The following is a 126,300-nucleotide window of genomic DNA, read 5'->3' on the forward strand; positions in this document are numbered from 1 at the left end:
AGATTCATATTCAAAACACCCATCCCATGCTTCACATCCATATTCCAATAGTGGTCTTATAAAAGTGACATAGATATTGGATAAGCTTTTTTTTGGAAAGTGTAAATTTTAGTTTCCTTAGTACATTTACTTGTTTTAATGCAGACTTTGTAATATTATCTATATGGCTGGTCCAGTTTCCATCTGATGAAAGTGTGGCACCTAAATGCTTGTGACATTTAACAGTTTCAACTTTTTCACCATTAAATAATATATTCATTACTGGTGGTTTAACATTTGCAATTACCAATGCTTTGGTTTTCTTTGGATTAAAATCTACCAACCATTGTTTGGCTCATTCATTTAAATTAAAAAGGTTTTTATTAATATCACTTTCAATTGTTTGAAAGTTACTACCAGAATATGAGAGCGAGGTGTCGTCTGCAAATAAACGGGTCAGGTTATGGAGATTATCTGTAAAGTCATTAATATATAAAAGGAATAGTAGAGAATCCAATACAGAACCCTGCGGAACTCCTGCCTTGATTTCGCCTTGAGTTGAAGTTTCATTGTTTATAAAAACAACTTGCTTTCTGTTGCTGATATAGTCCTTAACCCAGTCTAATAGTTTACCAGATATTCCACATGAAAGTAGTTTTTGAATAAGGCCTACATGCCATACTCTATCAAAGGCTTTTGATATATCACAAAATATTATAATGGTAGATAACGTTTTGTCTAGGTTTTGATAAACCCTAGATTTCCAAGAGTTGGTAAATAGTCGAATGGCCTTTAAGAAACCCTGACTGGTATGCATATGATAATGAGTGCTCTAATATATTATTATAAATATGTTCAAGTCTAAATTGAAAACATCATTCAAACGTTATGATTGTGTAACGTTTAGATAAAAACCGCAATTTTTATACGTGTGCATGCAAAACAAATTTCTTGGTAGAGGGGTCTAAATACAGCACAAACAACATTTTCCAAAAGACCAAAAAAGTGAAAAAGTATATTTTAACAAAACGCATTTGACTAGCAGGTCGAACAACGGATGTTCTTAAACACCGCTGACTGCCATGGCGATGGCCAAATAAACGGATCACCAGATGTAACAAAATGGATCTTAATTATTAATTTGATACCAAACAGAAAACAATAAACTTGCAGAAAAGATGGTATACTGCAAACATGAGGTGCAAAAATTGGTACACCATATCCGGATTTCGACAATTAATGTCTCTTCAGTGATGTTGGGAATCGAAACGGTATTTGGAAGGCCATATAATTTACCTCAATTTAGGAGACTCTTGAATTTTGAAGAGTCGAAATAGGATGAACGGAGGCAAATATAATACAAGCCCAAACGAATATAAACAGAATCCGTGGTGCCTTTCAGCATTTGATGGCTAATTAAATCATTACCAGATCAGACAAAGAGAAATTGGTTCTGGGTTTTATAACTGGTGTATCATGGTTAGTATAGTCAACAGATCAAATTGAGCAAAAGTATTCGTTTAAAAGATTTGCTATGTCTTTATCATTGTATACCATTTCGTTTTAATTACAACCAAGTAGTGGTGGAATATTATAATTATTATTAGTTCTCTTTATAAGTTTTCTAATAAGAGAACCAATAAGCCTTTGAGTCGGTTATCGAGATAAGAGTCGACAAGTTCATTGGCACTTAAGAAAAACTGCTCGCGGGCGTATTTTATCATATTATTAACTTTGTTTCGCCTAAATTTGTACTTAATAAGAGCATGGTTGGTTTTGGTTTTCCTATGCACAGAATGAAGACGATTCCGGATTCTGATATCCCTTCTGATTTCCGAATTAAACCAAGGTTTATCGTTAGGTCGGACAAGAACTGCCTTTGACGGTATATGTTTCCGTATCATCTCAAGATATTTGTTTGTAAATCTTTCAGACAAATCATCTACGTCTGTAGTTGAATTCAGTAATACTTCCCAATCGTAATTATGAATTTCTACGTTTAATGAAATGTAATCTGCATGTTTATATATAACCATACATGTCTAGTATAGGACTTTTTGTCCAAGTTATACCAGAAGTCTTTTCCTTTTCCGGGTGGTCTATATACAGCACAAATTAGTAGTTTAAAATTTGGAATTAAGACTTCAAACCATATTAGTTCGCTTGCTCCAAATTCTAGATCTTGTCTTCGTTTTACACAAATATCCTGAGATGTATATACAAGGACGCCACCCCAAAACAGCCCCGATCCTTCCTAAAGGTGTCACTTGAAAAGCCGTCGATAACTATATCAGAATTTGAAACATTATTGTCTAAATGGCTTTCAGTTTAAAATGATAGATGACTCAGATGCTATATCTTCAATATAAGATATCTTATTTCGAACACTTCTAGCTTTCAGGTGAAAAATAGATAGTTCAAATTCGCGAGGACAGGATTGGGATGGACGTCATTGTCAAGGACCAGTAAAAGATGCATTCATTACTTTGGGAATCATATAACATATTTTTGATAAAAATAAAAATTATTTTTTTTAAGTTCAGGATATGAAATTGAAAATATTTTGTACACTTTTTAAAAATTGATGAGTAAGCTCGTATATAGAAATGACCTATCGATGACCTATTTGTACATATATCATTACCAATTGTCAAAGACAAAACTTGTAATAAGTAATAGTCGATAGGTTTCATAAAATGGTACAAAAGACAAGTCAGCAGTGTCAGCAACATGAGATACAAAACATACAAATGGAAAATACATAGGATTGTCAATACAGAACATATACAAGTAACTGCGAGAAAATATTTTACACTATTTACAATAGGTTGTGAAAACTGTATGCAATGTTCATATTGAAAATGTGAAGCAAAGAAAAAAGGGACAATATTACAATTAGAAACATTTTGATACGAACTGTGTGCTTGTGTTCGTTTAAATCCACAGTACACCATTATAGCTTATATTTCATTTAAATATCAAATATGATACGAGAGCAATAATCAATTCAGTTAGAATTTCTTTTATTTTCTTTTCTTAAAATTCAATTTCTTTCTCTTTTGAAATTTTGGTTATGCACAATATATAAATGCATCTTGAGCTCTCGATTTTTCCTTTTTTGGAAAATAAAAAAAAAAATAAAATAAAAGATGTGAATGAGAACGGATTGAACTTTTTTTTTTAGCGTAATAGAGTACACCGAAATTACAATGAAATTGACAGCTTTATCGGTTGGTCTGTTTATGACCTACTTATATAATTTGTGTCACTAACACTCGTGTAAATTGCAAAGTACCAAAGTGTTTTTGCTCTATAAGGATTATACATTTACACAGAGGTAAGTTCTATTTTTCTTCCTTTTTATATATTTTATTCAGGAAAGAATGTGTTTTTAATTAGTGGCCACATATATTACACACACATACATATGTTCATATACCATGTATACCACAATTCAGCAATAATTTGATAAAATATATAAAGAATAGTAAAATAAAAAAGATACCATGTTATCTTGTATGTATATTGTGTTTAATAAAACGATTTAGGAAGACATTACTCAATTTCATAGTAGACAAAATTCCCAAGTGCAGTTTATACAGGATTTTTAAAAACTGTTTTTCTTATCGTTTATTAATCATACATCAATATGTTGTTGGCTTCATACTTTCACCTGAAAACAATTTTGTTTGGTGTTGTGTAAGTGAATAATATCATTGTTTTGAGTTATGGGACCTGATCATGGCAAACATCAGGAAATTTGAGTAGACAAAAATATGATTTAAAGTGTAATAAATGGAATATATCAAAAATAAATTTGGACTTAACTTGTGCAACTTGGATTATTCTATATTATTGTATGTGCACACAGTCTATGGAACTGAGGACAGGGGGCACTTGAGGTCATTTGTTGTGTTTAATGTTTTGGTTTATTTTTATTTTTTATGTAAATTTTAATGTCATCATTATATTGTTATTACATGTAATTGTCATGCCTTTGGCCTTCTTATGGGTGTAATTTGTGCTTTAAGGGCATACGATACAGTTACAGGAGAGGTAATGACGTTGCTAACGTAAAATGTTATTTTGGCGACGTCAAACTGTGACATATCGGGAAAAGATGTATTTTTCGACTGATTTTTATCATTCAAACTGATTTAACTTGAAAACGAGTTCATCGACCCCTCTTTTTTAAAATGACATTCGGTTTGATTACGTATGAAGATTATTTGTACCAATTTTCATGAAAAAGTCAATAATGCAATTTTTTTTAAATTTGATAAATATACAGCAAAAAATGACGTTTTTTTCTACATTCATGAACATTTGATAAATTTGAGTTATTTCTAAACAAAAGATTTCATAAATTTATAGGATACTTATATAAAACAGAAATTACAAATAATTTAACAAAAAACAGCTTGTGTTTATCTTTTAAAACAAAAAAGTTATGCATTTCTGTCGGAAGGAAAAATACGTCCACAAATCCGAATTTTGAGCCAATATCTGAAATTTCGAACTCATTTTACTCAAAAAGTAGCACATAAAGGTACATTTTTTATTACATATTTGATTTAATCAGGTGAAAAATAGCCTATTTGCAAATTTTCATCAAATTTTCATTGTGGGATCAAAACTGTAACGTCTGCCCTTAATAAAGTTTCTATTAACAAAAAACTGTCGCAGAAAGAAGTTTTCATTGTTTTCATTGGTATGAGTAGATGAATCGAGAGAAAAGGTAAACAACATTGTATACACAGACATATGAGTATAGTTCAAACGATAGTTATTAATCAATGTAGACATATACAATATAGTTAACCGTTATGACGAAGAACAGGCATCCTGGTCAAAATAAAACTATTAACCCTTCTTCATCAAAACATAATGACCCTACAAAGTTACAACAACACAACGACACTGCAACGTTACCACAAAAAAGCGACTCAACAAAAATAATTAGCATTTCAAATCCACAAAAGAAACGCAACAAAGACGAGGTTTCAGATAGTAGCGCATCCCAATCTGCATTAAGCCTGGACAACAGTAAAGAAGTTAATATTGACAAGGAGGAATCAATATCGAACACCATGTCTTACGCCTTATCGTGTATAAACAGTTTAAATGAACATACCTATGCAATCCCGAATAAAACTACCGGGTATACGCCTCAGCTTGCTACTAGTACACCATTATATCCAGCACAATACTTACAATATCCGCCACCCCAACCTCAAAACGTGACTAATCATGTACCGATGCTATTCCAAGGCCCCTTCCAAACACAGCAGTTGCCGCCGTTGCGATTGTTACCTCATCAACAAACTAATTAATGATGTGAGTAGGCTGCTAACGGAAGTACGTAGCCGACTGAACGGTATTGATCAGAAACTGGTCGTCTCGACGAAATTGATAAAAAAACTATTAAAGCTTGACACTGTTTCAATCCAGTCCGGTATGCGGTTTAAATAAAACAAAAGAATTCGAACTCTTGTGTTTAGAAGGTAGAAAAGTGAAATAAACTTTGTATACGGTTGCCAAGTTGTCACAAAAGTTACATTCCGTCAAAACATTATGAAAATTTGCATTCACGTTGATCCATTTTCATATTGTACAACTGTTAACAATGCAAATTGCTAACAATCGTTTTTAAAACGACCAGAAGTCCAGCTGTTATGTCAATTAGAGGGTCTCCTTATAAACTGCTACTTTTTTTTGCCCGACATAGAAACAATCTGGGGAAAATTACGAATATTGAGAAATGAATTATTAATCGGTTAAGACCATTCCCAAAGTGGCACACCAATATTTAACATGTGTACGTAATTTCAAAGTTGGATGTCATCTTGCGGGGTTTCCTCGTTGATTCATGCATCGAACACACCCCGTCCTATATATGTAACATCATTTAATGTAAATAATAATATGAGCCTTCGAAGTCTTTGAGGTTCAACATTGATAGTAAAAAAAAGTCCGATTAAAAACTTATTATTATAGGACTAAGGGTAGCAAAGATTTATATCGTTGTATTCCTATTGTTTGTGTTAAACCAATTGTACTTTCGGAATTTTGTTTGATACATCTAACATTGATCTTGTAATTTAGTTTGCGTCTTATTTCTTTGGTGTCATGTTTTGGTTATTTTTGTGTTCAATCATACAATATTTGACAATTCGACAGTTGCGTGGTCTTGTTATTTCTTGTGACTCTTTGCGTCTTATTTGTGGATTGCAGTTGGTTTTTTTTTTTGTAATATGTTTCGATCATACAACGTTTTAAAAGTCGAAAGTTGCCCGCCGACTATGTGATCATGTGTTTTTCTAGTGATGGGTTTGCGTCTTAAATTCGGATTGTAGTTGTTTCAGTGATTTCTTTTGTGTTATATTTTCGTTATATTTTTTCTCGATCTTATAGCATCTTACAATTGTCCGCCGACATGATGTGATCATTTTTCTTTGATCTCAAATATAATTCATAAGAATTATTATTTATATCTTTTTCTTTTTTAAATAGTTTACCCACTGTCGAAAAGTTGTTAGACATTTAGAGTCGTGCATACGAGATCTTGACTAAGTTAACAGTTTTACGTTAGACTCAATTTTTATTATTATAGTTCTTCGCGTAAGGACTCGCTTGTATTATAGTTCTTTACTTAAATAACTGTCCTAATGTAAGTTCTGTGTTAGTTCTTCACAACTCAGAAACATATTCAAGAATATTAAAGTTCTTCACATAAGGACTCACTAATATTAGTTTTTTATTATATAATTACCTTATACGGTGGCTCACTATAATTTCAGTTTTTCTCATACATGCTCAATTTTACAACTAGTACACGTGTGTCTTCATATTTCACGTACTACACATACGTACACTATAGTATATTACTCTAGTGTGTTTACATATTTGTTTGAACTTTTTGGGTCATATTTAGAGCTAACAATGTCGATACTAGATCATACTAGTGCCCCATAATTAATGTTGTTTTGCTAAAATCATCAAATTTTAAAAGTGCATTTTTGGTTCATGAAGTCATCAACTAAAATCTTTTACGTATTTTGTAAGTTGAAAAATGAATATACTGAACAGCTTTCTTGGATGTTAACATTTCCGTAGGACTGGCACATTTTGAAGAATGTACAACCTGTTTTATTTAAAATTTATTTTGATGCTGGTCTTAAAAAGATAGAAAAAATTAAACACAAAGCAGATGTTCTTTTAACTGTTCTTGAAAAGGGCTCCAATTTAAAAAAAAAAAACAAAGTTCAGATGATCAAGTTCTTGGAACAAAGAGAGAGGAGCTATATCATCTCATCTTGGAACAAAGAGAGAGGAGCTATATCATCTCATCTTGGAACAAAGAGAGAGGAGCTATATCATCTCATCAATAAAATCACAAAACATTAGAGCTTGTGAAAGAAATTAATGAATATGTGAAACAGAAGAAATACAACTGTGCATCTGAATTACCATCAGCACTACAAATGTATGAAGGAGACATTCAGATATCTTCTGTTATGGATACGTTTGACAAATTCTGCATGAAGAAAAAAAAAGACAGTTCCTATTGTGGGATAATTTTATTGATAGAGATTGTTTATACGTTTGACAAATTCTGCATGAAGAAAAAAAAGACAGTTCCTATTGTGGGATAATTTTATTGATAGAGATTGTTTCTCCTACATATCTTTATTTCAAAATGGGGGCTTTTCAGCCAGCATAACAGGTAGGGCATGTCAGCAGCTTGCACTAGATGAGGCTCATGAGTCTCTTCTAAACCATAATGTTAAGGAATCTGTTCGGAAACAATCTCCATATCTTCTTGATAAAATTACTGTCCATCTTCCTTTTCGAGCATTACTGCTAAAAATAAAAAATTAACAAGTAATAGCGGGGGTTCCAACCACATGTTCTCCATACAAACAGATCTGAACACAGGCCACTGGATTTATACATTAGACGCATCACGAAATATATACATCATATATATATATATATATATATGAATTAAAGATAAATATAAATCGAAAATGTTGAATCATAATTAATGTCTATGAAACCACAAGATCTTACTTAATTGCCCAAGTTTTCAAATCATATCAAATCATATTGCCCATGTTTTCATTGGTCTTTACTTGTTGGGAAAATGTACTGGATTCATTGTCAGCTAAATTATCAATGTTAGGTTATTGCATATTCTTAAGAGCTGTCTGTTTAAATAATGAATTTAAAAAGGGGGGATGGATATACATACTTAACATTTGGCTATATTTTCTGATGAATATGTGAGAAAAATTAGGTTTAGAATACGAAATATCTCTCTTATTCTGTAAACAATTGCAGGTATTGTAGGTATTATTAAGGTATTCCGGTGTTTTTAAAGCACCCCCCTTTTTGTAATATAAACCACAAAAACATTTAGTTAGGATAAAGAACCAATAACCCGGTAAAAAGAATAATTGGCATAGAGTTCATTTTGTGTAATAAGCACTTTTAAGCGACTTTATCAGTGTGTATTATATAATGTTAGTGTAACAAACCTAATCAAACACACACGTAAAAATAACATTATCTCCCCTGAAAATGCTTAACAACAACATATAAAAAAAACTGCTACCTTTTTTTGCCCTATATCACATATTTATGCAAACACATTAGATAGATAGGGGATACTGTGGTTGTGTACATGTTCGAATGTGTAGGTGGCACACTCAGAACGATCGTCTCTAGATTTTTTTAAAATTTTCTACCTTCGGTTTCCGGGTCATCGTAGCAACACGTTTCTTTCCTTTCCAACTATTCCCGATTATGAATTATTCTACAACATGCATTTATCCTAAAGCAACAACTATCATACAACTCACCTATACCAATGGGGATCATCTAGTTCCTACCGGAATTTTTTAAGCGTACCTGTCCTGACGACACCCATCGTTGTCGCGTCTACCATTGGAGGCAGCGAAATGACATGATTTGACCGGAGAGCGAAATAAACAAGGGAAGCAATTTTAGCGAGCCGCATCCCGGACGGCGTATGTAAGCACGAATCAGGGAAGTTATAAAAAAAAAATAGATACCAAGATGACAAACAATGTCATTAAAATATAAATACATTGAAGCCTAAATTCCAAATTGATCTAATCAGGACATCTTAATAATTCATTAAGGTACAAAAGGACGGTACAAAATGAACTGCTTCAGGTGTGTTCGATTAAATAATTTTGAGAAATTTTCAACTTCACTAAACCAAACCAATGCACATACATTATTGATGATATATACCAATTCTATGCCTTTTCCGAAGGTTTCCGAGGAATTCCATTGTTTACCAAAGTCGCCTGATATATTTTGTACTTGAATTCTGACCGTCTTCCTGACCACTAGGTGAATACAATAATACAAATTCCTTAACAGATGGAAAAATTACATTTATAAAAATAAGATATCAAAACAATTACTCCCTGAAATGGAGTTAGCTCACAGAACCATTTTGACATAAACAGACCTAATAAATTGTGAACACGGTACAATGTTTCCCCCTGTTTGTACTGTAAAGTATCTCAAATAATCTTTCACAATAACTTTTCTTGTAATCAATATTTCAATATTTAGACCATGTTGTCTAAAGGAATTTTACGAAAGATTCCATAATGTTTTATTTTGAAAGAAATCAAAGAATAGTTGATATGTACCAATTCTATGCCTTTTCCGAAGGTTTCCGTGTAATTCCAATGTTTACCGAAGACGTCTGATATATTTTTACTTGCATTCTGACCGTTTAAGGGATCACTAGGTCAATTCAATAATACGAATTTCTTACCAGCTGGAAAAAGTATATGTTAAAAATGAATATTTAAAAAAGTAACTGCACAATTTTTTTATAATTTCTCCCTTCACAGAACTCTTTTGACATAACCCTAATATTGTGAACACGGTACAATATGTCCCCGTGTTCAATGTACTATAAAGTATCTTCAGTAATCTTTCACATTCATAAACTTTTTCTGTAATCAATACTTCTATATTTAGAACACTTTGTATAAAAAGGAATTTTACATTGAAAAATTGTATGATGTTATCTATCTTGAAAGAAATCAAAGGATAACATAACAATAAGTCTACAAGGAGGTTCTTTCCTGTATGGGCATTTACTAAATGTTGGTTGTAAATATTCAGTTTTAAAAAAGTCTTTGAAATTGTACGAAAAATACGCTATTTCAATCAAAGATGATTTAGAAAGTTCTGATTAGTTGCATTGTAGGTGCTGTCGAACGAATATCACATTGTTATTTTTTAAAACTTTTCGTGCTGAAATTCGCTACTTACATTTCACCATTTTCAAATGATCTTCTATTTTGACCTGCATCCCGGATTTTGTCCTAGACCATTCATTAAAACACGTTGCATATAAACCTCCTGTATTTATTTTTACTTTTAAAATTAACAAATAATTTTGATTCTTGTTTTTTTACTACATATTTCATACAAATGATTATTGTTTCTTTCCATATATTGTTCCATAAGAAAAATAGATTGATCTTTATTCCTGTCTTAGCTTTTCGAATGCACATATCTTTTAAAAAAAAAACCCTCCCAAGAAAAACAAAATACAACAAAAAACAAGCACACGGATTTATCTGTTACTGCAGTATTCTTTAATATTGATGCATAACACATTATATATTGAAAAACATTTCTTTACAATTTTTCGATTCATTTTGAAATATTTAAGATAGCTTATCATTATTTTCTATCCAACAGAAAGACTGATATTCTGTCAGGTCGACCGAATTTAGTTTTGTATTAATATGTCCTACTCAAACAAATGGGAGCCATTTAAGCAAGGAGTGCTTATAGGAGTGTCAAGTTGCAAAACTTCTCATTTCCACTTTACACAGATTCCTTACTGGAGAAGATATTACTAAATTGTAAAACTTGTTTCTAATCCGTTTGTTTAGTTTCAGAACAATAAAATATGTTTAAACTTGATAAAGTCCTTATAATTATACATACACATAGAAAGGTTGATTTTGTAATGTAAGGTGTGTATGTACTAATATCTAAGGTCTAAGTGAATTTGAAAGTTTCCTAATACCATACCATGACCAGGAACTCATCAGAACATTAGACACGTTTTAACGACCATGTCTTCGGCATGTATAACCCTTATACTGGAACGGCGTGATGTTAATCTTGCACATCTGTGAAATTCTCATGACCTTTCTGATATACTAGACATTCATGCCATTTCATTTCTTCGCTAACTACTACAAAGAAGGTAAGTGTACAGCAAACTAAATAAAGTACTTTGTATTATTTCATTGCAATTCTTCAAATAAATAACAATGAAAAAAACAAAACAATTTTGAAACAAATAACAAACACAAGCATAAAGAGTTTCAAGATATTTTAATCGGATATTAAGAATCTGATTTTTAAGAAAACTTCGAGTCACGAATCTTAATATAGGCTGTCAGACTATGACCTTTCTGTATACTGTGCATGCTTTTATTTTCTGAGATGAAGAAGATAGATTTTGCAGAAGTCATCAATCGTCAAATTATCTATTAATGAGGAAAAACAAATCAATCCCTTACATTTATTGTCAAAATAGCTTACAAATGAATGTATCAAGAATTCATAATACGTCTATCATTGGTGACATTTCTATATGGAAGAATCTCTGTTTTCCTGAATTGCATCCAATACAGTTCCGTTTATGATATAATGAAAAATATATATTTAACTTTACTTAATGTCGTGTGTTGGTGTAATTAAGTAAGCGCGTAACATTGATAAACACACAATGTAGTAAAAATGATTCAGTTTTGAAAATGGTTAAAAACGTATACGTTTGTTCTTTTTTGGCGCTGTTAACCAATTGTCCCATGCAGGTTAGTGGGACGGTTGGGTGATCGCATGATTGGTTGATACTATGTGCCTGTCTCAAGTTTTGTACATTAATCAGGCTGTTGGTTTTCTCATTTGAGTTGTTTTACATTTTATCATTTCGTGGTCTGTTATAGCTTACTATACGAAATGGGTTTCGCTGATTGTTGATGGCCGTACGGTGATCTATAGTTTCTTTAATCAACGTCATTTGGTTTCTGCTTTGTCATTGGCAATCACACCACATAATCATCTTTTTATGCATGTTACATACTCTGGATTTGTCAGTTGTTAATGGGTCAAGTTAAATTTCAAATGTCCACGAGCCACCAAGGAAGGAAAACACATAGATACAAATGAAAACACACCCATAAACTAAATATATCATACAGTTTGACGAAATTTTTTTTACATCAAAATTGTTCTTATTCAAAATCAATTCCAAGGGGAAATTGTTTAAACAAATTATTATGAGTAGCTCAAGTCAAACGTGTTTACAAATGATATAATGATGCACTGAATTTTGCCTCAACAATAGAATGAAGATTCTGGTTTTGTTAACGGCTTGCCTTCTGGTAGCAGCTGATGCCAGACCGACAAAGGAGTAAGTGTTTACTACGATATGTACTTTATTATTTTATTCACAAGAAGGTTGCATTATTTATTGTGATTAAGTTTAAAAGACATCTCGAGGCCAGCATACGATCTTCAACAATCGTCAAGACTAAGTATCTATGCGAAGTGTAAAGTTTCAACTCGGCCCGAATCCATAAAAGCTGCATGGACTCTCAAAGATCTGTATCACCACAAAATGGCCAAAATGACCAAAAACATTAAGACATTTATAACCCAGCCAAAGCATATCTCAACAAAACTCGTCAGTGGTTGTCGTTTGTTGTCTCTCAATGTTTTAAACATTCAGTGGATTTGCTACAGATCTTTGACTATCTTGTTCAATTTATTCACAACTGTTTTAGACTGGGGGTTGATTTAGAGAATTTATTCACAACTGTTTTAGACTGGGGTTGATTTAGAGAATTTATTCACAACTGTTTTACACTAGGGTTGATTTGGAGAATTTATTCACAACTGTTTTAGACTGGGGTTGATTTGGAGAATTTATTCACAACTGTTTTAGACTGGGGTTGATTTGGAGAATTTATTCACAACTGTTTAAGACTGGGGTTGATTTTGAGAATTTATTCACAACTGTTTTAGACTGGGGGTTGATTTGGAGAATTTATTCACAACTGTTTAAGACTGGGGTTGATTTTGAGAATTTATTCACAACTGTTTTAGACTGGGGTTGATTTTGAGAATTTATTCACAACTGTTTTAGACTGGGGTTGATTTGGAGAATTTATTCACAACTGTTTTAGACTGGGGTTGATTCGGAGAATTTATTCACAACTGTTTTAGACTGGGGTTGATTTTGAGAATTTATTCACAACTGTTTTAGACTGGGGTTGATTTTGAGAATTTATTCACAACTGTTTTAGACTGGGGTTGATTCGGAGAATTTATTCACAACTGTTTTAGACTGGGGTTGATTTGGAGAATTTATTCACAACTGTTTAAGACTGGGGTTGATTTTGAGAATTTATTCACAACTGTTTTAGACTGGGGTTGATTTGGAGAGTTTATTCACAACTGTTTTAGACTGGGGTTGATTTGGAGAATTTATTCACAACTGTTTTAGACTGGGGTTGATTTAGAGAATTTATTCACAACTATTTTAGACTGGGGTTGATTTGGAGAATTTATTCACAACTGTTTTAGACTGGGGTTGATTTGGAGAATTTATTCACAACTGTTTTAGACTGGGGTTGATTTGGAGAATTTATTCACAACTGTTTTAGACTGGGGTTGATTTGGAGAATTTAACAAAATCGAAGTAATAAAAAAAAAACGGTAATTGACATGTTTCGGGACAAGCCAACTTCGGAGCAATCTCAGACGCAGAGATCTTATCCGTTCTCTTCCATACGTAACACGTAGGAAGAATTGAGAAGCACGTACGAAATGGATATGAACTCTCTGTCAAAGATTTACTGATTAGACATAGACCCGGACATTATAAAAACAGCTTACACAAACTAAGTTGTTAGTAGATGAGTTAGACTTATTCACAGCTTTTTTTTAAATAATGCAATTAAGAGCATGGCTTATTTCACTTACACGTGTCTTTTATGGAAGAGTAAGACATGATATTTAACTCTAGGTGTCATTTGACTCTTTTCTGTTTTCATTGACATACATGAATACCCTTGAAAATCAAACAATCACCTAATGAAAAAGAAATAATTGATTAAATAAATAAAGTATTTAAGATTTATTCTAAATTGTAGCGTTTAATGATAACATAGTTTATCAATAAAATTCACGTTGAATAATATACATAATTTGGCATGCACATATTAGCGCATTTGCAATTAATAGCATCCGGAAGCAAGTTGTTAACTTATATTAATCCGTTTCCTAGAATTTAAAAGTTTTTAAATTAACCTAGTGTCTAGCTCCACACCATCTCCCCTTTCTCACCACGAGTGTTCATATTTACTTCACCTGTTATTCTCATTCAGGGAGAGATTCCTGAAGGACACACTACAGGGTGTATTAGATCAGCTGAAGGTTCAACTCCATGCCTTGGGAAATACTTTTACCGATACATTTAAACAAGTTGGACAGGCTGCAGCACAGTCCGGGTCAGATTTACTCAGTCAGACTTTACAACAAGCAACACAACTTGCAGCAGCTGGTGCAACAAGTAAGTGATTAAAACAAAACAAATGCTAGTAACATGTTTGGTTTTTTTTTCTTTATGGGTATTTTTCTGTTTTCTTTGAAATCAACATATTAGGTTTAGATTAATGCATTGACGCCTTGCGATAGTCTATTTAAACAAAGTTCGATATTTTCAGATCTTCTAACAAATCTCCAACACAACACAGATCAAGATCCAAGGTAATAAATAACGTGTTTAGTACTTTCTAACGTTTCATTTAGCTAACACTGTCAAACGTTGCAAATAGCAAAGTTTTTAATCTAAAATTTGATGATTGGTCGCAAAAATTTTTGACAGCCTATCAAGTATGTTATTCTCTACTTTTATTGTTAAAATTGTTTAAAAATATTTCGTTTCTTCCTATATTCTATTGACAAAACACATTTTTATCATATTTGGTTATACATATATATTCTAAAGCAACATTCAAACGGCATTTTCTGCCAATTAACTGGATAACATGCGAGGTTATTCTGACATCATGATTGTATTAGTCAGTATTTCAAAATGAAATTCATTTTAACAACAGTGTTAAGGTACTCAAGAATGTAGCATGCTGTTATATACGAAAACATAATTGTTGAAGCTGGAACTTAAAAATATTGTTATGAACAGTCATAATATTTCTATTGTTGTAAGAAGGGTTTGTACTTAATCTGAGACTCTGTTCTTTAGCAAGAGATTTCTGAAAGATGACGTACAACACATTTTGGCACAGTTGAAACTTCAGTTGCATGCATTAGGTGGAACATTCAATGAAACTTTTAAACAAGTTGGACAAGCTGCTGCACAGCAGGGGACAGATTTATTACACCAGGCTTTACAACAAGGAACAAATCTTGCAGTGAAAGGAGCTTTTAGTATGTGTGTTTGACAACGTTTGGTTGCCATAGCTTACAATTTTAAACATAAATAAATTGTCTATTTCTATTACTAGTATTCAACCCGTACAGATAAAAGTTTTGTCTTTTTATTTTCCATTTATTTTAATGTTATAGAAATGATAAAAAAAATATATTTTTTTTGAAATTGAAACAATCTTAGTAAGAGTTTATAATCTTTCGTCTTCTTGTTCTTCATCCAAAAAGAACATCTTGCACACAAGGTCAACTTCATCGCAAGTCACATTCTTTTACTTTGAAATTCATATAACTTTAAAAATGCAATGAGTAAGCAGAGATCGATTTGAGTCGACCCTGTGTTTGCTAGATTTAGTGCATACCACATTTGTTTATAGCCTTATTAACTTGTTAACTTGAATAGTAAGAGCATGATAACAAATATTTAAAGATTTTGTCGCCAAGTAGTAGGCTCGTGTTAATACAAATGCATTGCCTGATTATATTAAGTTTAATCCAGGAAAGAACTTATACCGCTGCATTGCTAGTAAAATCTCTCTTGTAGCCAAATTTGAACACAATTTTCCTATACAGTATTATTTAGCTTGAAACTTTACCCGCTGTTTTCTCCAACCACTTGACTGTGGTTATTTATAAAATATAAAATATGGTTCAGCAACTGTTAGTTATTGTAATTTTCCCCTCTTTAATTAAAGATATGAATAATAAGAGATATGGGGTTTACGTCAAACAGAGACAGTACTATATACCAAAATAGACCCTACATAGATAAAAAAGAATACCTTCAAATAAATTTGTTCCATGGTTTACGTCCGATGAAAGGATACCAAGATGGCAATTATACAATTTTTTCAGATATATCATTTGAAATCCAAAAATGCTCGAATGCAAACAACTGAACAATGTTCTTAATAGAAATGTGTGCAAAATATGATGAGGACTTTTCAAAAAAAAAAAAAAAATAGAAGAAAAAGATGTCAACTACGGAGGCGACCGTTATTGTATTTTTTGACAAATTCGAACCTGTTTTGTTATGCATCTGCTTAAAGTGTCTGGAACCAAAACTTTAGTTAGTTCATCGATATTGTTTGTTACTTATCTGTTCGTACAGGTGAACTCTTAGTACTGATTTTTCATCTTGATTCCCCCTGACCTTTAAGCATTATCATTTTTATCGTTTCGACAGTCTTCGATTCTCTTTTATTGTTTATGTTCATTCTAAGTTTAGACAATTACTTAACTATGTTTGGATGTCAAAGAAGTTGAAATTGATACATAATTTTTGTGTTTGAACCATGATGTAAAAGTTCCGTTTTATTGTTTTGTGTTTCCCGCGGTTGCTGGTTGCTTGTATTTTTCTACTTCTAGATACATATTGGAGGGTAATACATTTTTGTCGAGCCTGCGACTTTTGTCGCAGAAAGCTCGACATAGGGATAGCGATCCGGCGGCGGCGGCGGCGGCTACGGCGGCGGCGGCGGCGGCGGCTACGGCGGCGGCGGCGGCGGCGGCGGCGTTAGCTAACTTCTTAAAAGCTTTATATTTTAGAAGATGGAAGACCTGGATGCTTCATACTTTGTATATGGATGCCTCATGTTACGAAGTTTCCGTCAGTCACATGTCCAATGTCCTTGACCTCATTTTCATGGTTCAGTGACTACTTGAAAAAAAAGTTCAGATTTTTTGTAATGTTAAATTCTCTCTTATTATAAGTAATAGGATAACTATATTTGGTATGTGCGTACCTTGCAAGGTCCTCATGCCCGTCAGACAGTTTTCACTTGACCTCGACCTCATTTCATGGATCAGTGAACAAGGTTAAGTTTTCGTGGTCAAGTCCATATCTCAGATACTATAAGCAATAGGTCTAGTATATTCGGTGTATGGAAGGACTGTAAGGTGTACATGTCCAACTGGCAGGTGTCATCTGACCTTGACCTCATTTTCATGGTTCAGTGGTTATAGTTAAGTTTTTGTGTTTTGGTCTGTTTTTCTTATACTGTATGCAATAGGTCTACTATATTTGGTGTATGGAATGATTGTAAGGTGTACATGTCTAGCTGGCAGGTGTCATCTGACCTTGACCTCATTTTCATGGTTCAGTGGTCAAAGTTAAGTTTTTGAGTTTTGGTCTTTCTTTCTAATACTGCATGCAATAGGTCAGCTATATTTGGTGTATGGAATGATTGTAAGGTGTACATGTCTAGCTGGCAGGTGTCATCTTACCTTGACCTCATTTTCATGGTTCAGTGGTCAAAGTTAAGTTTTTGAGTTTTGGTCTTTTTTTCTAATACTATATGCAATAGTTCAACTATATTTGGTGTATGGAAATATTTTATGATCTATATGTCAGTTACGCAGGTTTTATTTGACCTTGACCTCATTTTCAAGGTTCATTGCTCAGTGTTAAGTTTTTGTGTTTTGGTCTGTTTTTCTTAAACTTTAAGCAATAGGTCAACTATATTTGTTGTATGGAAGAGTTGTTAGCTGTACATGCCTGCCTAGCATGGTTCATCTGACCTTGACCTCATTTTCATGGTTCATTGGTCAATGTTTAGTTTACTTGGTTAATGTTAAGTTTATGTGACAGTTGTAATAAAGCTTTATATTTAGGACTATCAACATAATATCAATGATTAGTAAAGAAGGCGAGACATTTCAGCGTGTGCATTCTTGTTAATTCTTTAGTACCATAACATATCCTTATAGGCAGTAATATTCAGTATTTACAGAAATACATTCTTTTTTCAGATTTGTTGACTAATCTTGCACATCCTAATAGAACAACAGCAAGGTAATAGGCTTATGTTACCAGTTGGCAGTTCTTTCAATGAATTGTACACTTGCAATCATTTATTTACTTTTAAAAAACGTTTTTACGTAACGGCGTCAAAGAGGTTTACATCGAAATAAAATATCACACTAGTATGTTTCGCCTTTTTGACATTATAACTTAAAACAAAACACGAACATCTGCATTATTGAAGGACGTCTTGGGGTTTTGTTTTAGACGAGTGATACACTTTAGAACATATTTGTCGGTTTTTAAGTTTTTTTTCAGTGTAATCAATTTGATATACGGGATTTAAAAAAAAATGTTTCAATTTGGGAAAGGTATCAAATTGAGTTTAATTGCATGAAACTACAAGAAAATAATGCTTGTAGACCTATCTAAAAACATAAAATGTAGTTGCATTGTTTTGAGAGTATTTAAGAGTATATCATCTACGGTAACCAATTTAGGACCTCCCAGAAATATAATTTAAATTCCAGATTACGAATTCAACTTATTGTGATCATGCATCAAAATCGTCATCACGAATCAAATTAGTGATAACGAATTTGTTGAAATAGTCTAAATCAACTTATGTATTGACCGTTTTATCGTCTTCTATTCAATGGTTTGTGGACTGTTGTTGTTGCATCTGTTTAACTTTTTCATTTCATCTTTTAATATGATATTTTATGGCCCTTAGTATTTCATTTAATATTCTATCAACTAAAGATTACAGATGACTTTTTTCAGCAAAAGATTCTTAAAAGACACATTCCAAGGCGTTTTGGGCAAGCTTCAAGAACAACTAAATGCCCTTGGACAAACATTTACAGAAACATTTAAACAAGTTGGACAAGCTGCTGCTCAACAAGGAACAGATCTTTTGAATCAAGCTTTACAACAAGGAGCACAGCTTGCTGCAAATGGGGCAACAAGTAAGCGTTAGCATTAAATTTTGTCAATAAATTGACTCATATAGTTCACAACATAAGAAAACGTCCAAATAATGTATGATAACTTAAAAAAACTATCAATACACTTTAGTATTAGTTTATATACCTTTTGTATCTGATGTTAAAATGACAATACAGAAATATTAAGATGTAACCGATTTTTTTTATTGTCATTTAGATCTTCTGACTAACCTTCAACATCCCGACGGAACAAGGTAATGTATATATCTTCACGGAAAAAGGTTATGTATATTTCTTCATTTTTGAAACATATATCTACTTTATTTAGTCTCCTGTGGATAGCTGTCTTATTGGCAATCAAAACACATCTAGTTATTGTATATTGATATAAAATAGATTGGATGAATTATCAATACGAGGCTTTTAATATTGGATATATAATAGACAAACAATTCGCAATCCGCACTGTGGTATGAACCCTTATCATCGACTTTAACTTATCTAATTCTACCGTAGTAACACACTATAAGGGTGTCACTTAGGGAGTAGCATCCATCTTTTGGATTTTGTTATCTCCAATGATTTTTATTTATCCATTCCAATTTTGTTATCTATACAGAATCAGAAGAAGTTTAAACAAGAAACATGTGACGTGCACGCAGAAATCTATATCGTTCATTTTTTTTTAGAAAACATTTTTTTTCCAATGTGTCCAAAGATAAATTGATTTAGAAATTTACAGAAAAAGGTTCTTAAAAGATACATTTCAAGGTGTCTTGGATCAACTGAAGTTGCAACTCCATGCTTTGGGTGAAACCTTTGGAGAAACTTTTAAGCAGGTCGGGCAGGCTGCTGCACAACAAGGAACAGATCTATTAAACCAAGCTTTACAACAAGGAACACAATTAGCAGCTAACGGAGCAACAGGTACAACTTATTCTGAAATGCTCAAACGATAAAATTTAATGCAACTTTCTTAGAAGTTAAAAAAAAGAATTTTAACAATCATGTAATAGATTAAAAGTTTGTCATTTTTCGTCAATGGCCACTTTACGACACAAATGAATAGAAAAAGTTCACAAACAGATAACATTGTACAGCTATATCAATTATGTCTCTATATTCTGCAATTGCTTGTCTGCATCAAATTGGGTTGTCTGAATTGATGTTTGTATTGACTCATCACATTTTTGTTTATTTCAAAATCGTGTTTCTAATTTTATTTTTATCGGCCTTTTATAGGGTGCTGAAACTAAGGTTATATAAGATGATTTAATAATTCCAGCAATTTGTCAATAATGATACATAGTTTTCGATATTTTTTTCGTTTATAACAAGTATTTCTTTAAGTATAATCATGCACTGGGACAATTCCGAGATAAATTGTTCAAATTCTGATATCATATGAAGTTTATCCTGAATAAAAGAATAGACAAGCAAATGTCCTGTGAATCATGCTAAAAATTGAAACTAAACAGGCAAAATAACAACGTTTTAAAAAGAAAACCATTACGTTAATTGACCGAAAATTTTCCAGGATTCAGTATTTACATTAATTCGCAGGACTGAACAAGGTACTTATTGTTCATTTCTTGAACTACTGCAAGAAATGCCTGATAATTGTTTTGTATTGATGGTATTTAACCTCCAGTATCTGAAAAGCAACATATGATGCTAATGGTGGAATAAATAGTAAAGGATCATAACATGAACACGATAAATAAAACCTCAGCTAAACTTTTACAAATTTCTTTCTTACAGGTCTTCTAACCAACCTTCAACAAGCAGCAGCCAAGGACGGAACAAGGTAGTGCTTCATTTAAAATTGTGTTATTATAATTATATGAAAATTGCTAGATAAAAACATTAATCAATTCTTCAATTGTCAAACAATTCATTTGTACAAAATGCTTCAACAGACAATTTGTAAAACAAAAATCAAGTGCACATACAAATCCAATCATTTTAAGAGAGAAGCTGACATTCTATCTTAAATGGGTGAACTTTCATGGAAGATTATTTTTCATTTTTAAATAAAATCATGTCTGTATTGATACAAACGCTTCTGTGTTGTCCATATCTTCATACTCAAATGCAAAATCTTGTTCGCCGATACAGATGTTACCCATGGCTTAAAGAATTTCTGAAAACTTGTATTTTCCACACCAGGAAAAGATTCCTGAAAGACACATTCCAGGGCGTCTTGGACAAGCTTAAAGAACAACTAAATGCTCTTGGACAAACATTTGGAGAAACATTCAAACAAGTAGGACAATCTGCTGCTCAATCAGGGACAGATCTTTTGAACCAAGCTTTACAACAAGGAGCACAACTTGCTGCAAATGGAGCTACAAGTAAACGTCTTTTTTTATCAGAAGTCCAATACTAGAGAAATATCCAAGATCTGATAATGGCTTGGGATATCGCAATGTTCCATACATGCGTTATGTTAAGGATAACATCCTACCTTAAAATATTCAAAAGATCTGTTTCAATGTTTTATATAAATGCATATTGGCGCTTGTAACATTGTTTCAGGCAATAAGCAGAAGTATCATGTGCATTAATATTATCTTTAGGAATACGTAGGGGTTCTAAGGTATTTATGAGAGATTCCATGCAGCGTTAAGCTGCGATTAACATTCTTACATTGTAAACCTTTACATTTTTTAAGAATATTTAATTGATATTCTTATGCAGTTCTAGTTGGACATATTTAAATTTTAAAATATGCCGATTTACACTTGTTTTTGTCTAAAATGAAATTCAAATTTCAAAGATTTCAAAGACACTCCACCTAAAACGGTTAGTAGAATGTAACAATTACATCATATCTAAAGTTGTGAACACTCAGAATAATTTTTTATCATATGTGAAAATTTACACCTTTAAAACGACTAATTCCTATATACGTCCAGCAGTACACTCACAAAATTTTATTGAGTATGTATTGGAAATACATTCATTTGATTATCGAATCGAGAAAAAAAGACAAATTTATTTGGCTTGGTAAAGATCGGCTGCTGATAGGTTTATTCTAATGGGCCAAACGTTGCTGGCTCCGTCAGGGGACTTTGTTTGACATGAGAAATATGGAAATGCAGATATGAAATTGGTCGTTACCATTGCTTGATGAAAACATCACATTTTGAAAATATGTCATATGCTTGTTACGAATATATTTATTTTAACTTTGTTTTAAATCGTTCCACTTTGAAACACTTTTGGAGATTTTTGTTTAACTTCACTGGTAGAGGTTGCACTATGTAAATACAGCTGTTTCTCAAACTACGCCTCGTTTGGGGAGATATATAATATTCGTAGATAATTAATTTTATTTACGTACTGGCTCCCAGATATGATTCTATGTTTCATCTCGTAGAGACATAACTTGGGAATGTTACCAATAAATATACATATGCATATCGGTCAAATTGAAATCTGTGGGTAACCTTGAGTCAAAGTAGGGATAGTACAGAATTTTATTGTAAGTTTAAACTCTCAGAAGTTCGGGCCATATAAATGTTGAAAATATGCCGCACAGCCCTATATTTTGACCTTTGAAAAAAATAGTAGTGCATATGAACTTTTCATTCTAGGATATATTTTTTTTCAAAACTTCATTGTAAAAGTGGTACATTTTTAGCCGCAAAAGGAGTTCCTATGGGAAATTGCATTGTTGATATTTACAGAATTGCAACCTATGTTGGGTGAAAAAAGAGAACATACAGAATTTCACCAAATTTAGTTTATCTCAGAGATTTTAATGAAATTAACTCAAATATGAAGTTTTATAAATATTTCATGAAGATTGAGAAAATCCTGGGCCTTAACTATGATGATTCAGCATAAATTCACTGTTTACAGTATGCATAGTTTACTTAAAGCCTTGAATGCAAAATAAATTCATAATATATGCATATTTGTAATTTAAATTGTTTAGAAGTGCTTATATTTACTCTTCGCAGTCATTGAAACTCATAGATCCTTCCTGAATATTATTGGTGGGGTGTTTTTGTCCTGTTGATAACCCAAAAGTAAGCCGTAACACCTAAATGTGCTTTTTTGTGACCGAGGCATAAAAAATACAAGCTAGAAATACAAAAATACCTCAATAAAACTTACAATAGTATGTTCTTATCTATCCTAAATATGTACTAAATATTCCATATTGCTAGAAACAGCAGGATAATTTAGGAAATTTGAGGCCCCAGAGGCAAAAACAGAGAAAAAATGCCTACCCCTGGGTCATAAAACAAATAAGTTAACTTGTAAATGCTATGATTTTATTATTTTAAAGGTCTTTTGTATAGAAAACAATAACTGTGCTTGGAAGTTATGCAAAAATCAGATGTTAGCAGTCATTTCTATTAAACTTTTAGTGAATTCATACATCAGACTGGTATCTTCATACATACAACTTTTGCAAATACGGCTTTGTTTAAACACTTCTAGTTCATATCTTAGCTAAATTATGTTAGATATATGGTTAGAGATGATACTGTTGTGACAAGATTTCTAAACTGACCACTTGAGGCAGAAATAGTGAACTTTCATTGACAAATAGGTATACAGTAAGATGTGGACTGGAGACCAGAGGCAGGATTTGATATTTTATATAATCTTGAATGTTAGAATGATTAACTGCTAAACATTACATTTATAGTATTCTGAAATGCTTTCAATTTGTTATCAGAATAGTTTAAAACAGGTTCTAGACATTTCATGCCAGAAAACATGCACATAGGGTAAGCTGGCGATAATTAAAGTCTTGCTTTCAAATTCTTTAAAAAATTGAAACAGGGGTGGGGGTATAAAATGTACTGTAAAAGAAAACTTAGAGTATATGCAGTAATTGTTTTAAGTCTATAATTCTGATAAATAAGTATTGTTTTGAGAAAAAGTGTTTTTAGAGGGTTTTCTAATTGAATAAATGTTAGTATAGGTTGCATTTTGTAAATACAGCTTTTTCTCAAACCACCCTCTTTTGGGGAGATATATAATATTCATAGATAATTAATTTTGTTTACGTACTGGTTCCCAGATATGATCTCTATGTTTCTCGTAGAGACATAACTTGGGAATGTTACCAGTAAATATACATATTCATATCGGTCAAATTGAGTCAAGGTAGGGGTAGTACAGAATTTTAATGTAAGTTTAAACTCTTATAAATGTTGAAAATATGCCGCACAGCCCTATAAATATTTTTTTTCAAAACTTCATAGTAAAAGTGGTACAGTTTTAGCCGTAAAAGGAGTTCCTATGGGAAACTGCATTGTTGATATTTACAGAAATGCAACCTAGAAATTTTCTGTTGGAAATATTTTATTATAATGTACTACTATTCGTTGTAATGATTTTATTCATTTTCAAAAAAATCAAACTATTAAACAATAAAAAACAGGAGAATAATTCTTTGTGTTTAATAACTCAGTTAAGAGGTTGGATAATTGTATTTGTCACATCTACTCACATTAGCAATTAAAGAAAAACACAAAAATTTACACAAAACACGACACCTTCCAGTTAAAAATTTTCTTTCACACTTTCGTCGAAAGAAGTTACATAAACGTTGAATCAGATATAATTATTTTGTTTCAGATCTCTTGACAAACCTCCAAAATCCTGATGGAACAAGGTAAAAATCAAATCTTGTCAGAACGCAGTATTGTATATATACTGTCAAGTTAATGTCGGTAAGAAGGATAATTTCTGGTATTGTGAACAATGAATGGAGTTACATTTTGCTGAATAACGGATGAGAACAGAAGATCAATACGCTACAATTGACAATGTGACATTGCTGCAATTTACTGAGTATATGAATATGAAGATGAACATTATCATAGCACTATTATGAAACCATTTTAAAGTTGAACATTTTATAGTAATGTATCATTGCTATCTCTTTTTTGAAAAACAGACTTTATAATTATTAATCCACAGCATTTCATACATGTTCATGCGACTATTTGTCTTTTATTAAAAAGACTAGCTTTCTTTAATTAGAAAGATGTATAGTATATACATAAGACAAAATATTTGGTTTTGTAAGTTATAACATAGTACATTTAATTAATCAGATGCTATAGACTTTGAATTGTCATAGAAACAGATATAACTGTGAGTAAGTTTCAGTATCTGCGAGTACTCTTAAATCGGTGCGCTCTGTTTTAGTCCGTTTGTTAGGGTTTTTTGTGTGTCTAGTCCGATCTATTGAGTAGAGATTTTTAATCATTTTTATTGTTTGTTCTTGTGTTATGCAGTTGCACCAGTGTCTCATTTTATTGGGGATTGAATACTAACAAAGATCATCAACCCCGCCAAAAATTTGTTATGAGTCTGTAACAAGCGAAAAGCTTATAATTCAGTAGTGGTCGTTTGTTGCTATCTTTATTTGTTCTTCTCTTGTTATTTTTGCATGCATTAGGCCGTTGGCTTTCTATTTTGAATTGCTGGTGACTTGTATAGTTTACATTAAGGTATGGGTTTTGCTCATTGTTGAAGGCTGTACAGTGTTTCTATAGTTGTTTTTATATATAGAAACCTATAAAATATATAATTCCGGATCCCCATTGCTTACCTATTATTATAGAGAGCTCTATTGAATAAGGTCTAATTGAATATCTGTATGAACCACAGTCGCCTGGGTACAGGATTTTTTTTCTCACTGTTTGCTCTGAGTATTCAATCTTGTACTTTTATACCACATATTTAACACCACTAGACTTGTCTTGTCTTGATTTGTGTGAATTTATCAAATATGATACAATTCATTTTTTTACTATCATACGAAAAAATAATTATGAATAGTAATTGAAACAGAGTTGATAAGTTCACTTAAAACATGGTAAGTCAAGCACAGTAATGTTAAGTATGTATTATAAACCTAGAAAATTGAATATTTAGTGCAAATATTGATTTGTTTTATATAAAAATCTTCTACCGAAGCTCCTGAATTCTGAAAACATTAAAAAAGCTGGTGACCCTGCCTAACAATTATAGCATGCATTACATGTTTAACTTAAATAATAAATAGTTAAATAAACATGGTAATCGCATAGAGAGACTACGTTTTTAGAAAAGTTGTATTTGTTGGCGACTTGTGTGTAAAATTACAATAGAACTTATGCTGACCTAACCTGTTTATATATCTCAATACTTTATACATGCACTACTTCTTCAAAAAAGTTTGAAGTAGTTGGAACTTGGGTGACTTTGTAATGGAAACTTTAGAACTGTAAAATGTTGTATTCGCCAAGGTGATATAAAACTTTCTGCTCCATTTTTCCCATGTTATTTGACAAAAAATGGACTCTATAAAATTTAGTAATTATTTTCTGTTTTACTTGGCTGATAATGTCTCAGATATTAATAAATGCAGTATATTTTCGTCCGTAACACATATATACTGATACTGAAATATAAGGTTTCATTTTATTACTGCAGGAAAAGATTCTTAAAGGACACATTTCAAGGAGTTCTTGATAAACTTAATGAACAGCTGAAAGCTCTCGGGAACACATTTACAGAAACATTCAAACAAGTAGGACAAGCTGCTGCTCAACAAGGAACAGATCTTGTGAATCAAGCTTTACAGCAAGGAGCACAGCTTGCTGCTAATGGAGCAACAAGTAAGCATCTGTTCATTTGCTGTAGTATAATATGAAAATAAGGAGATTGGTGGTTTTATTTCAAATCAGAAGTTCATTACGTAAAGTAAAATTAAACTGAAGCTCAGTTACACTATTCTTTGGAATTATTCTATTTATGAATTTGTAGATTTAAAAAGATTAACAACTTCCATGATAATGTAAGGATCTTATAAATAAATTTAAAAGGGATAAGTTTTAAGGAAAACAAAATATAAAACAAAAAAAGATTAACAACTTCCTTGATTTACATTGGAGTTCGGTATTTTTGTTATACTTTTTTGATAATGCAAGAATCTTATAATCGAATAAAGGCCACTCTTTAAGAAAAATGATAACTTTTGTGAGAAAAAAAAACCCACGTTCCTAAAAAAAAATCTAACAAACAAAGAAATCTGAATTTATTCAACATGTTGGCATTATTTGTGTCGTAGATTTGGGGTTGTTATAGCTTTACTGGTATCATATATCATAGGTGTTTCATCGAACATTGTAACACACCATGATGTGAACTAACATTTAATATGTTCAAGTCATACAGAATCGGAAAGGTATCTAAACAAAAAATCTAGCACAAAGGGAAGAAAGCAAAATTTGATGACAAAGTAAGCATATTGACTCGGATTATGTATAATTTAAAATCAAATGTCCTTAAATGTTTTACAGACCTTTTTTTGACAGTATATTCACAGGATATTCAGCTGTTAAAGGTGTTCGAAAACATATAACAATCTGATTGTCCTCCAGCTCCCGTTAGACTTTCGGATAAAATATTCAAATGTTGAATCAGCACACGTTTTTATTTCAGGTCTTCTAACAAATCTCCAACATCCTGATGGAACAAGGTAAAAAACAAATCTTGTCATAAAGTTAACGAAGTAATCTATATATAATTAAGAGTTAAAATTTTATAAGAAAGTTAATTAGAAGACTTATGTACAAAGAGTGTTACAGTTACAATACAGAATATATGTTTCGCAGAATGTGCACAACTGACCATGTCCAATGTCGTTTGATAGATTGTTCTAGCCAACACTTTTCCTTGAACAAATGAGACAGTTCTGTTCCATTTGTTCTATCCGTGATATTATGGTTTTGAGCACAGATTTTGGACTTCGATTTTGAAATTACTATGAACCTTAATTGTATGTTATATATTTTATAGAGCCCTCGGATCTATGCATTGTATTTTTTCACTCCGACCATACATGTGTCTTTGAACGAAATAGATAGTTAATCATATTAGTTTTTTGTTTGTCTTACTAAAGGAAAAGATTCTTGAAGGACACATTCCAGGGAGTTTTGAGCAAGCTTCAAGAACAGCTGAACGCTCTCGGGCAAACCTTCTCAGAAACATTCAAACAAGTAGGACAAGCTGCTGCTCAATCAGGGACAGATCTTTTGAACCAAGCTTTACAACAAGGAGCACAGCTTGCTGCAAATGGAGCAACAGGTTAATATCTTTTCATTTGTTGTAGTAGAATTTAATAAAGAGCTGCGCCATGAGCGCATGATACGCCCGTCGCTTTTTAAACGAATAAAGTTCCATAATTCCTCAATGTCATATCAGAAATTTATATAAAAAAAATAAAGGGAGCTTATTTTAATAAATATAAACCAGTCACCAAAGTTTCATTAAAACTACTCAAAGCATTTTTGAGTTATTCACCAAAAACTGGGAAATCCCCATTTTTATGAATAAAATCCCACAACTCGGAAACGTAAAATCGAAAATTTGTAAAAATCGAAAATTGGTTGAAGCGTTTTTGAGTTATTGTTGACAACGGACGGACTGACAACGGTATACCATAATACGTCTCATAAACTGACGTATAAAAATAAGGAGGTTTGGTGGTTTGACGTTCAAACAGAGGTTTATTACTCGATGAAAAATGTAAGTTCTGTTAAAGGCTTACGATCTAATAATGTTCCTCAGTTTGAATTGAGAGTGCATTCCATTATATCAACTGCAGTTTACTATGAAATTATAGTGTGAACTTGTCCACCGATATGATTTCAGTACGCGCTACATGCGTGCCATTGGTACAGTATCGTGGAAAGAAAAAGGAAATGAAATTGAATGTTGTATCACTTCTTATTGAAACCTCATCTCTCAATGTTAAGTTTTCAAACGATGCGGAATAGGAACCACATCCTATAACCCGCTATCATTATATTATGACATATGGGAATGGTATGCAGAAAAAATCGAAATGTATATCGCTTAAATTGGCATACTGCCTATTATTATGCAGACACATGTCATAAAATGATCGTTTGCATAGTGGTACAATGGTTTTAAACCCGTTTAAAGTGACAGAGTACACATCAACACACAGAATCATATTTAACTCCAGTTCCGCTTACATTGTGTAGTAAAACATTGAATGTCGATTTATCACATTTTTTTTGGATTTCAGGTCTTTTAACAAATCTCCAACATCCTGATGGAACAAGGTAAAAATAAAATCAAGCGCAGTATTGCTTAGATAATACAGGAACATATATATATATACTGTTCCCAGGATAATACTACCCCGCTAGGAGATGCTATATTAGTTTACGTCAGTCCATATTTCAGTCCGTTCGTCAAATATTTAAGTTGCATTTTTCTCAGGAAAATCAAGGTTTTCTGAAATTTGAATGCAATATATAATGCGTGTTTCAATACAGCACTAGTAAACCTCCTGTTTACCGAGGGTTATCATTAGACGAAACTGCCTTTAAAAATATGATGAAAAAGAAACGTGGAAATTATATCAGGGCCTATTCTGATTTCATTTATGTAAACTTTGATGTTAATTGTGCTGTGATTGTTTCCACTCAAGTTTTCAACTAGGTATAAATGGCTGTCTAACGGAACATCAATGTCATGAATTGTTCTTTCCACTACATAACTTGCGAAAATCAACTATAAATTAGGATATTTCTCGTTCATTTGTTCTATCCGAGAATTTCCGGTTTAACCGTAGAATGTAGGCTTGAATTTTAAAGTTAGTACATTTCAGTTAATGACTAATGACAACATCGTGTCCTTGTACAATGCATTTCTTCGTTTGGGCCAACATATATGTACCTTAATATGAACGAAGAATAAATTTTAAAGGTTCACTTTTTTGTTACCAAAGGAAAAGATTCTTAAAGGACACATTCAAAGGAGTTCTGGACAAGCTTCAAGAACAGCTTAACGCCCTTGGACAAACCTTTTCAGAAACATTTAAACAAGTAGGACAAGCTGCTGCTCAACAAGGAACAGATCTGTTAAATCAGGCTTTACAACAAGGAGCACAGGTAGCAGCCAACGGAGCCACAGGTTAGACTTATTTAGCTCACTTGGTCAAAAGCCAATATGAGTTTTTGCATCACTTGGACTTAATCGTCTGTTAGCTTTTTTATATTTCGATATTGAAAGCCACTGAACAGAATAAAACCAAACGTTGCCGCAACGTTCCTTACAAGATCCTTCTAATTTTCGATTCGTCGACAAACAAGGACGCCTTGGAACTTTTCTTATATCTGATTGGCTGACTTAGGAAATATGTTCAATCCAAGATCAACTAAACAAACTGAAATCAAACTTTACAAAGTGAAGGTTCTTAAACTTTTTGTTATAAATTCAAGATAGTAGAGCTTTGATTTTGTCAGACTTCCGCCTATTTGAATTACTTTGGAGTTCGGTATTTTTGTTATAACCTTTTTTTTTTGTTCGACGAAAATCTAATATTTCTTCAAGTTTGCAGTTTTGGTTAACAGTGTACCTTTTTCACGGATTCTACAGAAAACTTACAAAATTACTCAAATCTTGACCTTTTCACATGCAAATAAAGAATACAGAGCACAACAATTGACCCAAAAGATGTTAACACTTCTAAATCATTATTGTATTTTGGCTTTATCTTTTTCAATACATTACTTTGAGTGGTGCTCTATATCAATAAGCTAAAATGTTCCAATTTAAAATTAGCCTATTTTCTACAAATTTTAAATTATGCAGTCAAAGTAAATTGTGTCAACAAGTCTTGCCTAATATTCACATGTTCTAAAAGGTTTCCTTCTAAACCTTGAAAAATGAGAGTGGTCATGGTGTTTAACTATTTTTTTCTATGAATTTACAGCCCCAAAATGTCCCTTCTCCAAAATGACATCAACATGCATCACTCATTACGATGCCAAGGTCACCTCCGGCAGTATCAAAGCAGGAAAATGAAATAACTGATATTAATGTCAGACTGGAATTAGTGAGCATATTTGATCTATGAAAGAGTACATATTGAGTTCAAAAACTGAGAACCTATCTCTCTCAGCCAATTCGGGATGGCGACAGAAGAACTAATAAAGAGAAACAGATGGTTAAAGTCAATTATATTTTACATATTTTGTACAGTGATCGTATTTACAAGACTACTTATATATTTCTTAACATGATTATATCCATTGCAGATCTACTCACAAACCTGCAGAAAACAGATGGATAGACAGATACAACAAATTAAAGTGATGTTATTTAAAGTTTTTGTTATGCTTTTTACACATATAAAAACTATAGGCACGTGTTGTTCAGAGAAGACTCTCTTCCTTAAATATGTTTTATTCCAAAATTGAATTGCTTAAAAAATAACTTATTTGCTTTCGTTTCAACTTAGTGTTACCAATAGGTAATTCCAGGATGATTTCGATCCAAGGTGTGGTATGTTTTGCTCAGCCTTTAGTTTTCTATGCATGTTTTGTGAACTTGTTTGTCTTTTCGTTGTCTTTCATTCTTACCAATCGCGTTGTCAGTTTCTGTCGACTTGAGTTTTTAATGTCCCCTTGGTATCTTCCACCTCTTTTATTTGTAAATGGAATATAAGTAATTATTTATATAAAGCTTTTAGACGTTTTGTTTTTTAATAGTGTCCCAATCAACCAGATGGCTACTTAGGCCTTCTATTTTAATGTATTATGGCGTATTGTCTTTGAGTTCTTCCACAAAACTAAAGCTATACACGATTTTCACATTCCTGCATTTTCTCGTACATATCCTTTTTAACAATACTTATGTTATTATGACACAGTAAGAGCCGATTGTTAAATGACATCATTTTAGCAGACTGACCTCGGGTCAACCGGCGTATCTCATTCATAAAAAGGAACTCAACATTGGTCTATAGGAAGAAGAAAGTTAGGATGAATGCTTCCTAATATTAATAAGTATGTCTCTTACAAATCACAGTGACAACGAAAATGACACTTTATAAAATTTGGTTCGTTTGAGGCGTCTTCTGGATTTACTTTCATCAGTAATGGCTAAAACACAAAAAAATTCTCTTTAATTTCTAAATTTATCAATAGTGAAATAAGAAAGGTATGCTATAAAGCATGTCCGTGTCAAAGCACTGATTACTGAGCTAATGATAGGATCTGGGAAATTGGGATTTCTTGAAAAATGGTAGAAAGATAAACAAATATACTTATTGACGACCTAGCTTGATTTTTAAAAGCAAGATTACACACGCTGAAATGTCTCGCTAGCTTTACTAACCATGATTGATTTTATGTTGATAGTTCTTAAGATTTTATTACAACTATCACATAATCTTGACATTATTAATGATCTATGAAAATAAATTCAAGATCAGATAAGCCAAGACAGACAGACATGTACACCTTACAATCATTCCATATACAAAATATAGTTGAGCTATTGCAAATAGTATACAAGAAACAGACCAAACCATGAAAACTTAACATTGACTAATGAACCATGAAAATGAGGTCAAAGTCTGATTAACCATGCCAAACAGAAATGTACACCTTGCAATCATTCAATACAACAAATACAGTGAACCTAATTATGAAACTTAACATTGGCCAATGAACCATGAAAATAAGGTCAAGGACAAATGATGCATGACAGATAGACATGTACTCTTTACAATCATTCCATACAACAAATATACTTAATATTTTGCTTACAGTATACAATACAGATCAAACCATGAAAACTTAATATTGACCAATGAACCATGAAAATGAGGTCTAAGTCTGATGAACCCTGCCAGACAGAAATGTATACCTTACATTAATTCCATGCATGAAATACAGTGAACCTTCTGATTCTAGTATCTTAGAAGAGGACCTAACTATGAAACTTAAAATTGACCAATGAACCACAAAAATAAGGTCAAGGACAAATGATACATGGCAGATAGACATGTACTCTTTACAATCAATCCATACACCAAATATACTTAATCTTTTGCTTATAGTATACAAGAAACAAAACAAACCACAAAAACTTAATATTAACCAATGAACCATGGAATGAGGCCCAGGTCTGATGAACCCTGCCAGACAGACATGTATACCTTACATTAATTCCATGCATCAAATATAGTTGACTTTTTTGCTTATAGTATATAAGAAACAGATTTAACCAGGAAAACTTAACATTGACAAATGAACCATGCAAATGAGGTTAAGGTCAGATGAACCCTGCCAGACAGGTATGTACACCTTGCAATCATTCAATACACCAAATAAAGTGGACCTATTGATTTTAGTATCTTGGAAGAGGACTAACTACTGAAACTCAACATTGACCAATGAACCATGAAAATAAGGTCAAGGACAAATGATACACAACAGATAGACATGTACACTTTACAATCATTCCACACACCAAATATAGTTGACCTATAATTGCATTTAGTATAAAAAAAAACCAAAGCACAAAAACTTAACATTGACCAATGAACCATGAAAATGAGGTCAGATCAAACCTGCCAGACTAACATGTACACCTTACAATCATTCCATACACCATATAGTTGACCTATATCTTACAGAATCTGAGAAACAGACCTTTATGCAACTTAAATCTTGATTACTAATCCATTAATAAGGTCAAGGTCAGGTGAACCCTGTCTGACGGACATGTGGACCTTGCAAGGAACCCATTTACCAATCCTAGTTATCCTAAGTGAGATATTCACATGACAAAAAAAACTTTTTTTTCTAGCAATTGCTGAACCATGAAATGAGGTCAATAACACTGTACAAATGCCAGACGGGAACTTCATAATATAGGGATCTGTATACAAGGTATGAAGCCTCAAGGTCTTCTACCCTCTGAAATATAAAGCTTAATACAAAAAGTATACAACTGCAGCCTAATTGTAATCCCTTTCTCTCAAATTCTGCTACTAACATTTCAGGCAAGATGAAAACAAAAAACAGCAATCAATAAAAAAAAAACTTAAAAAAATATAGCCAAGAAATGATATATTGTTGAAGGGTCAACAGACTAATAAATATCTTTGTGTGCAGGCTTCTGAGACTTGTACATAATAGTGGGACATAAAAACCAGTTTTATCAATAAATATATGACAAATTAAGGTAAATAAGAGAGCAACATGAGAAAACAGAAAATAGATCTAGGTAATAACATAAAAGTCATATACAGTAGACAAGTGTATATACCATACATGAGGCTCTTAATGGCCAAGAGCTTGAGAACAGTTTTGAATACAATTTACAGGGGACACCAATGAACTGTCATCAACACAAAATGTATTTACACAGCAAAATGTAACAGAGAACAACCACTAGTAAGATTTCAGATTTGGGACAGATATATTTACATGTGGCAGGTTAAACTATTTTGTAGATCCATCTCTTAAATAACAAATGTACATAGAATAACACACACTAAACATCAGGTCAGAAATAATACAGTTAACTTTATTATATCAGTATTACAGAAGATAGACACACAAATAAACAGCACAACAATCCCAAAGAACTAAGTCTGTTGGTATTAAAGTCATGACTCCTGACACTGATATATCTGTTATTACACTTCTGAGTAGATTTCAAACAGCAAGGCAGGCCTATGGGCTATGTACAGTGCAGATAACATGAACTGGTGTAAAATGCATAAATTTGAGTGAAGACTTCCAATACATTGAAAAATATGAAACACTTTACTTGTGTTTCAAATTGCAAATTGGCTTATTTAAATCAATTCCCAGCAAAATACAACAAACAATGCATTCTGTCTTTACATCCCAAACTCCCAAACATACCAAATGATTATGGATTTTTCATCACCCTACAGGTCGGGTAAAGGTTCAAAATGCAGCGGAACATGAACAAAGAAACTAATGTAGATTTTGCAATAGTCATTTATTTTACTACCGGTAGTGAAAGGGAAAATCATCGTTAAGTATGAATGCCCATGAATAAGACTGACACAAGACTTTTGTAACATCTTAATGAAGAAATTAAATATAGTTGCCATTCTGTCAAAGTTAACAAATTAACATAGTTAAAAAGTTCTCTCCAACTGTATCATAATAATTAGCAATTTCAACAAATTGTTACAGTGTTATAGTGTGACTGAAGAGAGGGAATGTATCATAGCAGGAATTGGTATATAGTGTTGACTTGAAAAGTTTTATGGTTTCCTATTAATCCGCTTGCTTAATTGTGGAAACAAAAATACTAAAGAGAATAATAATCAAGTTACATTTTTTTTTTATTTTCTATATTTACTAAAACAAAAATCAAACATATGCTATATACATTTTTTAGGTATTATTCCTTCATTGATGTAGAATAAAAGGATTTCTTATAAAACATTGTCCTGAACTTATTTCACATTTCTGAGTAAATTCTAAAAGACAAAGAAAATGATATCACAGCAAAATTGTTTTCTTTCTTTAAGTACATTCAAATGCAAGCTTGACTGACAGTCCTGTTGTTAAATAATGTCTTCATTTCTGATTAACAAGTTTGATACAGTCACACCTAGGATCAGCACATTTGTAAACTAAAGAAAGTAATACTATTTTAAACAATTCCCATTTTTGGAGATACTGTATTTCAATGTACATCAAATTTCCTCATTCATTATGTTTACACAAAAAAATAAGGTTATGTATCTGTTATTTTCACTTGGTAGCTATGCTGCTGAATATGAGTTTTTAGTGCAGGTATTGTCTTTATCTCTTTCTTGCAAACATGACATCTAAAATAAAAAGAACACATTCTTAAGTATACATATCATGTGCAAATTAAAAAAAGATGGTTTTGTTACTGCTAAATAATAATGTCAGAAATTTTCACTATAGATGTTATTTTATGCTTGATTTTCCCAAGGTTCAACAGATTATCTGTCAATAAATGTCAGACATTAGGAACTTGTTTAATCTCACAGTGAGTACAAGTTGCTAAAACATAAATCATGTTTGGTGGATTTTTAAATAGAATAAAAAAAAATATCAATGATATGTTGAAATTCAGTATAATTTCTCTAATAAAAGCTTTTAATATTCACAGGAAAAATGAATATTTAGATTATATTCATGTCTTATTTCATAATTGAACCCATGATCATAATTCTAAACTGCACTATAAAATATATCTCATTTAATACTTAACCTTTATAAAATGGTTGATACTGTTATGCACATCTTACTATACATCTTACCTGAGATCAGATTTCAACAGGGATGTAAAATGGGAGGATTCATGTTCTACCTTTCCAGTCTTCTCTAGAGTTTTTATTATATCTACAAAGAGAACTAGATAGTTTTAATGTTAGTAATTTTTGTGCCTCGTACCGATTTTTTGAGTTCAGACTGTTTTGTTAGATATATTTCTATTTGGATCCATCTGATGAGTTAAGCCTTTTTCAACTGATTTTAACAGTTTGTTCTTATGTTGTGCTGTAACACCACTGTCCCATGTTAGGGGATTGTAGAGCATTCACAAACATGTTTAACCCCGCCACATTCTTTATGTTCCTGTCCCAAGTCAGGAACCTGTAGTTCAGTGGTTGTCGTTTGTTCATGTCTGTCATATTGTTTTTTGTAAATTGTTTTATTATAAATTAGGCTGTTAGTTTTCTCAATTGAATTGTTTCACATTTTTCATGTCAGGGCCTTTTATATGCAACTATATGGTAAGGTTTTTCTCATTGTTGAAGGCCGTACGATTGCTTATAATTGTTTTCATCCACATCATTTGAACTTTGGTGGATAGTTGTCTCATTGGCAATCATACCACATCTCCTAATTTTTATACCATAAATGAATACCCAGTACTACATTTCTAAACTCCTCTAAAAAGATATTTTCCTGAAAATGTCTGTATTTACAACTAGCATCAAACTCAAGCTAAAAAAATATGTTACCTCTTAATTTAGTTTTCAAAAACAAAAAAAAAATTCCACAATGCCCCTGTGCATAAAAATATTTAGAAGGTTTAAGGCTCTTGAATAAAATATGTAGGAAGAATTAAACTACAAAATGAGTAAACTCGATGGAGAATGGCTGTTTAAATCTGACACAGTTTCATCACCTTAAAAAAATCAGCAAATATTGGTTCAAATGTTAAAACAAAGTGAGGTGAAAGTCATCAATAAAACATTACAGAAACTTTTCAGACTCTGGGTTGGAAACTGTTGAAAAAAAAAATTGGGAAGCATCCATCAAGAATGCTGTTAAAGATTGACAAACGTTTTACCATCTGAAAATAGGAAAATTATCCAGTTGAGGTACACAAAAATGGGTATTCATTTTCCATGAATATACAATAATTCTAGAAAGATTGAAAACTACTGGAGTTTTACACAAAACAGATATTCCATCTTTACACCATCTGCCTGCCTAGCATTCACCTGACAGTTGCTGTTGATATTCGATTAAAAGTCCATTAGCTTTTTAAAAGCTTATACTTCATATACGCCAAAATTATGGAAATATTTACCAGAATAATACAAACATTGTGATTTGCAACAGTTCACCTTTTTCTAAATAGAAAAAAATTACCTTTTGAATCTACAAAATATTCTGTAGTAAAAGAGTTCCAATGTTTCTTATTCTTCAGACAAGTGCTGTCAAAATCTTGACTTATCACATGAAGGTGTAAATGGCTGCAAAAAATGTAAATACATGTACTTTAAAGAAAAGAAATTACCGGTATTTAAATCTTTAAAGGGTTATGTATTTGACAATAAAATTACAAGAACTAAATGATAACTATTTTTTTGTCAGTAATCTTTTTTTTTAAATTGTCTTAATTGTATATTAACCATTACTTTATATATAATTTTAAAGCAGTGTAAGGGAGGTAATTCAAATGATGTATTTGATTTATCTCCCTTACACTGCTTTAAATTATGTTTTGTACTAAAGTATTTGTCCATTAACCAGGACAACCTTGTTTTTCCCCCCTTTTTTGCCCCTAATTCCTAAATGGTTTGAGCCATAACCCCACAAAGCAAATCCTAACCATCCCTTTGTGGTATGGAAACTTGTGGTCTAATTTCAGAGAGATCCATACACCGTTCCACAAGTTATTGTCTGGAAACTAGAAAATGCTTATATTTGGCCCCTAATTCCTTAACTGTTGGTACCATACGACGACGATGACGACGCCAACGTCATACCAATATACGACTGCAAAAATTTTTGCGGTCGTATAAAAACTGCAAAATTTCCTTCAAATTACCAATTCAGGGGCATGCCGCAGCAACCCAACAAAGGGTTGTCTGATTTATCTGAAAATTTCAGGGCAGATAGATCTAAACCTGATAAACATTTTTACCCCCATGTCAGATTTGCTCTTAATGCTTTAATTTCAGAGATATTAGCCAAAAACTGTATTTTACCCCTATGTTCTATTTTTAGCCATGGCGGCCATGATGGTTGGCAGGCGGGGTCGTCGGACACATTTTTTAAACAAGATACCCCAATGATGATTGTGGCAAAGATTGGTTAAATTTGGCCCAGTAGTTTCAGAGGAGAAGATTTTTGTAAAAGTTAACGGACGACGGACGCCAAGTGATGAGAAAAGCTCACTTGGCCCATTGGGTCAGGTGAGCTAAAAACATGACAAAAAAAACCCAAAAAACATGCAAAGACAAACAATAGTCTCCATCCAAGTCACAGTGAACAAAAAGTTAACAATTATAGGTCAAAGTACGGCCTTCAACACAGAGCCTTGGCTTACACCGAACAGCAAGCTATAGAGGGCCCCAAAATGACTAGTGTAAAACAATTCAAACAGGAAAACCAACGGTCTAATCTAAATAAAAAATGAGAAACGAGAAACATCTATGAACCACATCAACAAACGACAACCACTGAACAACAGGCTTTGTATAGGTTTGTTCTCAACTGACAAACATTGTCAACTACTAGATGTAAGTCAAGATATGAGGCAGACTTAACTGTATCTGTGGTATCCTTTATTTTGATTGTGTAGATAGTTTTGAAGGTTTTATTAACCATGTTAATGTATAAGATATAAGGTACTGTAATGAAACAATTTGCAGGGTAGTTAGGGGACGACCATTTGATATTCTGGGGGGGGCCAGGAGGATTTTGAAAATAAATAACTCAGCCTTGATAATCACAAAAATAAATGGTTTGTTCTGTGGTAGTTTGAAAATAAATTACCTGACTTGCAATGTATTGAAAATAAATAACTCAGCAGGTCTAATCGAAAGTATGAGATGGCACCAGATTCTTCATAAATTCATCTTTTTCCAAAAAAAAAAATCGGGAAACACTTCCCACATCTTTTAATAATAAAAGTATAAATATTATTTAAATATACTTGAAATGTCAGAAAATTGGTTTCATTTAACTTGAGGTTAATTGTCTCAGGAACACTTACCTCACTTTTATTAAATCAGGGCCGTAACTACATTGAGACAAATGCCTCATGTAGGAAATTTCAAAACCAAACGCTTGTCTCCATATCAAATTGTGTTCACTGTGAGTGCCTTGCAAGAAGCAAGTTCTGTTCTCCCTCAGATGTAGCCCCTGATTTTTCGGGATCAATGTTTCTTATTTATTTGTCTTTTGTTCATTGATTGCCCTTCTGTATTCTGTTAGTGTTGCATTCATTTTGTAATTTAGTAATTTTATTATTAACTTGATCATGAGTTTAAAAAAACACAGCAGCCACAGACTTAACTATGTGAATTACATTATTGCTTTATCATACATATTTGTCTTTTGATGTTGTCCCTAGAAACTTAAGTCTTACACTGAATCTATAACGTGATTTTCCTTTGAGACCAAAATATTGTCAAAAAATTATTAAAACAGAACTTGCATTTTCAGTTTAAGAAAGGGTCTGGGGAACACCCAGAAAGCATGATTTTGCATCATTTGTTCTATAGCTTCTTGGGCCTTCAGCGGTTCAAAAACCCTTCCAAAAAAATTTTGCCTCGCTCCGCTCGGCAAAACATGTTTGCCAATACTTTTAAAAGAGCCTTAGTTACAACCAAACTTTAATACTGTGTATGTTTGCAATACATGTATATGCATTGGGGAATATAGAAGATTCATTTCTGCAGAGGATAATAATTAATTCTGATTAAATGGTACATAATGACTTGACAATACATGTATTATTTATAATAAACAAATAATTTAAAAATTGTATGTTTTCGAATATTATAAATATAGTTGTGAAAATAAATAATCAGTCCCTTGCTTTAATGAAAATGAAAAGTCTTGCTTCAATAGTGCAGAAAATAGATAATCTGTCCTCTTAGTTTACAAAAATAAATAACCGATCCAAAACAAATCCTCCTGGCCCCCCCCAGAATATCAAATGGTCGTCCCCTTATTCAAAAACTACCTGTACAGGTATTGATTCTTATGATGATAAAGGGGGCATTATTACAGGTGCAAATGAAAGTTTGCCTTTAAAAAGGGGTAGTTTTATCCCAGACACTTCCTTTTTTTAGCTCACCTAGCCCAAAGGGCCAAGTGAGCTTTTCTCATCACTTGGCGTCCGTCGTCATTAACTTTTTACATTTTGAACTTCTTCTAGAGAACCACTGAAAGGAATGAAACCAAACATGGCATGAATATTCCTTATGAGGTGCTGACCAAGTGTTGTTACTTTGAAGCCAATCCATCATCCAAGATGGCTGCCAGAGAGGGACTTAGTTTAACATAGGACCTTATGGGAAATACATACATACAAATGTCTTCTTTTAGAGAACCACTGAATGGAATGAAATAAAACATGGCATGAATGTTCCTTATCAGGTGCTGACCAATTGTTGTAACTTTGTAGGCGATCAATCATCCAAGATTGCAGCCAGCGGGGACTAAGTTTAACATCAGACCTTATGGGAAATACATACAAATCTTTTCTTCTAGAAAACTGCTTAATGGATTGAAACCAAACATGGTATGAATGTTTCTTTTGAGGTCCTGACCAAGTGTTGTTACTTTGTAGCTGATTTGTCATTGTCCTTATAAAGTAATTTTCTACAAATTCAATGAATTTATCTGTAATTTCTGTAAACTTTTAAGAAGTCTCCTGCTTTTGATTAAATTACGGGGCCAATATTAAACCAAATTTGGCCTCAATCATTATTAGGGTATCTGTTATGATTTTAATCTATTTTTACATGATTTACAAAACCAAAGTAGAACCTGATGAGCGACACAGGCTCTTGAGAGCCTCTATTTATATTCAACAAATGTAAAATGAAGTTAGGCAATTAGTCTTTTTTTTATGATTGTTTGTGCATCATTGGATTTATTTATTCTTTAGTATATTTAGTATATGAATATTGTTATTTCTAAATTAAACTGTACCTTTAAAATCAACAGCATTATATTTAAGCATACCTCATACTAGGTATACTATGGTATCCATATCTAAACTGTCTTTCTGCATCAGAACTGCAATTTTAAAGCTCAATGTAAAAACATGATTTAATTTTATTTTTGGTGTTTTAACGCCACTTTTAAGCACCACTCTTAGGCTATTTCGTGGTGGCCAGTTTTTATTGGTGGAGGAAGCCGGAGTGCCCGGAGAAAACCATGACCTTCGATAGAAAACTGACAATCCTAGTCAATTAAGATTGGAGTCGAGTGCACCCGCACGAGCGGTGTTCGAACTCACAACCTCAGTGTTGACTGGCTAGTGATTACAGTAGTAACTACTTAGACCACTCGGCCACCCAGGCCCCCTGTAAAAACATGATACATATGCATACACAATTAAGATTAAAAAGTCCATTTTCCAATTACCCAAGTACTGTCATGACTGTCTTTGTTTCCAGTTTTAGAATTTTTGCAGAGGGAAAAAAATCTTAGGTCTGAAGACTAAGGTCAGTTTCAATGCAAATCTAATAGAAAGAGCAAATTTTAGTCTACTTTAGCTATTACTTTAGAACTTGCATGGACATAACCACCAATTTTGTGGTCTCATTTTTACATAAATGTGTAATTTATCTACAATGTTATAATAATTGTCTGTTCCCATTTACTATGCTCATTTTACATGCTTTGAGTAGACAGGAAAACACTTTGCTGAGTTTGCTTTATCCAAGAGTTCTTTCCCTTTTCTATAATTTGCAACAAACTTTTAAAGTGAAAAATTGGAAAATGAAGTTCTATTCAGATAAAAAATATATGAGGAATTGATGTTAATTAGCTAGAGCCTTTTCAAAGATTGAAATATAAATGGGTTAAGTTAAGAAATAAACAAACAAGCCATGCTGTCATACCATTCAGCTTTTAGACCATGATATTGTATACAACATAAAACAAACAAATACCTTTTTGATAATTCTCTTCCTTTCTCTTCCATATATTTCAATAAATCAATATCTTCTTTCTTTAAACTTTTTAAATTAGGAATGTTCTTTTTTGGCATAATAAGGAAATGATACTTTGCCTGCGAAAGAATTGAGTTCAAATAATAATTACTACTAATGCATTTTAAATTTTCAACCATATCATCCACCCTTAAAACTCACGACTTAAATAATTGACATTGTGGATAATTGTCTCACTAGAAATCATACTACAACTCCTTATTAAACAAATATTATTTTTACTCAGCCTCACTCTTTATGTGCATGTAACCAAACAAATCTATCCGAATCATTTTGTAAAGAATTCCGCTCAAACCCGTGCTAGGGACATCATTGGCCATCTTCAACTTGCAGTGAGGTGAGAGGCTTTTTTTTGTTGCTTCATGTTGAAGGCCTCACTGTGACTTGAGACGAAGAACAGCAATAAAAGTGCTGTTTCTTTGCTTTTGATGTGTTTTTTGCTGTGCATGCACTGATTTTGTGTAATGGATGGATACCTCATATCCTTTGTTTTTCTATTCTGTCATGTCTGAAATCCAGTGGTTGCCATTGATTGCTGACTGTCATAATTGTTTTTCATTAATTGTTGTAGTATAATTCAGGTTGTTTGTTTTCTCTTTTGAATTGATTTACATTTTGTCATCCTTTGGCCTTTTATAGCTGATCAGTGTCTTAGTTATCCCAAAAACAGATAAATGATAGAATGACACAGCCTTCCTCTACCCATTATATTCACCCCTTTTATAGCTGATCAGTGTCCTCGTTATCCCAAAAACAGATAAATGACAGCTTATTATAATTACCTCTGCCCATTATGTTCACCCCTCTGCCCTAATATTCTTGCCCTATAATATTAGTTTTCTGAAGGAAAATCTAAATACTTTTCATCAATTATTTCAATTCTTTATCTTTGAACATGTTCAAGTTGTCCCTTTTAAGACACTGTGCTTAAATACCTTTCATCTTAAAACTGTGCCCTGTGTACTTAAATCCTAGCTAGAACACTGCTTATAGTTTTAATGAAATCAGAACAGTGTGTACTGGCTGGCATATGCAACTATTCCAGTCATAATTACGTTCGATAACTCTGCATGTTACTGGTTTAATTAGGATTATGTAAAATTTACTAGTTACCCGATGAATGGTTTAAAGAAAATTGAAAAATATAGTTATTTCACCTCGGTTAATATCCATTCGAGGTCTTCTTTTATAAATATAAAATAATATCGTAATGAATTTCATTGAGAATCTGACAACACTAATCAACATAGGTATTGTCAAAACTTACATCGTGATTAGGTGCCATGTTTGTTTTCTTTCATTACGTTGATGTTATGACTTAATATCTCCTTAGTCTAGCTATGTCCTTGGCTATCATTATAGTGACAATAACGTGTCATATTTAATTGCAATATAAACAGTGAAATTAAATTGAATTATTTGCATGGACAAAATAAGTGTCGAACATCGTCTACGTTTGAAAATTATTTGGTCACCATTTTTTAAAATTTTTATAAAAAAACAACAGCATGTATCAGCTTTATCAAAAGGAACCAATGTTTGATTCTATGCTGCTTTAAGGTAAGACAATGACTGAAAACGCGAGCATCCAACAGTTATTTGATTTTCATTGTAACAATCTTACAAAATATATTATTACCAAGTCGGCCCACGCTGTCAATGTGGTCGCCATCTTGAAAAATAATACCTGATTTTCTGAAAATAGCTAATTTTCAAATCAATTTGGAAGGGACGTAATAAAAAATTAAACTATTGCATGTACGATATTTCAAATATTTATGAATATAGTAATAAGCACATATTTCCACAATTTTTCCACCTGTTTTGTTTAAATCGCAATTTTAGGTTTAACACGACAGAAAATCCAATATTTATCGGAGTTGGATGATTTAACAGTGTGAATTATCGAGGCAAGAAGACAAATTTTCAAAAGCATTTGGAAGGGAGAAGACCAAAATTTAAACTTTTCCAAAAGGCATAAATATATTTCTAAATATATGAGGAATTACTATATATTTCCACACTTTTTTTATCATGAACTTGTAGTAATTTATTTTATCGATTCCTGAAAGCCCCTGTGCATTTCTATACATTTTACTTGGGCATGATACGGGTGATGTGTGACATCGCCAATGTCACGTGATGACTGCTATAGTTGGATATGTCACTATCGTGTATATGATTTTTACACGCCTACATAGCTTTTGAATATTCATGACTTTATAGAAAAGAACAGCATGTGTAGCCAAAACTGGGATTAGTTATCAATTATTAAAACTTAAAATGCCAAGCATAAAACACGGATCTATTAATAAATCCAATAGATCTTCCTTCTCTTTATTTCAATTTTATTAGCGGGAAATCATGTGATGCCCCTTCCTTATATTTTACGCAAATTTCTGAGACAAAACGATACTGGAAATATTATTTTAAAAAATTTACCGATTGTTTTTAAATGATCAGTCAAGGGTCTAACTTAAATAAGTTATTAGAGAAAAATAACATACATTTGTTATTGAGGGCTAAAAAATCAAAAATCTGTAATAACATATGTATGTTACATGTTTCAAAGGGGCATTATACATCCTTAATTTTGTTAAATTGTGTACTAGTTCTATTGATATTATAATTGTCTTTATGTATATTAAACTTAAGAAAGATAAAACAGCCCATAGTTTGCCAATCATGCATAACACACCCATGTTATCACAGAAAAAATATGCCTGTAATAACTAAAGGGTGTTATTACAGCTTCTCTACATCTCTTCAAAGCCTTTTCTCCTACATATATCACAATGTATTTTAATTTATTGTAATAAATAATGATAAGAGCATGTAATGAGGTTCTGCGCAAGCTTCCTAGTCATTCCCAAGTGTCTCATGTAATAAGTTAAATGCCTGTAATAACTAAGCCTTGTTATTACAGCTAAGTTATCACTTAAAAGCCTTGTCTCATTGATTTACCATGGTTGATCAAAAATGTATTAATTGAATTGGAAAATTAGTTTTCAAGGTTATGTATTAAGGTACTGTGCAAGTTTCAAGAATTCCCAAGTGCCCACTGAAAATAAAAAAAATTATGGTACATTTAACTGATAACAAACATATGTTACTACAGATTAAGAGAAAGTATCCGTAATAACACATGTATGTTATTTTTCTCTAATAACTTATTCAAGTTACACCCTTGACTGATGATACTAGGGAAATTTTTAAGGCATGCCAATTTTTAATGTCATCATTTTTCAACTGCAAAGCTAATTGATGGCCTTAGTACATTTTAATGTAATTTAAATTTTGCAAAAAAACACTTTTTAATTAATAAATTATACACACTTCGTCCTCTTTCACAGTAACACCTGTCTTATAGTATCACATAAATAGCTAACTGCTAAGCCTAACTTCCACAGGCACTTGTTTCTATCTATGGGAAGCCCCACTATCAACGTGCATAGAAACAAGTGCCTGTGCTAACTTCGCCCTAAGGAACGGTTGTAATAAAAAAAAAATACTTTTGGATATTTATCTTTGATGACAGTTATTCGTTCGTCCGAAAATACTTGAAGATCGGGGTCATTCATGGAAGTGAGTAGCCCTCCTTGCCAAAAATTATTTGGTTTCTTTGCTTTAACGTCATTGTCAGAGTCGTTTATTCTTTTCAATCCACCAGTAGCCATGTTGTGAGAATTGCCAACATTTCAATGATACAGAAATTCTGATTCGATGTTATTTTCGGAACATCCAATCAACACTCAATTAACAAAAACCTGCCATTTATCTGGTTCCCAGTTGAAAAGAGAAAAGGGTATCAGTCTGATCTCAATTTAGCTTGTTTACATTTAGACGTACTCATACATGTCTGGTAAAAACTTTATAAATGTAGGTACATGTGTGACATAAAAGGTGCTCCCCAACTCAGAATATTTTTGAGTTCTTATAATTTATGACCCAGGCACTAGACATTCTATCAATATTAAAAAATAGGGGCATTGCCAATGGGAAGAACTATATAATTTGTCTTATATAATTTCAGTTATTGACAATTTTCATCTCATTGCCTCTTTTTTATTAACTATGATTTAACATTGATAGAATTTCTAATGCATGTGGATGTATGTAAACTTGTCTTTTATTTTGGACCTGTATTAGCAAAATCACATTGAATCATAGATAAATAAAAGAAGAATGTGTATGAGGACATGAATGCACCCCCCCCCCCCCCCCTTAAGCTTGCTTTTTAAACAAAAATTGAAAGGAAGGAAAGACAGAATGACGGACGGTCAAGGGTAACACTTAATGCCCCCTTTCACCTTCGGTGGGGGCATAAAAATCTAAAGAGGACAAAGACAAGCTGTACAATTAAGTCAATAGGTAATCAGTCTATAATAGAAACAGATCAAGCACAAGCATCAGCAACTTAATTTATCATAACTTAACTAGTATAGAAATACAACATACATGTTACAAAATACTAATATCATACTTGTATATAAATTTATGCCAACAAAAACCAACAGGAAGCTCCAATAGTACTAGATCTACAGGGTTCTTGTTAAGACGCGTATACGCAAAAAAATCAAGCTGGAGGCGTCATTTTTTAAACCCGTGAGTCCTCGTTGTATCCCCTTTGTCCCAAACACATCGTTTTTCCAAGAAGATTCATGATCGTCGCGTTGTTTTGACAGGAAACTATACAGGAAGTCGATGTTGAAAAATTATGTAATGCATAGATGAATATTTTTGTTGACTGATAACTATTTTTTTAAATTAAACGTATATAATTCTGTTCAAACTGATTAAAAAACATGATAAATATTAAATAGTTAGCGATTTTTTTTAAATTTACGAGTATTTGAAAAGATTTAATATTTCCACGTGTTGAACATCCCGTATTTATGAATTGAACCAAAAAAAGTAAAAAATTTTGAGAACTTGAAATGAAATGATATAATATTTCATAACTGTTGCTACTATGCATAAAATAGATCATGGAACAAAGTTGATTTGAAATTTTACGGATAAGAATTATTCTACTGGTCTTCGAATGATTTAACATTTTTCTCGTATTGTGCATGTTGAACATTGCGATCGTAAACAAGGTGAAAAATGTTTTGAATGACGATTAAAAAATGATTAAAGAATAATTACTATTTAGCCAAGCTCAATATTTTGAACAGTGTTCACTTTAGATTTGCTTGTTTTTATGTACATGAAATGCATGCATCTCTTTTTATTGTGTAAACAAATTATACTGATGTATCAAGGGATTTGTAATAAGAATATTTATTTAATTTATTGCCCTGTATTGAAAACTATTATATATTTAACCTGTAAATGGCTGTTTTTGGGGGCTATGTTCAAACATTGGTCTACTATCTTTCTACCTCCTTTTAGGTTTGCCTTTAATTTTGATACATGTATTGATAAAAATTATGACTTGAAAAGGAATAGTTGTAGGATGCCATTATAGGGTTATTTAATTTTTCAGTTGTTATTCTGGTGTCCAAAGTTGGATTGATTGATTGATTGACGTTTATTTAACACCACTTTCAGTACTGTTGTGCTATTTCGTGATCACATGTTGGTGATATAATAAAAACTACCGATCAAACATGCATCGTTTTAGTTTTATTTCATCATATTATAAGACACAAAAAATTACACGCATCCTGGACTCATCAAAATCTATTGGGACTCACCATTTCTAAAAGTGATGAAGTCCCAGGACTCACCATGAAAAATTCCTAGTGAGAACCCTGGATCAAGACATCATACATACCTATTACAGCCTGCAATGAAAGATTAAAAGGGAATTTTCCTGTGTAAAAACTGTTGAGTACTGGAACAAACTGCCTCTGCATATCGCATCAGCAGAGTCCCTTGAGAAATTCAAGTCTCATGTGACCTATGCCGCTAAGTAATCAATTTAACAAACAAAAAAAAAAGATTTAATCGTGCAATTTGCCAGAATATTCATCATGTTGAATGTCAATTTCAATTTTGTTGTTGATAAATTCTCAGCCTATTATGAATCCTTTCCAAAGATGGATGGAATAATATAATTGGTTGCTACATATAACACTAATTTTCAAATTATTTTGTCTCCCAGTAATTTAGGGGAATCAATCCTCCCTTGTCTTTCAATTGATTAATTTATACATACTTCATAGACAATTATAGTTTATTGAACCCTCAGCCAGAACACAGTCACTAGTCAGTGAATAGAATCATCTCAGATACATTATATGATGTTATCTAAAAATAAAAGGTACATTGTAGCACTCTTAAGAGAAATGCAGAGTGATTTCTCCTGATGTCACCAGACTTTTCGTGACCAAATGATCTATCTTTATAATTTATATACATGTTCACACAATATCAATATTCTTCAGTACAGCTATTTGATGTATACCACTTACATGTATTTTATGCAATTTATATATATTTTGTTAAATGTTATTTAGAATTAATAAGTGTAGATAAAGAATTAATAGTGACATATTACATGTATATTATATTATATGGCCTAAAATTTGAATTACATCTGATGAAAGATTTTTGACATTTTTTAAACAATTAAGTGTCTACTTCAGTTGATTCAATTAAGTTGTGTGAAAGATTTGAACTGTTTTGGTCATTAAAGATGCTCAAATTGAAGTTTACATGTGAAAAATCTATCAAATATGCCATAAAACATCACCTTTCAGATGGTTTTTGTCAAAATGTAAATGGCCGCATTTGTGTTCAGTCTCAACCTTTATATATGTTATGTATTATCATCAAATACAACATATACTTAAATATTAAGACTAAACACAAGTGTGGCCACTTCCTTTTAAGGCCAAAACTGTCTAAAAATTAGCACAAATGTTAAAATTATGAAGATTTCAGTAATTTTGCATGAATGAATGATGCATGTGCATTGTATTGTCAAAAACAGTCCATATTTATGTAACAAAAGTAATCTGCTTTCTGATAAATAGCCAAAAGTTTACATTTTTGACAAATTTATAAAATGCTTTATTCTGGGGCCAAAATTGGGTCTTACCATGCTTACTGGGTCTATGCCCTTTAGGCCAATTATAGACAAATTTTGATTTTATTTGGTCAACGTTGGTCAGTACAGAAAAATAAAGCTTGTAAAGAATTACAACTTTTATTTTAAATGGCATGAATGGTGCATATTGCAAAGAAATTATATCAGTTTATTATTGTTTTATAGTGATAAAACTTAAGGATTGTATAGCAATGCAGTCAACATTTCAGTAATACAATACTGAATAGATCTAGTAACACACTAAAAAGCAGACTATTTTTACAGTAGAAATAAATTAGTTGATCATGATATTTAATTAAATACAACATCCCATGCAGTGTGTCCTTATTATATATGTATTTGATACAAGTTTTTTTTCATTACTAGGAGTTTATTTTTTTGTGCAGCCAAATTAATCAATTGATATAAAAATAAGGAGATGTGGTAAGATTGCCAATGAGACAACTATCCGTCAGAGTTCAAATGAAGTAAATGCAAACAGTTATAGGCAACTGTACGGCCTTCAACATTGAGAACAACCCTTACCGTATAGTCTGCCATAAAATGCCCTGACATGAAAAATGTGTAACAATTCAATTGAGAAAACTAACAGCCTAATTTATAACAACACAATTGATGAAAAACACATATGACAGACAAGAACCAACAACAAAAACTGAATTACAGCATGTACAGGCTCCTGACTTGGATTGGTTTTTCAATGAGAAATTTGAAGTTCCCACTGAATAAACTCCACAGAGAACAATAGCTATTGTTTTTATTCAATGGAACAGTTCCCTTTGCAAAAAATGAGTATCCAGGTTAACACAAACTGTTTCTGGGGAAAGATTTTATTTCCTTCACAATAAGCTTAAGAACATGACTAATCATCTCATGCATGCATATGTCATATGAATATTTATCAGCAAACCACATGAAATAAGAATATTTTCATCAAATTTAGAGATAAAAAGAACACTGAGAATGCTTTTCCCACTCATCATTATGCCTTGTTTTAAGTCATTTTTGGAAAGATCGGAACAATTTAAAAAAATGTTTTCATAAGGCACTACCCTAACCAAACAGAATGTAGCCAGGTTTGCCACTAAATCTTTACACCTTAAAATAAAGTTCCCAATGTTCTCATGTCTGTGTTTACTATCACAGATGAACTATGAACATTTTGGCTATATCTTTAGAGTAGTTCATTCAAGAATTGGTAATACCTTAATATGATTTGTATTAGACATACAAATCTTCCAATCGTTCCTCCAGAGATTTTGATCACTTTGATTTTGTAAAGTACATTAATTTATATTTTCTATTATTATTTCAGGTGCAGTTGTTGACTTCAATATGACATGCAAAATGTAGACGGCTGAAAATTTCATTCACACTACTTCCTAAGGCTAAGACCAAGCAAATTCCTTCACCATGCTAGATGTTAGTAAATGGCCAATGTTTAGTGTGCTAGATCAAAGTGAAGTTCAGGCTATAAAGAAAATCTGTGTATTTGGTAGTTCTGGTAATGAAGCTGTCTATATCAATGAAGATGATGATGTGTATGCTATTGGATCTAACTGTAGTAGCTGTCTTGGTCTAGGTTAGTTCTCTTGACTGAAACAGATATGAAGCTTATATGGCTGCTGTCATTTTTTTTACCAAAAAAGGCATTTACAAAACTAGTTTAAGAGAGGGATAAACAATAGTGGTGATATTTCAATCATCTTAAGCCTGTCAGAATCAAGTGTTAAAATTGTTCTAAGCTGATAGTTATTTACAGTGTTTGTATTTGATTTCATGTTAAGGGTTAATGTTGTAAAATGTTTTGTTCTTAGTTAATCAAAACACACATAAAAGCCATGTTATTGATACAAGACTCCCAATAAATATTTTATTTTCTTTAATAAATAAATTTGGTGTATTTACTGTTCTGATTGGTTAAAAGTATTACCTTTATTTTCAATGTTGTCAATTTTTATGGCGACACGCCCACTCTGACGTTGTGTATTCATACGCCAACATATGTGTACGTTGTTATTGTTAATATAAATAATATAAAAAGCTCTTTGAGCCTTATTTTTTGATAGAAATTTATTTATAATGAATGACAATAATTTATTTTGAATTTATTGGACCATAAAATTAATTTTTGACTCTTCACATTTTACATAGTCCGCTTCGCGGATTATTCAATGTGAAGAGTCAAAAATTAATTTTATGGTTCAATAAATTCAAAATAAATAACAGTCATTCATTAAATAAAATCTATCTTTTAAAATTTATTACACCATGTACACAATAAATCTTATTTTCTTTTGGTATTAATAGAAATGTCTTCACTTGAAATGCTGTTTTTTGACACTACATGTAACCAGAAGTCCATTACTAGACGAAGTGTGCAACCCGCTATATAGTAAGGCGATCACGTTGTCCCCGTACTTCCAACTGTGATTGAAACGGGATTTGAGCGAGATTGCTATTAATAGTAACTAAAATCAATGGCCAAATTTTTTGCGATGCATTCTGGGTAGAGATAATTTATGCAAAACACCCTATAACTTAATAAGCACACTGTTGAAAATAATGTTTGACCATCGACGTGTTAATGAATAGCAGATCCTAGCATATTATATCAGTGTCATGAGTCATTATGATGGTTTTAATATTAAATGATAAATATGTTTGTATAATTTATCAATTTAAAAACTACAATTATAATCGTAGAAAAATTGTCAGACGAAATAAAAAGGCTCACTTCTAAATACAATAAACGTTTGGTTTTAGAGTTATTTGTGAAAAAATTGCCATTAAAAAGTTGGCAAGGAAAAATTAGGTCGGAAATTGTGTATCCATATACAGTACAAGTTACACTGGATTAGGAATGAGTTTAATAGGAATAAAAATTCTATTATATTTATTTTAAGAATATATGTTACGAATTACAAATTTCAAGAAATAAGTTTTTTTAAAAGATACACGGGAATTCTGCAGATATAACCATTTTTAGCAAAATTAACAAATTGTACCCTCAATTTTGAAAAAAAGAGGGGAAATTTAATTGTATATCCTTTCTTCAATTTCGCCGGAATATCTTTGATCCTGCGTAACTGAGATCTTGACGGTAATACCACCTCGGATGACGGTGTGGACGAACAAAGGTTATCATTTCAGTCAGATATTATTACATTATCCGTTAAAATACATGTAAAAAATGCCGTTCACAACACGTGCGTTTGGCATATAAATTTTATTTAAAATTGTAGGACAAGTTAACGTTGCGATCACGATCTTTGTAAACAAATGAGTAATAAATATATATTCTTTATGTAAGTATACTTCATACAGAAATATGACGAAGTCTTACTTCAAAAACCTATAGCTGTTGTTTAAATTGTTTAAATACTAAATCAATCTCAAGGGTTAAGTTCGACCGTAAAGAAATAAAGTAATCCCTGGAATTGTCCGGTTCCAACAGTAGAACTCTTTCTTACAAGTGTGGGATGTATATATTAATAGCAGCCGCATCAGGTCGGATTAGGGACTTTAAATCCAGTACCTCGAGTATTCAGTTTTAATGTTACGATCTCTGATGTTAAATATAACACTTGCGACAACTCTTTGGTGGGATATGCATGACATATTTGCAACTGAACGTAAAGCTAGCAACACACAATAAATCAAAACTTTAATCCTCATGATCTACAGATGTCTTCAGTCTTGTGAGTATAAAACAAAAAAAGGACTATTACACGTTGCAACACTGACTCACGTATACATCTTATGATGGTGAACGTAATGACGGACAGACAGGAGAAGAGTGTCTCTTAATTTAAAATAGCTAAAAAACAAGAGACTTTTGCAATTCGAAATTGTTTCGAAGTCATCTGAAGCAACAAATGGTCGGATATTTTTGACAAATGTATTTCGGTAAAAGCGAAGAAAAAACTCTGTCTTTTGCTTGTTCGTTACCATATATATAGCTTCCTTGATGCCGTAAGTAACCAAGACACAATTCGTCAACACAACGTTCTATTTAAAAAAAGAGGCAATTATGACTATATTTTGACAAAAACAACTATAATTATCTTTGAAATAGACGATACATTTTTAGTCCGACATTAGGCAGATTTTATAGTTTTCATTTGCCTTTGCGCGATGAAAAATGGTACCAATGTATTTGTTTATAAAATTTTATATCATTTTCTTGATGTTGAATTAAAATGAAGTTAAATAACTGGCAATAAGAAACTACTGCACTAAATCGGCTCACTTCATTTACAACAAACTGATAATTAATGAAACACTCAAGGAAACTAATTAACAGCTATCTGTTTGATGATAATATTTGTACCCATGATTCCATAGTTATAAAACGAGATTTGGGAAGACCACCTATGGGGCTTTCCACTGATAATGGGGACATCGTGATTGCCTTACTATATAGTACAGCTTGCACACTTCGTCTAGTAATGGACTTCTGATGTAACTAAATGTAATGATTTTATGTTATTACAGGAGATTCACACAGTAGTTTTGAACCCAGAAAAATTGAGGTTTTATGTAAGAAGAAAATTATAGACATTGCCTTTGGAAGTGGGCCTCACGTTTTAGCAGTTTCAAGTGGTAAGTCGCAATTAAAAAAATATCTTTAGGATGTCACTGAATTTTTAACATATTTTGTTGAATATAATCAAGTCCAATTTTTAGAAACAGTATATATGTGTACCAGAGATTTTTGTGTGTGTGTGTGTTTGATTAGTTTAAAGAAATTATGATTTTCCTATTGAAGAGATTGATGAAGTATTGTTTTAGTCAACATTTATATTGGGACAAACTTTATTTCAGACTTGATTCACTTCTTTACCCTAATTTCAGATGGTGAGATATATAGTTGGGGACACAATGGATACTGTCAGCTGGGTAATGGAGGTTCAACACAGGGACTGAGTCCTTCATTGATTAATACTAATGTCCTTGGGAAGAAAGTGACAAAGGTGGCATGTGGCAGTCATCATTCTATGGCTTTAACACAGGATGGTGAGGTAGGAGACAGTCCAGAAATGGAATATTGAAATTTTCCTATTCATGGAAATAAAAGTAATACAGCTTTTGATACATTATAAATTGCTTCACTATTTCTAATGGGAATGTGTTCTTATCTCAGATGGAAATTCACTGCCAACCAATATCAATGGAGCCATTCGAGTAAATCTTAGAGTTAGTACAATGTCTACTGACCAGCAACCCAGCAACACATGAAAAAAGAACATCCAATTAGATTTAGACAAAGTACAATAATAATAATATGAATAATTTACTGAGAAATTTGAAATATTGATGAATATTTATTTATGAGGGAAACAAAAAATTGAGGATTTATTTGGTTGAAACATATCACTAAGGATGAGGAATTTTGTCATATATTTTGGCTTTTTATTCAAACTATGATAATGTCTCATATTAGCAACTCCACATTTTATACAGAACGTAACCAAATGCAATAAATATATCATATTGTACTATTAATAGTGCAAATAAAGCTTCAAAGTAGTGACATCTTCTGTGACAAAAATATGTCTCGCAGTTTTTCATTTGCTATACCATAAGGTTTGATTGCATGTACTTCAGTGAATATTTTAACTTGTCATCAATTTAACAATCTATTTGACACAATATTCACCAATATTCATGCGATGACCCTGTTATACTAACATGTTTGATAAAAAAAAATCATTATTTCAATGTGATTTTACATTTGCTGTCAAGAAAATATTAATAAAGCATCTTCACAACTAGTTTCTTCTTTATATGACTTATATACCATTATTCCTTTTCTTACAGATATATGCTTGGGGTCAGAATAATTGTGGACAGGTTGGTTCAGGAACAACAACTAATCAACCTACACCGAAAAAAGTCATGGCCGTTATAGGTATAGTAATTTATTGTTTGTTTTTCACAGTCAAGTTCTCCTGTTGTATAAATATGAATTTCTTGCTTTTGAAACCAGTTCCAACTTTCTTTAACTTAGATACTTGCAATTGGTATTAAGTTTCAAGTGAGTTTTCAGTTTGAAATACTTTTTTAATTGAAAAAAACTTGATTTATTATCACCCATCACTTCTTTACCATTATTACCATTACTGGTAAATTCATTATGAACCATAATCCAATACATTTTTAGCCAACAATATTTTGTATACCTCAATTTAAACATTCCATACAAAGCAAGGCTTCCAAAACGGTCATATATTCCGGACAATTGTATAATGTCCGGTAAAAGTCTGGCTGGGCAAAGCATGAAACGGTCATCTACTTTTTAGTTTTCAAGGCTTTCTTAAGAGATGGTCATTTTAACATAATTCGCGATCTTTTTGACCCAACCCTTTGCCTTTAACAGCCACACATTTCCGGTCATAAAAGTGACATGATCATTAAGTACTATCAAAACAACCCCTACTTTAATACCTTCTCATTTTAATCAAGGCTAATTAGTTGTCGAAAAGCTGAAATTTACCTGTTCAGGTGACAGGTAAACTATTTTGAACCGGACATTGATCGGTCTATTCAAAGTTATTTCCTTACATTTCAGCGGTTTGCATCTAATTAATTTAGCCAAAAAGATTTAAATTATCAGAAATACGTTTACAAATATGATTTGATGAAAAAATTAAAAAGGTGAAAATGAAAAATCGTCATAACCACGTTGTTTGAATCAGAGACATGTCTCTGTTTGAACTAGTACACGTGTGCACAGGTGTGAAATTTAATTAAGCATCCTAATTTCTTCAAAAAATGCTTAAATTGTCATTGATACCTTTATCGTTTATTTCGAATATTTTCTTGAAGAAATAACGTAGAAAGAGCTACGTACACTCATTCATGCTTTGCAAACGTACACGGAATTTACGTATCCGTCTCTGGTCCATGTTTTACCATTGTCAAGATAACATCCGGTATAAGATTTTAACGAATGTAAAGTTTTTGACAACGTTATTTTGCACAAATAAAGAGTCTAAGGCAGATATAAGTACGCTGATGTTGCACACTTCGAATGATGCACTGCCAATTTAACAGTTTACGTCAGAACTTCGAATTTGAATCAAAGAAAGTCTAATATTGTTTTTTTTTTAATGTCAATCATTGGGATGGCCAACTCAGCAACTGAATACCATAATTGCCTTTTGTTTATTTAGTCTTAAGGGATTAAAATCGGGATAATATATAAAATGTCCGGCTGGCTAAAAATAATTTTGGAAGCCCTGATACAAAGGCAGACTACATTATTTATGTTTTGATGCAAATGTTGTATTATTTGATTTAATATAATTAAATTTTACTGGGGATATATCATACAGTCAAAGAAAGACATAAATCAACAATATTGTTGAATTTGAACCTGTTACTAAATTCATAATTTAAACTGAAAAAAAACTAATTGTTATTGTGATACTGGGAAATTTTCTTATAGGTTGGTTTATATTTGTCAACAAAAGAAAAGTTGGTCAAATTGAAAAAAGTGATAAAGAAATACTTCAGATTTTGACTTTCTGTTAAAGCATGTAGAATTTTCAAGTTCAACAACCCAAAGTTGTCTCATTTGTTGATTTCCAAATCTGTAAATAAAAGTGTGTACACATATTCAGTGAGAAAGTTTTATTAATTCTCTTTTGTGCACAATATTTTAATTCAAGTCATTCAAAGTAATAATGTATTTTAATAGGTTCTAAAATGGCCATATCTATAGCTTGCGGACAGACTTCATCAATGTGTTTAATGGAAAATGGTGAGGTATGAACACTTGACTTATAAATACTTTTTATACGCCTGTTTACGGGACGTATTATGGTATACCGTTGTCCGTCTGTCCGTCTGTCCGTCCGTCCGTCTGTCCGTCTGTCCGTCCGTCGTCAACATGTCGGACATTAACTCAAAAACGCTTTAACCAATTTGCATAAAACTTTGGTGAATTGTTTATATCTATTGACGTGAGCTCCCTTTCATTTTTTATAAATTTTAGATTTTACATTTCCGAGTTATGGGGTTTTATTCATTAAAAAAAGGGGGATTTTCCAGTTTTCGGACAATAACTCGAGAATGCTTTCACCAACTTGCAAGAAATTGTGGTGAATTGTTTATATCTATTGACATGAGCTCCCTTTTGATTTTTATATATTTTAGATTTTACATTTCCGATTTACAGGGTTTTATTCATAAAAAAAAGGGGGATTTTCCAGTTTTCAGACAAAAAATCAACAATGCTTTCAGCAGTTCTTATGAAACTTTGGTGAATTGTTTACATCTATTGATGTAAGCTCGTTTAGAATTTTATAAATTTTACATTTTACATTTCTGAGTTATGGGGTTTTATTCATTAAAAAAGGGGGGATTTTCCAGTTTTTGGACAATAACTCAAAAATGCTGTCAGAAATTCTCATGAAACTATTTGAATTATTTATATCTATTGATGTAAGCTCCTTTTACATTTTCATAAATTTTTAATATGACATTGAGAATAAATTGAACTTTAATTGTTTATAGTCTGACAACAGATTTACTAAGTATTGCGCAACAGCACAGTGTATTGCACAACAGCAAGAAATCTTTAATTGAATATAAATTCAATTCATATAACCAGTTTAAAGTTTTTTGACTACATTTATTCAGAAACCTATAATATGTTAAGTATTTAATACAATCCAAATTCAGACCTGTATCAAACTTGAATATTGTGTCCATTTTTGTCCCAACTGTTCAGGGTTGGACCTTTGCGGGCGTATCCAGCTGCGCTCAGCGAAGCAGTTTATTCATGCTGTCAGTGAAGTTTCACTTAAAGATAAGAATAAATAATAAAAAAATTTCAGATGTAGTGCAACCTGCAAGACAGTTATAATCAAACTGTAAAATATGAAATAGAAATTTTTTTTCCCGCATCCCACATCAGTGAACAAAAAACAACATTTAGCTTTAAATAATGCATTGAAGACCTTTCAGCATCTGCCGAGATGAAAAAAAGAAAGAAAAAACCTTAAGGATACAGTTTGATTTTATGATGAAAGGGCAACAGTTTGGTATTATTTTCAATACATTTCTTGATTTTTAAAACTATATATGCTGTCCAGCTCCCGTTGTAATATTTGCTATATATTACATGTACTACTATTAAAGTAAAATAAACTTCACAAAAAAGAGCTTTTGGACAAAGCACTTTACATTTAGATATAATTTAAGCATCCTTTTAGCTGTTTATTACATATAACAACTCTATGTTTAATCTTTAATTGCAGGTATATGGCTGGGGCTATAATGGGAATGGACAACTAGGACTGGGTAATAATGTCAATCAACCAAATCCTTGCAGAGTACAACAGCTTCAAGGAATTATAATTAGTCAGGTTTGTTTCTATTATGGGACTTTATTGATTAAGTTGAAATGGATTTATTCTGTAAAACTTTGCAGATATAACCTAGAAGTATTTGATTATGCCTTTTGGGTCCATTGTTCAAAAGTATGCTTACTTCCTATATGAGGAACCAAAAAGTATACTAAACTCTGTTGATATAAAACAAAGTGTTCAAAATTAGTGGCAAAATAAGAAAACACTTATTATATCATAGGTCTTATCATATCAACCAAACTAAACACATGTAACATCTTATTACTGATTCAGACACTCTTATTTGCACAACAATTCTTACTTATGTTGTCATTATATGATATTCTTTTTAAACCTCTGAAAAATATCAAAACATAGCACATCTGAAAATATCAAGTTAGCACAAAATAATATTACATCTTGAACCCCACACAAGTGAAAAAGGAGGCAATTAAAAACTCTTAGCCAAACTAGAAAATAGTATTCAAAATCACGAAGACAAATTCTGTACTTAGAAGTTATAGTTATGAGGTGATACTAAGACTGTGTCAGATCTGCTGGGAAGAGATTGTTTACTGAGATAAAGACGCATTGTTAATGAATCGGGTATAACCATAGACTTCTTTCAGACTTTAACATCATGATTTTAGAAAACAGATGTTATACATTTGTATTTCCATATAATTTATCTTAACTATGTAAATTTTGAATGATGCAAGTTCACTGTAAAAGTAGTTCAGTCTTCAATTTAGAATTCATTGAAATTGTTTTACTAATATGTTTTAAATACTGAAGTTAAAATTTTGAATGAGATATTTGATGTGATGCGATTTGACTAGATATTGTTTTTGTTTTTTTTTTAAATTTTATTCATTGAATCATATTTTTTATTTTCAGCTTGTATGTGGCTATGCTCATACACTTGCATTGTCAGATGAAGGAACATTATACACGTGGGGAGCCAATTCTTACGGTCAGTTGGGAACAGGGAACAAGGCTAATCAAGTTTCACCTATAAAAGTTATGGCCAATGAGAGGTATACATTAAATAATATTAGCCCAGCCTACAAAGGTTTAACAACACTCTCTATAGTCAATAATCCAAATTAAAAGTGACGAGTAATAGTTTCTGAGGAAATCATTTGTTCATGCATAGGTCAGTTCAATCTGAAATTATCACAAGCTTTTGAAAATTGTTTGGTATTGAGATTAATACTGCTGAGACAAAACAATATTAATTCATGTAATTTTCCTTAGATTCTTCTTCTATTCCTCCTGTTGAATCTGCCATGTTCTAAGTTCTTGTCTATTTAACATGAAAATTATTTTTAGGGTAGTGGAGATAGCTGCCAGTCATTATGCCCACATATCAGCAGCCATGACAGAAACAGGCCAAGTTTACATGTGGGGGCAATGCAGAGGACAGTCAATAACATCATTATACCCAACCAAATTCTCCAGTACAGATGAAGTGTTTGCATCTTTCTCTTCTCCTCCTGTTACATGGAGAACTTATTCCATCGGTAAGAATTGACAGGCAAATACATCTTTCTCATCTCCTCCTGTTACATGGAGAACTTATTCCATTGGTAAGAATTGACAGGCAAATACATCTTTCTCTTCTCCTCCTGTTACATGGAGAACTTATTCCATTGGTAAGAATTGACAGGCAAATACATCTTTCTCTTCTCCTCCTGTTACATGGAGAACTTATTCCATTGGTAAGAATTGACAGGCAAATACATTTTTCTCTTCTCCTCCTGTTACATGGAGAACTTATTCCATTGGTAAGAATTGACAGGCAAAAATGTATGCTGATAATTTTATAACTTCATAAAAGTGTTGTCAAATTAAACATTTTGACCTAAATGCATGGGTACTCAAACAATCTCTCAACTGATTAACCTGTTAACTTGTATTAAAGTTGTTGTTCAAAGACAATGTTTGCCGTATTTTTTTCATGATTTCCTGGCACCACCCCTCACTCCTTAAAATTTTGGTTGAAAGGTAAAGAATAGGTTTTATAAAGAATAGGGTTTATAAAGAATATTTTAGTAAAAGTATTTTGGGCGATAGTGGGGCGTTAATTTTTCAGAAAACTGTCAAATTATGCAAAAAATCAGATTTAAAGAAATTCACCTACATTTATGAAGTCACAAATACATCACTAATGGTGCAATTAGTGAAAATCTTCGTTATTTGAACAATTGGACATTTTTATACGACCGCAAAAATATTGGTATGACGTCGTCGTCGTCGTCCTAAGACACATTGGTTTTCGCACAATAACTTTAGTTAAAGTGAATGGATCTCTATGAAATTTTACCATAAGGTTCAATACCACAAAAAGAAGGTTGGGATTGATTTTTGAGGTTATGGTACCAAAAGTTAAGGAATTAGGGGCCAAAAATAAGCATTTTGTAATTAGGGGCCAAAAATAAGCATTTTGTAACTTCCAGACAATTACTTGTGTGTTAGTGTATGGATCTCTCTGACATTGTACTACAAGGTTCCATATCACAAAGGGAATGCTGAGATTGATTTTGGGGGTAATTGCATCAAAATTTTAGGAATTAGGGGCCAAAAAGGGGCAAAAAACAAGCATTTTTCTAGTTTCATGAAAATAACTTGTGTGTAAGTGTATGGATCTTTCTGAAATTGTACTACAAGGTTCCATATCATAAAGGGAAAGCTGGCATTGAGTTTGGGGGTAATTGCTTCAAAATATTAGGAATAAGGGGCCAAAAAGGGGCTAAAAATAAGCATTTTCTAGTTTCCAGAAAATAACTTGTGTTCAAGTGTATGGATCTCTCTGAAATTGTACTGCAAGGTACCATACGACAAAGGGAAAGCTGGGATTGATTTTGGGGGTAATTGCCTTAAAATATTAGGAATTAGGGGCCTAAAAGGGGCAAAAAAACAAGCATTTTTCTAGTTTCAGGACAATAACTTGTGTGTAAGTGTATGGATCTTTATGAAATTGTACTACAAGGTTCCATATCACAAAGGGAAAGCTGGGTTTGAGTTTGGGGGTAATTGCCCTAAATGTTTAGGAATTTGGGGCCAAAAAGGGGCCAAAAAACAAGCATTTTTACAGTTTCCAGACAATAACTTGTGTTCAAGTGTATGGATCTCTCTGAAATTGTACTGCAAAGTACCATACCACAAAGGGAAGGCTGGGATTGAGTTTGGGGGTGATGAATCATAAGGGGGTTCAAAAAATTTGGGGGGGGATTTTTTTTTCATTTTTTTTTTTCTTTAAAATTTTCCATTTTAAGTTGGTTATTTTTGATTTATATATAAAAGCAAATAATAATGATATGGTTTGATTTCATCAAAAATTGAAATATTGGGGTTCTTTGATATGCTGAATTTAACCATGTATTTAGATTCTTAATTTTTGGTCCCATTTGCAAATTGGTCTACATTAAGGTCCAAATGGTCCAAAATGAAACTTAGTTTGATTTTAACAAAAATCGAATTTTTGGGGTTCTTTGATATGCTGAATCTAACCGTGTATGTATTTAGTTTTTGAATATTGGACCATAATAGGTAAATTAAAATTTTTTAAGTTCTTAGACCACATTCATTCTGTGTTAGAAACCGATGCTGTGTCAAATATTTAATCACAATCCAAATTCAGAGCTGTATCAAGCTTGAATGTTTTGTCCATACTTGCCCCAACTGTTCAGGGTTCGACCTCTGCAGTCGTATCAAGCTGCACCCAGCAGAGCATTTTATTGCATACGTTTTCATAGAATTTCACAACATTATCACAGTAAAAATTTTGCAGGATTATGAGTTAGTGAATCAATGACTTTCATCAAAAGCAGGTCAACTTGACCATATCTAACATTAGATCTAGCTATAGGTTTATTTAATTGTGTATAACAGCATTTTTGCTTCCAGATCAAGGAACAGAGAAAGCCTGTTATTGTAGATCACACTATATTTTTAACCTAAGATGCATTGTGAATTAAACTTTGATTGCAGATAACCCTGATCTCTGTGGTAGGATATGCATCAAATTAATTGACATTGTTAAGTAACTAACAACTTTTGAGTTTGTTTGGTTTTTGTTAAATTAAGATATATTTATTTCTTTCTCATTCCTAACCATTCATTTATTCAATCAGCATTAAATGAAATATTTTTTCAGTGTTGGCTGTTGTCTGCTTTTGGTTGCAGAACTTGCTAGAACTTTCTATTCTTAAAATTTGATACAACTTTTGTAAAATTGCCAAAATGGAATCCTAAAATTTGTTAAAAGGCATTCCTAATAATTATTATTTTGTTGAAATAAACATGGTTTAAATATATAAACATGTATTTTGGACAAAAATTGTTTCTTCTGTCAATGTCAATTTTCATTAGTGTATTTGCAAACCGTGCCACATATAAGTGATGGAAGTATATAAACTCATTATAGTGTGTCACATAAGCTAATTGCACTTCTACTTTTTAAATGTTTTGCCAAAATATTTGAAAAATCTTTCTGAAACATTTTTTTGTGTGTCCTTTTGTGTTATGTGGTGGTGGTGATATTTTAAATATAACTGATCATTTTTCTGTTACAATCTCATCATTAATGAGAATTAAAACAAAATTTTCATCTACTACATACTTCACTGTTTCCTCTTTTATTTATTCAAAGTATATATCACTCTGTCAGATAACATAAATTTTGAAGTGAAAGTAACTGTAGTTTCATATAAATTTTGAGTAAATATGATATTAGGCTACTGATTCTGTAAAGATAAGGAAAATGAACTTTGAAAGAAAGATTCCTAGGAAAGATGATTATAGGTTATTCTAATGGGTTAAAGGCAGAAAAATTCACAACTACCATGATTATGATTGCATATTCTACCAAATATCCTGAAAGGGATCATTTATTATCTGTTAGTTATCTATCTTATAAAGTAAATATCGTCCTGAACATGCATGAAATATTTGCCACTGGATGTTAAGCAACCAGCAATCAGTCATATAAAGTAAATAATTCTGTATTTCAAAACATTTTATGTAAACAGAAATGATATTCTTTTCTTTCCCATGTGCAATTGCAAGTCATTAAAAGAATACTACTAAATGCTATTTATGGTTCATTTGATTTGTAATGATTTGAAATGATGAAAATTGTTTAAAAAAAAGTAATAAAGTTTAGCATAAAGCATTTGAAAGTACACATTTTGAAATTTGATTATTATTTTATAGCATTAAGATGTCTCACTATATTTTTGTAAAGAAAAAAGAATGACATTTAAAAAAGGAAAACAACACATAATAAGTTTCATGCACACAAAGCACTTTTCTGGATTTACCTTCATTAAGAATGCTCAAAGCCCAATATCTGAAACCCAAGACTGTATAAGAGCCGAAACAGTTGAAAGCTATATGACCGAAAAGGACCTAAAAAAATAGCCAAATCTATCTAAGGTCAACTTTGCCTGAGGGAGTTGAAACCTTAGTTTCTTTATAATTTGAAGATTTGTAAATGGACAATTTTAGAAAGGTTAGTCATAAATCATGTCAGTACCAAGGTACTGACTACTGAGCTGATGATACCCTCAGGGACTGATACTCCACAAGCAGAGGTATCGACCAAGTGCTGTAAAAAATGAAAACATCACGTTATAAATTTCATGCATCTGAAGTGCTTTTCTGGATTTACCTTCTTCAGGAACGCTGAAAGCCAAATATTTGAAAGCCAAAAATGTATAAATGAAAGAAAATTACTTGTTCCAATATAGAAATTGTGGCTTTCGGTTTAATAATGGTTTGACCTTAAAAAAGGTTAAAAAAAAAACACTGCAACAGAACTGATTGATTGATTTTATTTTTTTTGCTGCCTTAGATAAAAAGGCGAAATTGCAGCCATATATGTACAATTTGACTAAAGGTTCATTGTCCTAAAACTAACGTTTAAAATGGGAAAAAAAACACACTTGTATACATATAGATAAAATTCAAAGCTAATACAATGTGATAAAATATTAAACAATTGATACTGATATCACATTTAGGGGTTTTGGGTTGTTTTTCTAAAAAAATGTTAACTGAAAAAAATTGATAGCCTAAAGTATTATCATATAAAAATTGGTTGATCCAAGAGAAATCTGGGCAGATATACAGTGTAACTTTTGGTGGTGGGAAAAGTCTTTTGATTAAAACACTACTTCATGTTAAGAAATGCACAATCCATTACTGGCAAAACATGTACAGTAGATGCTAGCTTTCTTGGCTCTAAATTTTGAAAATAGTGGCATGTATTCATCTGTTTTCTGGATATGTACTTTTATACATGACATACATTGAGAATATTTAAGATAACTGATGATGGTACAAAAAAAATTGACAATGACATTTTAATTTCATTTTCTTGTAATCTTCACATTTATAGTGATATGACTTATTTAATTTTTTCTTGGTGTAGAATCAAATTCTCTCAATCAGACTGAATTTTTCTTACAGTAATGCCATGATTTATCATTTGAAATAATACTTTTATATTCGATTTGTTACATTCTGTTATACTAATTAACAATTATTTTTCTTTATATTATGTTTTGCAATAATATTAATATTTTATCTAAAATTATCCTTTATTAATACAATCTATTAAATATTAGAAAATATGATAGTATATGTGACAAGTACAAAAATCTATATTTCTAAATGAAATGAAGACTTGATAATAGAACAAACTTTTGATTTCAGATAGACAGAAAGGTGCTAGTGTATTAGATGACATTACTAGGTCATTCGATGATCCAGTAAGTAAACAAATTACATTAAATCATTGAGTTATCACCTCATTGTCATATACTTGCATCCTCTTTTATTAGCTCACCTGGCCCTTCGTGAGCTTTTCTCATCACTTGGCGTCCGTCGTCCGTTGGCGTCGTCGTCGTCCGTCGTCGTTAGCTTTTTAAAAAAATCTTCTCCTCTGAAACCACTGGGCCAAATTTAACCAAACTTGGCCACAATCATCATTAGGGTATCTAGTTTAAAAAATGTGTCCGATGACCCCGCCAACCAACCAAGATGGCCACCATAGCTAAAAATAGAACATAGGGGTAAAATGTAGATTTTGGCTTATATCTCTGAAACCAAAGCATTTAGAGCAAATTTGACATATGGTAAAACTGATTATCAGGTCAAGATCTATCTGCTCTGAAATTTTCAGACAAATCTGACAACCTGTTGTTGGGTTGCTGCCCCTGAATTGGTAATTTTAAGGAAATTTTGCAGCTTTTGGTTATTATCTTGAATATTATTATAGATAGAGATAAACTGTAAACAGCCATAATGTTCAGCAAAGTAAGATCTACAAATAAGTTGTCATGACCAAAATTGTCAGTCGACCCCTTTTGGAGTTATTGCCCCTAATAGTCAATTTTTAACAATTTTTCGTAAATTTTTGTAATCTTTTACAAAAATCTTCTTCTCAGAAACTACTGAGACAAATTTAACCATACTTGGCCATAATCATTATAAGGGTATCTAGTTTAAAAAATGTGTCCGATGACCCCGCCTTCCAACCATCATGGCCGACTTGGTTAAAAATAGAACATAGGGGTAAAATGCAGTTTTTGGTTTTTGGTTTATATCTCTGAAACTAAAGCATTAAGAGCAAATCTGACAGGTGGCAAAAATGTTCATCAGATTTAGATTTATCTGCCCTGAAATTTTGCTGCCCCTGAGTTAGTAATTTTACAAAAATTTTGCAGTTTTTATACGACCGCAAAAAAAATTTTATGGTCGTATATTGGTATGACGTTGGCGTCGTCGTCGTCCGAAGACGCATTAGTTTTCGCACTCTAACTTTAGTTTAAGTGAATGGATCTCTATGAAATTTTACCATAAGGTTCAATACCACAAAAGGAAGGTGGGGATTGATTTTGGGGGTTATGGTACCAACAGTTAAGGAATTAGGGGCCAAAAAGGGGCCAAAAATAAGCCTTTTCTAGTTTCCAGACAATAACTGTGGAACGGTGTATGGATCTCTCTGAAATTATACTACAAGTTTCCATACCACAAAGGGATGGTTAGGATTTGCTTTGGGGGGTTATGGCTCAAACCGTTTAAGAATTAGGGGCAAAAAAGGGGGAAAAACAAGGTTGTCCTGGTTAATGGACAAATACTTTAGTACAAAACATAATTTAAAGCAGTGTAAGGGAGATAAATCAAATACATCATTGAAATTATCTCCCTTACACTGCTTTTAAATTATGTATAAAGTAATGGTTAATGAACAATTAAGATAATTTAAAACAGTGTAAGGGAGGTAATCCAAATACAACGTTTTGGTTACTTCCCTTACACTGCTTTTAAATTATGTTTAAAGAAATGCATATTTATAAAGGAAGACCAGTAAAAATATCTGCAAATGTTGCATCTTTTTTTTTTTACAACAAAATCCATATGAAAGATTTGACACTATATTTTAAATTCTATTATAAAATAGATTAAGTTAGCACTATGGTAAATTTATATGGGTAATTATGGTTGCAAACTCCATTGGAAATTTGAATTCAGATATTATGACCATATCTTGAGGGAAAGAATTTTTTGGGGGAAAAAAAGGGGGGGGGGGGGGTTTAAAGAAATTGTGGGGGTCAATTTTTTCTCATTTCAGATTTCAGAAATTAAAAAGAATTATTCTTCAAATATTATTTTTTTTTCAAATTTCAAATATTGAAAAATTTCAAGAAGTAATCTTTAATTGCACAGTATGGCGCATTAGATTTGTAAAATCTTTGACCACAGTTATTTATGTGTTATGCCGAATCTAACTGTGTATTTAGATTTTTAATTTTGGGTCCAGTATTCAAATTGGTCTACATTAAGGTCCAAAGGGTCCAAAATTAAACTTTGTTTGATTTAAACAAAAATTGAATATATGGGGTTCTTTGATATGCTGAATCTAAACATGTATTTAGATTTTTGATTTTTGGCCCAGTTTTCAAGTTGGTCGAAATTGGGGTCCAAAATTAAACTTTGTTTGATTTCAACAAAAATTGAATATATGGGGTTCTTTGATATGCTGAATCTAACCATGTATTTAGATTTTTGATTTTTGGGCCCCGTTATCAACTTTGTCCACATTGAGGTCAAAAGGGTCCAAAATTAAACTTAGTTTGATTTTAACAAAAATTGAATTCTTGGGGTTCTTTGATATGCTGAATCTAAACATGTGTTTAGATTTTTGATAATGGGCCCAGTTTTCAAGTTGGTCCAAGTTGGGGTCCAAAATTAAACTTTGTTTGATTTCAACAAAAATTGAATATATGGGGTTCTTTGATATGCTGAATCTAAACATGTATTTAGATTTTAGATTTTTGGCCCAGTTTTCAAGTTGGTCCAAATTTGGGTCCAAAATTAAACTTTGTTTGATTTCAGCAAAAATTGAATATATGGGGTTCTTTGATATGCTGAATCTTACCATGTATTTAGATTTTTTATTTGTGGGCCCGCTATCAAATTGGTTCATATTGAGGTCAAAAGGGTCCAAAATTAAACTTTGTTTGATTTCATCAAAAATTGAATATATGGGGTTCTTTGATATTCCAAATCTAACCGTGTTTTTAGATTTTTAATTTTGGGTCCCATTTTTAAATTGGTCTACATTAAGGTCCAAAGGGTCTAAAATTAAACTAAGTTTGATTATAACAAAAATTGAATTCTTGGGGTACTTTGATATGCTGAATCTAAACATGTGTTTAGATTTTTGATTATGGGACCAGTTTTCAAGTTTGTCCAAGTTGGGGTCCAAAATTAAACTTTGTTTGATTTCAACAAAAAATGAATATATGGGGTTCTTTGATATGCTGAATCTAACCATGTATTTTGATTTTGGACATTGGACCATAATAGGTAAATTTAAAAATTGAAGTTCTTAGACCACATTCACTCTGTGTCAGAAACCTATGCTGTGTCAAATATTTAATCACAATCCAAATTCAGAGCTGTATCAAGCTTGAATGTTGTGTCCATACTTGCCCCACCTGTTCAGGGTTCGACCTCTGCGGTCGTATCAAGCTGCGCCCAGCGAAGCATTTTATTTGTTATTATCTTAGATATCATTATAATATCTAATATCTAATACTTTTAATTATGATTTTAACCTTACTTTATATGATTTCCAAAGCATCAGTAAATACAGATGAGCGACACAGGCTCTTGAGAGCCTCTAGTTCATATATACATTAAAGATTGGTTTATAATTTACTAATTAGTATGAAAATAAGAAGATGTGGTATAATTGCCAATGAGACAACTATCGACCTGGGTCCAAATGATGAGGATGTTAGCAACTATAGGTGCATCTTAGAATTTCAGTTTTGAGAGAACTAACAAAGCCTCAGGATGTTTTCCATTTTGAGAATATTACTAATTCTTTAATTATCATGTAAAAGGATTTTCAGTCTTCAAACAATTTTTGAGTTATACGGCTTCCTCCCCAAATAAAAATTGGTTGCCACAAAATAGACCATAGTGCTGAAAGATGGGTTAAAACACAGAAAAAAATCAGTATTATGCCTGTCCAAACATTATCTCCTCTTTATTTCTTAGATATTAGACTTTTGAATGTCAATATTTCACCCAAAAAACATGATTGATTGATTAATTGATTGTTGTTATACGACCGCAAAAAAATTTTGAGGTCGTATATTGGTATGACGTTGGCGTCGTCGTCGTCGTCGTCGTCCGGCGTCGTCGTCCGAATACACAATGGTTTTCGCACTCTAACTTTAGTTTAAGTGAATGGATCTCTATGAAATTTTACCATAAGGTTCAATAACACAATAGGAAGGTGGGGATTGATTTTGGGGGTTATGGTACCAACAGTTAAGGAATTAGGGGCCAAAAAGGGGCCAAAAATAAGCATTTTTGTAACTTCCAGACATAACTTGTGTGTAAGCATATTGATCTCTTTGACATTGTACCACAAGATTCCATATCACAAAGGGTCAATGCTGGGATTGATTTTGGGGTTAATTGCCTCAAAATTTTAGGAATAAGGGGCCAAAAGGGGGCAAAAAACAAGCATTTTTCTAGTTTCATGACAATAACTTGTGTGTAAGTGTATGGATCTTTCTGAAATTTTACTACAAGGTTCCATTTCACAAAGGAAAAGCTGGAATTGAGTGTTGTGGTAATTGCCCAAAACGTTTAGTAATAAGGGGCCTAAAAAGGGGTTTAAAATAAGCATTTTTTAGTTTCTAGACAATAACTTGTGTTCAAGTGTATGGATCTCTCTAAAATTGTATTACAAGGTACCATACCACAAAGGCAAGGCTGTTATTGAGCTTGGTTTGGGGGGAAAGGGGGGTTGGGGTGATGAATCATAAGGGGGGCGGGGGGTCAAAATAGGGGTAATTTTTTTTTTCCTTTTTTTTTTGTTTAAAATTTACATTTTAAGTTAGTTATTTTTTATCACGAAGAGAAAGTAGGAATTGAGTTTTGGGGTTAATTGCTCAAACATTTATGAATAAGGGGCCAAATATTGGTCAAAAATAAGGATTTTTTTAGTTTGCAACAAAAACTTGTGTTCAAGTGTATGGATCTCTGTGAAATTGTATTGCAATGTACCATACCACAAATTGAAGGTTGTGATTGAGGTGGGGGATGATGAATCAAAAGGGGGTTGAAAAAATGTGTGGGAGGTAGGATTTTTTTTTTTCCTTTTTTTTTCTTTAAAATTTTCCATTTAAAGATGGTTGTTTCAGATTTATATATGAAAGAAAATAATAATGATACGGTTATATATCATGAGGAATTGAAATTTAAAATTATGTATATTGGAAATTTAGGTTACATTGGAAAGTAATAATTGGCTTTGGGGGGGGGGGGGGGGTGGTTATGGCTCTAATGTTTAAGGAATAAGGGGAAAAAATGTTAAAAAACAAGGGTTTCCATTTTAATAGACAAATAATTGAGTAAAGAACATTATTTAAAAGCAGTGTAAGGTTGGTAATTCAAACTCATTTAAATATCTCATCTACACTGCTTTTAAATTATGTAAATTGGAAATTTGCCAATAACTTTATTGTTAATAAATGCATTGGAAATTTGCCAACAATTTTAGTGTAATAAACTTCATTGGAAATTTGCCAATATAAAATTTTGCTGATGAAGGTTTTTTGTTTACTTTTAGCCTTGACTATGAAGTCATTTTCTATTTTTATAGCCTTATGATGTAGTTGAATTATTTAATACTTTTATGATGTGTTTAAATGGGGTTTTATCATGTTTATGGTTGCAAATTTATTGTTTTAGTATAATAAACTCCATTTAAAATTTGCCAATAAAAAAAATTTTTGTTTATTTTTAGCTATGATTATGATGTCATTTTCTATTTTACTTTTATGGTTGCAAAGAAATTTTTATTTTTAGATATTACTGTTAAATGATGCTGATTAAGGTTTTTGCTATGTTTAGCCATGACTATGATGTCATTTTCTATTTTAATATCTGTTATGATGTATTTAAATGGGCTTTTATGGTTACAAAGGAATTTTATTTTTAGATATTACTATAAAATGTTGCTGATGCTGATTAAGGATTTTGTTTATTTTTAGCCATGACTATGATGTCATTTTCTATTTTAATACCTTTATGATGTAATTTCCATTTTTAGATATTACTGTTAAATGATGCTGATTAAGGGTTTTTTGCTATGTTTAGCCATGACTATGATGTCATTTTCTATTTTAATATCTTTATGATGTATTTAAATGGGCTTTTATGGTTACAAAGGAATTTTATTTTTAGATATTACTTTAAATGTTGCTGATTAAGGATTTTTGTTTATTTTTAGCCATGACTATGATGTCACTTTCTATTTTAATACCTTTATGATGTATTTAAATGGGCTCCCATGTATTTAGATTTTTGATTATTTATACATGTTACCAAATTGGTCCACATTGAACAAAAACGGTCCAAATTTCAACTTTATTACATTACATCAAACATTGAATTCTACATATTCTTTGATATATTGAAATTAACAAACAATTTAGTTTATGGATATTCCACCATAATAGGTAAATTAAATTTTTTCCAGTTCTTACACCACATTCATCCTGTGTCAGAAACCTATGCTGTGTCAAATATTTAATGACAATCCAAAGTCATAGCTGTATCAAGCTTGAATTTTGTGTCCATACTTGCCCCAACTGTTCAGGGTTCGACCTCTGCGGTCGTATCAAGCTGCGCCCCAGCGAAGCATTTTATTTTCTAAATGTCCAGAGGCAAAAACACTCTTGAAAGTTAACATTAAGTCTTTTTTTATCATGACAGGTGACTAGTGATTTAAAGTTTTCAGTTGAAGGAAGATTAATTCATGTCCACAAGTCCATCCTAAAAATAAGGTAAATTTTAATAATTTCTATGTTGTATGTAAGCTTGAATTTAATTGACCAATGTCATGAAAAATTTAAAGTATACACTTTACAAGTTACTTTTGTGACCATAAGTATGAATTCTTATGCAGACAAAATCATATATAATTTGCAGTCAAATAATTTTCCATTATAATTAAAGATCGGCCGTTGTCTGCTCTTTGGTCGGGTTGTTGTCTCTTTGACATATTCCCCATTTCCATGCTCAATTTTATTTATATAGAATTAACTCATCATAGGTAACGGGATTGAAATTTTGTACGCCAGACGCGCGTTTCGTTTACAAAAGACTCATCAGGGATGCTCAAATCAAAAAAAGTTGAAAAGGCCAAATAAAGTATGAAGTTGAAGAGCATTGAGGACCCCAAATTTCTAAACTTTATGTCAAATACTGCTAAGGTGATCTATTCCTGAGGTAGAAAAGCCTTAGTATTTAAAAAATTCAAAGTTTTATAAACAGTTAATTTAGAACTATGACCATATCAATGGTAATTCATGTCAACACAGAAGTGCTGACTACTGGGTTGTTGATACCCTCAGGGAGAATAGAATTTAGATGTTTTTCTGTTACAAGAGGCTCATTTAACGCATTGTTTCATTGCTTCCTAAATAGAAATTATAAAGGAACAAGGGTTTCAGCTCCCTCAAGAAAAGTAAACCTTAGATGGATTTGGCTATTATTTTTAGGTCCTTTTTGGTCATATAGCTCTTCAATTGTCACGGTTCTTAGCTTAACTGTTTCGGTTCTTTTATATACTTGGCTTTCAAATATTAGTCTTTGAGCGTTCCTGATGACGACAAATCCAGAAAAGCTGTCTGGACGCATGACATTTATTAAGTGTTGTTTTCATTGTTCAGCAGTCTAGAAGTATGAATGTGGAATGTTATTTGAGAGTAAGCAAACCAAAAATATGATTTCATGTAAACCAATTGAGAAAAAAAGTTTCAGAAACGATCATGTTTTGTATTTGAGTATTGCTGAAAATTTTTCTTTAATTTATAAAAACTGCATTACATATACATTTATATTCCTGTATGTGTGTGTGTTTTTCAGATGTGACCATTTCAGTTCAATGTTTCAATCTTGCTGGGAAGAAGATGAAAAACAGTAAGTGTTTTATACAAACAGAGTTCATCCAAAGAACTTTGCTACTGATTATTCACAAGTTTCACTTATAAATATAAAACAATCCAATCTAAAATATTCTACATTTTTGTCGAGCCTTCGACTTTTGTCGAAAAAGCGAGACATAGCGATCCTACATTCCGTCGGCGTCGTCGTCGGCGGCGGCGTCCACAAATATTCACTCTGTGGTTAAAGTTTTTGAAATTTTAATAACTTTCTTAAACTATCCTGGATTTCTACCAAACTTGGACAAAAGCTTGTTTATGATCATAAGATAATATTCAAAAGTAAATTTTGTAAAAAAAAAATTCCATTTTTTCCGTATTTTACTTATAAATGGACTTAGTTTTTCTGCCAGGAAACATTACATTCACTCTGTGGTTAAAGTTTTTGAAATTTTAATAACTTTCTTAAACTATCCTGGATTTCTATCAAACTTGGAAAGAAGCTGGTTTATGATCATAAGATAGTATCCAGAAGTAAATTTTGTAAAAAAAAAATTTCATTTTTTCCGTATTTTACCTTTAAATGGACTTAGTTTTTCTGCCAGGAAACATTACATTCACTCTGTGTTTAAAGTTTTTGAAATTTTAATAACTTTCTTAAACTATCCTGGATTTCTACCAAACTTGGAAAGAAGCTTGTTTATGACCATAAGATAGTATCCAGAAGGAAATTTTGTATAATAAAAATTCTTTTTTTTCCGTATTTTACTTATAAATGGACTTAGTTTTTCTGCCAGTTAACATTACATTCACTCTGTGGTTAAAGTTTTTAAAATTTTAACAACTTTCTTAAACTATCCTGGATTTGTACCAAACTTGGACAGAAGCTTGTTTATGATTAAAAGCTAGTATCTACATGGTAATTTTGTTAAAATTTTGTTCCATTTTTTCCATATTTTACTTATAAATGGACTTAGTTTTTCTTCCAGTTAACATTACATACAGTCTGCAGTTTAAGTTTTTAAAACATTTATTAGATTCATAAACTATCCTGGATTTTTACCAAACTTGGACAGAAGCTACTTACAATCAAAAGATAGTATAGAGAGGAATATTTTTATTAATTTTTTTCCTCATTTTTGTTGAGCCTGCGATTAACAGCAAAAGTAGGCGAGACACTGGGTTCCGCGGAACCCTTACGAATTTTTAACTAACCTGTTACATTGATAATCTTTCAACTGATTTATTGGTTAAATATAGACGATTGATGGTTTTTCAAACGAGAGGGTGTTTCTCAGCTACAATCTCATCGAAGGGGGACAGCCCTGAGATGAGATGTAGCTGAGAAACATCCTCGAGTTTGAAAGACCATTGATAATCTGTTTATTGCTATTTTGCCTATGATGTTGTTGATGTTTACATTGACAACATCATGTGCACCCTTAGTTTCTGACGATAATTTTCAATATCAAGCATGTATTTAGAATTTGTTAAAACCATGTAATCAATTCCTTGACAATAGAGTTTTTCCTCAATCCATGAAAATTGATCCCCTTGAAGAATAAAATGAATCAACAGTAAGTATTCTAGAAAAACAAGTTTGTTGATAGAAAACCAGTAAAAAATGATATTACAATTTTTGTTTACAGAGTTATAGAAATTAGTCAGTACACTTATACAGTATACAAAGCTTTCCTTAGATACCTGTATACAGACAGAGTAGATCTGAAACCTGAGGAAGCAATAGGTGAGTCAACACAGAACTATGGAGCAAGTGAAAAATAAATGAGATGACAGACATATAGTGATGTTTTTTATACCCCCGCTTTAAAAAAGTGGGGGTATACTGTTTTACCTCTGTCTGTCCGTCCGTCCGTCCATCCGTTTATCTAAGTCAGCTATACCGTGTGATGCGTTTTCGGATTCATCAGTCAACAACTTCCTGTTTACCGAACACTTACATATTTTTACACTATTAAAATTATCCACTTGTGGCGGGGTATCATCAGTGAGCAGTAGCTTGCAGTTTCACTTGTTTCTTATGTTTTTCATGGATTTCTATTTTTGATTTAACTTTGCCATAACAGTTGTTAAATGATTTTATGTTTTAAATTTTTTCTTTCAGAATCAATTATCACTATCTAACTTCCACGTTTATTTGCCTTTTCTTTCATAACTGTTTTCCTCTTGCACTTCGGCTGTGTGGTTGACGAAGTTCTAACAAGAGGTCTTGTGGTTTAGTTGACTGCATACGGAAAAGCTATCAGTAATTTCAAGTACAGGAAGACAATAATTCAATAGAAGTATATTTCTGGAGATTTTGCTAAGATAAAGGATATACACATGTTTTAAAGCAAAACTTAGCTATTCAAGAATATAAAACATTTTCAACTTTTTTTTGAAATCTAAAGTATCATATGATTTTAATACCATACCATATTTGTGACAAGCCAATAAAAGAATTATGCACATGATAGATGTTTCAGGAGAATATTATAATTTTAGGTTTGTTGGATTTAGCCAATGCATACTGTGAACCAATATTGAAGAAAATGTGTGAACAGATCATCAAAAAAGGAATGACAACAGACAATGTCGCAATGTTGTATGCTGCTGCTATTAAATTTGAAGCTAAGGTATGAACTATATTTTTTCTTTTTTCTTATTTCTCAAGTCACCGATAAATAAAAATTTAATCTGAACATGACATAAAAAGATGAAAATATGTTATCAAGAAAAAAGACATATTAGATTTTTTTTCTCTGTATAAAATAAAAAAAAATGATTTCTGTTTTTTTTTTCTTATTAGATGTAATTTGGTCTATATTTTTTTGTTGAAACAAATAATCTTATAATGGACATTCATTAAAATCCGGAATTTGAAAATGTGTGAATTTTTTTATGTAACCAAAATCCATTATAAAGTATCACCTTGTTTGAATTTTTTTACTAGTCTTTTGAAGGATAATATGGTTTGAAATTTTTTTAAACATTTTTTAAAGGATATGTTTGATTTAATACCCAAGCCCTGAAGGAGGGGGTATACCTGATTACCTCTGCTCCTCTATCTGTAAAACATTTATATCATATTCTTCACAGCATCTACAAGTATAAAATATGGCATATAGCTTTATCTGGTTATGCCATACCTTGAGACACATTTTCTGTTCCTTCTGTGTTCCACTTCCTGTTTACTGAAAAGTTAGTTAACGTCATTGAGCAGGAATATAATTATTTTGTTGTGTTCAGTATACAAGTGAAAGGTTAATGTGTTTTTAATTTTTCCTTACCACATATGAATAAACTATTTTGAAATATATTTTATATATATTTGTATTTTCAGGAATTGGAAGATTTTTGTTTCCGCTTTGCACTCAATCATATGACTGCTGTAACACAAACTGAAGCATTTAGTCAGCTGGAGGAATGTATTCTCAAAGAATTCATTAGAAAAGCTGCATTGTCAGGAGCTTTTAGAAACTGAAGATAATCAAAATCAGATGCGGATTCAGACAAGGAGCACCCATTGTGCACCCCACATAAACTGAAAAAAAATGTAATTTAATGGTAAAATTACAGCCAATATTTTTGTCAAAATATGGTCCTCTTACTCCTAATTCTCAGAGAGTGCTCCTCCTTACATCAAATACTGGATCTGTGCCTGAAAATTGTTTTACATGAAATGGAAAATACCTTTGAATGTTTATTATCGGATTCAAGAAAACCATATTGTCATATATAGGTTGTGGGTCATGGGTTACTTTGGTTGAATATCCATTTGATGTATGTAAAACAACTATAAAAAAGTATTCTGATTGCGGGAGTTGGATTTTTGAATGTCCCTTTCTATCCTCCCATATCTATTTTAATAGAATAGCCCTGGGGAAAGATCTTCTATAACTGATAGACATATTTTCTATTTGCCACATGCCATTGAAAGTGACAGATCACCTATCAACCAGTAATTTAGATAATTTGTTTTTCTCAATCATATAAATACAAGGATATGTTACACTAGGTATACATAGCTGAGGAGACAAACCAACAACATAAATTAAAGAATACACAACTAGAACTATGGGATCAAGTACTGAAAAGTGTAACCACAGTGATTAGTAATCAGATATATACTTTCAATGCTATTTTTAATGGTGGTACATGTATATCTGTACAGGCTACAGCTTAAGGATGTTCGCTCCTCTTGTTTTTGAATTTTGGCCAGATATTTGGAATCCTCTGGTTTTTATCCATGTAGTGCCATTAAAAATTTTTGCCCACTAACCCTACTTTTCTCAAAAGGAAGGTTGGGTGTGATTTTGGGGATGATGGTCCCAACCGTTTAGGAATTAGGGACCCAAAAAGGGGCCCAAAACAAGCATTTTATTTAACATCAATTTGATCGTTTTAAGGCCTGATTCATCTTCCTCAGAAAATCTAGGTAGGCACTAAAGTATAAAAGTCTGAGTTAATCACAGGTAATGTCCTGCATAAGGTCTTGCCACTTGCAAAAAATAGAATTGAATTTAACAATTATTAAGCTTTTATGTTTAATTTAGAAACTGTAATATATTTGTATAGTTGCAATCAATCTTTTATTGTTACAAATTTGTCTCATTGGCAATCATACCACATCTCCTTATATTTATACTGTGTGACTGGATTCAATTTGAACCCCAAATAAATGAAGAATGTATCCATCAGACACAGATGCCCCCGCTTGTAAATATACACCAAATCCTACAATTTTTCAATTTACAAAGGAACATAACTCAAGAACAGTGAAAGTGAGACTACTGAAATTCGAATTTAATCTGTGTTTGGTGGTTATAAGCATTGTGAAATAGTTTGAACTATGTTAATATCTTTGATCTTTAATAACAGCTTATTTTTTGTGTTACTTTGAGTTTATGGTTTTGAACATTGATTTTCAAACTTTGCACAACTGCAACAAATTAATTTTGATTTTGTAGTTCAAATTTACTTCTGTATCTTGAAACTATGTATTGAAATGGTATAAGTGACATTGGGTTGTTTTCTTTATTTAAGGAGGCAGGGGTGGTGAAGGAAAAAAGTGACAATTTAAAACGTTTGATAGAATGCCCCAGTGTTGCAATCTCTCAAATTCAATTTTTTGTCAAGATCATTTTAATTGTGTTAAGAAAAATGTGCTGCCTGCTGACAGTTGAGCGTTTGTTTTTAACTTATCATCGACAAGGACGATACTGGTAATTGATTTGAATTCATGTCATATATGTACAAAAAGTCAAGAGCTTGTAGTTCAGTGGTTGTTGTTGGTTCATGTCTGTCATATATTTGTTTTTCGTGAATTGTTTTGTTATAAATTAGGCTGTTAGTCTTCTTAGTTGATTTGTTTTATATTTTTCATGTTGGGGCTTTCAATAGCCAACTATATGATTTGGGTTTTTCTCATTGTTGAAGGCCAAACAGTTGCCTATAATTGCTTACATCCACTTCATTTGAACTTTGGCAGAGAGTTTACTCATTGGCAATCATACCTTATCTCCTTATTTTTATAAAAATTAAATATCACTTTTGACTTTATTGTATTGTTTATTATGGTTTGAAATTGTACATGGGTATAAACATTCCAGTATTCTGGTGTTCCATGATGGGACACATCAAGAATAAATGTTAGTTTTCTTGTGTTCCTTGATGGGACACATCAAGAATATATGTTAGTTGTCTTGTGTTCCTTGATGGGACACATCAAAAATAAATGTTAGTTGTCTTGTGGTCCTTAATGGGACACATCAAGAATAAATGTTAGTTGTCTTGTGTTCCTTGATGGGACACATCAAGGATAACTGTTAGTTGTCTTGTGTTCCTTGATAGGACACATCAAGAATAACTGTTAGTTGTCTTGTGTTCCTTGATAGGACACATCAAGAATAACTGTTAGTTGTCTTTTGTTCCTGGATGGGACACATCAAAAATAAATGTTAGTCGTCTTGTGTTCCTTGATGGGACACATCATGGATAACTGTTAGTTGTCTTGTGTTCCTTGATAGGACACATCAAGAATAAATGTTAGTTGTCTTGTGTTCCTTTTTGGGACACATTAAGGATAACTGTTAGTTGTCTTGTGTTCCTGGATAGGGCACATCAAGAATAAATGTTAGTTGTCTTGTGTTCCTTGATGGGACACATCAAGGATAGCTGTTAGTTGTCTTGTGTTCCTTGATAGGACACATCAAGGATAACTGTTAGTTGTCTTGTGGTCCTTGATAGGACACATCAAGAATAAATGTTAGTTGTCTTGTGTTCCTTGATGTGACACACCAAGAATAACTGTTAGTTGTCTTAGTTCTGCATCATAACAATTGTATTTTCATTAACAAACAGTTCTTAAACTAGTGAATTAACTGAGGGAAATTATTAGTAAATATTCAGAACATAGTGCCATTATATACCTTTAATTTCATTTTTAAGTAGAATTCGTGTTTCCAGTTAATTTCTCCAATAGCATAATGTATAAGGACATACCTTACCCCACACAGCTTCTCACTCTTGACTAATCACTTTCAGTGAAATTAAGGCTTATATCTTGTTATATAATTCCATTGTGCACCTCTTTTTTGTGTTCATTTTTTTTCATTATAATGATTTTTAGTATACTCAAACATGCACATTGTTAATTTTTAGGCCTATGGCATATGTATTACCTAAAAATAGTAAATGGATTATAGTAGGATTTGTTAAAAAGACAGTTATTTACATATATGAGAGTAATGTATAAAAAAGTTAGTTGTTAGAATATGAAAAAGCAGGTGATACATATCCTTCATGGACAACTTACATGTAAGAATATTTTTGTTGAATCATTGATTGTGCAATGTTTTGTATGTGATAAGCATTATTGTTGTTATTGAAAATAAAGATTTAAAATATGTTTACACTTTCATTAAGTTTCTTCTACATAAAACTTTTTAACTACATGGGACAGCATTAGTTAATGTTCTACATGGCATGAGCTGTCTATTGATCATGCATTCGTCTTTCAGAATTATGTGGTATGAACCATGCCCACCACAGAAGTTGGTATGTTATACTTTGAAATAGAATAGTTTGACAAATGTCATATCTATAGAATACTTTCATATTGCAGTTGATATTACTTGTCAAAAAGCCACACACTTATAAATGATAGAACACTTTTGTCAATATAAAGGAACAATAAACAATTGTTATACAAGTGGGAGGTTCAGCTAGCTATAAAACCAGGTTTAACCCACCTTTTCATCGGAAAATGCTAGTACCATGTCAGGAATATGACAGTTGTTTTCCATTCGTTCCGTTGATTGATAAAGTCTAACGTTTGATTTTGTCACTTTTATGGAATTCCTTCTTTTTAAATTTACCTTGGAGTTCAGTATTTTTGTTATACTTTTTTGGAGATATGGGAATTTGTAAACGAGTGCAGGAAATCGGTTTGGAGTCCAAACATTTTTACAGGTGAGGTGACATGCTTTCCTTCTATTCAGTAAGGAAGATAAAGACCTGACTCGGTATGCCAGTCTAGTAGAAAAGGGAGTATTTCAAGTACTATTATATATTCAATAACTAAAATGTTTGTATATTTAAATCCTGCTCCTCAAATTCTAATGCAATTCGTCTGTAACGACGATTTTTATTGGTCGACGACTAATATTCCGAGGTAAATTTCCTGTAACTCAGTGGTTGTAGTTGGTTGCTGTCTATTTTTCGTTTAGTATGTAATGGATGTGTATTAGATAGTCTCCTTTTTTAGATTGAACTAAGTATTTTCTTTATTTAATGTTCATTTTATGTTTATCCAATCCCGAGTATTCATAAAAAGTCCATAAAGGCTGATAAGTCAAATTTCTTTTGTGAAAGTGAATCCAGGTCTACGTAATTACCAATATTAAAAATCCGAAGGAACGGAATGTTACCTTTTCAGTAAGCAAGATAAAGACCTGACTCTGTATGCCAGTCTAGTAGAAAAGGGAGTATTTCAAGTACTATTATATATATATTATATATGCAATAACTAAAATGTTTGTATATTTAAATCCTGCTCCTCAAATTCTAATGCAATTCGTCTGTAACGACGATTTTTATTGGTCGACGACTAATATTCCGAGGTAAATTTGGACTTTTTGATCGACAATATATTTGTTGAGTTTGGAGGATTTATATTTCAACAGACAGTCGGTATTCCAATGGGAACTAATTGTGCACCCCTAATGGCCGATTTGTTTTTGTACTTGTATGAAGCAGAATTCATTCAGAACCTTCTAAAAGACAAAAAGAAAAAGCACCTTGCGAAATTCTTTAATTTTACTTTCCGATATATTGATGTTCTATCATTGAATAACCCATATTTCAGCCAATACTTGCATCTCATATATCCCAGTGAACTTGAAATTAAGGATACTACTGATACTAAAAGGACTGCTTCATACCTTGACCTTTTCCTCAATATTGACACAGATGGACGACTTCACACTCAAATCTATGATAAACTTCCCAATTATCAATTTCCCATTTCTCAGCAGTAACATACCCTCTGCCTCTTCGTATGGTGTTTACATATCTCAATTGATACGTTATTCTCGTGCTTGTTCACACTATACGGACTTTATATACAGGAGTGTGCTCCTTACACAGAAACTGATCCAACAAAGTTATGAGGAGGACAGATTAAAAATGACACTCCGTAAATTTTACGGACACCATCACGAATTGGTTTGTCCATACGATGTGTCTTTGTCCAAACTAACTAAGGACATTTTTACCACGTGTTAGATTGTGGTTTGTCATTACGTCGTCTGATCTTTTAATTACCGAACGTGACTTATTCCCGATTGTGACTGTTTTGCTGAGTGTGAAACCGCATTGCTATAAGACGTGTCACGGTACCTTGCTATCCCAAATTCATGTATTTAGTTTTGATGTTATATTTGTTATTCTCGTCGGATTTTGTCAAATGTCTTAACGTCTTTTCTGTGATATTCGTGTGTTATGGTAAATATAATTAATCACCCCCTTCATTTATTAGATTTTAGTTTGGTTCAACGAAATTTATACGATATATTTGGTTTACAGTTTGATTCAGAAGAAACACCGACATAGCTAGATAATACAATTAATTATCTAATTACTACCACAATTTGATATTAATAAGTATTGTAATTTTCATTGTTATTAATAAATGTAATGTCAGTATTACAAATCTAATCTTGAATCCATCCTAATCCTATCTTATTTTTGGGAAATATTTTTACAAATTCAAATGTGACGTCACTTTGTGTGTTTTCTTAGAATTTCAAATGTGACGTCACTTTGTGCGTTGAGGCTTTGGCTAACTCGGCTGTGTATTTTTAGATGTTGGATTAAGTTGTTTTATGTAATGTATCCGTTTTTATTCTGTAGTTAGTCCCCACTTCGGTTTTATCATGTATATCTATTATATAGTCATTTTATAAAATTTACTGTTTGCAAAATTATAAATTATTCTAAATAATAAGGATGTTCTTGTCCCAGGCAAAAAATCCTGGCCGTGTTAGGCGCAACATTTTGGAAGTTTTGGTCCTCGGTGCTCTTCGGCTTTGTACTTGTTTTTGGCTTTCAAGCTTTTTTCATCTGAGCGTCACTGGTTGGTCTTGTGTGGACGAGACGCACGTCTGGCGTATTGAATTTTAAGCCTAGTACCTTTTGTTAGCTATTATTCGTGTGTTTCTTTGTTCTTTATGTTCTCCCATTTATTTGTATTGTGGTCCTGTCATGTGATGTTGTCGTTTTGGTGTTGTGTTTGACGTTGCCATTAAAGCGGGAGGTTTGGCATGCCACAAAACCAGGTTCAACCCACCATTTTTTTCTTAAAATGTCCTGTATCAAGTCAGGAAAATGGCCATTGTTATATTATAGTTAGTTTCTGTGTGCGTTACATTTTAATGTTGTGTTTTTGTTGTGTCGTTGTTCTCCTCTTATATTTGATGCGTTTCCCATGAGTTTTAGTTTGTAACCCGGATTTGTTTTTATCTCTATCGATTTATGAGTTTCGAACAGCGGTATACTACTGTTGCCTTTATATGAAATTATGATGTAATTAAAATATCTATTGAGTACACTGATAAAAATCGACATTATCTCTTGTAACCTTCAAAACACATTAAAGTAGTATAACCTATAAAATTGTCTACCGTACAGCCTGTAGTCATTTTCAAACGTACCTGCATGTTGCATGCACTGGAAGGGAAAGACAATACGGAATTATGGCCCTTTCGCAGTCTTTGCAAGAGGAGACTAGAAATAAAGACCTTTGCGAGTTCTGTGACGAATCCAAAGAAATCACATGTAAATGTATTAACTGTGACTTATTTTTGTGCCAAAATTGTTCTTCAAGGATTCATAGCAAAAGTAAAGCATCAAAGGAACATGAAATCATTAACTTAAAAGACTGTGGAAGTGAGGATAATGCCAATGCAATCCGTAAAGTGGATCTTGAAAACTTGCTGTGTGGAATCCACCGTGCACAGATATGTTATGCATATTGCAAAGACTGTGACAAACCCGCTTGTATGGATTGTTTAATCGAGACCCATAAAGACCATGAGTTTAAGAAAATCATTGATGTTTATAATGATATCATTTTTGAAAAAAAGCGTTTTTTGGATAACTTAAAATCTTCTATTTATTCCATACAAAATGATGAAGACGAACTACAAAAGCTCCTTTCAGGTAGGAAAAAAGATTACAAAGAATTAAAGAACAAGATTCGCCAGAGAGAGAAAGAAGTAAAAGAGGCTGTAACTAGATACTCTGACGAACTTTTGACACAGACTAAAACAGAATGGAATACAACAAGAGAAATAATTAAAGCAAAACTTCATGTCACAACAAATATTAGACACGAAGGGGAAGAAACAATGGAAGAGCTGGAAAAAATATTAATGTCTCATCACGCCTTAAGTATTTTCTCGAAAAAGGATACCATTAATCCGAATTTACCAGAAGTACCTATTGAGCAGATTGAAATTGATAAGTCTGCAAAGTTTATTCCTGGAAATATACTTAAATGTCAAATAAGTAAAATGTTTGGTGGTCTTTACAAAGTACCTGATCCAACACTAGCCAGAATCCACACAACAAAAATTGAACATGAAACTAACATATTAATGATTAACTCCAACAAGGCGTTTATTGTAAGTATTTCAGGGGAAAAATGCCAAAAAGTGAACATTGAAGACGATCTTAAAGTTGAGGAAGAGTATGAAATTCCAATATATGATATGGCAACATTAAAGAATGGTGAAATTCTAGTATCATCTGGAGACAGTTATTTAAGAATTTGCTCAAGCGATGGGGAATTGAAAACATTCAAAATCTTTTCTCCTTTATATGTTATAAGTGTCCACGTAACAGAAAGCAATCAAATTATAGTAGGGCTGACTGACAGTATTCCTGCTACACATGTGTCAACAGACGACAGCGTCAGAAGAATTGTGATTTTAAACCAAAACGGTGATATACAACATACCTATGAATACGATATAAACAATCAGAAACTGTTCACGTGGCCACTTAAGATCATAACATTTGCTGATAATATTTGTGTAATAGACGTTTTAGATGAAGATATGACAGGCAGAATCTTGGTGTTTGATTATCAAGGACAATTTCAATGGGCATACAACGGTGGTGATAGTTCAACATTTTGTCCCAGTAACATGGTAAAAATTGATAACAATATGATTCTTGTTTCTGATTCTTTAAATGACACTGTACATGTATTAAGTATGGCTGGGGATGTTTTATAATATATAATTGGATACTTGGCAGAGTTTTGATACTTTTTATTCATTATTCTATTAATCGATGAAAGGTAATCAACAAGAAAAAAAGTAATTTAAACAAAATGAAATGTACAAAATACAATCCACTGACAACTATAAAATGAACTGCAATTAAATTTTGTTGCCGAGATACTCATCATGAGTCACTGAAAATGAAATGCGAGTAAAACTCATATTTCCGTGAAAAGAACAATTTATATGTAATGATAACGACAAGTGGAACAGATTGATAACTTCCGATACAATTTTTTTGTTTGTACACTAAAGGTTTTTTTTTGTTAAACTACAATTACGATAACCCGAACTTCTGTTCCATCAGCCTCCGTAAGAATGGTTGACTTGAGACGACGTTGTTCATTCCGATTTAACTGTTTTCATGATCACCATCATGAATTGGTTGACCGATACGATGTGTCGGTGTTCCAACTCACTAACGACACGTTTTAGTGGTCTGTGATCTTTAGATGCCAATACAGTTGTCTAATCTGTAATTTAACCGATTGTTTTCTTTTCCCGATTTTTAAATTTTGACTCGGTGTGAAGACTCACGGATAGCAGGTGACGTTGACCCTGTCTCGCTACTTTTGGAGTTCATGCTATTCCCACCCTTGATATGTCTCTCTGTAACCATTTACGAGATTCGGCTAATATTCTAATGTATCATATTTATTTATAATTTTCATTCAAATTTTACGTTGGGTATAATCATAGAACAAACAACACCACTATCAACTATGGATAATGTGATATCTCATCACTAGTACATTTTCTGATTCAAATTATTATAGACGAAAAGACATAGGTTTATAAAATAGATCGGGAAAAAGTGCAAATTATCTAATTGTACTCTGCAATCTTCCCAATTGCCAAAATCCCTGCACTGACATGTTAAAGTTTGATTTCAACCTTTCAAAGTCTATAATATTTATTTTTGATTAAGCAAACGGTTATCTCCATCTAGTGTTGGCGCCCTAATGTGAATCTTGTGTATGAATTCTAAAATATATACAAGTGTTCTTATAGATGCATGTCTAAAACAAATTTTATTTCAGTTGTTATTTTCCAATTCTTCACATTTTAAAATAGGGAGGCGGCAATGAGTACACTTCCTCACCATCCCTTTTGTCATATAGCGCTTCACCTGTTTAGGTCTTATTAATCCTTGGCTTTTAAACGTTTGGGATGAACGTTCCCGATGAAGGTAAATCCAGAAAGAGCTTTGGACGCATGAAATTAATCATGTGTTATTATTACTAATAAATTCAAATTGATAGGTTAAATACATGGTGATTTTCAAACGAGTGCTGGGGGTCGTAGTTTAAGCACTGTCTTGCCCAATGCCAAGACTCTTAAAAGGATTTTCGATACACGCGGAATATAGGAGTAAGTGAAAAGACGAGGCGAAGTAACATGTTTCCCAGTGGATAATGTTACCTTTTGAGTAAGCAAGCTAGAAATAGAAAAGAAGATAATTATGGAGTAATATGTGTGCAATTAAAGTTACAGTTCCCAAATTGCACCGAGTACCCAATTGCACCTATTTTGTAAAATGAGCAGCGGAGGTCTTACAGGTTCTCTTAGAGACAAAACAATGTGTATTTTTATAATTTGCCCCTATGTAAATGTCTCAACATAGCTAAATATATACAGATAAACACATAACGGTCACATAATATATCAACAGACATGACAGATGAATAATCCAGTGGAAAATGAAAAAATCTATGGAACGTCACATGCGACAGCCACAACAAGTTGACTTTTAAAAATGAGCAAAAAGAATATTTCACAGGCATCTTTAAAAATGCATAGAAGGATGGAATATTGTCAAATTGTTCTAAAGATGTGGATAATTAAAAAGAAACATTAGTTATTCGATTTTTACGGATGTAGAGTAGAAACGATGCTATTAAGGTACTCGCATTACGATGTGCGTCATTTTCACAGATTCTAACTACCACAATATGAATTTTAAGCTTGATCAAAATGCAAAATAAATACCAGTTAATTAAAATAATAGGATAGGATTATGCTTTTGTATCTTTCTTTCTTAATAAAAAATGTTATAAAATAACTAAATTCTGAATGAACAGGATGATATAATGGGTGATTAATTTGTATATTTACATGTGAATATTTACACTATGAGGTCCTATGAGTGAAAATGAAGTGCAATAAAATAGTGAATACCATATTCACGTTATCTCTTTATTCCTCTATCCTAAAATACTTATCTTAAAGTTACATATAATATCTTATGTATTCTGATGAAACACCACTGCATATCTCGTTTTGTGATTAAAATAGATGGACATGAAAATAATGCACACGAAATCAAATACAGTCATGTACTAGGTAAGTAAGTACTTGTTATTCACACGGCACCGGTAAACATACTTTGCAGCGATTTACCAGATGAGAAATATACATAGTGACAGTTTCGTTGTAGACATTCAATTAAACAAATTTAAAGTAATGTCTGCGAAATATAAATCTAAATACACTATGTATCAATGATAGGTATGTAAACATTTCTTACCACCAAACTAACAAACACCTCTCATAAGTGAAATAAAATGTGACATATTTCCTTCAAATATTTTAATTTGGAATAACTTAAGGACCAAATACACAAAGCATTATTCATCAGAAGCAGTATCATTAAATAAAGGTAAACAATTATTAGCTTGTCATCTCTCGTGAAAGAATTGAAACATTTATCATGTTAATATTACGTATATTTTTTCACAATTTGTGCAAGGTCTTTTTGGCTGCAGTCAAATACTGTATGCGTAAGTCATAGCAAAGTTTAAGTTTGATCGAAATCAAGTAAGTTGTTTAATATGTTTAGCGGATACAAGATGTCTATCCCCTTTGTATACAGAACAAAGAAAGAGGCGGAATAAATGAAAGGGTTAATGAAAACTCATTAGTCGCAGATAGACGGATACACATCATGGCAAAAAGACGAAAAACGACTAAAAACATACATTACGAAAACTACATAAATAATTGAAGAGAGAGTAAAACACAACCCACAAAAAACCGGGGGTGATCTCAGGTGCTCCTGAAGGGTAATCAGAGCCGTCTTGTTGCACATGGGACGCACAAATTCGATGTAAAGTTTCATTCGGTGATGTCAAAATCGAGAAAAAGAGGACAGAGGTGTGGCTACGACAATTGAAACATATCTGCGGTCATCTGTGAAACATATCCCATAAAAATCAATTGACTCATGATGGCGTAACACTTTCGAAAGGTTGACTTCAACTTTACCACTAAGAACCCTTGTTTATTGGCTTTCTCATAAGCAGCAAAAATCTATCAAGAACTCATGATATGAAACTAAAGCATTGGAATATGGTATCAAATGAGCTCATCTTATATACCAGGCTAAACATTCTGTACTCCAGACGCGCGTTTCGTCTGCAAAAGACTCAATAGTGACCCTCGAACTGTGAGACATATACTCTATATGCAGGCGCTGCTGGAGTGCTACTCCATAGAAATTTAAACTTTACAGTTGGAAAGCTGAAATCGTGTCTTTTGAGTTGACACTTCTGTGTTGACATGAATTATCATTGATATGGTCATAATTATAAATATACTGTTTACAAGACTTTGAATTTTTCGAAATACTTAGGACTTTTTACCCCATGGATAGATAACCTTAGCTGTATTTGGCAAACCTTTTCGGAATTTTGAGTTCTTCATGATCTTCAACTTTGTTTTTTATCTGGCCATTTTTACTTTTTTATTCAAGCGTCACTGGTGAGTCTTTTATAGACTTTATTTCAAGTACGCTTGGATAGATGCGTTCAACATATTTACTTAACTTTGAATTAATTAGTGAATTGACATCATCTTTATAGCGGAACGTGAAGTTAAAGGATAGCGCTAGCTTCTTTTCGTTCTTCATGAATAGCTCCTGTATGTAGTCTGTCTCATATGAATAAATCGACAAGTTGGCAAGAAGAGGATCACATTTGGTTTCCATAAGAACGCCGATTGTCTGATGAAAAACGCACCCAAACGTAGCAAATATTGTGTCCATCCAAAAATCTAGGATCTTGATGATGTCATGCAGTTCAGAAAATTTGTGCTTGAATCAGATCGCTTTGTTACAAAATATGATGTATCCCTTCCTTATACAACATATTAACATATACATTAGCCTTTTTATGAAGTTGGACTAGTCCTTTCACCCTGTCTGTAAATTCAAAATGGGTTATACTAATGTATGAAGTATGGAAGTCAAATGTTTTTATACTATTGATACCAAATTCTGTTATCAAGCAGTTTATGTAACGTGATTTACAAACACAAACATTGTTATTCGGGGCTGTTTCTGCGAAAGAACAACATATTTGTCATAGAGATAAGACAGGTGTTTAACAACAGGTCTTTGGTGATAGATGTGACATGAGTTTATTAACATACCAAGAGGTTCAGCCTTTAACACGTGTAATTTCTTATATCTAAACATGATTCACATAAGGGTTAATTAATAATTCAGATTTTCTATTTCATTTTTGTTTCAATTAATTTCGCTTGATAAAGTTTCAAATCCAATTCAGCAATATCGATACAAAAATTTTGAATAGCTGTGACTAAGTCGATATCACTGCTGGTTGACGACCAGTCCGAGACTGTATCAACTGTCTTATGTTAGAATTGTGCCACAAGTCGTGATTGGTAGCTTACATATTGATGAATTTCGTTCTTTACTCGAATAACTAGGGTCAAAACTTCCTGAGACAAAGTGAACATAAGCTGATTTCGTCTTTTCTGTTTTGGTGTCGTTTTTTGTTATACACTCTGCAAAAGAGAAACTCGATATATTTTTGAATTAGAGTTTACAATAAAAAAAGAATATTAGATAATTAAAGATTTGGCCATTGATTTATTAAAGGTGTATTTAAAATATCAAATGCCGAAAAAAAACAATGCAGTTACCGTGCAAAAAAACAACGTTTGTGTAAAACTTGTTGTTAAAACACCCGTCAAACTATCGCGTAGAAAAAATTTGGTGTAGAACATGCGACTGTCATTGTTACTGGGAAAGAACGCCATGCTAAGATTTAACCAATCAACACGTAACAACATCAATACCAAACTAAATCGCCGACAGTTTGACGTGCACCAGAGCATTATTTCATGTCTTCAGCAGAGTTTAAATCAAACTGGGTCAGCTCATGATCTCCCTATAACTAAAACAACATTAATGTATTGCCATGGTCTTCAAAATCACCTGATATGAATCCTATAGAACATCTTTAGGGCGAACTTGATATACCTCTCCTCATATGCATACTCCATCCCAATCATTGGACCAACGCAATTTAAAATTGCAACATGAACGGCATAGAATACCACAGGTCCGAATATAAACTTGATTCGATTAATGCCAAGGAGAAAAAGAACATTGCTAGTCCCATATGATGTCACAAAAGAAAATGATTTTAGTGTCACTGGAATTTGACTCATTTTATCAGTTAGACTGTTTTTTTTTCCCAATTCTTTGTTCGGTATCCTGTAAGACGTTCGAGTTAAAATCTTTGGCTCAATACACCATGCATTACTGAAAAAGAATGATTTGAAGTTTTGAAGAAAGATACATTATGCGTTTCTTTTTTTTCAGTGTATCTATACATCGCAATCGGAGCATTGACACCACCCAAATTTGAACGTAGCTTTACATAAGAATTCAGAAGGCAATGAAATATCAACAGTCAATGAAGGTAGGACAATACCATGGCCAAAATAAAGGTGAAAACTCATTTTATATAAAGCAACAAAACATTACACACAAACCTAAGTTTGAGGAATACGAAATCCTCCCCCGTAAAAAAACAGAATTAGTGTCATGAAAAAAAAATATGGTTAAATTATCTTCTTATCTAATATTTAAAGAATGCGTAATTTAATATCTTGATTGACGTGTGTAATGACAGAACCCCTTTAGGTGAAAAATTCAGAAAATACAACCTAGTTCATATTAAATGGTCTCCAATGTATAGGTATACAAGAATCTTGTTTGTTCGACTTTGAGTGTGACACGATTAATCCCCCCGTGCTGTTATTGTTGGGTTGTTTTTTTTTCGCTTTCTTTGCTTATGTGCTTGTGTTGTTAGCTTTAAGAAAATTAGTAAGTTAAACTTTATCTTGATGAGGCATATTCACAAATATTTGAAGATGAGGTCTGATGAGCTTTTCATCCAATAACATGAATTTTATGAGCTTTGTACATATAGCTTAGTTTAATAATTCCTATTCTTATCGTTTAATACAGAAATGATGGTTAAGCCGTCTTTCATGAATATGCCGTTATTTATTTGTGCGATGAATATATAAAAACTTGAAATCCATTTGAAATTTCGGATAAGCTATAAAACTGTCTATCTCGAGTGACATAAATTATTTACAAAGGGTTCAAATATTTTGTTCTATTTCTCATTATCTAGAACATGATTAAATACAGAAAGTGACCTGGACATTTCCTAGTGATAGATTGGAATACGTGAGTTTCATAACTAGGTAAGGTCTAATTGGTGCCTACCGAGTTCCGATATTTACTTTATTAGAATGTTTAAGCATGATTTGAATTCAATTTTGATGACTGAATAACATGTATCAGTATGATAAATGAAGGTTAGACCCTTTAGAAAAAATATGATAAATGCATTTAGACCAAACTCATCTTTTTACTGAACAACATAGATTCAACATCTCACTCTCGCACTTCAAACTCCATATTTGATTTATTGGCTAGTTTGGACCCAAGTCATACCATCCCAAAAACAAAAATTAGCATTGATGAATCTTTTGTATCTTCTAAGAAATGCGCGTTTGGCGTACAATATTATAAGCCTGGTATGTTTGATGATTTTTTTATCATGTTTTAACTAGTTCTTAATATATTTGGCAACATGATCTGCTGATATTATTATATTTTCTTTGACAACAGAGAATTGAGATAGACGATGATGCACTACCTAATCTAATTAGTCTGTCGTTACTATTTAACAACGTTATTCTGTTTATATTGACTTGGTTGACAGGAGGATGTCATTGTTTGATGATGAAATGTCATTGTTTGATGATGAAATGTCATTGTTGATCTTTCCTATGATTCCTTTGTCATTAATTCTTATTTTATACAGGCCGGAAAATACATACTGGGGCTAAACTTCATGTTTTGCGGTTTCATTTTACAGCTTCCTCAAACAAATATCGAATTTGTTCATTTTTCTTTCTAAATATTTAGACCCCAACTGAAGTGTTGAATAATAATTTGTATATCTCTGTTCTTAAACTCTGTTAAAAGACTTCTGGGTCAATGTACTTTCAAATTTCAATATAAAAACTAGAGGTCACGGACCTTGTCTTTTTCGTTTCCTTAAAATACATTGAAATTAACGAAATCACAGTTATTTTATAAGGGCTATATAAGAGAAACTTATTTTGTTCCTTATTGAGGAAACATTAAACGATAGAATCGGTTAAAATTCGTTGAGAGAATTGCTTCTCATCAATACTTCCGAAATATCAAATACAAATAGGGGGTCACAGGCTTTATTTCTTGAAAAAAAAGACACAAATCTATCAGATTCAATATAATTATCTGCCCTTGATTTTAAAAGGATTTGTTTTGAAAATTTTAAATAGTCTACCAACACTTTATGTTTTGATAGTTTGATCTAAATATTTCAAGTTTTATATGTTTCTGTTTTATATCGAAGGATATTTGGTAAAATATTTTGAATCAAAAAGGTATTTTCGCAACATGCCCAGAAGGAATGCTCAGAAAAAGACACCGTTTTACCTTTAGTTTCGGTAAATAATCGATATATCAACTTTTATGAAAATGAAGACCAAATGTATGCGTCAACGCTGTATTCAGGTTAAACATAGCAAAATATGAATCCAACGCGACAAAACTTGTTTTTTCCTTTCGATGTCGATTTTTTTTTATTGTTGCTGACAGCCAATATTGAGCCAGTTAATTTCGGTAAATACAAGGGAATATATGTGTACAGTTTTGAGTACTCATGATCCTACATCATGTCGATACTTTTTATCTATATTTTGACATTGCACAAGGTCATACGTTTCTCAGACTGTTTATGATGTCCTTACATTATATCCGTTGGATGTGAACTGATTGATATGAAAGTGTGGGAGAATGTGATATTTTATTAGTTAAAATTAGGTCATGCGTTTCTCAGACTGTTTATGATGTCCTTACATTATATCCGTTGGATGTGAACTGATTGATATGAAAGTGTGGGAGAATGTGATTTTTTATTAGTTAAAATTAGGTCATGCGTTTCTCAGACTGTTTATGATGTCCTTACATTATATCCGTTGGATGTGAACTGATTGATATGAAAGTGTGGGAGAATGTGATTTTTTATTAGTTAAAATTTGCTTATAACTAGCTTTCAGTAACTGCGAGTACTCTTATATCTGTGCATTGTGTCTATTATTTTTAAGTAAGTTGTTTTTGTGCTTAGTAACGATCTATTGAGTTTCACCATTTGCAACTGATTTTTACAGTTTGTTCTTAAACTGTGCTGTTACACCATGGTCCCAGGATAGGCGGAGTGGTGAAAGCTCACACAAATGTTTCCCATCGCCACAATTTTATGTGCCTCTCCTCAATCTGTTATTCAGTGGTTGTCTGTCGTATTGGTTTTCCGTATTTGTTTTTTTATAAAAGAGAGGAGAAAAATTCCAAAGGGATATTCAAACTCATAAGTCGAAAACAAAATGACAATGCCATGGCAAAAAACGAAAAATGACAAGAGACAAACAACAGTACAATAAACACAACATAGAAAAACTGAGCAACATACATTATAACTAAAAACTAGGAAGTTAGTTTTCTCAGTGGAACTGTTTAAGATTTTTCAAGTCGGGCCTTTTAATAGATAGCTATACGGTATGAAATTTTCTCATTGTTGAAGGATTTACGGTGATTTCTGATTGTTTATATCTACGTCATTTGAACTCTGGTCGATAGTTGTCTCATTTGCAATCATTAAACTTAAATTTAACATTGTTGCCGATATAATGGAATTCTATGTGACTATCATACAAGTGAGAGGTTTACCTAGCTATAAAACCAGGTTTAATTCCCCATTTTCTACATAAGGAAATGTCTGTACCAAGTCAGGAATATGACAGTAGTTTCCCATTCGTTTGATGTGTTTGAGCTTTTGATTTTGCCATTTGATAAAGGACTTTCTGTTTTGAATTTTCCTTGGAGTTCGGTTATTTTGTTATTTTACTTTTCACCCAGTTGATACGATGTTCCATAACTTGCATCTCCTATATTGATTTTCTTGATAGGAGGTTTCTGCTTACAAGACGGCTAGTAACCAAGAGTTCCAATTGGGCAAGTTGAAATCATCCCTTCGAATACTTAACGGACGCCATGTTCCAATTGTTGTAACCACAATTAAGTCCTTTTTTCCTAAAGTGTGACCTACCGAATTAGACTTATGACTGGCTCTATACTAACACAAATAACACGATATATACCGCGTGTAAAGCAGGATCTACTCACACTTCCAGATCATCCCCGGTTTTGGTGGGGTTCGTTTTGCTCAGTCTTTTGTTGTCTGTGATTTTGTACACTGTTGTTTGTCTTTTGGTTCTTTTTTGTTTTTGCCATGGCATTGTAAGTTCGTTTTTTACTTTGAGTTTGAATATCCCTTTGGTATCTTTCGTCTCTCTTATTATCAGTTCAATTATTATTCATTTGTTTATGTTTCTTTTTTTACAATTAGAGTTAAGAATGAGATAAAAGTCATCAAATTCATAGTTAATTACATGTCGATAATTGATGAAATATAAACACATAGATTGCCAAACAATTTCATTTATTTTAGATTGTGGATTATTTACATTAACATCATTTTGATAATTGTTTTTTTTTTAATATATAAAAAATATATTGCAATGGAATCACACATTACTGATTAGAATTTTAAACACTTAGTCAGATCCAGTATGTGTTCATATTTTGTTTAGCCCTGGCCTTTATGCAATAGAATATTATTTCTTTGTCAGTATTATTGGGTTAAAACAGTAGAAAAAAACAATTGAGAGGTCTTTCCTTTTCATATTGTAAAACATAAATTCCCATAGCCGCAGAGTTTATTGAAAAGCTTTAAAAAACCACATAAAACCCTTAAAATAGGGTAAACTACAAAGATCATTATCTAGGACATGACCATGACCTTTGACCTTATAATCTTCATGATGTTCATTGGTCCCCGATGCCATTACAAAAAACCAAATGGGTCTTGAAACATTAGTTAAAAAGATAGCTAATTATGTCTTTTCGCACACCGTCAAAGGGGGTTATGCCTCTTAAGGAAAGGTCATATATCTTCGGTCAAAATGTAGTAAAGATCCTCCTTATTGACCCAATATTTTCCAATATACAAGACTTTTGAAGGTATAATGGTTTCTGAGATCATCCCATACCAAGTAAAAGGTCAAATGTCAAGGACAACCTTAAAATGATAACGTTCAATTAATAGTTCAAACATTTTCCACTTTTCAATATTTCTATAGGTAAAATTGTTTCTGAGAAGGTATAAGGTCAAAGGTCAAGGTCAACCAAACAATTTACATAAATTAATGATCATAATGAAGTCTTAGGTGTTTACGACTTACATTTTCTGAGTATTAATGGCCAACAGACATCGGTTAATTTTGATTGGGGAATACCAAGGAGTCTTTGAATCTTTTCGATCTAAATGTAACGAATTACCAGGGTATGGTCCTCAACAAATTCAATTTTCATTTTTAGTCTACCTATAATGGTTACGTTGTTTTTATGATAACAATGTTTTCGGTTTTAGGCAGATATCTCTGTACCAACAAAATGTTACGACTCACAATGTGGGTTCAGGATAGGTATTTGTGACACCGAAACAAAGTATGAACCTGAAAGCGACATGTCTTACCGTTATGAAGGGAAATTTTGCCGGAAAGAGAATAATAATGATCAAAAGAAATACAGTAAGGGTTTCCCAGTAAGAAAAGGAAAGACCTTGACTTAAATTTCATTTGCGTGCAAACAATTAAAAGACGTTTTCTTTTCATATTGTACAATATACATTCAAATAGCCACAGAGTACATTGAGAAGCTTTACAAACACATAAAACCCTTAAAATAGGGTCAAAAACATCAGTTCATTATCTAGGACGTGACATTGACCTCTGACCTTACTACTTTTAGGAAGGGCATTGGTTTCTAATGTTATTACAAAAGACCCCATGTGTTTATGACCTTTGATTTCATAGTAATGGCCTTATAATGTATTTAGCACAACGTCAATGGGAGTCTTGCCCCTTAAGGAAAGTAAGTCTATTCGGTCAAAATACAATAAAGTTCCCATTTAATGACCCAACATTTTCCAATATACAAGACTTTTGAAGGTATAATGGTTTCTGAGATCATCCCTAACAATAAATGTCAAATGTCAAGTTCAACCTTAAAAAAATTGACCATGAAGCATTTTCAAGGTCACATAAATTGATGATCACTGGTGAAGATCCTAGGTGTCCACAACTTATGGTTTCTGAACAAGAAGGAAGGTCCTCACAAATTCTACTCTTCGGATTTTCTCTACCTACAACGGTTACGGTTTACCGACAATAATGAACGACTCTGTGTGCGTTTCGGATAGGTATTTATGACACGAATACAAATTACGAACCTGAATTCGACATGTCTCACGGTTACGGAGGAAAATTTTTTCAAAGTTTGGCGGAAAAATATTAATTTTTTTTTAGAAAAACTACAGCAAGGTCTTTCCTTTATTGAAGAACTAAAATACTAAAATATTAAAGTTTCTGCAAAGCTCTACGTTCTAGCATTTTATGAAAATGATAGAATATGTTTACCTGAAAGTTTTATATAGATCTGGGGTATAATCAAAAGAACAAATCAAATTAAGTCAAAATATATTTAATTATATTTTTATTTACTTGTAAATAACGGTATATTGTACTAAAAAGAAATAGTACACAGAGTTTGAAGTGTCAACAAAGGGACGTAACTCGTAAATTCGGTCGGAACCAATTCGTCAGAAAGTTTGCAAATCAACGTGGTACATTTGCGTATGACAGCTTATTAAGTTGCACACATTTGACACAAACTATTTCATTAAACGCCTCATCACATAATTTGAATTAAGCAATTGTTTCCCATAAGTAAAACAGAGATCTCAACTCATTTGTTTTTTTAAAATTGACGCGACGGATGCCGAGCTTGGTTTTAAATTTGAAGTGTTAAATCAAAACAATTTTTACTTCAGAACTTCTAAAAAAATATACGCTGTTGAAATGTATAACGTACAGCATGCTTTGATAACAGATGATACGACTTTATAAAGGAAAACGACTCGTCCATTTGAACAAAAAAATATGCCCAAATAAGGTAGTCACGTCACCTCTGTTCTTTCTTTAAGAAACGGGGTCAAACCGGGGTCAGCTTTCTGACTGATATCAATCAGTACATATACAACGGATTTTGTATCTTTGTTCGTAAATTATAACCAAATAAAATTAATTTTAAAGGTCTTATGTGGAAATCTGTAAAAACATTTCAAAATTCTATACGTCAACAACATTTACATTTATCTGCTTGCATGTTGGCATGATTAGCAAGACAACATTAAAACTTAATTTGGGAATGGAAAGGCGTCTGGAATGGATTTTAAAAAAGTCACACTTATTCAGGATTTTGTCCAAATACACACGTGTTGATCTACACATTATTTCGATCGCAACGGCTTAAACTGATATACTTTTTAATTATTTCTTTCCTCAGTAGAAACAGAAACACAATGGTCTGTTCAACGTCCCTTTAGGAAGCCGGGGAACCATAGAAAAACAAATCCAAATTTGATCATTACTCCCCAGGAGACAGACGAAAGTTAGATATCTGCAATATTTCATCAAGAATCAATGCAAACTCGAATAAAATATACCACATTTCCTTAGGAAACAACACAATAAAATATCCGCAAAGAAACAATAGAAAAAAATATTTGTAAGCATTTTTTTGGTTGGAAACACAGATAGACATTAATTTACCTGACTAACAGCCCTGTGGGCCTTTGACAAAAGTATTCACAAAATCCCATGAACCTTACAATTTTCATCAGTAAATGCAAAAATATTATTTTTTCTTCACTTCCTTAAAAATGAAATAAATAAGCAATATAAAAATTTCATCTGAAAAAAATAAACTAGATTTACCTTTGACTGTTGTGTGTAAAATTTTATTATGAAAGTCCTGTACCTTTTGGTAGAAATCCTGCATTTTTCATCTATTGAACACAAACTAATGGATCCTTGCTATCACTTTCCTTGGACATAATATTTTCTGTGGAATAAGCACACAAATGTTACTGTGTATTTATTCTATAGAAAACATCACACACATAGGAAACAATCTGTTTCGTTTAAAATTTTCTTTAAGATCAACACAAAATGAAGAATTTGTATAGGATTTGTATATTATTGTTTGCCCTAAAAGAGCAAACAGGAATCTGTACAGAATATGTACTTACATCTCCATTAACCAACACACTCACATGATACATTTCCTATGCCACAGCACAGACAAGGAGATTTTGAATATTCTTAAATGAACCACACAGGCATATATTTATCTATAACTTAGGAAACAACACAAAATCAGAAAATGTATGCAGTATTCCATTGAACAACTCGATCATGGCGGATTTTGATATTAATGTTTATGGAAAGAAAACAAATGCATAGATCTACACATTATTGTCATAGGAAAAAAATCAAACCGATTCAATCATTATATTCCTTCCGGAACAATACAAAACGCACAAACAATTTAGTTTTTTCTTTAAGAAACATTCCAAAGTATCGATTTTTTATTGCTTACGGAAAGGGGACACACAAATTAAATCTATGAAACACACCTTTAGAAACAAATTAAAGACATCGATTAATACACTGAAAACAACACAAAGTAAGGCTTTATTTTCAAAATGAAAAACTGAAGTATTAATCTATTTCATTTGATTTTTTTTTATGAGGAAATGAATTCAAACAGAAAGATCTGTCTAAAAAGAACACGGGGATTTCCACAGTATTTTCCCTAGAAAAAATACAAACATATACATCTATATCATATTTCTTTTGAAAACAAACAAATGATAGATGGACCTGTTCATGAGAATACTGCACTGCTCCAGAAACACATACATTGTTTCCAAAGTGAACAATGCAAGCTAAAAAATAAATATATTATACCAAGGGAAACAATCATACAATCTAAACAACATTTTGGTAAAAACAATATCAGCAATACGATATATATAGATCAATTTCTTCCGTAGGTAAAACAGAAACACATGGATATGTATCACATTTCCTTAAGGAAAGGGTATTAACAAAAGCACCAAACTCCAAGGTGAATTCGACTAGAAGGAAGTCTAAAAACCACTTAATTGTTAAGAAACAATACAAATGCAGAGATGATTTCATTATTTCTGCAAGAAGCCGAAGAGATTAAGATATCTACATTCATGCCATATTTCCTTCATGAACAATGCACATTGATAAGTAATGTACCATATAACCACACTTATTTAAAGACAAATACAAACAAAGAGACCTATTTAATAGTATTTCTAATGTTCACAACATAGAGAATGTTTAATCGTAACAGAAAAAATATTTACGGAGATTTGCATTTATTTATTCTTGGAAAGGGACAACACAATCTATTAAGTTTAATTATTATTTTCATTGCAAACAAAGGGTATTTGTTAAATATTATTTGAGAAACAATAAAAAATCACATGCATCTTAACATTATTTTGTAGGAAACAGCACACACTAGGATATGAATGTGCTATATTTTCTAAGAATCAACACAAACAGAAAGAGCTTTGTTTTATTTCTTCTAATAACAATATCCACAGGTGGTTATACATCATCTGGACTTTGTTTATCATCTGAAACAAACATAAACATATGGTCTTTTCATCTTTTTCTTAGAAATCAAAGCACATCGACCCGCCTTCAATCTGTTATTAATGTCCTTTGAAAATAATACGTAGGTGTAGATCTACATAAATATACAATATTTTCTAATTGAAAGATATAATCACAGAGAACTAAACGAGTTTTCATAGGGAACAATGTAGCCAAGAAGATTTGAATAATTCCTGAGGGAACCACTTGGGTCTATACTCATTGAGAATTATGTAACAAAATCAGAAATGTGTGCAACATTAAATTAGAGAAGCGACACACTCATTTGGGGGGAGGGGGGTTAGATTTTTTTTTCGGGAAAAAAAAATGGGGGGGGGGGTAGAATTTTTTTTTTCGGGAAACAAAAAAAAATACAGATGTTTGCTTCTTATATATATATATAAATATAACAATTATATATTATTTCACGGTGAAACAACACAAAGACATGGATAATGTATGCATTTTTCTTTTTAGAAAGAACACATTCTGAAGTATCTTTATTAAAGTGGGAAAATGCAGGGATCTATTGAACACATCTTTAGAAAACAAAACAAACACAAGGATGTATACACTGAAAGCAACACAAAACCAGGGTATATTACAAACAGCAAAATATAATGTATCAATCTTTGCCGTTGTACATTTTGTTATTGTTGGGGGGAGGGGGGAGATTCAAACTAATAGGTCTAGAAGTTCTTACCCGCGGAAATAATCTACATACATAGTAACCATGTTACTCCGTTCTCTCATGAGATAATCTTAATTAATGTTACTAAGTTTAGGATATTGCAATGTTGCTTTGGAGGAAATATCACAGATACCAGCATTAAAATGTTGGACGCCAGACGCGCGTTTCGTCTTCAAAAAAATAATCAGTGACGGTCAAATAAAAATATTAATGCCAAAATCAAGTACGAAGTTAAAGAGCATTGAGGACCCAAAATTCCGAAAGGTTGTGCCAAATACGGCTAAGGTAATCTATTCCCGGGGAAGAAAATCCTTAGTATTTCGAGAAATTCAAAGTTTTGTTAACAGTTAATTTATAATTATGACCAAATCAATAGACATAGTATGCATGTAGTTTCCTAAAGCTATTTTGTATAGTTGGTTTGAGTTTTTCAACTCAAAAATGAGTTTGTCGTTCCAAGAGGTTATAACTTTGTTTGAGGACACGATCTATAGACTCGTTCTGCTTGTAGTTCTGTTTGTATTGTTTCTTGGTAAAGAAATCTGTCTGTATATACATTATGTGTGTAGTTCCCTGAATGAGGTTCCTATTTGTTTTTTCTACATTTCTCGTTTCTCGTTTTTTATATATATATTAGACCGTTGGTTTTCCCGTTTGAATGATTTTACACTAGTAGTTTTTGGGGTCCTTTATAGTTTGCTGTTTGGTGTAGGCCAAGGCTCCGTGTTGAAGACCGTTCTTTGACCTATAATGGTTTACTTTTTATAAGTTTTGACTTGGATGGAGAGTACTCATACCACATCTTCTTATATCTATATGCAATATGTTTGTTTTCTATTTGAATTGTTTCAACAGGAATCAATATATATCAATATTATGTCTGAGGTGCCTTGGGTTAAGAAATGAGTTTTTCCAATGTGAAATAACTTTTATATTTAATGTGCATGTAGTTTCCTTGGGGTGGTAGTTTGTGTTAATACTCAAATAATCTATGTATATTTAATTTTTAGCTGTTTCCTTTCATGTGAAATAATAATTTACATTAATATAATTCTTCTATAAAATAAGTACTAATTTCAAAGATGCAATTAAAATAACAATCTGTCCATAGACACTGGTTGTTGTTGAAAACCTAGCTGTAGATCCTCATTGTCATATTATGTATGTTTTTGCATTGTTCCCTGAGAAAATAATTTATAAATTCAAATATGTTCATAGTACCCACGATATACGGGTGTGCTGGTATCAATTGAAATAGTCTAAAGATGCATGTATATTATGCTTGTTGATGTGTTTATGTTGTTTGCTCAAGAAATCATCTATGCTTGTGCATGATTAATGATTGGTAAGGTGCTCATTGAATTCTATAAACTAAGCATAGTTATAGCTCCTTGGACTTGTTGCTGTTAGTTGTTCTCTGGGGAAGTAAAAACACTGATACAGTACGCTTTTTAGGGCCTATTTAGTAATATAGCTCTTCAACTGTTTCGGTTCTTATACATCCTTGGCTTTCAAATATTTGGCTTTGAGCGTTCCTGATGAAGGTAAATCCAGAAAAGCGCTTCGGACGCATGACATTTATAACGTGTTGTTTTCATTTTTTTTCATTTCCGTTTGTTTTCTGTGAAATACTCTATCGTAGATACATGGAATTCGTAAGGAAATAGTCTATAGATAGTGTGTGCGTATAGTGTTCTAGGTGATAAGTGCAAACTGTTCCATGAGAAACCAAGCCATCAACATGTTGTGGTTGAAGTTCCTTGAAGTTACGAAACGCGCGTCAGGCTTATAAGATTTTAATCCTGATATCCATGTTGAGTTTATTTATAACGTTGTGATGTTTCCTGAGGAAATAATCGTAAATAACAAGTGATTGTCTTAGATTATTAGTTTGTTTTGTTCGATGAGGAACTGCTAGTAATCTAAGGATACGTTATTGTTGTAGTTTCGTTTGTGCTGTTAACTAAGACATTAAATATGCAAGTAGTTTCCTGAGAAAACAATTTATTTTGGTCTCGAGAAAAGAATTTTTACATGTAGTTCCTTTGGTTAATTAGCATGTGTTGTTTAATATCCCAGTGAACTTAAGATTAAGGATACTAATTATCTTGATCTTCTCCTTGATATTGGCACAGATGGACAACTTCTAGCTAGAATTTATGGCATACGTGATGATTTCAACTTTCCAATTCTAAGCTTCGAATTTCTCATGAGTAACATACCATTTACTCCATTCTTATGGCCTTTACCTGTCACAATTATTCAATTTACTCTCGTAAATGGTCACACTTTACGGCTTCATTAACAAAGGTGTGCTCCTGAAACAAAAACTGCTCCAACACAGTTATGATGAAGTATGACTTAAATCGACACTATTTACGTTTTACTTTCACCATCACAAGTTAGTTGACTGATACTATGTGTCTTAACTCCATAGTGACAAAAGTACGTGGTCATAGATTTTATGATACAAGGAAAGTTGTCTGATCTGTAATATTATCAAGTGCGTTCTTTTCCAGATTGTGACATTTGACTAAATGTTGATTCGCATGGCGGGTGATGCATTCAAAGCAAGATAAGCTTCCCCTGTCGAAACACCCGATCTCGCTGCTTTTGGGTTCGTGCATCCCGTTCTATTGTTAATACCTTGATTTGTATCTTCTTGATGGATTTATGAGATTTGAACACCGATAAACTACTGTTGTCTCTAAAATGTTCCCTGATAGAATAATGTATAGAATTAGTATGCCTGTACCTTGAATGAGTTGTTCCTTGCGGAAGTGATCTTTATATACATTTTATTTGCACTGTTTTCTTGAGCTTTGATAATGATATTATACCTGCAAGTATCTGCGATGATGTGGCTATGTTGTTACCTAAAGACGCGATATGTAATTTATATTGTTGCATAAGGATAGGAAATACTCCATAAAAAACTATTTTTTCTATTACAACTTACATACATTAAGTTGTAATTTTTTTTATTACCTTATTATTCGATATTTGACCACCATCAAGGTATATGCACGAGGATAACTTATTGTTTTCCTTTATGACTTGGCATTTTAGTATAGGAGACAGCATGTGTCGCTGAACTATTAAATAACCATCAAAATCTTACATATATTTTCTGTGTTGAAATTCTATAACGTTTGTTCAGTACTTTTTTGACGCTGCATATTTTAAATAAAATACAGTTGGTACCGATCAAAGAGTGTAAAGACGGCATTATAAATTGAGGTTATAGATATTTTGATATTGGATTTTCTCAATTTTCTTTATCATTGTACTTGTATTTGTATTATTTGTTATTTATGAAGTGTTAATTTCAGAATTAAATGTTTTTCTTTTAAGGGGCATTTGCTGTCAAATTCTTGTTCACCGATTTGACTCAAATTCTCATATTTGATTTATAACCTACTAAAACGTATATCAAACTTACAAAAAGTCTAAAGTGAACAATTACCAATGCATGGACTCGATACTATGTGTTTGTATTTCGTGTGTATTTCAGTCTAGACGCCATCTTATCAACCGTCGAGGTGGTCGCCGAAGACTGCCGACGGTCAAATAACCCGATATGAATATAATTATAGATATAAATAGAATGCGAACTCGTGCAATTGGATTTTTCTAGGTGACTAGATGACAAGACTAGATGACTTGTATTTAGACTAAATATAAACAGAGACATATATACATAGCGTATGTATGTCTCTGATATAAGCATGGTATCATTGGTTAATTAAACGCCGCGACATGTCAATTTGCTTGTCCCAGTTCAGGAACATCGTAGGTGGTTGTCCTATGTGATATTTTCGTTTTTTGGGGGGGGCGAATATTGGTTTTTATGACAGATCTTTGATCATTTCAGTTTAATTAGTTCACACCTTTTTATACGCAGGACATTAGAGAGACTGGCATATTGTGTAGACACCTGTCTATTGTGGAAACTGTATATTAATTTCAAGATGTTATTTTGTTCATATGTATAGTTGGGTTTCTGTCTCATTAATGTTATCATACATTTCCATAATTCATATGTTGAGATAAATTCAAGACAAGAACTAGGCAAACCTTTCAGTAATGTCGATATGATGTTTCGCAATTTATTTATATTATTTGAAAAACATCACGTTATAAAAGTAAATGTCCATTTCTGTTCTACTAAGATACTTACTTTGTAATACACAAAGAAGGCTGTACCAGCAGAATGTTATAATAATCTTAAATTATTTAAGAAGCAATGATACAAATATTTTTTAGCAAAATCATTAAATGTTAAGCTGAATTTCACCTCCATATTTTTTCGGTCTATCAATAATCAATTTAGGCACGAAAATATGGTGGAATTTATTGTTTCATGAAGATTACTTTTCTGTTTTAGAACTTAATAACTTTAATCTACTTCATTTTAATCCATCAAAACATGCATTTGTCAGCGTATAAAGTCACTATAATCAGCAGTTAAATTAACCACTTTTAGAAAACAATATGACATGCAACTAGAGAACAATTGTTATTTTCAATTAGGAAGGTACGTTTTTATCAAAACTAAATTATATTTATTTCCGTGTTTTAGTTTGATCTAGATAATAAATAGCCAACGATTATTTTTACGAAGTCTTTGGATAGTTATGAAAAAACGATAAAGTATACACACCAAGTAGATATTTCAGATAACAAATATCGTTTGCTTTATGAAACTGCCCAAACCAATAACCTATAGTATTGCAGTTGTCGTTGGTTTCCATCTATCATAGTTTTTTTAATGTTATTAACATAGATCAGCTCGTTTGTTTTCTCTATTGTATTTTTCTCATTTTGTTATCCGGGGCTTTTTATTGCTAACTTTACGGTATGGGGTTTGCTCATTCTTGAAGGTCGTACAACTTTAGGAGTTCACATGTCCTTTGTTGTGGTTTTTTGGTGGATAGTTGTTTAATTGGCAATTATACAACACTTTCGTATTTCATCTTCACAAGTATCGTTTACCCGATGTAAAATATCCAAGGGGAAAAAAAACTAACTATAGAAAAGTATTCGTCGTTAGAAGTCTTAAATCTGAATCAGTTTTTATGAGGTTAATCTTTCTTAATATGAACAACATTGTTTAGAAGCCATTTTACATAGGGAAACTTATACTTATGTAAGTTTTTTTTTGGTGGCAGTATAAAATCAAGTTTTGTAGGTTTTACTCTTGAAATTATCTTGATGTTTAGTGGATTTGTAAGTTCACATTGATTTCAAGTTAATAGCCTCATTCCAAGCAATAATTAAAAGCAAATTGATATAAGGAATCGGTTTAAATCAACAAACTATTTGTCTATTCGACAAGGATTAGAAGAGGAATTGTTTTTAAGAAGATTTAACATGGGAACAAAATTCAAGGAAAAATGTATGAAATTAAAATTAGTCACCAGACTCTTGAGACAAACAGATTTTTTATTGTCGAACGTTGAATTCAGTCTGACTTCAAACAAACCTTAGCATTTCCATTTTGAGAGAAAAGGGTGTATATAAAACCTCAAGTTGACAATATATTTTCATAATGAGTTAAAGAATCGGCAATTTTACGTAAGTTAATAAAAAGTATTTCAGATTTTATTAAATATAATTTCGAACAAAAAATCAATTCTAATCTCAATTTTATAATTGAGGTCCTCAAAAAACAAAGAAAAGGAAAAGAGAACGAATGATAAGGGATATTTATACATGATTATTTTTCTTAATGTTTAAGATTCGTAATCTTCTATTATGATAATCCCGTAAAACACGCATTGCCATATACATTGGCCTCCAGGGTACCCCTTAACAATGAGGTTAAACTAAAAAAATCCGCTTATTAAAATATGCAATGTATTTCCCAAGCCTTTTTTAGATACATAGTTTGACAAAACATTGGAAAAGAGTGAATTATACGCGATTTGTGAGTATCGGTGTTTAGTTCATTTTGCTTTGAACCTTTTTGATTTTCTTATTAACTTCCCTTTATTCATTCATATATTTATTTATTGATATGTTTGTTTATTTCTTCATTTTATGTGCTTGTTTGATTATTTATGTATTTAGTGTTAATTCATTTGTTTGTTAATTTGCTTATTTAATCTTAAACTGTCTATTTCATTTACTCATATTAATATTGTTATTAATATCATTTTTGTTATAATAATTAAATACTTAGTATTATTTATTGTTATAGATAACATTTTATACAATTTCTGCACTTTATAAAATAGCAGTTTGTAGGTACAATTTGAATTCTTTTAAATTTCGAAATACAAGTTTATTAATTCTAAATTTCCTTATTCTATTTATCTAAAAGACATCCTTCATTTGGCTTTCCTTTTTATGATATCCTACTTCTATTTGTGGTTGCTTTGGTCAGGTAGGAACCTACTTCAGGATAATTGAACATAAATTAACATTTTTGACCCATTAAGAGCTATAGGATAACGATAGTGCAGTTGATGAATGCCTTAGTTGGGCGAGAGTGAAATTCTATTGTCAATTTTTGTTTCAAGTTTTAATTTTTCTTCACTGTGTCAATATGTCACTCACTACAGAGATTCAAGGAACTCATACAGAGAAGAACAACGTTGGTTTTCTCTTTTCAATTGTTTCACGTTTTGTGATACCAGAGTCTTTTATAGCTTTTATAGCTGACTATATGGTAATTGCTTTGCTTATTTAGGTATCAATGACAATCATACCACATAGATGTATTACTGTATGCGAGTTGGAATGTCATAAAGGTTAATAGAATTAGGGGACTAAACTAAACTTAGGGTTTTTTCTGTCGTCTTCGAAAGGACAATTCCCAATTAAAATTTGTCAAAAGCCGGATCAAGATCGTGTGATTCGTGGCTGGAAATTTGTAAAAACATTTATGTCATAATGACAACAATCAGATATTGTTCAGGAAGCGTCCAGATTATTAGGCAACAGCAGTATACCGATGTTCCAAAACTGGAGGATCAATTTCGAGTATTCAAAGCAAGAAAAACATCCTGAGGGAATAATCCCATTTACTCCAAATAGCACAATTATATATGAATTGACATGGTAAGCGTCTCTTGCTTTGGATACTCCAAATGGCGCAGTTATATGTGCATTGACGGGCAACGCCAAACATGTCACGATAGAGAATAGAACAAACTCGGTAAATTTACAGATCAGACGACTTTTCTGTTGTCTTTTTTAAAAGACCTAGGAGCGCAAAACATGTCTGTTTTAATAATAATACCATTAACGGTAACAATTTTTCTGCACCAAATGCGCATTTCGACAATAAATGTCTCTTCAGTGATAGAGATTGAGTTGTGAGTTGAGACAAAAAAACTTAAATTCGGTCAAACAATTAGTGACCGTAGAACTTGAGTAATGTCGTTTAATGTTGTTATTCCTTGCTGGAGGATTTCTTTAATTGGAAACACATCCCTGTTAATGAAGTGCATATAATGTGAACATGCAAGTGCGTTATGTATCAATGGAATAATGTAGCGCCATACGATGGGGTAGAGAGAAAAACAAAATTGTCAAGTTCGTCATAGATTCTAGTTTTGATTTATCTATCTTTTTCAATCTCAAGAAACGATCTAAATATGAATCAATTTTAGTTTCGGTAGTTAAACCTCCTGGTTCCTAAATGGCTTAGATTGAGGTGAGGTGCACCTGAACAATTTCAATTTTGATAGGTTATGAAATTATTTGTTTAACAGTTAACACAGAATTGAGAACTTGCAGTAAATTTAATTAGCGGACGCGTGCATATTGTTATAAAAGTTAATTAAAATGTTTAGACGAAGATGTAAAAACTCACTAACCTTTATGTATATTTCATCAGATACAGAAGGGAACCTGTGTTACAAAGATCGAGGTAGATGTTGAAGTAAAAGACAACAAAACAAGGTAACGTAACGAGCTTATGTATGGAACGCCAAAACTGTCTCAATATGTCCTTTTCATTATATCATGTGCTTTTATCATTACATGATGTGATTTTTCAGTTATATGGTGTAAATCAACCTTTTATGATGTGGAAACGACATCATATGATGTGCACTTGATATTATACAATATGCAAATATGTGTGTTCTTGCCATTTTTTGATGTGCAGTCACGTTTAAATGATGTCCGTGTGATTGCACAGCATTTAATGTCAAGTGCACATCACATAATGTTGTATTGCAGTGAGTTCCATACCTTATGTTTAAATGAGGGTCTAGTTGGGTAGAGTAGGGAGGTCTTCATTTCTGTATGCTAAAGTCAGTTTTTTACTTTTCTTTACTTTCATATTTTGACCCCTTATTCGCTATTCTTTTTATTTTAGCACGCCATTATTCTCACTTCTTTATTTTTTGCCCTTTATTTTATATTTTTGTACCATTATTAATTCTATTCTGTAAACCAGATCCAGATCAAGAATGGTTATTAATACGTGTTTAAGAACACCAAATTACAAACCTGTTATCTTTTATGAGTTTTGTGAGTGGGTTTTTAATTCTCATTATAATGACCTCTTTGTCTTTTTTCTTTTGACCATGTTGTTAATGCTTATTTAGCTAATGATTCTGATTGCTCCGTTGGTATCTTTTCATTTTCCATTGAAATAATACACATTTTATTTACACAGATTCATGGTATACCGCCATCTTGGATTGTACAATCGCAGTACACAATCGGTCTAGATCTTTGCCCAAATCTGCAAATTTGGAGACAGATAGGCAATTTATAGGTTAGACTGTTTATTTAATGATGGTGATTTATTGCATTATTCAAAATGTTTAAATAAAAACCAAACAATTGTGTTTTTAGAATATTTTTTTCAGCTTGGTCATTTAAGGGGAGATAACTCATTTAGTAAAAAAATTATACTGGACTGATAGGGAAATTTAAATTTTTTACTTGTAGCAAAAAAACAAGTTCGGTGACACCATTTTTTCTTTTTATTTTCTTAAAGCATATTATAAAACATATCTTCTCATATTATATTTCAAAATTCTATCTCATAGATTTCTTTTTGAGCACAAATATGTGTTTTTTCATGAACAATCTAAGCAAATTTGTGCAATTTCGTACGACCCGTAGCTTGAAAAATAGCACGGTGACCCACACTTTTTATTATATATTTGGAAAAAGCATAGAAAAATCTTTATTTTGGCAAAGTATAAAAAAATTCTATCTGAGGAAATATATACCTATGATCTACCTTATGTTTTTGTTGTTATGAGCACTAATATGTATCATGATTAAAATATTTGTAAATTTCTTTGTAAATAGGTGAATCTGGCTGATTATTAAAAACAAACTCTTTATATTGGACACACATTCGAAGAACATTTATATGGAGCTCTAGAGAATTCTAATTTCATTCTTTAAAATTTATAGAAAAATAAATTCAGACTGTAAGCCACTCAAAGGCTAAACTTATTTGTCAATAAAATATGTTTTATACTTGTAGAAAAACGTATTTTTAAATTTTAATGTTTTTGGGGTTTTCCTGGTTAAAAAAACGTTTGTCACTTGGTTTTCTGATATAAAATTATTCGAAAAAAGGTTATTCGAATGGAAAATCTTAAGTTTGAATTAAGGCATGCATTAAATGTAAAATTTGAATGCATAAACACAAATGGATTTCTGCAAACGGATGCCAGTATCCATAAACGTATCCAATACGCCAAAACGAGTTCATCTGACGTTTTATATTTTAAATATGAATAAACAAATGTATAAATATTTTTTGGAAATTTTCAATGTACGCTTTTATAACATATTTATACCTCAAAATTACCGGAATTAAAAATCTACGATCGATGGTCTAGATTTTTGAACTGTGACTTATGGACCCTTACTCAAATTGAGTTTTAATTCACAAATATTCTTACTTCACACATTCTCCAACATGTCTCAGAAGCTGAAATGATGTACAAATTCTCTCATCATGAAATATGTTTTGGTATAAAAAAAAAAGCAAATGTATAATAATAATCACAAAAGGGCTCGACAAAATTATTGTCTTTTCAGTCCTGAATACGCATCTAATACCGCATTGAACAAAAATTGCTATATCGACTTCTTCTATTACCAATTGCACTCTAAGATATATTTATAGAAAACAAAAACATATATAGGTTTATTTCGATCTTCATTTTTCTAAATTCGAGCTCAACACGGACTTGAACTGTCTTATAGGTTGTACAAGGAAGTTGCAGGTGGATATTACTAGTGACCATTTTGTGATTTGTTGATTTTAGTTTGTTAATTTCTACGCAAGTGATAACTTTCTTGCCTGTTTATTACTTTTTATTATCTAAGTGTTTTTCAAAATAAATATGAAGTAGTCAAAACATAAAATATAACGAAAATTGTGACCTCTCCTTTTTCCTTCAAATTTGAAAAATTGCATATTTGGTATAAACCATTTGTTTATTGTTGGTATCATACACTTAATTAAGATCACATGTTATATCTTCCAGTTGGTAATACTAGCTTTACTGTTTTAGAATTGATTTAAAGTGAGATTCGGGGATTTTAAATCTATATAGCATACCAAGTGCGATTGTCATTAAATGCCGCATTTAGAATACATATTAATTTAAATAAATTCCAAAATAAAAATCTTTCATAGTGCAAACATTGAGAATTCAGGTTGAGATTTAATTGTATACATCTACATGTCCAAAATAGGTTATGATACTTTTAGAGTAATTTGACACCATTTTCAGCAAAAAGTTGATTTAGCACACATGATTATTTATAACAGAGGTGACAAATTTTGATTGGAATGGGCATTACTTCTAATTATGTGCAGTAATAAGCTTATTTATTAGACTATTGATATCTTTGTTCGATCTGTAGCATTCTTAGCTCTTATGTTTTTCAAGGTTCAAATAAAGTCATTAGATTGCATAAATATACCCTCCAATTAAATTTTCTTTACTTTGTAATTAAGAAAAAACATTCAACAAGGGTTCTACAGCGATCCCAAGTCCTTCATCGTTCACCAATACCAAAATTACCCAAATATGATATATGCATTAAAAGTTATATTATTAGTTACACATTGTGCTAGTGGTCTGAAACGATTTATCGTATTAGGTCACTGCATACTGTGTATACGAATTTATCTTACCTACTATCTCAACATATGGCATTCAGACTAGTGGCCTATCAAAGTGACCAAGTCTTCAATATCAAGAACATACTTTCATTGGTCTATACAAAAACAAATGCCAACAATAACAACTTATGTTTGTTTAATAAAACAAATTTAATGTCTACACCCACTGCTTCGACTAACAAAACGAAAGGATTAAGATAAGATCAAGTTGTGTAAATACTTTTTAGCCATCTCACTGAATAAATACTAGTTTTTGCATTATGTTATATCAGTGATTCATTCGAGTAAAGTGCATATGTTTTTGAAAAACAATCCATTTATTTGTATCTTTCGTTCTTTCATACATTTTATTATAACCTCAGAAAAAAACATCTCTGGTATTGAGTTAAATAAGGGAATTTTATTGGTCAACTTTTATATCACTGCACATTTCGAATTTACTACTGCCTACTTCTGCTTGTATTTTGTAATATTTTCTAAAGCAAAATATAGAAAATGAAAACCGTGCGACGAAAGACTTTAAAAATAGTCAGATGAGTAAAATGCTTCAATATTTTAAATGTTTAATATTTGGAGAATTTTTTTTTTAATTATCCATTGGATTTGGCAAGGATTTTTTTTAGAAAAGAATTAAAAAAAAAAAAACAGGAAAAAAAAGCGATATAATTATCCTTCTATAAATTCCAGTTTTGATGGTCATAAAGATACCTACGGGTCAGTTAGAAACTATAATTAATGAACATACAACGATATTGTTATACTTTTGCTAAACGCAAAAAGATAATATGATAAAAAAAATGATCAAGATTGACCTCACGTTCAGAAACAGTAAGCAGTTCATGTTGCACTAGTTTCAACTATTGCATAACTTAAAAATTACGATATTCTGGTGACGACAAACGGTACATTAAATTGGTATCTTCTAATGTTCTTTTTCTTTCGTTGTGAAACGCGTAACATTCGTTTATGCAAATTATTATCAAAGATCTTAATTGCGCCTAGAAGGTAATTATACGATAGAAAATGATAACGCTTTTCGATGTTCATTTTGTTGCCACGGATTAACAAATAATCTAGCTGATACATTATCAGGATACAAACTAACGGTTTTTCCAGCAGAAGGGTATCGTTTTTTTATTTACTCAAAACAATACAATACTATACAATAATGTGACTTGAGTATCTGGCGGGTTGCCATTGGATGCATTGCTGTCAACATCACTTTATGGACATGTAGAAGTACAGACAAAGAGTGGATATGTATACATATTCTGCCAACTTTAATGAGCAAGACATTTGCTTTAGAATATTTCTTGAGTAAAATTTGAGACGTTACATTGTTAAAGAGTGTACATGATATGAAGATTAATCAAGAAACACGTGTTTTGCGCAAGGGAATGTTGTTTGTTTTACTACCAATAGGAACAGATGCTGAAGTACTATCAGCTATCCTGGTTTATCGTTTGTCTTGCAACTGCATTTGAATCTTTAGTTTACTATAGGTAAAGTTTTTATTTTATTCTATTTGCTTGCTGTTTCTGGCTTTTTTTCTCGTTGGCATGTAATTGTCTACACTATATTTTTTATTGTCCTATTGGTGTCTATAAGTTCTATTCTATAAAAAAAAAGCAAAATAGGTCATTGGCGTTTTCTATATCATAAGTCGTTATCTTGAATTCCTTGGTGTTACATTAAAGAATGAAGCTTGCAGAACTTACATTATTGTAAAAAGTCCTATTTTCTGTTTTATTACATGGTTGAAGTGTAGTCTTGACTATGATCTTTCATGTAAAACCAATTTTAGATATAGATCTCATTGCAGCATTTACTTTTGAAAACTATGCTGGTGTCCTGCATTTCTACTTTGGTTTGAAGATATGCCAAATGAAATTATTTTTCGCTGTGTAGATTTTTCTGGCACTCAAAGATTTCAGTGGATTAGATGTTGAAAGAGTTTCACAGTGGTTACTTTCAATCCATCATAAATGAATGCTACAAGTGCTAGCACTTAATAACATTTTTTCATAACATTTATAATGTATATAATTTCAGGAGTCAAAATGAAAATTCTATCAATTGGCTTACTGCTTATTGTGTTACCAGGAATTGTTTTATCAAAACACCACGAATCTATACTGTCATCTATTTTAAAACCATTAGATTTTTGTAAGTATAAATTAATGTTGATATCGAAGTTTTTGTATTTCTTTTTTCTTTTTAAATAATAGTGTTTTATTGTTGTTAATGTTATTCTTAAGCTGTTTTTTGCCTTTTTGTCTTTGTAAAAAGTAAATTAAAAAAAGACCGTACTCTAAGGAAAATTCAAAACGTAAAGTCCTTATCAAATTGAATTATTAAAAACTCAAACACGTCAAACGAACGGAAAACAACTGTCATATTCCTGACTTGGTACAGGCATTTCCTTATGTAGAAACCTGGTTTTATAGCCATCTAAACATCTCACTTGTATGACAGTCGCATAAAATGCCATTATATTGACAACAATGCGTGAGCAAAACAAAGACATAGGTAAAAAAAATCAAAAATTGGGTTACAACAGTCAACATTGTGTTGTAATCTTAATCACTATAAAATAAATAATTATTTCAACAAAGAAAAACAAAATGGCATAAAGACACTTTATAGACAAAGTACATGAGCAAAAATGAAAGACAAAAATACAAAAATACAAAAATTACCATAGCACAATAACGGGATGTAAAAAAACCGAGTCAGGCCAAAAGTATATTGCCAAAAAGGGACTAAACAGTAAAGGTTAAAAATATACAAAGACAAATAAAAAGAACACTAAAACACGTTCTTAAAGATGATAAACAACGTCAGCAACTAGAATTTATACGTCAAGACCATCATGTATGAAGTTGATACGGAATGTTTATCAACAAGGTCTTGGCATTTTCCGATGAACTTTTTTAGAAAAAGGACGAGACGTTGTTTGACTTAACCCTGGTTCATCAACTTCCTGCAGAGACACTGTTGACGTTTTATAAAGTCTGAGTAGCAGCTGCAAGCTCTTGAATACCGAATGAGTTGGAAAATGTATATCCCATATGCATGTGAAGTTGGTATATTCCTGCTAAAGTGGGGGAAATTTATAATTTCAAAATCAAAATCATGTCGTTTGTCATAGATTCTGGTACTGAGATGATCATTCATGTCAAGTTCGAGGTATAAGTCTAAAATGAGGCGAAGGAAGCTGTTGTTTCTTTAATTTCTAGTTCTGGAGGATATAGTAATAGAATTCAATCTGAAAAGTATGGATGTTAATGGAAAGAATATCATCAATACATCTGAATGTGAAATTAAATGATCTGGCTTCTTTGATCTTCTTATTTTTGATAAGTGTCTGAAGAACTCCGACTTATATGGAAATAAGAAGAGGTCGCCAAGGATAGGCGCACAGTTCGTTCCCTTAGTAATGCCGACAATTTGCTGAAATAGTCTACCTCCAAATTCAACAAATATGTTGTTAATAAGAAACTCCAGCATACTGATCACTTGTTCCTCTGTGTAGTATGTTTTACCTTTTTGTTCACTATTAACAAAATATGCCGTATGGTATCCCAACGCAATACATTTATAACGTATTCTGCCATTTTTATATTAAAAATCATTGTGGGTTATTTCTGTTTGACGATTTTTCAATTTCACATGGGGAATGGTGGTATACAAAGTTGAAAAATTAAAAGTTTTGATAGAATTAATTTCACAGAAAGATCGAGATTTAAAATTATCCAGAAGTTCTTCAGAGTTTTTTTTTAGGATCCACATATGGTTAATACAAGCGTTACAATGTTGTATGTCAACAATAAAGTCCTCCAAAATTGTCGAATAAAAAAAATGACCTTTGGTGTTACCGTTGAAGGTTACATTAATATTCATAAGTTTTTTTTTTATTTTTTATTATTTAAAATGCGAAATAGAACCGATTACATCTTTGGACATTGAAAAAACTTATTTTCATGATATATATTCAGTTTGTTAAATTATCTAATTTTATGTATCGTCATATTATTTTCGGTTTCAGTAAGGTTTGAACTTCCCTGACCAAATTTAATCTAAGACGGGTTTGGCTCTAGTTGGTTACTTTTTTATTTTGATATACTTTAAAACATTTTTGAATGATTTTTACATCCCATTCTTATGGTATCGAGAACTTGGTGAAAGTTATTCCAAAATTACGTTGTTTGCAGTGTAATCGTTATTCTATAGTTTTTTCATAAAATGACACCTTAATATATATACATTTCATTATTTCGATCGCATGCAGCACTACAAATTTGATAAACTGCAAAACGACTAAAGATAGTTATTGTGGTATTACTGTCACTGTTGAAGTAGCGAATTAGCTGAATGTAAAAAATTGAAAGAAAAGACACCAAGTGGGCAGTCTAATAAAAACAGACAACATTGTGTTAAAAATAAAGAACAATCAACAATAAAAACAAAACATAGAAAACCAGAGACTAAGCCACACGAGTCCCACCAAATACCGGGTATGAACTCAGGTGCGCCGAGACGGTTAGTTCTTGCTCCGCATGTGACATTCGTCGTGTTGCTCAATACTAAACAATTCTATGCAAGCTTACTTAATTCTATTTGTCTATATGACATTCTGTCTTCCAACTCACAACACACATTTGTGTTTTGCCATTTTGAAATTTTAACTACAGTTCATCATCGGGAATGTAACCATCGTGTGTTTTAATTGTTATGATAAGCTTTAAAACGGCCATGTTTACACCACAAAATTTAACATGAGTACAGCCAAACATGTGCAACTGGAAAAGTTATAAAGCATGCCAGGACTTACAATCTAAATGCAACTTGTGTTTCAGATATTTAAAAACTTTCCTCGATTTGTTTTGTCTATACAGAAAGTGTAAATTTAAAAGTATTGCACATTATTGAAGGCCGTACGGTGACCTGTAGTTGTTAACTTCTATGTCATTTGATCTCTGGGGGAGAGTTGTCTCATTGGCAATTATATCACATCTTCTTATTTGTATAAGCTGGGTTAAATTATTGATATGCTGAACTAATAAAAGAAGAATTCAATAATAATTGTATTGCATTGTTTTGATTGCTATTGACAATAGCAGGACACAACAAATCTGCACATCAAACGGTTGCTTGAAACAGTGTAGCTGAGTTGAAAATCAAATATTATCCAGGTGTTTGATTATCTTACCATTTTCTGCATTTATATGACGAAACATTCCAGAAGGAACTTCATATTGAGCATTTATCTCCCAGTTAATACGATAATCGTGTGCTTACGTTTGATCCCATGAATTCTAGAAGGGTTGCTGCAAATAAGGAATTTGACCAGGAGATATAAATGGTAAAAAGTTGGGATGATTTCTTTGACAGTTTTACGGAGTCTTTCCCGATTATGTTGACTGTTATGGAATATCTTTATTACATATTGATACGTTCTACTTGAAGTAACCACAATACCTTGCTATTTCCGTCCATTGTGACATCATCTAGTGCGTTTTTGCATTTTATTTGTACTTACAGTGAGCAATAAGACAGATGTCATTTCTATATTTTTCTTTTTTGTTTTGCTTAGCATGATCTATATTATAATAGTTAATGTTCTTCTCTACTGTTAGAAAAGAAATCTAAATGAAATGACATTAAATTTGAAGGCAACTTATTTCAAGTGCTGCAGCAGATAGTATGCAGACGCATTAGGATTTGTTATTTTCCTTTAACTTGAAATCCAAAAGCATACTATTGGTAAAGTTTTATCCATTCATTTCTTTTAAACTTTTTATCATTTCAGCATTTCATTTACATATTACCTCTGACGAAAATCAACCAAAAAATGACATCCTTCATGAGTTAGGAGACTTCTTCAAAGGAAAAAGAACTGGATGTGAATATTTTTTTTATTATCTAACTGAATAGTTTAAAGTTAAATTCATACCGTAGTATTGATATGTCCGTTGATAATCACAATTTAGTCTTATCTTAAACTTAATCAAACACCCATTAAACAAAAAGTTCTCTGAAACTAACATCATCAGGAAACTTGACTTTCCTACAAATTGTTTGTAACGTTTGGATTTTTCTCCACAGACTGGCAACATTGTGTTGGAAACCAACTGTTCCCCTTTTCTTTTCTTTTTAAAGTTTTTCGTTATTTTTCATTTTTTCTAATGTGTCCCCCTTTCTTTGTATGACGCTGATTTCATAAACGAGCTCTAAAAAAAGAATGAAAAGGTGCTTGCATTATTCACGTTTTGCTATACGCGGATTTTGTTTTCTCATTGAACAATTTAAAGCTTGGTTATTATATTGGTCGCATCCATCCCATTGATCTTGAAATAAGGCTAAAATGGATACAGTTACATCTCCTTCATATCTTGATTAGCATCTTGCGATTGACAATGAGACTTTGTTGAAAACTTACTGTATAGCAAAAAGTAAAATCACAAAAATACTGAACTCCGATGAAAATTCAAAAAGGAAAGTCCCCAATCAAATGGCAAAATAAAAAAACAAACACATCAAACGAATGGATAACAACTGTCATATTCCTGACTTGGTGCAGGCATTATCTTGTGTAGAAAATGGTGGATTGAACCTGGTTTTAAAGCTAGCTAAACCTCTCACTTGTATGACAGTCGCATCAAATTCCATTATATTGACAACGATGTGTGAACAAAACAAACAAAAACAATAGGTAAATAGTCACAAATAGGGGTAAATAGTCTAATTCGATAGGTCACATTCGTGAAAAGGGAACGGGATTGTAGTTACGACATAAGGAACATATCCGATATCATCTGTGAAACGGATATTCCATAACGGTCAACCAACTCGTGATGGCGTCCGTAAAATTTACAAAGTGATGATTTCAACTTCACCATTTGGAACTCTTGGTTTAAAAATGAAAATTCACAATTTGGAACCTGAAATCATCTCTTTTGTCGTAAAGTTTTGTTTTCAACCGACCCTCATAGTCAATTTCTAAATATAAGTCATAATCAAATGGCAAAATCAAAAGCTCAAACACATCAAACGAATGGATAACAACTGTCATATTCCTGACTTGGTACAGGCATTTTCTTATGTAGAAAATGGTGGATAGCAACATTCCTACAGAGCCTGTATGTGTAGTATATAACTTCCAGTTGATATAATATTTCAAAGCTGCCGTTTCCAATCATGACTTTCTTGATTACCATTACTTAGGATATTAAACCAAGCGTAATGGTAAAGTTGAAGTAATCTCTTCGAGAGATTTACTGATGCATTCATGATTTGATTGACTGTTATGGACCACATATATGTTTCACTTGTCGTAGACACATTCGGGATGCAACCTGTGGAGCAGGAACTGTCATCTTGACATGTGTTTGGTGAGGTTTTTGTTGACCAGTCGTTAGTTTTCTGAATAAGGTTGTGTTGCCGTTTATCTTTTGTTCATGATGTTTATTTGTTTTTTTCTCGACTTGTGGTGTTTTATTGCCTTTTGGTTTTTTCCTGGACTTGTGGTTTTTATTGCACTTTCGGTATATTCTGTCTCCTTTTTGAACTGAAACAAACTTACCAGTCCGTAGTTCACTTCTGTGGAATACTTGCATATAAGATGCATAAACAAATCATCGTGAATTCTTAAGCAGCAAATTTATTTGTTCGTCTAGTGTTTTATTCTTTTCTTTCTTTCTACATGTAAAGGATTGTTAAGTTTTGTTTTATATCTTATTTGTTATATATTGATTATTATATCCTCCATTTTAATTTATTTTGTTTTGTATTACAGCCTATAGACCCCACACTAACAGCGGTGATAATGAACCAAAGAATGACGTCCTTCACGAATTAGGAGACTACTTCAAAGGCAAACGAGATGAAAATGATTATTTTTATTATTTTGATGAATATTAAAAGACAGCTTTTCTCAACTGGTCCTGAGTAACGCACAATAATCAAACGATGAAATAACATTATATTATTATATGTCTTTGAAATAAATTGATTTACATACAAGACAAGTTATATTCTCTTCTGTGCTCTATAAGAACTGTATCGGATCTTTGAAAATTATTTCATATTTGATTCTGCATATACAATTATATGTCCAGAAGTAGCATCAAATGGAATACATTCTTACACAAACAGGTGGTCATTGTATCTTTCTGTTTGTAACACCTTTGTAGTTTAAATATTTCTACTTTTTTTTAATTATTCCATAATAAAAATAAAAAAAACCTTAAGAAAGATGTTATGAATAAAAAAATATTACAAAAATATCGAACTCCTAGTTTTATGCTTTTCTCTGGCATAGATAATAAACTGCTGTTCAAGTTAATCAAATTCTATTTTTCAAACACATGTACAAGTATGGTCACAATAAATCAAGAGAACTAATCAAATTAATATACAATTCAATTACGGACTGCAATTCGCATATACACATAACCCCATAACTGGTTACTAAGGAGAAATAACTCTCTTAAAAATATGCAAACTTAACCAAACGTCTTGACCATACCAAACTGACATATAACATCCCCCCGAACAAATAAACAAACCCCGTTTGTTTTCAATGGTCAAGGCGTTTTATTCATTTAAAAAAAAGTCAAAAATCCAATAATTTCTCAAAACAAACATGATCATAATTACATCTTCAATCTATTATTCAATCAACTGTCAATTGTTTGCACATTTTACTCAAAATCACTATCTACTACATATTCCACTATACTATTGGTTATACAGACCAAACTTTTATATATGGTGACACCAGCAGAGACCTTGGCTCTTATTAAATGGAAATACAATTAAAGCAACATATTGATCAGGTACACTGCCTCAACAAATACAACCATAAAAAACAGGTTATTTCTGGTATTGTACACCAATTCCGTCATTACAAATGGCAACACTTATGCTCATTAAAACGCAGTATTTTCCTCGTGCAATATTTGCTTTTTATCAAACTTAAAAAAAAAATGACTATTCATTTGAAAGCAAACTCTTAAATATATTATTTCATTCAACAAAATGGATTACTAAAATTCAAAACTTTTACTACTAAACTAACTTCACTTCACTCAAATCGTAAGACTGAAAAATATACAATTTAGAATAAAACTTAAACAAATATTCAAGAACAGTAACTTGAAATAAAAATCTTTTGAAAACTGGTATCATAAAAATACTGAAGAAAATATTCTCTCGACATTTTGTATAAAACAAAAACTTATTACAGAGTAATACTACAACAAATATACATTTTTTCCGCTTAATTGACACCCATTGATTACATTGTCAATATTACTTTCATTTTCTCACAATTTTTTTCACTTTCTATTTTACAAGATGGCGGCGATAATAACACAATCCGGCTCGACGTTGACCACATTTATTTTCACTTCGCGTTAATCGTTAAATTAAATAATAAACACAAAACATTCATTTGAATGATAATGAGTTTTTGTAGTTTATATTTTATCAGATAGCAAATTTCATGGAATACATATTTTTGCGTTAACCAACAAAAATATTCGTGCGCGAGGCTAATTCAATGACACAAATATACAATTTATGTGTGAAAGAAATTACGAGGGTAGAAAAATAAATTCCTTATCTCCAATTTTAAAGAATTATAAGGATTAAACGCCTTTTTAAAGGAATTTATTGGTGTATAAACTGAACCAAGTCACTCACAAACATATCATAAAAGTCCTTCGGACTTTTATTTGTTTGTGAGTGAATTGGTCGAGTTTATACACCAATAAATTCCTTTAAAAAGGCGTTTAATCCTAAAATAAATTACTTTAAAAGGGCGTTTAATCCTTATAATTCTTTAAAATTGGAGATAAGGAATTTATTTTTCTAGGGGAGGGTTGAGCGCTCACAAACATGTTTCATATCACATCTTCTTATTTTTATATTAAGCCCGCCACATTCTTTATGTGCCTGTCCCAAGTCAGGAGTCTGTAGTTCAGTGGTTGCCGTTGGTTTTGTTAATTGTTTGTTATAAATTATGCCGTTAGTTTTTCTCAATTGAATTGTTTTTCATTTTTCATGTTGGGGCCTTTTCTAGGCGACTATACGAATTTTCCCATTGTTGAATGGCCGTACGGTTGCCTATAATTGCTTACATCAACTTCATTTGAACTTTGGTGGATAGTTGTCTCATTGGCAATCATACCACATCTCCTTATTTTTATATATATAACATTCTAATATTTATTCAGTTGTTTGAATACGAACAATCCAGACGCGCGTTTCGTCTACAAAAGACTCATCAGTGACGCTCGAATCAAAACAGTTAAAAAGGTCAAATAAAGTACGAAGTTTAAGAGCATTGAGGACCAAAAATTCCTAAAGATTTTGCCAAATACAGCTAAGGTAATCTATTCCTGAGGTAGAAAAGCCTTAGTATTTCAAAAATGTAAAGTTTTGTAAACAGTTAATTTATAATCATGACCATATCAATGATAATTCATGTCAACACAGAAGTGCTGACTACTGGGCTGGTGATACCCTCGGGGAATAAAAACTCCACCAGCAGTGGCATCGACCCAGTGGTTGTAAATAAACTCACTATAAATACCAGGATTGAAATTTTGTATTTGCGCCAGACGCGCGTTTCGTCTACAAAAGACTCATCAGTGACGCTCGAATAAATAAAAGTTAAAAGGGCCAAATAAAGCACGAAGTTGAAGAGCATTGAGGACCAAAAATTCCTAAAAGTTTTGCCAAATACAGCTAAGGTAATCTATTCCTGAGGTAGAAAAGCCTTAGTATTTCAAAAATGTAAAGTTTTGTAAACAGTTAATTTATAATTATGACCATATCAATGATAATTCATGTCAACACAGAAGTGCTGACTACTGGGCTAGTGATACTCTCGGAGAATAAAAACTCCACCAGCAGTCCTTTTAATTGCATTGGTCCTCCCATCGTATTCGTCTCGACTCGAGTGCGTGAGGTCTATCGTTCCTTCTCAACTTCTGTAAATCCTAAGACTTTGAATGTGCTTTTCCGCTAAACAATAATAATCAGGTGCGTAGCTCCATATGCGCTAACACGCCATGGCGTACACATCATCTGATCACAGAAAATTTTGAGAAATGAAAAAAAACAAAAACGATTGACATTCTTTCTTATTGCTACTGCATTAAACTAGTCTACTGCTACTGTTCATTAAAAGTATATTGGTATTTACCTAAAGGTTTATTAAATTTTGAAACTATTGTGCTTTTGGCCATACATGAACAAAAGAACGCAAAATGGTTGTTTCTTGTGCAGGCCTGAGTTTTGTTTCCACGCGATTGGAAAATTCATGTTTATATTTACCCTTAATTAAACAGATTTATTAGAACCACTTTTCCCCAGGTACAAACAACCCATTAATGCAGACATTTCTAGAATAAAAAAACAACTCCAAGTACTCGCAGAGCGGTTTGTGTTCGTACCGGCAGACAAGGCAGCCAATAATGTAGTGGTGGTATGACGCATATACTACACGGAAGTTCTTTAAAACGAAATTATAAATTCCTCTACATTCAGGTCCGTACGCACCACAGAGAGTCAAATCGTTAACAAGCATAATACAGCCACTACCCAGCTTAAAGCCTCTTCCGAACATTTGAAAGTCCCTACCATGTACTGGTTACCGAAATTACGCAAAAAACATTTGAATTCCGTTTAATCTCCGCATCTAGTAAGTGTTCTACTACTAATCTATCAGTGCTTCTTACTACCTCCCTTACTACTATCAAAGAACTGGTTATTAACTTTTGTAATAAAGCTTATGAAAATAATGGTATTAATAATTTTTGGAGGGTTAAAAATTCTTTAGAGGTTTTAGATAAAATACATGCTTTTGATGGTCCTTTTAATTCTGTTGACAGTTATGATTTTTCTACTCTTTACACTACACTTCCACGCAATCTAATAAAGACAAAGTTTTCATATTTAATAAAATGGTCTTTCGAAAAATCTCATTGTAAATTTATTTGCTGTAACTCGTTTAAAGCCTTTTTCTGTAACGAAAAAGGAAAGTATGCTAGATACACTTACTGGAAATGTGAGGATATAATTGAAGCTTTAAATTTTCTCCTAGATAACATATATGTACGTTTCGGCGATAAAGTGTATCGTCAGGTAGTAGGTATTCCTATGGGCACTAACTGCGCCCCTTTAATAGCAGATTTATTCCTGTATTGCTATGAATCTCAGTTTATGATCAAACTCAGTAAAGACACATCATTGTTACATTTGGTTGATACATTTAACAATACCTACCGTTATCTGGATGATATTTTTTCGTTAAATAATCCAGAGTTCTCTAAATATACTACCGAAATTTACCCAAAAGAACTTACTTTAACTAAATCTAACATAAACAGCAGCAGTTGTCCTTTTCTAGATTTAGACATTTCAATTTCTAAAGGAAAACTCCATACTAAAATTTACGACAAAAGAGACGATTTTTCATTCCTTATTGTTAATTTTCCTTTTTTAGACGGCGATGTGCCTTTGGCTCCATCATACGGTGTTTATATATCCCAACTCGTTCGTTATGTCCGTGTGTGTAGTGATGTCATAGATTTTAACGAACGTAATCAATGCATCACTGGTAAATTATTAAGTCAGGGATTTCGTTACCATAAATTACTTAAAACTTTTACTAAATTCTTTCATAGATACAAAGATTTGATTAGTAAATTTGGCTGTACCTGTAGAAAACTTATTAAAAATGTTATTTCACATCCTAGATTTTACGGTAATATTGTACTTAAAGCGCGGAAATCACTATGTGATCCGTGTAAACTCATCGAACCTTTAAACAAACTTATTAGTAAGAGTTATCGTACCAATGTTGTAATTAGATCTCTGTATATAGTTTACATTGGCACTAATATCGATTTTGTCATTAGCAAATTAAAACATAACTAAATTTGTATTTTCTTTTCAAACGGGATGTATAGAGACACACACACGTTCATTTTTATCTATAAAGAAGTCACTCCTAACTATCCTACTACCTGTCGATACATTTATTTTTTGCATTGCACAAGTCATGTCTTCTTTGACTGTTCATGACGTTAAAATACTAAATCTCTGGAATGTGTTTTAGTTGATTTTTCAGTCTCTGATGCATGATGTTTTATTATTAATTGTATTGTCTTTTAACTAGCTGTCAGTAACTGCGAGTACTCTCAAATCGTACTTTCTTTTTAATTTGACCTGTTGATACTATTTGTAATGCTTTTTTTGTTATCTAATGTTAACATGGATCTTGTCTATATACCAGCTTTGATTATTTGGTATTACTACAAATTTTCACTTCTTCGTACTATGAACATCAAAATTATTTCTTTTCTCCTTAAATTCTTGCACCTGTACAGGAAGTTGTATCTAGCACTTATTGTATAGTTTTATTGTTGATATTCACCCCATATGTACCAAGGGTTAAATTAGTTTTATTGATATTAAAGAAATTTCTTGGTATTCCTAAACGGAAGATTTTATTCACACAGAAGAAGAAGTATACTTAACAACAAAATTATTTTCATTTACCTGTGTAAAATATGACGCAGGTTTTTTCAAAAGTGATGATTTTCTAAATATTGTTTAACATTTCGCAGTGGTATCATACTTTAACTTTGTTTGAACCTGTTTATTTACTTTTGACCTTAATTATTTATCCCTTATAATTTTTATTAACTATGTATTTGCATTCAGGTATCACAGATCAAATTTATTCGTTCATTGTGTATTAATTTACGTTTTTTGATTGAGTTAAGCCTTCCAATTGATATTTTATAGTGTGTCTTTCTATGTTGTGATGTTATACTATTGTTTCAGAAAAGGGAGAAGGTTTGGTACCATTAAAACGTTTAATCCCGCTGCAAATGTTTGCACCTGTCCTAAGTCAGGAATCTGATGTACAGTAGTTGTCGTCTGTTTATGTAGTTCATACGTGTTTCTCGTTTCTCGTTTCTCGTTTTTATATAGATTAGACCGTTGGTTTTCCCGTTTGAATGGTTTTACACTAGTAATTTTTTGGGGCCCTTTATAGCTTGCTGTTCGGTGTGAGCCAATGCTCCGTGTTGAAGGCCGTACCTTGACCTATAATGGTTTACTTTTATGAATTGTTACTTGGATGGAGAGTTGTCTCATTGGCACTCATACCACATCTTCTTATA

At 32.0% G+C, this 126,300-nt stretch overlaps 3 protein-coding genes and 2 long non-coding RNA genes across 6 annotated transcripts; 4 read left to right on the forward strand and 1 right to left on the reverse strand.

The window, feature by feature from the left end:
• The first annotated feature begins 3,200 nt into the window (after nt 1-3,200).
• On the forward strand, nt 3,201-31,367 carry LOC127738924 (uncharacterized). The gene is made up of 18 exons (XM_052250418.1): nt 3,201-3,316; nt 12,407-12,472; nt 14,451-14,635; nt 14,790-14,832; nt 15,329-15,513; nt 18,265-18,307; nt 19,040-19,224; nt 19,421-19,457; nt 19,946-20,130; nt 20,965-21,010; nt 21,373-21,557; nt 24,808-24,844; nt 26,656-26,840; nt 27,667-27,703; nt 28,127-28,311; nt 29,279-29,315; nt 29,987-30,171; nt 31,299-31,367. Exons 2-18 carry the CDS (start codon nt 12,408-12,410, stop codon nt 31,331-31,333), a joined length of 1,860 nt encoding a protein of 619 aa, XP_052106378.1. The 5' UTR covers nt 3,201-3,316; nt 12,407; the 3' UTR covers nt 31,334-31,367.
• A 3,992-nt stretch (nt 31,368-35,359) lies between these two features.
• On the reverse strand, nt 35,360-46,196 carry LOC127738928 (aprataxin-like). The gene is made up of 6 exons (XM_052250419.1): nt 46,015-46,196; nt 42,443-42,561; nt 41,508-41,561; nt 37,674-37,777; nt 36,332-36,413; nt 35,360-35,869 (listed from the first exon to the last, which is right to left on the reverse strand). The coding sequence occupies exons 1-6, from the start codon at nt 46,177-46,179 to the stop codon at nt 35,776-35,778; spliced, it is 618 nt and encodes a 205-aa protein (XP_052106379.1). The 5' UTR covers nt 46,180-46,196; the 3' UTR covers nt 35,360-35,775.
• A 96-nt stretch (nt 46,197-46,292) lies between these two features.
• LOC127738938 (RCC1 and BTB domain-containing protein 1-like) lies at nt 46,293-80,311 on the forward strand. 2 transcript variants are annotated; one of them, XM_052250437.1, is made up of 16 exons: nt 46,293-46,381; nt 50,875-51,141; nt 54,057-54,164; nt 54,417-54,583; nt 55,383-55,473; nt 57,265-57,332; nt 58,829-58,936; nt 59,816-59,955; nt 60,251-60,441; nt 62,912-62,929; nt 65,639-65,694; nt 72,230-72,300; nt 73,385-73,438; nt 75,051-75,148; nt 75,907-76,037; nt 76,745-80,311. In XM_052250437.1, exons 2-16 carry the CDS (start codon nt 50,973-50,975, stop codon nt 76,883-76,885), a joined length of 1,611 nt encoding a protein of 536 aa, XP_052106397.1. In that variant the 5' UTR covers nt 46,293-46,381; nt 50,875-50,972; the 3' UTR covers nt 76,886-80,311. The 2 variants fall into 2 exon arrangements, with proteins under 2 accessions (XP_052106397.1, XP_052106399.1); XM_052250439.1 differs by lacking the exon at nt 62,912-62,929.
• Nucleotides 80,312-90,877: 10,566 nt separating this feature from the next.
• LOC127738953 (uncharacterized) lies at nt 90,878-108,876 on the forward strand. The gene is made up of 3 exons (XR_008000228.1): nt 90,878-90,979; nt 91,703-91,775; nt 108,821-108,876. It is a non-coding gene; the product is annotated as an uncharacterized LOC127738953 (long non-coding RNA).
• A 5,280-nt stretch (nt 108,877-114,156) lies between these two features.
• Nucleotides 114,157-120,060, forward strand: LOC127738951 (uncharacterized). The gene is made up of 3 exons (XR_008000226.1): nt 114,157-114,262; nt 117,909-118,001; nt 119,895-120,060. It is a non-coding gene; the product is annotated as an uncharacterized LOC127738951 (long non-coding RNA).
• Nucleotides 120,061-126,300: the final 6,240 nt, after the last annotated feature.

Source organism: Mytilus californianus, unplaced genomic scaffold (assembly GCF_021869535.1).
Source record: "Mytilus californianus isolate M0D057914Y unplaced genomic scaffold, xbMytCali1.0.p SCAF_4, whole genome shotgun sequence".
Taxonomy (NCBI): Eukaryota; Metazoa; Mollusca; class Bivalvia; order Mytilida; family Mytilidae; genus Mytilus; species Mytilus californianus.

Excerpts from the sequence above, each read along its gene's own strand:
- LOC127738924 (XM_052250418.1), top strand. The coding sequence starts at position 12,408 with ATGAAGATTCTGGTTTTGTTAACGGCTTGCCTTCTGGTAGCAGCTGAT. Across the intron at positions 18,308-19,039 it reads CCTAATAGAACAACAGCAAG|CAAAAGATTCTTAAAAGACA; the intron begins GTAATAGGCTTA and ends GACTTTTTTCAG. Across the intron at positions 27,704-28,126 it reads CAACATCCTGATGGAACAAG|GAAAAGATTCTTGAAGGACA; the intron begins GTAAAAAACAAA and ends GTCTTACTAAAG.
- LOC127738938 (XM_052250437.1), top strand. The coding sequence starts at position 50,973 with ATGCTAGATGTTAGTAAATGGCCAATGTTTAGTGTGCTAGATCAAAGT. Across the intron at positions 54,584-55,382 it reads CTTTAACACAGGATGGTGAG|ATATATGCTTGGGGTCAGAA; the intron begins GTAGGAGACAGT and ends CTTTTCTTACAG. Across the intron at positions 75,149-75,906 it reads GAAACCTGAGGAAGCAATAG|GTTTGTTGGATTTAGCCAAT; the intron begins GTGAGTCAACAC and ends TTATAATTTTAG.
- LOC127738928 (XM_052250419.1), bottom strand. The coding sequence starts at position 46,179 with ATGGCTACTGGTGGATTGAAAAGAATAAACGACTCTGACAATGACGTT. Across the intron at positions 42,562-46,014 it reads TCAAAGATAAATATCCAAAA|GCAAAGTATCATTTCCTTAT; the intron begins GTATTTTTTTTT and ends ATTCTTTCGCAG. Across the intron at positions 41,562-42,442 it reads GGAAGAGAATTATCAAAAAG|TTCTGATGCAGAAAGACAGT; the intron begins GTATTTGTTTGT and ends TTAAAATTGCAG.